Source organism: Aythya fuligula, chromosome 19 (genome assembly GCF_009819795.1).
Source record: "Aythya fuligula isolate bAytFul2 chromosome 19, bAytFul2.pri, whole genome shotgun sequence".
In the NCBI taxonomy this organism is placed as follows: Eukaryota; Metazoa; Chordata; class Aves; order Anseriformes; family Anatidae; genus Aythya; species Aythya fuligula.
The window spans coordinates 9,120,620-9,244,788 of record NC_045577.1 but is presented as its reverse complement, the minus strand read 5'-3'; the positions used below and the strand labels follow the sequence as shown (position 1 = coordinate 9,244,788).

Sequence of the window (124,169 nt, the reverse complement as noted above, 5' to 3'; positions counted from 1 at the left end):
ATTTGCTCGCTCAGGGTTGGGGTAGCTCAGCCCGGGGCAGGGTGCTGGGGGCTCTCAGCCCCCTTCTCCTCCCCGCGTGGCCTCCCCAGCACACACAGCGGGCCCCGTGCCAGCCCCCGCGGGCTCTGGCGCCAGCCGAACGGGCTCCCTCCTGGCACCGGCCTCGGCTCCCCGACGTTGCCTCAGAGGGCGATTGCAACACCCGCGCCTCCCTTTCTACCTGCGCGCTCACGCCCAGCTCCTCGTAAACCTCAGCCTTGAGCTGCCGCCAGCTCCGAGGCGTGCCGTGCCGTGCCGTGCCGTGCCGTGCCCCGCTGGGGTGCAGGAGGGCGGCCACGGGGGCCCCTCTGCCTCACCGGCCTCCTTTGCCAGGAGGGAGGCTGGGATGGGGAGCGGGGAGGCTCCACGGCCACGGGGGACGGGCAGGGTGGCAGCGTGCTGCGGGGAGACAAGAGGGAGCCGGCATCAGTGCCGCTGTGGTTCGGGAGGGGAGGCTCAAACGGAGCCCCTCTGGGACCGGCCGCCAGCCTCGTGGCCCGGCACGGCCTCCAGGGCTCGCACACGGCCGGGGATGGTGGCCACCGAGCCGCCAGGGCCTGGGCTGCGGCAGCGTGCGAGGCAGGGGAGAGAGGCAGATGGAGGAAGCGTTGGGAAAGCTCCTCCTTCCAGCGCCGGGGCCGCGGCTCCTCCGCTGCCTCCCCACAGCAGCAGGCCAGGCGGAAACGGCCCCGGCGGGCTCCTGGGGGTGCCGGGGGGAGGAAGAGGAGGAGGCGGGGGAGGCCGAAGCGCCGTGGTGGCCGAGCCCAGGCCGAGGTGGGCCACGGCCGGCCGGCATCGCTGGGCCGGGAGGCTTCTCCTGGAGGAAGGAGGGTGGGAGGAGAGGAGGTGGCGGTGTGTGTGAGCCATCCTGTTTACCCTGCCCGAAATAGCTCCTCGGGGCCGGCTGCGGGACGGGGAGGAGGACGGGAGGGTGCCCAAACCTCTCCCTGCCACCTCTCCCCACCGCCCGGTGCTGGCACCTGGGGGGCCATGGGCTCCGTCCCCCCGTGCTGCCTCCCCAGCCAACATTTTCAACATCCACCCTTTCCACCTTCATTTATTTCTTATCCTTGGCCTTGAAAGGCATTGCAGCCCCAAAAGGCTCGCCTTTCTCTCAGAAACGCGCCATACAAGCACTTTGCCCTCACCAACAGGCTCATTTTCAGCTTGTCTCCCCAGCCAAAATGTTGCTGAAGCCGAGGGATTCTCCTGGGAAACTGAGCTTCGGCGAAATCCCGTTTCCAATAGAAAATCCTTCCACTGGAGGCTTTTAAACGCCTTCCCCAGCGCTGCTCCCGGAGGAGTCTGGCTCTGGGTTCATTTGCAAAGCGGAGTTCCTGGGGCTGTGCAAGGGCCGGGGAGCTCCCCGCTGGGGGGAACGCATCGCCCCCAGACTGTAAACACGTAAATATCCACCCACGGCAGCACCGTCACTGTTAGAAGCCGAGCCTGGTTCCCCTGTAAAGAAGAAATGTGGGGAATATAATTTCAGCAGCGCACGCAGAGTCCTGCTAAACAGACCAACAAAACGCTTGGAAATATTTACTTTTGAAAAATCAATCCGTGTGGGCACCGCAGCACCACGCACCGAGCCCTACCTGTCTCCCCTGCTTGCTGACGTATTTCCCTAAGTGGAAAAATAATAATTAAAAGCTAAAAAATAGCAAGCATTGATATTGTTGATGTGCAGACAGGAAGGCTATATTTGTCGCACGCAGACGTAGCGTGCAAACGGCGGCTGGAGGCCGCAGCACGGACACAAAGGGCATTTCTGTCTCGACAAACCTCCCGAAAACCAGCCCGGCATCCCGGCCCCGTGGGTCGTGGTTGTGCCATGGCTGCGGTGCCTTGGCTGTGCTCTGGTGGTGGCAGGCACTCGGCTGTGATACCCTGGGGGGTCCGGGGTAGCTGGTGGCTCGGGGAGCCCTTTGTCACCGCGGGAAGTGTCTGCGGGCTCGGAGCCGCGCGGTGCCATCACTTGGAGCACCTCTCGGCGCGCTCCTGTCTGCGGAGGAAATTGTCCCGGCACGCACGTCTGGTCTGGGCTTCCTCTGTTCCTGTGGCTCCGCTGTGGAAAGGGATGGGGAGAGGTGTCCTGCCCCTCCTGCCGCCCAGCAGGGGGGCACTGGGGGCACCCCAACGCTGAGCCCCATCCCACGGTGGCCGGGCAAGGCACAGCCCTGACTGCTCTCCCTTCCCGGCCCCTCAAGACACCCAGTGCACCCCAGTGAACACCAGAGGATGGGGTTGAATCCAGCCCCCTGAGGGTGCAAGGGGAGCTCCAGGTGGGTGCCAGCACCCCGAGGGAGCCAGGCGATGGATGGTGCTCACAGGGCTTCGGCAAGCCCGGCCCCGCGCTGCCCCCCTGCAGCTCCCCCCGGTTAGAGACAGATCTTTAAAAACGGCACCACGATAAAGTCTAATCATGGCAGCTAATTACATCCCTCTGAGCGGATGTAAATAATGCTTATCTGTCTGGAGCTGCCTGAATTATCTGTTGGACGAACGAGCTCCGAAAGGAAGGATTTCCCTCTGAATACAGCCGGGGAGGACAAATGTGCTCCCGGTGCCAGCCAGCTGCCGGGGACAGTCCCCGAGCTGGCAAAGCCCCGGAGCCACGTGTGACACCCACAGCAGAGCGCTGCTGACGTCTCCTCCACCTCCAGGCCCCGGCACATGCTCCTGGGCGATCCCAAGGCCTTGATTGATGTCAGCGAGGGAGCAGTTCGGGAATATAAGCGCTGAGCTGTGAGGTTTTGATCCCGACTGCGCTCAAACCAAACCTGCCCCTCCCGAGGTTCGTCGGCTTCACCTGCTCACCGCAGGCTCAGTACCCACGGGGACAAACCCCTCCGCTGCCCTCCTCTTGCTTTTCATGGTGTAAAGCCCGGTCTGTGCCCCCGCAGAGCACCCAGGGCAGGCTGTTCCCGGTCCCCCTCTGCCCTCAGTACCCACAGAGTCACTGCAGTCACTGCACCCGGAGGCTGTTAGCGCAGTAAGGATTTATTTCCCTGTGCTGACAGAAGCGGTCTCCGTACCCTTTTGCTCCCCAGCTCCTGCTCCAAGGGCTGCTGACTGCTCTCCTTCACGGGAACTGGCGTTGGCGCAATTAACCGCTGCCTAATTAGGGCCCTGCAGCTCCTCGGTGCCGATAAGGCCGTGGGCAGCTCTGCCCCGGGCTGGGCACCCTCCGTCCCTGTGACTCCAGCAGGATTTATGGCACTGATAACGCCGCGATTGCCCCGTGCTGAGCCAGGGCAGGATCCGGCCCCTGCAGCTGCTGCTTGGCCACGGAGCCCCCTGAGCCCCTTTTTGGAGGGGTGAGGACCAGCCCCAGGCACGGCTTTGGCCAGACACGAGCCTGGACCCTACAAAAAGCCCCAAACACGGCCCGGGGGGGTGCAGCAGGCAGGCAGGCAGCACACCCTGCTGCGGGGAGCCCGGGGGGAGACCCTGCAGGGCTGGGGGGGGACCCGAGGGGCTACTGCGGCCCGGCCCGGGCTGGAGGAGGGCGCTGGAGGCTGCTGTGGATCACCAGTCCCCTCTGCTGGTCGGAACTGGGATAACTGGTGGCCGGCAGCCAGCACGGGCAGGGGGCTGGGGAAGGGCCGGTGGAGCTGGGGAGGGGGGGGAACAATCATGGGGATGGGGATGGGGAGGGGGCATGGACACCAGTATGGGAATGGGCACTGCCAGGAACGTGGGTATGGGGCATGGGGATAGGGATGGGGCATGGGAACCATGCGGAGGCACAGGACATGGCCATGGGGATGGGAATGGGGCAGGGACACCAGTATGGGACTGGGGTGTGGGAATGGGCAGCACCAGGAACATGGCTACGGGACCTGAGGATGGGAATGGGGCATGGGCACGGGGCACAGGGCACGGGACATGGGCACGGGGCACAGAAAGCACCATCCCTGCCCCTCCAGCTGCCTGCAGTCTGCTGCGGGAACCCCATTAGGGGTGGGGGCCCTGCCGGCTTCCCCACAGAGCCCACCCTGGAGGCGCCGTGCACTGGGCACGGTGAACACGAGCACAATGTTGCCAGCCCGATGGAGACCGGGCGGTGACAGCAGCGAAGCCCCAGGCACAAAGGCCGGGTGCTGCCTGCACCCAGAGCACCCTGGGGACCGTGGCACCCTGCCCACTGCTGTCCCCGCTCGGTGTCCCGAGGGCTGGGGGACACGGGGGTGCGCAGCCCCTACAACCTGCCCCTTTGGGACCCACCAGGGAGGGGTGGGAGGGCAGGACGCAGAGCCAGAGGCGCTCTGCTGGCTCTGTGGGGTCGCTGAGAGCTGCAACCCACCCCACTCGTACCCAAATCCCACCTCGTCCCTGGTGCCTGCTCCCAGAAAGTCGTGCTGGAAAGGGAAATGCAGGCCCAGGGGCGCTGGAGCTGTGACCGTGCAGTCACACGGCTGTCCCCAAGGGGCCCCGGTGGGGAGGGAAGCGACGGGTGAAGCTGTGCCCTCTCCGTCCCTGCAGCCACCTTCCTTGGGGCATGCTCCAGCCCCTGGGCGAGTCCTTTGGCTGGGAGCTGGTGGCTGTAAGGTGGGATGGGAAGCTGTAGGGTAGGAAGCTGTAAGGCAGGAAGCCATCCAGCATTTTGGCTCCCCTTTACCCATTTATGTCTTCCTCCAGTGCCACCGAGGTGGGGGCAGCTTCCCCTTTTCACAGCCTCCGGAGCAGGCAGCAGCCGTTTGTGGGGGAAGCTTTGGGGTTTCAGCCAAGGCGACGGGGCACCAGCGGCACGAAATGGCTCCTGTAGGGCAGGATCCCTGCCCTGGGGCGTTTTGGGTGCCACAACCCAGCCTCTGGTCCCAAACCCAGAGGCTCCTGTTGATTTTCTGAACGCAGCAAGTGCCGCTGCTTGCTTATTGAATTTTTTCTGCCAGCAGCGCTGGAAGCCAGGGAAGCACACGGCTGTGGGGCGCCGGGTGTCCCCGGGGGCAGGGCCGGGGCCGGCTGGGACACGTGCCGTGATTTTGCCTTCAGCCTGATGATGCTCGGCCTGCCCGGGAAGGCTGACGGGGCGATGGGAAGGCAATATAAATACCTCGCTCGTAAATAGCAGCCTGGTATTTATAGCTCGTGGCTGGCACCGAGTCCAGCAGCTCTGACAAACCAAACTCCGGCTTATTTTTAACAAAAAGAGCGGTGTTGGGAGCCCAGGATCGATGGAGACGTCCACCCGGGGTGGCTGGGGGAGTCAGGACGGGCTTCCCATCCCCTTGCATTTCCCCGAGGTCCCCATTTCCCCCGTTTCCCCCATTTCCCCCCCAAAGCACCAAAACGTGCTGGGAACCCGGCGTGGCACAGCTCGGCCATCCCACAGCATCCCGATAAATGCAGTGGGAATAAAGGGGAAATCGAGCCCAAGCTGGCTGTGTGACCCCACAGCAAACACCCGGCCACGCACCCGCACCCATGGGGGGGCCCTCGGGAGCCCCCCAAGCCCCCTCCCCACCCCTTTTGCCCTTTACACCCCCTTACACCCTGCCCATGCGGGGGGGAGCTCCCGAATCCGGTCCCAGGAGCCAGCACAAGGCTGCTACAGCCCCCCCGGATCCCCTTGGCCCCCATCCCGAGAAAATGCCCCCCCCCAGCAGCACCCAGCCTTGCCCCCCCCCCCATTTACATCCCCCAGTGCGCAGGGGCTGTGCCCGTCCCCAGCGCCCCCATCCCCTGCACCCCGCGGGGGGGGGGGGCGGAGATTTTGCTGCAAAATGAACCCAAAACAGGCTGGGAAATGGTGGGGGGGGGAGAGGGGGGCACATTTCCCACCGCCCCACCAACCCCAGGGTGTGGGGAGAGGGGAGATTTGGGGGGGGGGGGGGGCAGGATAGAAATATGGCAAAATATAGCAAAAAATGGGGAAAAAATGGCAAAATCCGGCAAAATATTGCGAAATGGGGTGCGGGGCTGGGGGCGCAGCGATGGGGGGGGGGGAGATGCTGGGGGGGGGCGGTCTCTGCGGTGGGGGGCGGGGAGGGGGGGCGGGGAGTCGTGACGTCTGTGCCCCCCCCCCTCCCGTCCCGCCCCCTGCGCGCAGTCAGCTGAGCCCCGCCGCGGCCACCACCGGAGCCCGGTGTCCCCCCCCCCCCACCTTGTCCCCGGTGTCGCCCCCCCCCCCAAAAAATCCCTCACCCCCCCCCCTCCGCATCCTCGCTGCCACCCGCAGCGGCTGTCCGGCTGTTTGTCCGCCCCCCCCCCCCCCCCCGACACCTCGTTTCTTTGCGTCCCCCCCCCCCTGCTTGGCACGACCCCCCCCCCCCCCCGGCACCATGGCCCCCATCGGACTCAAGGCTGTGGTCGGAGAAAGTAAGAGCCCGGCCGCGCATCGCTGGGGGGGGGGGGGCTGAAAATTGAGTCGGGGGGGGGGTGGGGAGAGAATAAAATAAAGGGGAGGGGGGGGAAAAACGCCGGGCTCCGGGCGGGGGGGGGCATCCCGAGGGGAAATGCCCCCGGGGGGGGGATGCTGCGGATGCGCCAAACGGAGCCCGGGGGGGGGGCTCCGGGGGGACAACGGGCAGGGAGCGGGGACAGCGAGGGGGGGTGTCCCCCCTCCGGGTTTTATTTTAATTTTTATTTTTTGGGGGTGTTTTGGAGCTGTTGGGCTTTTTCTGCAGTGCTGAAGGGCGGCGCGGGGAGGGGGGGGGAGCGGTAAAAAAAAATAATAATAATAAATAAATGGCGGGGAGGGGGGGGGGGGGGGAAGGAGGAAGCGGGAGGCGCCGGAGCCTTTTCCCCGGATCTGAACGGGCGGGAGGCGATCGGGGCGCGGGCAGCAAAACCCAAAAGGCCCCCAAATGGCACGGGGGGGGCACCGAGGATGGGGGGGGGACATTAAACGGGGGGTCCACGGGGGGTGTCCGTGCCCAGCGCCGCGCCAGGCCGTGCGCCCGCCGCTTTGTCTGCGCCAAAGCCCTCCCCGGGGGGGCTCCCGAATGCGCCCAGAAACATTTTTTCCCCTCGCCCCTCATCCCGGGGAGGGGGTGACCCCCCCCCAGCCCCGATCAGCCCCCCCCCCGGGACCCCATGGCCGGGGATTTCGGTGCCCTCCGGCTCGCTATTTTTGGCCGGGGCTGCGGGGCGGAACGGAGGAGCCGCGGCTCCGCTTCCTCCTTCCCCTCCTGCCGCAAGCCGAGCAGCTCCTCAACGGCCTCTGGCCTCGGGGGGGGGCCGAAAAACCCCAGGCTGCAGGAAGGGGGGGGGGAAATGTTCGTGCGACCCTCCCCCGCTGCGAAAATCTGTGCGTAAAAATAAGGAGACGGGAGCGAAAAGGGCAGGGACCGGGGGGAAACTTCCCCCGGGCTCCCCGCAGCCTTTCTGCCCCCCCCCGCGCCCATCTTGCGGGACTGATATCCGTAGCAGGGGCTGGTTTGGGTGGTTTTTTGGTGTTTTTTTTTTTTTTTGGGGGGGTGGGGAGGGAGGGGGGGGGCGCAATGGGAGAAATCCCCGCGGCCGCGATGGCTCCGGCTGCGGAGGCAGCGAACCCCTCCCGCAGCGGCGCAGATGGTGCGGCCGGGGCTGGTGGTGTGATCGGGTGGGTGGTGATGGAGGGGGGGGGACACCCCCCGGGTTGATACCCCCCCCCCCGGATTGATGGATTGATGGCCCCGCTTTGTTCCCAGCCGGCACCTGCCCGGGGGGGGCTGCGCAAGTCGTGTCCCCCCCCCCCCTTCCCAACCCGCCCTGGGGTGCTGCATTAAGGGGGGCGTTAGGGAGGGGGGGTCAGAGCCGAGCGGGTTGGGAAATGAAATGGAAAATGCAGGAAAATGCCCCCCCCACACCCGGTTCTCTGCTGCAGGATGGGCTCTGGGAGGGGGGGGGGGCTTTGCTGGGTGTCATCCTGGGGGGCTGGACCCCCCCCCTCCACCCGAGCAGAAGGCTGGGGAGAGAAAGGGGCAGCCCCCAGCACATAGGTGGGGGGGGGACACGGATCCTGCACCCCCCCAGCAGGGCCCCAGGACCTTGCCCTCGGCGAAGAGGGGACAGACGGGCAGCGCTGCGTGTCCCCTGCCCCCTGTTTGCAGTCATTGTCACGGGCTGGGGGCCATCACGGCTGTGCACACACAGGCTCGAGCCAGCATCGTGGAAATCTGGCCGGATCCGTCCCTTTGGGGTTTGGTTGCCCAAAAATAAGGGGATCCGGGCTGGGGAAGGTGAGGGGCAGCGGGGTGCCAGCCCCACAGCCTGCGGAGCGTGGGTGGCTGGAAGGAGAGGGCAGGGCTCTGCGTGCGGGCAAAATGCTGCATAGGATGGAGGGATGGGGCCCCTGCAGGAGCACTTGGGGGGGTCCAGCCCACCCCCAACCTGGGGCTGGGGGCTCCCGAGGCTGCTGCAGGAGGCTGCAGGTCTCATTGGGGCCGTTCCTGCTTTGTGGGGCTGCTCCCCGCTGCCAGGAGCCGCAGGGTACCCAGAGCTCCCCCTCCCCACTGCGGCTCTCCCCCACTGCACCAGGGCAGCGATTCCCCGAGGGGCACCCGCGGAGGGGGGAGACGCTCACCGGGGAGGGCAGGAGGGCTGAGCCTGTGCCCTGGGGCTGACCCGAGGGCAGGATCCCTCTGCGGGCATCCTCGGAGGAGGGAAGGAGGGAGGGAGGAGGGATGGATGGAGGGATGGAGGGATGCTGCGCGCCGCCACGGCCCCACCTCCAGAGCTGCATTCCGCCCTGGCTTCCCTCCAGGCCAGGATTATTCCTCTGACCAGCTGGTGCTGGAGCAGGATGAGCTTTGGGGGCCCCCAGGGAGCTGGGAGCGGGTGGGCAGGGTGTCGCAGGTGCCCCAGGCACCCGTTGTCACCCCCCAGCCGGGCTGTCCCTGCGCCTCCCCGCATCCATACCAGGATCTGTTCTCCCCTGGGGCCGGTCCTCCCGGTGTCTTCGGGTTCCAGCTGGAAAAATCTCACCCCATTGTGGCAGCTGGGGCCCACCCCTGAGGCTCCCAACCCCAAATCTTCACCTGACCCCCCCTGGGTGGATGTTCCTCCTGTCCCTGGCTCCGTGCTGCCCCCCAGGGCCACCCTGCCCCAGGGCACAGCATCCTCACGGCAGCTCCCTCCCTCCAGCCCACGCTAAAATCCCCCCTGGACCCCCACCGCCGAGGCCGTGCCACGTCACCCGGTGTCCCCGTCCCTCCCTGCGGGGAGGTGACAGCCCAGGGAGCGGGTGCACGCCGAGCTGGGTGGCAAGGGCAGGGCAGGGCAGGGCTGCGGGCTCGCTGCCAGCCTCAGGGCACGGCCGGGGCCCCCGGGGACCTGCGGAGCTGGTGCGTGACTCACCCGGGCGGCTGGGGGCACCTCATGCTGCCAGCACCTTGCTGAGGGCACGGGAGGATTTTGGGGCCAACCGCAGGATGCTCCGAGTCCATCTCGGGGTGCTTGGCTTGTGTACTGCGCCAGAGCCAGCTCCGGGCAGGTCCCTGCCACGCACAAGAGGAGGAAGAGGAGGTGATGAAGGGCACGGGACCAGGCCAACGCGGTGGGGACATGGCATGGGTGCACGGCGCGTCCTCATCCTGATCCCTGCATGGGGCAGAGCTTCCAGCCCTGCTGTCAGCTCGGCGTGCCCCAACCCCACAGCCGGGAGCAGACCCCACAGCTCCCACGAGAGCGGGCACTTGGCAAAGCCCCTGCTGGGGTTTTTGTGTTTGTCCCCGTGGGATCGTTTTGCCTTGCCTCCAGCATCGGCTCCAAGTTGGGTCATGGCTCGAAAATTTAGCAATTTTAGCCTCCAGACCGTGGTCTACACCTGAGCCTGAAAAATATCGTCCCTATGTCACCGTGAGTGATAACCGATCGCTTCGGCAGGGCTGCCTCCACCCACCGATGTCTGCGCGTGCAAGAAAGCAGAAAAAAAGCCACCACCAGGCCTAGAAATTTCCCCTCTTAATAAATAAATAAATAAGGTCTGGGCCCAATTCCCTGGCACCTCTGAGGATTTTTCCTGGGAGAAACTCCCCCCAAAACCCAGGCATTGAGGAAGAGGCTCGGCACCGCACGGCCGTCAGCAGATGCTGCGCCCACCAGCTCGCCGCGCGGGGAGGAGCCCGGGGCTCCTGCCTCTCGGAGGGAGAAAATAAATCAGGGTGAAGGCACCGCGACCTGGGGGCTTCCACACAACCACGCAGAGACACGCGGGTGGGCACACACGGGTACGGCCTTGGTGGAGCCCACGGGATGGGGAGATGTGCCACCGGGGCACCGCCTGGAGCTGGACCCGTGCACCCCGGGGGTTGGCGTTTTGCTCCCTCTTGGTCAACGCGGAGGAGAACCAGGGCAGAAAGTCCTTGTGTGTGTGGACGAGTGGCACCTACCCCGGGATGCGGTGGCCCTGCGTGTCCCGTCCTGCCTCAGGGAAGCTCCTGGCTCCTGCAGCCACTGGCAGCGGGGTGCGGCACATGGCAGCACCTCCTCGAGGGTGGGAACGCCTGGGGGACGAGAACAAGCACAGGGAAGGGCGATGCCTTCAGAAGGGACCTGCTGTGATCTGTGCCCCGCTGAGCACCCGGCAGGAGAAGCTCTGCTCGACTCCCAGGTCCTCGTGCAGACCCGAAGAACCCATGTCAGGAGCAGTCCCGCAGTGAAAATCCTTATGAATTTTATCGTTTTTTGATTTTTTGATCGTGCCTTTCATCTTCCTCATGTCCTTCTGGCCGTGCTCCCAAAGTCCTGAGCCGTTCTCCAGGTCTCTGCCCTGCCCCTGTCGAGGCCGTGCAGGTGGTTTTGGCTCCCATAAATGCAATTCTTCTCCGTGCCCCAACGGGCTGATGGCCTCCTCGCCACCCTCTGATCCTATTTGATCGGGGACCGCCTGGGGACAGGACGCTGGCACCTGTGTGTCCCCAGCTGGTGATGTTTTGGATGTAAGTGCACGGTCTGCTACATCGGAGCGTGGTTCTGCCTAGGTAACGTTGGCACTGCCTTCCCCAATTAGTTAACGAACCAGCGAAAGGCAGTTGCCAGGCCAACCCGAAGACAAACACGCTCGTCTCAAGGATGCGTCGTGACAGCTCCGAGAGGGAGGTGGGTCTGGAGCAAACCTCACCGTGGGCCTCTGTGGTCCAGTTCCCTGGCGGCTCCAGGACTCTGGGTCCCAAACGGAGTGCACAGGAGGAGGGTGAGGGGATTGAGCTGTGCCTGTGGCAAGGAGGAGCCCGTGGTTGGGGTCCTGTAGGACCGCGGGACCTGGTCTCCTGCTGCCCCTCACGTCACTCCACCCCGCACCGCACCAGGACAAGATGTGCTGCACATGAGGACCAGGAACATGGTGGCAGAGGAGCATTTCTGAGCAGCAGGAGTTTGGTTTCATAATTTCTGCGTTAGGGAAGGGCTTGGCCATCGCTGCCAAACACCTCTGGGTGCAGAAACCCGGTCCTGGTGCTCCAGCACCTGGGGCTGGCCGGGACCCGGCTCTGCTGCTTCCACTGCAGGTGGGCTTTGAGGCTGCTCGCCAGGCTCCGGGCTCTTTCCGAAGCCTAACAACTGGCTTGGGGCACCCCAAATGAGTCCATCCTCGCCCAGCCTGAATTGGTCACAGCTTTTTCAGCACCTTTTCCCCCAGGAGCAGAGGTGTGGGGTCGGTTCCCAAGGCAGGCGGGGCAGCCGCGGGTCGGTAACACCGCTAAGCCTCTTGCAGCGCCGGATGGGCGCGAGTCCTACTAGGCCACCGTGTCACCGGCCTCTGGCCCTGGCTGAAGGCGATGTGCTGGGACACCCTCCTGCCACCGTCACCCCAGGAGGAGCCCTGCCCAGCGAGGGGGTGGCCGGGGAGGTGGCGGCTCTGGTGCGCCACACGAGGTGTCCCGGTGGCACGCTTAGGACCACGTTACTGGAGGTCCTCCGTTTGAGGTGGGGCTGCCTTGCCCATGGTGTTGGTGTCTTCTCTGCGTCAGAGGAGAAGCCCCGAGCTGTCTGCGCTGTCCGTTCTCAGCAGGAATCGTGATTAAAATCCTTCCAGCCTGAAGGGAGTGAGCAACGTCCGAGTGGTGGAGGCGCTGGGTGGGTTGGATACACACACGAATCCCCCCCCGAAACCTGGGCTGCCTCCAAGATGAAAAGCTCGGCTGCGAGCGTCACCGGCTGACGTTAGAGCCCCAAAGCTCTGGCCGAGACCATCTGAGGGCACGGGCGGCAGCGTCCGACCTGCTGTCGTGTGGACGTGAGAGCATCTCTGCCCAGGAGGGGCCAGGCTTGCCTCGAGGCGCCAGGAGCAGGGGAGCTGCTGTTTCCCCTCTTGCCGAGTGCCAGATTGCCTCAAGGATGCCTTTGCATGGCTCATCCTCGACAGCTCATCCTCACTGGCATCCCCTCTCCCTTGCAACCTCTCCGGTTTTGCTCCACAGACAAACAGCTGCGGGGCCAGCAGCAACTGAGGCACCCGAGGCTCCTTCCCCGCAGCCCTCGGTGCAGGACGCTCGCTCCTAGCCTCCTTCCTTCTTGTTCCCAGCCTCCTTCCTTCCTTCCTCTCCCTGCCCCGGAGCACCACGCTGCTGCAGGGGCAGGATTTCTGCCTGGCTGCCCGGATCCAGGAGCCCAGCCCTGTCCCCACCGGCAGCACCTCGGTGCTCCCATCACGGCTTTTTCCCCGGGGTGTCGGGCGCAGGGTGTCCTGCAAACAGCACCAAACAGCACCGTTATCCATGGGGCCTCGCACAGGGGAAACAGCCAAAGATGAGGAATGAAAAGAGGGAAGGAGCCTCTGGCAGGAGCCGGCAATGTTTGTCACCGGGCGCTGGCTGCTGGAAGCTGAGTGAATGCAGCCCTGGTTGGGGACGTGGTGTGGGGGCTGCGGGGGGTCCCCGGCACCAGCAGAGAACCAGGGGACACCGTGGGGGCCCTCTCTGCTGCACCCTGCCCACGGCAAAGCAAAATTCCCCATTGAGGCCTTGCTTTTTTGCTGCTTGGGTGCCCCGGGTGTGGGTGCACCACGGGGTTTTTGGGTGGCCCCACTGTTCCCAGTTCCCACTGTTCCCAACGCCGCCTGTTCCCAGTTACCCCCCCGTGGCCTGCAGGTGCCCCGCACCCAAGGGAGAAGCTACGGGATGAGAGCAAGGCCGGGCAGCACCCCAAGGTCACGGCCAGCAGCTTTTGGGGCTCCCCCAGGAACACTTAATGGGGAAGGAGCCTGTGTGTGCACCAACAGCAGGAACCTCCGAGTTCTGCAGCGGGTTTTGCGCCGCTGCCAGCCCCGTGCCCCTGCAGCTTCACAGCACGTGGCAGGGCAGGGAAGTGAACCCAAATGCAGCATCACCCCAACACGGACATTTATAGGGCTGGCAGCTCCCCAGGCAGTCCCTTCCGTGTGCCTCCCTCAAGCCCTGTCCTGGAATGAGGCAGATTCAGGTCCCCAGCTGCCCCATATAAACCTGCATCGAGCTCTGCCCGCGGGACCGGCACCCCTGGGGGTGCTGCCATGGGGGAGGCTCCCCAGGACGAGGCTGGCAGGGCGGCACCCGCACCAATTCCCCCCCCCACGCCTCCACATTATGTAATTCAGAAACATTTCCTGATGGGGTTTTAATTGGGGCTTTAATTGGGTACCCCCATCCCTGTCCTGGGGGCCAGGGGCTTGGAGCAAAGCCCCCCAGGAGGGCAGCAGGGATGTGGCACGGCGGCGCACGGACGCAGACCCTTCCCCAAGCCCGGCCAGGCAGCCCACCAGCCCTGTACTTCATTTTCCAGGGACAAAGGGGACCTTTGGGGCTTGCCCCCCGACCCCAGCACGGATCCCGGGGTGCCTGCGCCCAGGGAATGGGCAGGGGGTGGCCTGGCTGAGGGGACAGCGCGGGGACACCAACCCCGGCTGGTTGTGTAAGCGGGGCAGGGCCGGGTGCGAGATGAGCTCCTGGGGGATTACAAGGAGCAGGCTGAGGCCGCCTGGGGCTTGTTGCTAAAAGGAGCCCTTAAAGCTGCTGTTGTTTTCCTGGCGCTTCGGATTAGGGCCGAGGCGTGCGGGGTGGCCCCCGGGGACCCCCACGTCCCTCTGCCATCTGGGGCGCGCTTTTGGGTCCCGCTCCTTGCTCCCCGCGGGGTGGGCTCAGCTCCTGTGCTCAGCCCCATGTAGGTTTTTGGGGGCCACCACTTGTGCCAGGTCCCCAAAACACCCCTGCCACCCCAAAAGGAGCCCTACTGAGCGAGTGGCTGTGCTCAGCCATCCCAGGATGGCAGTTTTGGGACCCCCAGGAGGGGTGCAGTGGGGCTGGCACGGCCCCATAAGCAATGGGGGGGTTCCAGCGCTCCCAGCACAGCCCCCCTGCTGCAGGTGGGCACCCTGGGGTGCTGCGGGGAGGTTTGGGGTCCTCACACCGCCCCCTGCTCCGTCTCTTGCAGAAATTATGCACGATGTGATCCGCAAGGTGAAGAAGAAGGGAGAATGGAAGGTGAGCAGCGGGGCTGGAGGAGGAGGAGGAGGAGGATGAAGCTGGGAAGGGGTCGGAGCGGGCTGGGAGCCCCAGGGCACCGTCGGGGTGCAGGGCAGGGCTTCTCCCCGCTGCCCCGTCCCCAGCTGGTGTCCGCTGTCCCCAGGTGCTGGTGGTGGACCAGCTCAGCATGCGCATGCTGTCCTCCTGCTGCAAAATGACCGACATCATGACGGAGGGCATCACCAGTGAGTACAGCGCCGCGCACAGCTCCCGCACAGCTTGCTGCAGGAAGGGCAGGCACCCCCCTGGCACCCGGCCCCCCCGTCTCCATCCCGTGCCCGGTGCCTTTGGGCCCCTCCCAGCCCGTGGGGGCCGAGGGAGCCCGAGCCCCTCGCCTCCTGGCAGTGCCTGCGGCGCTCAGAGAGGAGAAGGAAAGCACTGGCGGTGCCTCGGGAGGTGCTGGGTGTTGGGGGCTTGTCCCCGGGGTACCACCATGTCCCAAGGCAGAGCATCACCCCCAAGTGTTCCCCTGCAGCCCGGGGGCACGAGGATGGACCAAAGCAGCCACAGCACAGCAGCACGCACACAAATCCATCGCCCCCCTCCCCGGGACCTTTCCAAGCACCCAAGTGTCTCCCACAGGGTGACACAGGGCTGGGGTGGGCTGGGGACAGCCCCAACTGCCACACGGGTGGGGGCGAGTGGCCAGGGAGATATTTGGGGCACTGAGGGGCTGGCAGCTGGTGCCACCCCCCAGTACAGCCCCTGTGTTTCCCCCCCAGTCGTGGAAGACATCAACAAGCGCCGGGAGCCGCTGCCCAGCCTGGAGGCCGTGTACCTCATCACGCCCTCCGAGAAGGTGAGCAGGGGCTGGGGGCAGGAGGAGGAGGAGGATCTGCGCCCATGGGAGCACCCTGGCACGGGTCGTGGTGCCAAGCCTGTGGGGTGCAGGGCGGGGGGCACAGGGTGCTGCTCCTTGGGCTTTTGGTGCCGCGATGTGGGGCCGCCCTGCCCAGCCCAGCCCAGCTGCTCGCGTGTCTCTTGCAGTCCATCCACTCCCTCATCAACGACTTCAAGGACCCCCCCACCTCCAAGTACAGAGCTGCCCACGTCTTCTTCACTGACTGTGAGTGCTGCATGGGGATGGGGCAAGGAGCAGAGAGCAGGGGGTGCCTGCAGGGAGCTGCGGGACGGGGCTGGGACATGGCCACGGGCGGGTTTGTGCGTGCCAAAAGTGGGATCCGGGCTCCTCGCCTCCAGGCACTGCAGGCAGCATCCCCCCATCACAAAATACATCGTGCAAACCAAGGAAAGGGAACGATTCCACTAAAACATGCACAGAAAGGTGGGTGGGAGGGATGCCTGGGCAGAGCAGGACCACGGGAGCTTGGCCACCATGCCCTGAGCGCAGCCTCCTCCTCTCCCTCCCCTCCAGCCTGCCCCGACGCCCTCTTCAACGAGCTGGTGAAATCCCGAGCTGCCAAGGTCATCAAGACCCTGACCGAGATCAACATCGCCTTCCTGCCCTCCGAGTCCCAGGTGGGTCTGGGCTGGGGTGTCCCGGGGGACGGGGCAGAGGGGGTGCTCCGGGTCCCTCCCCGGCCCAGCAGGGTTTGCGTAAGAGCCGCAGACCCCACGAGCCCTCTCCCCGCGCTGCTCCCAGCGCCCTGTCTCCTCCGATTACGTCTCGGGGCTGATCGGCTGCAGGGATTTAGCGCCTTGGCCCCGTGCCTGTGCTGTCAGGCTCTGTCCCCCCGGTACAGCACCACCCGGGGGCACCAGGCGGCCAGCCCCCTGCCATGGGGACAAGGGGAACGGGGAGGAACGGGTGGCAGCGGATTTTGGAGGAGACCATGGTGAGGGCAGGTGGAAGATGAGCTCCTAGGGGCCCCGTGCAGGGCAGAACTGGCTTTGGTTTTACTGTCCCTGCTCCTCCTCACCTCCCTGGTTCCCTGCCTGGGCGCAGGCGATGCTGTGCGCAGGGGCTGGGCGAGCTCCTGGGGGCTCTGCGCGTGCCCAGGGGCTGCACCAAGGAGCAGGGGCTGGGGAGGGGCTCAGGGCACAGTGGTGGCAGCCAAAACCCCAAAGGACACCCCGAACATTGCCAAACCTGCAGCCAGGACCCGGCACCTGCCTGGGTTTGGGTCAGGTTCCCCAACCCACCAGGGCTGCTCGATGCCCCCGCAGCCCGGCCCCGCTAAGCACCCTCCCGCTGCGCTCCCCAGGTCTACTCCCTGGATTCGGCCGACTCCTTCCAGAGCTTTTACAGCCCCCACAAGGCCCAGATGAAGAACCCGATCCTGGAGCGGCTGGCGGAGCAGATCGCCACGCTGTGCGCCACGCTGAAGGAGTACCCGGCCGTGCGGTACCGCGGGTGAGGACGGGGGGAGGCGGCACAGAGGGGCACGCGGGGGCACCCGGGGGCTCACCAAATTCCCCCGGGGAGAGGGAAAAAGGACCATTCCCTCCTCCTCCTTGCGCAGGGACTACAAAGACAACGCCATGCTGGCGCAGCTCATCCAGGACAAGCTGGATGCCTACAAGGCTGACGACCCCACCATGGGCGAGGTGAGCAGGGGGAGGCACGGGGGGGGCATCTCAGGGGGCACCCCCTGATGGGTGGTGGCAGCGGGGACCTGGGGACCGCTGCTGACGGCTCCGGTGGCTCGGCAGGGCCCGGACAAGGCTCGCTCCCAGCTCCTCATCCTGGACCGTGGCTTCGACCCCGCTTCCCCGGTGCTGCACGAGCTGACCTTCCAGGCCATGAGCTACGACCTGCTGCCCATCGAGAACGACGTCTACAAGTGAGTGCCACCCCCGTGCTCACCCGCCCCCAGGCGCCCGGGGCTGATGCAAAAGCCTTTTCTAAACCCCCTCGCAACCTATAAATGGGTACAAGGTGGTGGGAATTAAATCAAACTGAAATAACCTCGCTCCATCACTGGCAGAGCCCAGAGCAGCCCCCACCTGCCCCATGTCCCCCCCCGAGCCACGTGTGACCGCGCACCCCGTCCCCTCCCCGCTCCTGCCCTCTTCCCAGGTACGAGACGAGCGGCATCGGGGAAGCCCGGGTTAAGGAGGTTCTCCTGGACGAGGACGACGACCTCTGGGTGTCCCTTCGCCACAAGCACATCGCGGAGGTGTCCCAGTGAGTGTCCCCGGGGTGCCTCGCTGCTGCCCCTGCCCCGCGTGGGTGCGTTTGGGCACCCAGCGGCCTCTCGGGTCGGTCCCTCTGTGCTGACGGCTGCGCCCTCCTCCTGTCCCCAGGGAGGTGACCCGGTCCCTGAAGGAGTTTTCGTCGAGCAAGAGGATGAACACAGGCGATAAGGTGACACCTCCGGGCGAGCGCAGGCACCCAAGGGCCAGGATACAGCAAAGCCTCACGGGGACACCTGCAGGGGGTCCCTGATGGGCAGGGGGGAGCCGTGGGGCACTGACCCCACACCTGGGGCTGAGGGAATGGGGAAGGTGCCCTTGGAGGGGCACCAGGGTCCCCCCGGCACGGGGTGCACGCATGTCCCACCAAACCCCAACAGAGGGGGAGGTTTGGGCAGGGTCCTGGCCCCAGGTCCCCCGGGGTGACCTCGTCCCCTTCCCTCGCAGACCACCATGAGAGACCTGTCCCAGATGCTGAAGAAGATGCCGCAGTACCAGAAGGAGCTCAGCAAGGTAAAGCAGGGGAAAGGTCTGAGCAGGGCCACTGGTGCTGAGCCTCACGGGGAGCACCCAAAGGTGGCTTTCCCAGTGGGAAGGTGGCTCCGGGCTGGGGCTGGCAGCTTTGGGGTGGTGGCACGGGGACCTTGGTGTGCTCCAGCCCTGCAAGGGTGTCCCTGCGCGTCTCTCCCCAGTACTCCACTCACCTGCACCTGGCCGAGGACTGCATGAAGCACTACCAGGGCACAGTGGACAAGCTCTGCAGAGTTGAACAGGTACCGGCACCCCCCCACACCCCCTGTAACCCCATGGGATGGCCGGGGACAGCGGCTCCTGCCCGGCAGCCCAGAGCCACCACCGAGTGGTGACGAGCGCACCCGTGCTCCGCAGGACCTGGCCATGGGCACCGATGCTGAAGGAGAGAAGATCAAGGACCCCATGAGGGCCATCGTCCCCATCCTGCTGGACGGGAACGTCAGCACCTACGACAAGATCCGCATCATCTTGCTGTACATCTTCCTGAAGAATGGTGAGGAGGAGAGCGGGGCAGGGGGGAGAAGGGAGACGGGCAGCTCCGGGAGCATTGGGCCAGCGAAAGCTGGGTGGAAAAGCTCAGCCCTGTGTGACTGCCACCCAGCCGGGTGTCCTCAGGTGACGCTGAGGGGCCGTGTCCCCGCTCGCAGGCATTCCTCAGCAGGTCCCATTTTCCCAAATCTCCCCATTTCTCTGCAGGTATCACCGAGGAGAACCTGAACAAGCTGATCCAGCACGCCCAGATCCCGGCAGAGGACAGCGAGATCATCACCAACATGGCCCACCTCGGGGTGCCCATCATCACAGACGTGAGTGTCCACCTCCCGCCCCCGCCTCGTCCCCCGGGAAGGCCCCACCCTGCTCGTGTCCCTCGGGACGTCCCCGTTGGGGTGGCCCTCCCGTGGCTCAGGGTGTCCCCGTCCTCGTGCCCAGTCCACCCTGCGCCGCCGGAGCAAGCCGGAGCGGAAGGAGCGGATCAGCGAGCAGACCTACCAGCTCTCCCGATGGACCCCCGTCATTAAGGACATCATGGAGGTGAGACAGCGACGGCGGGGACGGGGGGGACAGCAGGGACCTCAGCAGCACCGGGCAGGGACCTGTGGGGCGCCGGGGGCTGCTGGCACATCTCCCCAGTGCACCCTCTGCACCGCTCACAGCCCCGTGGTGCCACGCGGGCAGTGGCTGTGGGGGTTTCTTTGAGATTGCTCCAAGGTAGGGGGGATTTGGGAAGTTTTTGTGGCCCCCATGTGCACACCGGGCTGTGGGGGGGTTGCACAGCTCCCAGAGCACCGTGTCCTGAGTGTCCCCACAGTACAAAGCCCAGCCCTGCGCTCGGTTACCGCAGCTCCCTTCATTTCCAAAAGCACGCAGCCTCGCTCCTGCCTTCCTCCACCCAACTCCGTGCAGACTTTCTCGCCCCGTTTTGCACCTGGGGCACCCTGGAGCTGATCCCCGAGCTCTGTGGGGGCTGCAGAGCGCAGCCAGGTCCCAGCAAGCAGCTCGCAGGTGACGTTCACCCCCCAGCTGTGGTCACCGAGCACAAAGCAGCAGCTTCCTTACCTTACCCAGGGCTGGGTCCCCCAGCTGGGATGCTTGGAGATCAGCTCCAGCCCTTCAGGCTCTCAGAAAAACAAAATGAGGACGGGCCCGGCCTCCTTTCACCACCTTGGGAGGCACCTCGAGGTCAGGGTGAGCCTCAGCCTGCGCTGCCCCTGCCCCGCAGCAGAGGCACCACCTTCCCCCTCCCAGCTGCACCGAATTTCAGCAGCTCAACCACATCCTCCCCCAAAGCCACCCAATGCAAATGTATGCAAATATATGCAAACGAACAACGCGTAATTGAATTGATAGGGCTTTGCCTGGTGTCTGTGCCCTGGGGGCTGCACCTTGATGGGGTTTGGGACCAGGGCGAGGGAGGAGCGGGGACGCGGGTGTCGGGCAGCGCCCGGCTGCTCACTGAGGCTGTGCCCCGCAGGATGCCATCGACGACAAGCTGGACACCAAGCACTACCCCTACATCTCCACCCGCTCCTCCGCCTCCTTCAGCACCACCGCCGTCAGGTGGGTCCCGCGGCACCCAGCCCCTGCCCTCCCCCTCGCGGCCATCCCGTGCCTCAGTTTCCCCACCCCGAACAGAAAACGAGCCGCCCTCGTGGCTGGGAAGGCACCGAGGACATCACCTGCTCTCACAGCAATTTGGGAACTAATTAATTTTAATTTTTATTTTGTAATAAGCTAACTCATTGCTGTCAGAGCCGTCCCTAACCCCTCTCCTCCCTCTCTAGTGCCCGCTACGGCCACTGGCACAAGAACAAGGCCCCCGGCGAGTACCGCAGCGGCCCCCGCCTCATCATCTTCATCCTGGGAGGGGTGAGCATGAACGAGATGCGCTGCGCCTACGAGGTGACGCAAGCCAGCGGCAAGTGGGAAGTGCTAATAGGTGAGTGGGGGCCCGGCCCCGCGCCCCCCGCCCGCTGCTCATCCCACGCTCGCCCCGCGCCGCCGCCGCCGCCAAATCCGGCCTCCAGGTGACCGCAGGGCCCCTGCGCCGAGGTGTCCTGCCGGTGTCACCCCCCTGGGGACACAGCGTGACCCCCCAGCCGCCCCTCTCTTTGCCCCCCTCTTCGTCGCCTGGGTGAGTTTTGCTGCGCGAGGTGCAGGAGCTGGGGAGGGGGGGGTGCAGCCGGCGCTGGCCCCGTTGCCCCCAGCGCTGCGTGCTCCTTTGGGGCCGTGCCGCAGGAGGAAGGAAGCGGTGTGCAACCCGGCACGCAGCGGGTGTGCAATAGGGTGTGTGCAACCCCACAGCCTGCGGGCACAGCGGGACACGTGCCGCGCGTGCGCCCTGCCCCGCGCAGCGTGCCCGCCTTCGGCACCCTTCGGTCAGGCAGCGCACAGTGGCAGCGCTGCCTGCTGCCAGCGGGGGCTCCGAGACCCCCTGAGACCCCCCAGGGGAACGCAGCCGGGCCCAGGACAGGCTCGGGCAGCCGGTCGCCATCCCCCTCCTGCCCCCCGACCCGTCGCCGTCCCGTGTCTCGCCCATCTCGTGCCGCGCACCTCTCCGCGCCCACCGTCCTCGCATGCTCGGTGCGGGTGGCGCATCCTTCGTCGTCGTCGTCATCCCCTCCTTCCCAAAATGCGCCCGAGCTGCCGCGGGCTCCCCGGCCGGCGCCGGTGCATGCTGTGTGCCCCCCGGGGCTGTGGCCGGGACGTCAGCCCCGCTCTGTTCTCCCGCAGGTTCTACTCACATTCTCACTCCCACCAAATTTCTCATGGACCTGAGGCACCCCGACTTCAGGGACTCCACTAGGGTATCATTTGAGGATCAGGCTCCAGCAATGGAGTGAGCCAAAGAAACCAAGTAAAGGCAGCCTACTAACGAAAAAAGAAACTCTTCCTCCCCGAAGGGCTTTCTTTGATTCTTCCGTCCTTCCGTTAATTATGATTTCGGTTTGCTTTTCCTTTCGGGTTCCGTTGATGAGAAAATGCTTGCAGTTCCTGGGCTGGAACGCCTCCAGCGCCGCCTCCATCACCCCGCCACCATGGCTCCGGCCCCGCCGGCCCCCTCATGCCATCCGCTCCCCATCGCGCGCTCTGGAGGGGCCGGGACGCGGGGCAGGTCCCACCCGCTCGGGGACAGGTGGAGCGCTGTCCGGGGGGGCTGTGTGTGCGTGGGGCAGCCCCCGCCGCCTGCCCCGGCTCCTCTCGCTGTTGCGGTGTGCTCGGGGCAGAAGAAATTGGGCTGAAATCCTCGGTTCTGTAGGAAATCTCGGTTTTGCTTGGTTCTTCGTGGTGGTGGCGTGGTGGCCTCCCCAGGATGGGGCAGGGCCACGTGCTGTCCCCCCCCCGGGGCACACAGGGACAGAGGTTTCTCCTCCTGCCGCAGCAGCGCTCGGGCACGGGGATGTGGTGCCCAGCATCGCGCCGGCCGCATCCTGCTCCAGGCAGAAGCAGCCCCTGCAACACGGGGGCCAAGCAGGGCGCAGCCAGGCAGGAGCAGGGCTGCCGAAGTCAGGACCCCCTTCACCTCCTCCTCCTCCTCTCTGACCCCTTTTTTCCCCCCCGTCACCCCTTCTGCCCAGGGATGCTCAGTGCTGCGTCCTGCTGCCCCCCCCTTGCGATGCTCCCCCCACCCCGATGCCCCCCGCAGGTGCCCGCTGCAGGATGGGGACAGGAGGGTCCCCATCGTCCCCGTCCCCGCTGCGCCCCTGGCACCTCCCGGCCCCCCCGGCCTCATCCCGCCGCCCTCCAGCTCCATCCATCTCCTCCATCTCTCCTTTGCCTTTCCTTTTCCCGTTTTTCCCTCCCATGGGCGTTCATTTCTGTGCAAGCATTTCCAGTTGCGTGCGCACCCTCCCGCCAGGTAAGGCCTCGCCGGGGGGGGCCAGGGACCTTTTTTTGGGGGGTTGGGGGGAAGCGGGGCCATCAGCCGGGACGTGGGGGGGACGCACGAAGCTGGCGCTGACGCCCTCGCCCTCTCTGCCCCCCGCAGGGTCCACGCACATCCTCACCCCACAGAAACTGCTGGACACGCTGAAGAAGCTCAATAAAACAGAGGAGGAAAGCAGCAGTTAAAAGGAAACGCCGCCAGTGACCCGACGCCGACTGCACCCCCCCCGCCGGGCACCCGGCCCGGGGCGCGCTCCTGCGCCGAACCGCGTCCCCAAACCCAAACCCAAACCCAACCCGACCCCGGCCCGGCCGAGCTTTCTCTCTTGTTCTTGTGTTGAGCCCCCCCTGCTCCTTCCCCGTCCCCCTCTCAGCGCAGGGAAGGGACCCCAGATGCAAGCGCGTTAGGAGAAGCGCTGCGGCGTGGCCAAAAAAAAGTACTGATACCCGCACCCCGAGCTGCCGCTGTCTGGGGAGCTCACTTCCCAGTGACCTGCAAACAGCAGCGACAAAAATAACAGGAAAACACCAAAAAAAAAAAAAAGAAACTCTCCCTGAAATTTTCCTTCCCCGTTGGGTTCCTGCAGGGACGGATGGACGGGCAGCCGGCCGCCCCTCCTGCCCCATCGCGCCCGCGCTGCTGCTGGCGGTGTTTCCTCCCCAGCTCTTTTTGGGGTAGAAGCCCCCCCCTCCCGGTGCCCTTTCCCTTGGATTTGGGGGCGGCTGCCCCCCCAGATGTGCGTGCCAACATCTGGCAGGGGACGGGGGGGGGGTGGCTCTGCCCCACGCTACCCCAAATCCCCACGCAAAAAGGGACCAGAACGGTCAAACCCCGCGGACGGGACCCGTTTGCTTGCACGGCCCTTCCCTCCCCGTCAGGCTGCGTACTCCTTCAGCCCACAGATATATATATATATTTTTAACAGGCAGCACACGTACACACACACACACATATATATATATATATCCCTGCAGACAAGGAAGCTATGAGGCCCCCGCCCCGCTCGTGTCCCCCCGTGGTGAAGCGTTCCCGAGCGTGCCGTCGCCCCGAGGCCCCGCAGCCCCCCGGGCCCCCCAGCGGACCCTGTGTATATGAATTCTGTGTCTCGTGCAGTTCTTACAGCTTGGTGTATAGTGATTTAACCAAAACTCCTCGGATTTTTTGTTTTTTACGTCCCAGGATTGCCCCCCCTGCCCCGCCACTAGATGCACTGCAATATTTTGGGGTCCTTCGTTTTGTTCTCTTCTGTTCCCTCCTTCTGAAGGCTGTGACCCCTTTTCCTTCCCCGAAATCTCTTTCTTGCCTCGTTGGTGGTTCTCCCCTCTCCTTCCTTTCCCTGTCTGCTCCTTGCCCATAAAGTTAAATATATATTTTTAGGGCAAAGGCTGTATCATTGCACTGATATTTGTTGGTTCCCCCTTGGTCCTCCCGCCCCGTTTGAGTTCCTTCTCAGTTTAGCAACGCGAAAACGCTTCAGGATCCTGTATGTTGGATGTTATTATTATTTTTTTTTTCTGTTACAGTTATTTATATAAAAAATAATTTATCAAAAAGAAAAACTAAAAAAAAAAAAAAAATCTAGTCTGTCTTGGAACTTGTTTACCTTGAAGTTACTGGAATCTAAGTGTTTGACGGTGTTGAAGCACAACCATGTATCATCTCTGTATAGCTGTTCTGTACAAGCACTCGAGTGGCTCAATAAACGCGATCTCCATACCCAGTGCAAGGAGGCTGCGCCTGCCGCTTGCTTGGGGGCTGCGGGGCGGGGGGAGGCAGGGTTTGGGGTCTGCCCCCCAAAAAAAAACAGCCCCAGGGTGAGGCGAAGCGGTGACCCCGAAGGCAGCGTCCCCAAGAGAGAGCTTAAAAACAAGAGGGGAAACCAGAAGGCAAAACAACGGCGTTTATTTCGTTAAAAAATAGGCAATTATCTTAGTACAAAATACCGTCTGAGTGGCTCTGGGGGGTATCACAAAATAGGAAACGTGGGGAAATAAAACGTCTTTGCTCCTTGCCGCTGCGTTTCATGCTCTGAAGCGGGGCTGGGGGCATCCCCCCCGCCTGGAGGCGATGCCAGCAGAGCCCAAACCCAGCCCCGTGGGGTGGCCCCGTGGTGGGACAGGGGTTTGGTGGCTTTGCAAGCCCTCAGGGAGGCTCCCGACCTGAGTAAAGTCGCCTTGGGCATGAGCGATCCCCCCAAAATGGGTCTTTGTATGAGGAAGTTCAGCAATAAATAAGCTCGAGGCGGGCACTTCGGGTAGGTCCTACACAAACATAGTGGTACTGAGTGGGGGGTGGGGATTTTGGCTGTCCCCAACCTGGGGACAGGACCTCGTCAGGGCCCTCTTGCCGGTGCACAAGGTGTCTGATCTCACCCATTTTGCTAAAAAAAGGGTGTTTTATAAAACCACCCTGGGAGCGCCTCGGGGCCGCATCCTGCCGATGCCTGGGTCTCCCCAGACACGTTTCCCTCCACTTTCCCTGGAAATCCCAAGGGAAACACCAAATCCCTTCATTTTCTGCCTAGGCACAGGCAGCCACGTGCAGGGCCGGACCCCAGAGCCCCCCCCAGCACCCCCATCCCCACCACCAGGCGCCCACTCAGGGGCCGCTTCGGAGCGGCAGCAATAAATTATGGGAAAAAACCCTCGAATGCCCTCAAAATCCTTCTGGAAATTAAAAAGGAACCGCAGACACGTACCTACAAATAGCTGCCTACACACAGAGCTGCTGTACAGCCCCACAGAGCCCCACAGAGCAGGGGCTTTGCCGGGCAGGGCTCAGGGCAGAGCAGAAAGCACAGGGCATTAGGGCCAAGCTGTGGGGCTGAGCCCCAGGAGGGTGCCCAACGGGGCTGGAATGCAGGGACAGTACCTAAAAACCCCGGGTTTGGACCCAAAAGAGAGGCTCGCGACGCAGCAGGGTGGGGGTTAAGTGCGGGCGCTGCTGGGGCGAGGTCTGGGGGCAGCCGGTGAGGGGCAACGTACCCAAAAAAAAAAAACAACCCTAAAAACAGCTGGAATGGTCAAAGCAGCAACGTGGCTGCAAAAAAAAAAGTCTAATTCTGCACGGGCGTGGCAGCGGGGTAAACACAGCTGCAAATGGGGCCTGTGTTATGGTAGGGCCTACACAAAGCCTGAGCACCGCCACGGGGTGCCCTGGACACGTCCCCCGGGGGGGCTGTGCCCTCGTGGCCAGCCTTCCTCATCATCATCCTCCTCCTCCTCGTCTTCCTCGCCCGGAGACGGGCCGGGGGGGCCCTCAGAAGAGGCAGGACCCCCGCAGGCCCCGTGCCCTGCTGAGCTCGGAGGCCAGCGAGCGGCCCAGCCTCTTGGTGGTGATCCTGGCGCGCTGAGCGGCATCCACGGCGCGGCACAGGGAGCGCTGCAGCTCCTCCAGGTCCGCCAGGGGCAGCCCCAGGGGGGGGCGCGGCGGGGGGGCCGCGGCTGAGGTAGGTACGGGCGGGGAGCAGTAGCTGGGGGGAGGAGGAAGGAGAAAAGGAGAAGGAGAAGAAGGAGAAGAAGGAGAAGGAGAAGAAGGAGAAGAAAAGAAGAAGAGAAGAAGAAGAGAAGAGAAGAGAAGAGAAGAGAAGAGAAGAGAAGAGAAGAGAAGAGAAGAGAAGAGAAGAGAAGAGAAGAGAAGAGAAGAGAAGAGAAGAGAAGAGAAGAGAAGAGAAGAGAAGAGAAGAGAAGAGAAGAGAAGAGAAGAGAAGAGAAGAGAAGAGAAGAGAAGAGAAGAGAAGAGAAGAGAAGAGAAGAGAAGAGAAGAGAAGAGAAGAGAAGAGAAGAGAAGAGAAGAGAAGAGAAGAGAAGAGAAGAGAAGAGAAGAAGAAGAAAAGAGGAAAAGAAGAGGAAAAGAAGAAGAAAAGAAGAAGAAAAGAAGAAGAAAAGAGAAGAGAAGAGAAGAAGAAGAAAAGAAGAAAAAAAGAAGAAAAGGAGAAGAAAAGGAGAAGAAAAGGAGAGAAGAAAAGAAGAAAAGAAGAGAAGAGAAGAAGAGAAGAAGAGAAGAAGAAGAGGAGAAGAAGAGAAGAAGAAAAGAGAAGAAGAAAATAAGATGAAAAGAAGACAAAAAGAAAAGACAAAAAGAAGAAAAGACGAAAAGAAGAAGACGATGATGACGAAGACAAAGATGAAGAAGAAGAAGAAGGAGAAGAAGAAGGGGTCATCGCATGGGGACATCTCACAGCATTGCACCCCCGTAGTCTGCTCCCCCCATTATTTTTTTCTTAAATCCCCCCAAATCTCACCCATCTGCCCCCCCCTAACACCTCAGCCCCCCCCCCCAAAAGAGATGGGACCCCACTCTCACAGCCCAGCCTGGTGCCTGGGGTCCGTGGCCACGCCAGGGAGCGTGGGGCAGCCCTGGGGTGTTCATGGCCCCCCTGGGACAATCCGGCCTCACCCCCCCCTCCCCGGTGCAGAGCATCCTTACAGCAGGGGGGGCGCGTAAGGCACGAGGGGCACGGGGGCGAGGTATCCAACGGGGGGGCCGCCCGCCAGGTACCACAGTCCCGGCTGCTCCGGCGGCTCGGCTCGGGGACGGGAGCCCGGCGAGGACGCGGCGTCGGTGCCAAGCTCTGCGGTGGGGAGGAAGGCGCTGGGGTTAACGGAGGGGGTGTCCCCTGTCCCTGTCACCCCCCCGGAGCCAGGCCAGCCCCTGCCACGCACCGTGAGCGGCTCCGTCCCTGCTGCTCGATGTGGGGCCAGCCCGGGGTGCCCGGCACGTGGGGCAGCGCCGTGTCCTGGGGGTGCTCTGCCGGGGCTGCCGCACGGCGTCACCTGTCGTGGATCCGGCTGCAGGGAGAGGGAGAAAACGTCCAGAAAATAGCGTGGGGAAGGCACGAGGCATGTGGGGAAGGGCACAGCAGGGAGCGTGGCGGGCACCAAAGCAGTCTCCCTGCAGGAACCCACAGCTCTGCCATCGGGTCTGGCCAAGGGACAGCGTGGAGAGCCCCAGCTCCCTGTGCATTAAGTAATTAATGCCTGAAGTCATTAATTAACAGGCTTGAGAAGCAGCCAGAAGGGGTCAGGGATGCTCACCTGGTGCCGTCCTGCTCCCGCGGCACTGGGGGCACCCCAGGGTGCTCGGCTCTCCTTGGGGTGCCGGGGTGGCGGGCGGTGGCACCCGGTACCGCGTCCCTGCAAGTCCCGGTGTCAGCAGGGCCAGGGGAGGGCAGCCCCCATCACCCACCCTGTGGGGTCAGCCTGCCCCGCACCCACCTGTGTACTGCCCCCGCACCGTCCCCGTGCCCGGGGGGCTCCGAGAGCGCTTCTGTGCGGCCGGGGTGCCCTGGGGCCATCTGTCCCCGTGCCCAGCCAGCGAGTGGCCTGACTCGGAGCCTGCAGGGAAGGATTTGGGGCTGGGCTCAGGGTCTGGCCATGGGCTGTGCCGGGTCCCATGGGGTCACTGGGACAAGCCCGGTCCCCCTAGTCCCCCCCAGCCAGCAGCCCCTCTCCACCACAGTCCCCACTCACTGAGGTCCAGCTCGGTCCTGTCCCGTGGCAGCGATGCCGACCTGCCCCTTGTCACAGCAGCGGGGGCCACCCTGCCCCGTGCCGGGGGGCTGGGCTCCCTGCAGAGGGCACAAAGCCATCAGCACCCAGCCGGGCCCACAGCAGGGCTGGTGGCACCGCGATGCCACCACGGTGCTGCTGAGAGGGGGGCACCTCCGAGGGACCCCACCCCACTCACGGCATCCCTGGGGACCCCCGGGTGTCCACCCGCGGCCAGGCTGCTGTCCCCTCCCGAGGTCCCGCTTGGGTTCCCGCTGTCGTTTTGGGGTAAAGCTGGGCTCTGCTGTGCCACCTACCCCGTGGGTGCTGTGTCCTGGGGGGATGAGGGGCCGCTCGCTGCCGGCTGCCTCCTGGCCTGGGTGCCCCGCGGGGGGGCTTTGCCCTCGGGGTAGCTGCGGGAGCGGCGCAGGCTCTCCTCCAGCCTCCGCCGCAGCCGCCACACCTCGTCCTGCAGCGCCCGGATGGCCTGGCTGCAGGGGACGGGCATGGTGAGGGGGGGGCCGACAGCCCCAGGACCAGCCCCAGCCCCACAACCTGTCCCCATAACCACCATGGGATGCATCCCATGCCCTCTCCAAACCAGCGCGAGGCATTTTGGGGCTGCTGTGCCCACAGAGCTGAGCCAGCCCATGCGTGCCACGAGTTTGCCCTGCCCAAGGGCTGCTCTCCCAAACCCAGCTCCCCCCTAAAAAAAACCAACCAACCCGAGGAATAAACTCAGGGACCCCCTTCCCGTTCCCACCCCGACTCACTCGCGCTCCACGCGGGAGCCCAGCAGGTCGCAGGGAGCCGGGGCTGGGGACGGCGAGGCGGTGCCCCCCCCGGGCAGGGGGCTGCAGGCGCTAGCGCAGCTCCTGCCCCCCCCCTCGGAGTCGCTGTGAGCTGGGGAGCGGGCAGGAGGCGGTGAAGGTGGCGGTGGGGGGCGTGGGGCAGTGCCGGGGGCTGGCCGCTCTCCGCCGGCACCGTGGGGTCCCAGCTCGCTGCCCGGGCTCTCGGCCCAGAGCCGGGGGGAGCTGCTGTGCGAGGCGGGGCTGGGGGGCAGGCTGGGCCCCCCAACACCGCCCCGGGGGGGCAGGTGCCCGGGGGATGGGTAGGTGCCCAACAGCTTCTTCTCGGGGGGCAGCGGCTGCGCATCCTTCTGCTGCGTTGGACGGAGGGGCGCAGGGATGGGGGCGGGTGGTCCCAGCGAGCCTGGCGTCCTGGGGAGGGACAGGGCATGGAGACAGCCCCCCACATCCCACCCACGCCCCAAACCGCCCCCAACACCCCATTTCCCTGCTCCCCTCCGCCTCTCCCCCCCCACCCGTGCCCCAAATCCCCCTCGGAGGGCGCAAGCAGCCGGCGCCAGGGCCGTACCCGGTGCCCAGGGGGCGATGCTCGGGGGTGCGCACCAGCGGGGACACCCGGCTGGCCTCCGAGCCCACGAAGCCGCTGTCCGTCTCCGGCGACACCATGCGCTGCTCCTGCAACAACTGCGAGCAGGACGGGTGCCCTGCACCCCTGGGAGACCCCGGCAGGGTGACGGCCAGCGGGGACCCACCGCCCCCAGCGCTCACCTGGCGGCAGGGCTTGAGGGGTCGGCGCTGGGTGGCAGCGCTGCCCGCCCCGATGCTGTGCCGGGATGGGAGCACCCGCGGTGGCAGGGGATCGGGGAGCACCGGTGGTGGCAGCCGGGGGGCAGCTGGGGGCTCCTGGTGGTGGCCACGGGTCCCCTCTGGCCGCAGGGGGTCCCTGTGGGGCAGCGGCGCAGCTCTCCTCTCCGGGGGGGGGCTGTGGGGAGAGGGCAGAGGGTGAGGAGTGGGGCCGAGCAGCCAGGTGCCCCATTAACCCCGAAGCCCATCAGGGTGAGGACCTCGTGAGGCAGGCGGTCTCCAAAGGGCTTCAATACCCGTGCGCCCACACCCAGCACACCACGCACACGATGCCCGACGTCTCCTAAAGCACCCTCCAGCTACACGGGGAGCCCGGGCAGCCGGCTTGCTTCGAGACACAACCCTCCCCAAGCCGTCCCGCTCGCCCTGAATGGGGTCTCCGTGCGCCCACAGCACTTACGAGGGGGAGGTCTCGAGGTCGGTGCCCTCCTCCAGTGACCGTGCCCTGCAGGGGACCTGCCCGGGGCCACCGTCCCCTGCCACAGGGCCATCCGCCTCCTCCAGGGAGCCGCTGCCCGCCAGGCTCAGGCGCTCCAGGCTCAGCGATGCCGGCAAGGACTTGAAGTGCTGGTACCTGCGAGGTGCAGGCAGGAGTGGGTGGGTTTGGGGTGCCGGAAGCTGCCCCCATAAACCCCCATGAGGGGCACTTACTGCTCCAGCAGGTCCCCGAAGTCCTCCTCCGCTCGGTGCTGCTTGTGCCAGAGGGGCCGGGGCAGCCCCCCTGCCACCACCTCGCCGCCCCCCGATGTCCCCTGGGTGCTGGGGGGTCCCTCGGTGACCGCTGGGCTCAGCTGGGTGCGCGGGGAGCCCGGGGGACGTGCTGCTCGCTCCAGCCGCTCCTTCAGCTCCTCCAGGCGCATCCCCAGGCAGAATATTTCCCCTTCCACCGCGCTGAAAAGACAGCGCCCTCAGTACCCGAGGGACACCCAGCCTGGGGGGGCTGCTCCTGCCAAGGGCCTGGAGCAGTGGGGTTGGGGTCGCTGCTGGCTGGGACGGGGCAGCTCACCGGCACCCCCAGCAAACGGCACAGCCAGAACCAGCAGGAGCCCAGCAGAGCGCTCCCAGCCCACAGCCAGGGGCCAATTGAGCAGCACAACCCCAGGAACCCCCCTGCGTGCCCCCTGCCGAACTGCTCAGCTCACCGCTCCGGGTCGAAGTCCCCCGAGGCTGCGGGGTGCTGCTGCTGCTGCCCGTGCTCCTCCCGTGCCCTCAGGTACGCCCGCTCCAGCGCATCCTGCGCCGCCTTCAGCCGCCGGAACCGCTGCAGCACAAGGGCAGCCTGAGAGCTCGGCCCCACACAGCCCCAAAATCACCCTCGGTGCTGGGGCTGCACCCTGCCTCTCCCGGAATGGGGACGGAGCCCCCCAGGCACAGCAGGGGGGTTAAAAGCGAGGGGCTCCACCAGCCCAGGGAACCCGCGCGGCCCTAGGAAGGACGCACCTGGAGCTGCTCCTGCGGCACCGCGCTCCCTGCATGGAGCCAGCTCTCGAAGGACTCCACCTGGTTTGGGGAGAAGGGGCTGAGCCAGGGTACGAGCCCAGTCCATGCTGGGGGAGTCAGGGGCGTCCTCCCCACCCCACGGCCACCCGGGACTTGCCTGTGCCTGAAGCTTGCGGGTTTGCCCCGCCAGCGTCTGCGTGAGCTGTGGCCCCAGGCACTGGCACTGCCCCACGCACGTGGGGCAGCCCCCTGAGGAGGAAAAGGGGGAGCAGGGCCGCTGCGACATCCCCCATTCAGCTGGTCCCAGATCTGCAAGAAGCACAAGGTGATGCTGGGGGGACCCCCCCAGCACTGCTAACCCCGCTACGGGGCAAGCCGTGGACCCCGATGGGTTTGGGTGGTGCCCGACCCTCCCAGCGCTCAACCCACCTCCATCCACTGAGAGCGGTGGGGTCGGGGCTGGATTTGGGTTCGGGTTTGGGGCCGTGCTGATGGTGGCCGTGCTGGCCCGCGGGATGCTGAAGGCCATCACCCTGCAGCCGCTGCCCAGGGTGCCGGCGTGGGCGCTGCGGCTGGCGCGCGGCGGGTCGGCGTAAAGGCTCACCTGCACCGGGACAGACAGCTCGGGCACCCCGGGGACAGCACCCCAAACCCCACACCCCGACGCGAAGGCACCACGGGGACTGCACCCAGACTTTGAGGCACGGAGCCCCTCTGGGTGAGAGCCTGGCAGCGCAGCGTCGCACCCATGGGTGCCCCCCGGATCCCAGCGGCACCCTGAGCACCGCCGGGTGCCCTGCGTCAGCGCAGGAGGGCACGGGGACGCCCCCGGCCCCGCGGGTGCTCCTCGCCATTTTGGTGCCCTGCAGCAGCCTCCCCGGCCATTTTGGGGAGGTTTCGGCACCGCCCCGGCGCAGGGAGGAAGGGTGACTCGCTGCGGTGACAGCGCTGTCACCGGCCCCACTGCCACCCTTCCTCAACCGCAGCTCTGTCGGGAGGAAGAGCGCGGTTGGGGAGGAAGGCACAGGGCCCACAGGGGAGGTGCTGCGCAGCTGCACTGCTGCCACCGCCGTGTGTCCCCTCAGGCAGTGCCACCACCACCACGTGTCCCCTCGGGCAGTGCCACCACCACCTCCTGTCCCCTCGGGTCCCACCCGGCACCCACCTTGGCGCCCAGCCGCAGCTGGTCGATGGTGTTTTCGGCCTCGGCGTACTTGGTCAGCAGCTTGTGGTAGTCCTCCTGCAGGGTCGGGGGGGGGGGGACACGTCCCCGTGTCATGGGGACGGCCACAGAGGTGGGGTGGCAGGAGGCAGCCCGGCGCAGGGGGGACAAGGGGCCCTGGAGGTGGCCCTGGATCCCCTGCATGGGGGGGGACAGGAGCCTCCCTCTCCTCCCAGGGGACAGGAGGGCACCGGGGGGGGGACATGAGCAGATGGGGGGGACACGAGCAGCCCTGGCTCCAGTCCTGGAGCTGCTGGGTCCTCACGGGATGGGGAAGGGGAGACCAGACCCAACACCCCCACCCCACAGCTCCCCAGAGGGGCGACACCGCTCCGCTCGCACCCCGAGGCCCCCCCGCAGCCCCTCCCAGTACAGCCCCCGAACTGGGAGCACTGGGCCTCACCTGCAGCTGCTGCACCAGCGCCGTGGCCTGCCGGGGGGACCTGAGCTCCTGCGGCACGCCGGGGGGCGCGGGGGGCTGCGTCGGGGCCCCCTCCCCGCTGCTCAGCAGCACCTCCCGCACGATTTCGGCGGGGGATTTGGGGACGAGGGGGCCGCCCGGGGTCCTGGCACGGGCGGGCAGGGCTCTGCTGGGCGGCGGGCGGTAGCTCTGGTCGAACTTCACCCGCGCCTCCACCTTGGAGAGGTCGGGCAGGGGGTGGTTGAGCTGCCCCCGGCCGTACCGGCAGCCTTCGGGGGTCTCCTTCGGCTTTTTGGCACCGCCGTGCCGCCGGGGGCTCAGGGACCGCGACAGCCGGCCGGGCTCGGGCACTCGGGGCCTCTGGTGCGGGGTCTGGGGGCTCCCCAAAGGCTTGGGGCCGGGCTCAGCCCTGCTGCCGGCGGGGTTTTGGGGCGCTGAGCGGCTCTGGCTGGGGCCCCAGCCCTGCCCGCGGCTCCCATGGGTGGCCCCGGCCCGGCCCCAGCCCCGGCGGCGTCTTGGGGGGGTGGCGGGGCCGGGGCTGGTGTCCGAAGGCCCCGAGGTGTCCCCGCCATCCGTGGTGACAGCCGGGGCTTTGTGGAGGGGCCCCGCCTCGGGGTGCAGCTCCCCATCGCTCTCTGCCCCCCAGGGCCCCTCCAGCCGCTCCTCCTCCATGGAGCTGCCCCGCTCCTCCTCCTCCTCCCCTTCCTCCTCCTCCTCCTCCTCCTCGGTCAGGTCCTGCCGTGGGTGCCAGCGAGCCGGCTCCACCGGGGACCCCTCCAGGTCCTCGCCATCACCTGCAAAGCGCCACTGCCACCAGCCAGCCCACACCGTCCCCGGCCCCCCTGGCTGCCCAGGGCGAGCTCCTGGTGTCCGGGGACAGCCGGGTCCCCCCCACGAGGGTTTTGGGGCAGCGGGAGCGGACTCACCCGACGGGGGGCTCCCGGCATCCTCCCGGCCCCACTCCTCCGAGCCCGAGTCCTGCAGGTCGCTGAGGTCCATGCTGCCGGCGGCTGCCTCCCCAAAATGCGAGCTCCCCGGCCGGCTGGTGACAGCCACCAGCCCGTCGTCCCCCAGGCCGATGACACCGTTCTCATCCATGTGTCTCCCAAAGTCTTCCTCCTCCTCCTCTTCCTCCTCCTCCTCCTCCTCCCAGCGTTTCAGCTCCTCGCAGCCGGTGCCCAGGTCCGTCCGTGCCCAGCGCAGCCACGGCGCTGAGCTGGCCATGGCGGGCAGGGCACGTTGTGCCACGCTGCCCCTTGTCACTTGTGCCGCTTCATGGCAGGGTGGCAGCCGGGGGCTGGGGAACCTCCTCGCAGCGAATGTAGGTCAGAGCGCGGCGCTCAGCCCCGCAGCACCCTGCAGGGAGACAGGGAGGGAGGCTGAGCAGGACACAGCGGGCTCTGTTTGACGCGTCCCCTCCTCCCCGCACGGAGATGTCACCCCCTGACGGGGCTTTCCCTGTCCCCAGGGGCAGGGGACATCCCCGCACCCGGGGTGTGCGCACCACATCCCAAGGGAAGGAACACACCAGGGGGGCTCCTGTGCTGCCCCCACCCCATCACCTCCTTCCCGTGCTGCCACCCCCGGCCCCCCCCAGGACCCCCAACCTCTCCACGAGCCCCCGCTGTGCTCTGATCCACCCGAAACGGCCACGAGCCCGTGGCAGTGAGGTCCCGGCTGGGGCTGGGGGCGAGGAGCAGCGTGGGGGGAGCGGGGCTGTGAAGGGGGGACCCAAATCCTGCCTCGCCGAGGCCCCGCGCGCTCGCTCCGCCGGGGCCCTAAAGCAGGATGTGCCCTCCGTGTTCTGGTGTTCCCATAGCAGCACCGGGGACAAAACCTGGCCGTGGGGGTGGGACGAGGCTCTGCGGGGGTTTATAGCAGCTGGAACGGAGCCCCCAGCCCCGGGAGCAGCCCAAATCCTAGGGGGAGGTGGGACCCGAGCCCCCCGCTGCGGGGTTGGTGGCGCACGGCCGGGGCTGGGCGCGAAGCGGGAAGGCACGGAGCGCAAATCGGGGTGGGGGCTCGCAGCCCACCCCCCCGGCACCCACCCCATTGCGTCCCCATCACCGTGAGCTCCCCGTGGCGGCGGCCCCCCGGCACCCAGAGCCCCGCAGCGTGTCGGAAACGTGCAGGGAGCTTCCTGCGGGCCCACACAGCCGCCCTCAGCCCAGCAGGCTGCGCGCGCCGGGGCCCAGCCCCGCACCGCCTCCGCCGGCACGGCCAGGGGGAGAGAAATCTCTGCCGGCAATTAATCCGGATTAATTAGCGCAGGCAGCGGCACAGCCCTGTCTCCTGTTCCCCCCTTCTCTCACCCTTTTGGCCTGGGGGTCCCAGCCCCACAGCTCCACCCCATAGGGTCTGGGGGACGGGGCACTTGGGATGGCCCCAGGGGGGACACGGAGGGGCAGGGAGGATTTAGGGTCTCCGAGCTCCTCTACACTTCTCCCTAGGTCCTTGTCCCAAATGTAAGCTTTCAAGTGGGATTAAAACCCCGCGCACACACACACTCGGGATTGTTTTCGTTTGCTTTGTGGGTTTCTGGCCGGGCTCTTCTGTGCTAGCGAATCATTTAAAGGGAAGTTAAAGGAAAAAAAAACAAAACAAAAAAGGGTTTCTCTCTCCCCATCACGCTGCCTGGTGTTGGGCTTTCTGGGAAGGTGCTGAATGTGGCTGAACTCAGCCATAAACCCAAACCTGCAGCCGGGGGCAGTGCAGGGGGGGGGATGCTGCCAGGGAAGGGGGCAGGCGATGAACGCGGGTACCAAGAGGAGCTGCAGCTCTGCAGGGCTCAGAAATCAGCACCTGGGGGTCGGCAGCCCCAAAAGGCGGAGGGGGCCGATGTAACCCCCTGCACCCCAACGCAGCGGCACCCACCCAGGGCACCCCACGGGGCTCTGGGGGTCCCCGTTCCCCCCTCGGGGTGCTGCTGGAGCGCTCCCGCAGGGCTCGGGGCCACTTTTCTTTCCCCGTGCCAGGAATTGGGCCAGGAGCCGCCTTTGGAAACGTCCCAGCCCAGAGAGGGGCCGGAGCCAAAAGTGCTCTTGAGGCACATTGAGAAGATGCAGAGCCCGCAGCATCCCCGCGTCCCCCCCGGGGAACAGCCTCAGGGCGAGGAGAGCTCGGGGAAAATAAAAGTCCAAAGGAAAAAGCCTCGTGTGGCCTCCCCAAGAAGGTTGTAGGGCCCTCAGGGGGGATTTGGGGTGCCCATACAGCTCGGAGGGGGCTGGCAGAGCTCTGCCTGGCTTTGGGGTGACCGCGTCGGTGCTGGGCAGCAGCGGCTGCACAGGAATAGCATCCAGGCACCTACAGCAGGATTTATGCGGGGGATTTGCAGCTCTGGGGCTGGGGGGGATCAGAGGCTTTTCCCAGCAGACGCACCCCGCAGCGGGGTCGGTCACCGACAAGCTGCCACCCCCAGGGCACCCGCAGCACCCCGACACCGTCCCTGTCCCAAATGTCCCCCCCGGGGCCACGTTAAGGCTCCAATAGCAGCCAGGAGCTTGCGCAAGGTCTGCTCTGCGCGCTGCTAATTACACAGTAACGGGGCTGGATTAATTACCCCCCTGCCAGCCAGGACGCGCCCCAGCTCCTGCTTGGGTACGGCTGCGGTGCCAGCCGGGGGGGGGGGCAACGCTGCTGTCCCTGTGGGTTGTGGGGTCGGGGGGGGCACAGAGACCCCATCCCCATCCCTGCAGCAGAGGTGATGTCCCCTGAGTGCTGAGGGACATCGGTCCCTACGGGTTTCTCGGTGGGGCCGTGCCGAGGGGCGCAGCAGGAGGGTGAGCGGCTCAGGGGGACCCCACAGCAGCGGGGACGTGTCCTGTACGCAAAGCTCCGCAGCCTGACCCCGAGGATGCCCCAGCGGTGCCGGACCTGCACCTCGCACACCCCAAGCGGAAAGCCGGGCACCTGGGCAGCCCGCCTGGACCTCTGAAAGCATGACTTTGTCCAAAATCACAGCTTTTGGACCAAAAAGTACTGACAGTGCCCAGCGGGCACACATGGACATTAGATCCCTTTTGGGGTAGGAGCGGGGGCGATGCCCGCCGGCCCCGTCCCAGCCTCCTGCAGCAGCAGCGGGGTTTTGGGGTCCCTGCTCTCACCCGAAGCCTCTTTTTGGGGTTAGGGCAGGCCCACAGCACCCCCCCGGCCCCAACCCGGCAGGGGGTAACCCCCTGCTTCCAGGGCTTTTTTTCTTAAATCCCTCATTTTTTGTGAGCCTGAAGGAGGGGCGAGGACGGGACCCGCTCCTTACCGTGGGGACAGCGAGCCCAAAGCACGACCCCCGGCGACCCCAAACCCTGCGAGTGGCCGAAACCCAGCCCTATAGGGCCGGGCGAGCACCCCCACCCCCACCCCCATCCCCACACCCCCCCATAAAGCGACCCGTGGGGGGGGGACCCCATAGGGCTGTGACCAGCACCGGGCCCCCCCCCAGCCGCACTCGGGGCCCCCCCCGGCCCCAATTCCCTCCCCCCCCCCCCCCCGGTGCCCCCCCCTCACCTGCAGGGCGGGGCCCGGCGCCCCCCGCCCCCCCCGGCCGCCTCCGGCCCGGCCCGGCCCGGACAAAGCGCGGCGCTGGGCGCGGGGGGGGGCGGGGCTCGGCGCCCCTCATGGACACGCCCCCTCTCGGCTCGTTCCGCCAATCGCAGCGCGCCGCCCGGGGGTGATTAGCATAAAGGCGCGCCCGGTGAGGGATTTGCATAGCCCGCCGGAGCTGGCCAATGGGAGGAGGAGGAGGGGGGTTGTTTGCATAATTTATGCAGCGCCTGTAGAGCCGCGTGGCGCCAACGGGGGCGCTGGCGGGAGCGGGCAACGCCGAGCAGGGACCGGCCAAGATGAACCCGGCCCGGCCAAACCCAACCGAGCCCAACCCAACCGAGCTGAACCGAGCCCAACCGAGCCCAGCCAAGCCAGTACAAGCCCTGCCAAGCCGAGTCGAGCCAGGCTGAGCTGAGCTGAGCCCAGCCACGCCAGGCCAAGCCAGCCTCCTCGTAACCCGACAGCTTTATTGCAATACGACAAGCACAAGCAGTGTCCGTATGCACACGACGACAGCGCCAGCAATGTACACGGTGTCCGGCTCCTTTCGGCCTCCTCCGTCCTGCTGCCCACCCCGGCCTCGCCGCCCGCCGTGCCCAGCCCCGTGGGGATGCGGCCTCTGAGCTGTGCCCGTCCTCAGCCTGCCCCATGGCCTCATAGGGACGGCGGGTGCCAGGCGGGCAGGGGGCGGCGGGGCAGGGGAGGGCACGGGGGTGTCCCCGCGTCTCTTCTGGTGCCCGTCCCGAGGCTCTCGGCGGGCTCCTACAGGGCGACGTTGAACTCTGTGACGAGGAAGTCGATGTAGTCCTTCTCCTTCAGCTTGAAGGCCTCGGCGATGATGCGGGCGGCCTCGCGGTGCTCCTTGCCCCGCAGCCCGGTGCCGTTCACCTCCAGGATGACGTGCCCCACCTTCAGCTTCCCGCAGTTGTGCGCCGAGCCCCCGCGCTGCAGGGACGTGGGGGGGGGATCAGTGGGGGGACACAGCCTGAATCTGCATCCCCCCGCTCAGCCCAGGGCTCTGGGCACGGGGAGGGGAGACGAGGCAGGGGCTGGCCCTTGCCAGGTCAGTGTGAACATCGTGGAAGTGAAATGTTTTGGGTTTGGGGAAGAGGAGAGGAATTTGGCTTTGTCCCTACACCACTGGCTCTCGGCTGACAGCGCGGCGCCAGCTGGGATGGCCAAGAACAACCAAGGCTCAGCTCTGCCTTTGTGGTGCTGGGACATCAATTTTGCCACAAGTAAACAGCCGGGGAACAGAGCAAGGAGACAGCTCCTGAGAGCAGGGCTGTGGGCTCAGTTCCTCAGCTGTCACTCACCATTCCCCCTCCCCAGTCCTGATCTGAGCAGAAAAAGAGGGTTCCCAGACATCTGGAGGGCCAGCCAAGCTCTCAGGGCTGCTCAGACCCCCCAAACACATCTGCAGCAAGTCCTGAGTTCCCAGGACATGCATTATGGCACGGCACATGAACACTGCTGCTCAGCAAATCCCCCCCCAGCAGCATGATGCCCTGGTACTGGGGACATTTGGGATTATCAAGGGGCAGATCCATCCCCCAAAATCCCCCTGGGGCAGGGCTGCAGCTGCTGTGGCTGATGGCAGGCGGCTGCAGGGCTCTCCTGAGCCTGCCCACAGCGACGGGGAGCAGGGGGGTGGGATGCGTGCCGAGCTGTTCCCGGCCTCAGCCTGCCCTACCTGGATGGTGACGATGCGGGGCAGCGGCTGCCGCGTGTTCGCTCCACCCTCGATGGCGATCCCCAGGGTCGGCGCGCTCTTGGACACCCGGATCAGGCACGAGGTGGGCTCCAGGAGCCCCGGCTGCGGGCAGACAGCGGGGCTGCCGAGAGAGCCTGGGCACCCTCTGCCCACTGCGCTCCCTCGGTCAGCGCAGGGACCGATGCTGACCCCTGGCAGTCACCCCAAAACTGGGGCAGGTCAGGAAGGGCGCGGGGAGGAGCACAGCAGCGCTCTGACCCCATGTCACAGCCGATTTGCTCCGTGTCAGGCTGCCAGGTGACTTCAGCCATAAGATGCTGCCCTGGAGATGTCCCCTCAGTGCCAGGAACGTTGCCGTGTCCCAGCTTGCTGGAGCTGGCAGGCATCGGACTCACCCAGCCAGGGTAAATCAGCCCTTTGGGGCCCCTCTCAGCTGCCCTCCCAGCAGGGAGCTGCCTCCGCTCATTAAAACAAAAATCACCCCTTTAAACCCCAAGGGGGGCCACTGCCAGCAGGCGGAGGGAGCACAACCACGTGCACCAGGGTGGGACGAGGTGGTGGGGACCAGCTCTGCCCTACAGCAGCCCCAGGAGCCCTCCTCCCACAGGACCCCGACCCGTGAGCACCCCGGACCCATCCTCACCGGCTTAGAGGCCCCCTCTGCCGCCGCCTCGCTCCTGGCGGCCTCCTTCAGGCTTCGGCTCTTCCCGAGGACCGGCTGCCGGCTCTTGTCCTTGCCGCCCATCTCCAGCTCGCCGATGTCCACCCCGCTGTCCTCGCTGAGGGTCTGCCCGCTGTCCGACAGCTGGGACAGCGTGGAGGCTGGGGGAGAGGGGGGATGTCAGGGGGGAGGCCGGCGGCGAGGCTCTGCCTCCGAGGACTGAGGATAGGGCCAAGAAGAGGCCACGGCACCCGCTGCCAGGCACTCGGATCTGGTTTTGGAGTGGGGTTCCCGGGTGAACCCCTCCCTAAGAGCGGAGCTGTGCATGGGATAAACGGCCCTAAGACTGGACCCGGGATCCAGCTGGGATCCCAAACTGGGCTGTGGGAGCTCCAGGATCCTGCTGGGGTCAGCCCAGGGCCTTCATTCTGCCCCCAGCCCCCAGGAGCACGAGGTGCTGGGCGGGAGCTGTTTCCCCCCTTCGATCCCCGAGGGATTGGGGTGCAGCTTCACCCTCTGGGGCTGGCTGGCAGCAGCACGGGGACCGGGGGAAAACACCTGGGGTGCCCCCAACGACACCCCTCAAGCAGGGCCCTGCCCAGGGGCACCCCAAGCCCCTCGCTCCCTCATTACGCTGATTAATTAACTAATTGCAGTGGGAGGACGGTGCCACGGGAGGGCGACAGTGCTCCTCGCTGCGGGTCCCAGGGAGCCTGGAGGCACACGGGGCATTTGGGGGGGACCCTGGGGCACCCCGGGGTGCTGGGGCACCAGCACCAGGTCTGGGCACCCTCAGCACCCCCAGGGACCCTTCACTTCCACCATTTTCCCAGGATAAGCTCAGGATCAACCTGAGCCCCGTGCTCAGCGTCAGCACCATGTTTTTTCTTCAAAAAACCTGGGAAAAATGGGAAAATCCTAGAATTGCTATTTTTTTTTTTTCTTTCAAAACTCTGCTGGAAGCAGGTTATATGAACTAACACAGCACAGCCCACGCATGAGGCTGCAATCAGCTGCCTACGGGAGCCTGGTCTTTGCGTAAAGCTCAGCCTGAATGGCTGCGGGGACACAGCCAGGCTTTGAGGAGCGTCCCGAGGGCCGGCAGGGAGCTGGCACGGCCGCGGGCTTCGCAGGTTTTCCAGCTCTGCCAGGAGCCAGGGCTGAGGGCTTTGTCTCAGGGCTTAGCACTACTGCTGCGGGTAACACTGCTGAGGGCTTACGTGTTGCCTGGATCTTTTTTTTTGCCGTGATGCCGTCCAGCTGCTTTCTGAAAATTTCTCTGAAAAAATGGCAAACCGACCTACAAATGCTGAATGGCAGCGTGCTGCCACACCGACCCAGCCTCCGTGGCCTTCACCCAGCTCTGCTGCCCCAGTTTGAGCAGGAATCGTCAAATTCACCTCTGGTGCCCCTCAATGAGAACAGAGAAACCCACAAAAATGCCTCATGCTCAGGCAGGAACCTGAGGCCTGATACAGGGCTCGCTCTCCCAATGCCCTCCCATGGGACCTCACCTTCTGCCTTCTCCTGCTCCTCTCTCTTGAGCAACATCAAGATTTATTTATTTTTACCCCATGGCCAGAAACAGGCACTGAGCATCCCCTGAAGCCAGGGAATGGCTGCGTGCACCCCTTGGTCCTACACCCGCCCAGATGGTCCGAGGCCGTGGGTTGGGCTGGTGGAGGCTGCAGGTTGGGCCAGTGGGGGCCACAAACTGGGCCAGTAGAGGCCACAGGTTGGACCAGTGGAGGCCACCCCCTGCAGTGCTCACAGGACACGCTCCCACCCCTCATCCCCGCTTGGCACCAGGCCTCCACAACCACCCAGCGCCCACCCGCAAGCCCCCATCAATAAAGCAACGAGAGCGGGGACCCCCCCGGCCCCTCTCGTCCCAGCAGGACACCCACCTCTGGCCTGGGGCAGGGGCCTGACTTCGTTGACGTCGGGCTCGCTGTTGGGCTGGTGGACCTCCACCATGATGAAGTGCTGGTTGGGGACGGCCCGCGGGCTGCCCCTGTCGGGGGGTGGGGGCGCGGGGTGCGCCGGGGGGGGCGGAGGGGACGAGGAAGGGGGTTTGTGGTGCCCGGGGGCTGCGGGACCCTCGGCGGGGGGACTCTTCAGCCTCGTCGGGGACTGGACCCTGGGGAAGGGCCCGATGGGGGGCTGGCTGAGCAAGGAGAGCTGGGCGTCCATCTGGCGCCGGGAGCCGTGCAGGGTCGGGGAAATGGTGGCGTAGATGGGGCTCGGGGAGGACTCCTCGGTGGAGGTGGTGGCGGTGGAGGTGACGCTGGCTGTGTCCTGCTCGGAGTGGTTAAGGGGGGGCGTGGGGTTTCGGGGGGCCACGAAGAAGAGGCCTGACTGGGAGGACTCGGAGGACGGGCGCTTGGGTTTGTCCTTCCCCGGGTTCCGGTGCTGGGCGGCGGAGGGGTCCAGCATCTGGGGGGCTGAAGGAGGAGGGGGAGGCTTGAAGTTGGGCGGCTCCTCCGGGAAGGACGAGAGGTCATCCTGCCGAACCAACAACAGAGCTGTCACCGGCCTCTGGACAGTGACTGTGGCAAAATAACCCATTTGCACAGCAACACCCATTAATGGTGATAAGAAACTGACCCACAGAAGAGGCCAGCTGGAGGACAAAGCACACAACTCCTGTCCTGGGTCCTACAACCAGACACTGCTCTTATTCAGACATCCCAAACCCTTTCTCTAAAGCAGTCCGATTAATTTCCTTCGGTGACACCCATCGGTCGGTGATACAGCAAAGAGAAACTGCGGCAGAGCCCGGTGCCAGGGGCTGGCAGCAGCGCGGTGCCTTACCAGGGAGATGTCCGGCAGGGTGTTGATGCTGCTCTGCTGGCCGTCTCCACCTCCCTCCATCTCTGACGTGTTCTGACAAGGCAAAGGAAGAAACAACCTGGTCACGGCACCAACGAGCACCCACCAAAGGGGCAGCACGACAGGGAACATGCAGAGGGATGCAGGGCATCGCCCTGCCCCCTGTGAGGGGCATTCAGCCGGAGGGTTTCATTTTCTGGGTGGTTCCCCTGAAGACTCGCACCCCACACAAGCAAAGCAACTCGGAACTGCCTCTGCCAGGGTAAGGAAGGTGCTCAGCGCGTGCTGTGAACCTGCCCCGTGGGGCCTCTGCCCTCCTGAGCCAGAGCACTGCTCCCTGTGCCATTGGGAAGAAGGAGGAATGAGCTCTGAGGCGCAACACCTGGATCTTCCCAGGGAGCAGGGCAATGGAAAAGGTAAATCCTCCCTGCCCTGCAAACCAGCCGGTCTCAGATGCAAACAGACGGGAGCTGCTGCCACTGCCTCCCTGTTGGGAGTCTAAATGTCATTAGGAAATACAGGAACAGAGCCCAGCACAGCTCCAGGAATCGGGAAGGGCCACGGGAATCGGCCAGCCTGCCCCTATAGGGCCAGCACAGGTCCCGCAGCAGAGGGCATGGATGCGGCTGGAAGTGCAAAACGTCTCCCTGGCAGAACCAGGGGCTGGCTGTGGAGCTCTGCCCCGGTGAGCTTTCCTTGCCCTGGCCCCAGAAGGGTCCAAACTGGTCCTGAGCTGAGCCCAGAGCCGTGGCTGTGCTGCTGGCCGTGTCCCCCTGCCCCTCAGGCACCAGGAACCCAGCCCACCTCGATCCCATCGCGCTCCCGGGGCCGTTTGTTCATCTGGGGTGGGACGGGCAGGGTGCAGCTTGTGTTTAAGTGTGGGTTATTTATTGCAGGATAAACAACTGATTAGCTGAAAAGCTGGTGCCTCTGTATTTTCCCCATCTGCTGGAGGCTGCTGCTGTGCCTGTAAGACGTTAGCGTCCCAAAATAGACACGGGAGACAATTAAAAGCATTAGAGAAGCAGCAAAAACATTGATGGAAATTGCTTTTATCTCCGTGGCTTCCGAAGGAGCCCTGGAGAATGAAGGCTGAAAGAAACGGCTTGTTCGGGGAGGGCAGGGGTTTCATCAGCCTGTGAGACTGCGCCTTCCCCTGACGAGGGTGATTTCGCCCCCAATCCGATCCCATGGAGGTGGCTTTGGGGAGAGACAAATCCACAAATCCCCTGCCCGCTGGGTCTCTGACCCAACCGCGGCAAGCCCGGGCTGAGGAGAGATGTGGCTGACACACAGCAGCAGGACGATCAGGCTTTGGGCAGCTCTGACACGCTGGGGCTCTTCCAAAAGGAGCCTGCCTTTATTTATACCCATTGAAACGATCGTGGGCTGCTCCTGCAAGGTGGGACCCTGCTGGCTTGAGTGCCCGCAGGGCTGACCGGGATCAGGGGAACTCGCTCGGGGCTGTGCAGTGGGGCATCAGATTGCAGAGAAGTGGCAGCGAGTGCAAAAAGCCCCGGTGCCATCACCTCCCTCGTGACACCATGGAGTGGAGACACTTGGCTGGCCAGGGCCACACACACAGCTGGCAAAATTGCACCAAAATGCAGAAAAGTGCCCCAACGAGAAGGGTGCCCTGCATGAAGCTGCCCAGGCTCAACCCCCTGTGCCACCCACCTCCCACTACTGCCCGCAGCCTTCAGCCCAGGCCCGGCCCCGTTTGAGATCTACACCCCCAGCTCTTCCCCTTCCAGCCTCAGCCTCAGAGATTTGCCAGAGGAGCGAGGATCAGAGCCCCCCGATGCATGCAGGAGCAGCCTGCCTCCGAACCCGCATCGCTACTAAAGGAACAGCCGCCCTACAATCTGCCCCACTGAGCCCTGTGCCCAGCACCGTGGCATCGAGCCCATCCTGGAGCACATCCTACATCCCAGCCCAGGCCTCCTGGCACACGGTGGCTGTGTGGATCCAGCCAGAGCCCCAGGACAGCCCCGATCCCGCTGCCCAGCTCGGTGCCCCCTGACACCAGCGCTGCTCATCCCGCCCGGGCTCTTCTTTGTGCCGGCTGTGCCAGCAGGAGATTTGCCTTTCCGCTACTTGAGTGCTCTGGGGGCAAAAGCGATTACACAGAAATTGCTCCGGGCTGTAAAACGTAATGGCTTTTAAGCTGAGCACGCTGCTTTCAGGAATTGGCTATTTTCAGACCGTGATTTCCTGGATCTCCCTTAAAAGCCCCACCGAAGCCATGTGCCGCTGCTCTGAAAAATGGGCAGTGGCATTTACTGAGGCTGCTGCCTCTCACCGCCTCTCCTTTGCCCCAGCTATTTCCCAGTTACCTACGGGAAGTGGGAGCCAGGCGGGGCCCTTCCAGCCCCTCTGCAGGGTGCAGCTGGGGGACTTTTGTCCTCCCCACCTTGAGCAGAGCCCCAGGGTGGAGCGACAGAGCTGGAGAGCATCTTTCAGACAGGCAGCCTGTTTCCATTCACAGATTAGGTGGTGGAGAAAACCACCAGCTCCCTGGGGGATACAGATCAACCTTTAATTAACCTCCCAGTTCCAAATGAGTCCCTTATCTTCCTGTAACTGCTAACAAGAGCTTTACAGAGCCACACAGCCCAGCTCCCGCAGGGTTTAGCTCTTGAGTAACTGCGCCAGGCTGAGCGGCAGCCCAGCCTTCCCCCTCTCCTCCCTTCCTTCTCCCTCTCCCATGCACTTGCAGGGCTTGAGGAAAAAGATGAGGGTGCCCAGAAGGCCAGGTCCCAGGAGCCCCTGAGCACAAACATCTCAGACTTGGTGGTGTGGGGGGCTCTTCTGGCATGGGCAGCAGCGATACCCTCCCACGGGGGCTGCTGGACCTGGCAGAGGTCTCCAGTTCCTCTGCTCTTGTTCTGCGGACTCTTGTGCTTGAGGTTCTCTTCCCAGCAGAGGAACAGCTCAGGACTTCACACCGTCATCCTCTCCTTATGCTCCTGGTGACACAGAGACAACGGCAGGCAGCCGAGCCGAGTTCCTGCACTGGGAGCAGCCCTGCAGCTTCGGGGAGCTGGGAGCAGCTCCCGGGGAGCCAGAGCCTGGGAGGAGAAGGCATTTTCGATGACAGTCTATTTGCTAGGAGGCAGTGGAGAAGAAAAATGAAATCAACGGGGATCTCAAATCCTTAATCCTAATAATGAGTGCTGGGGCAGGAGGCAGGGACAAAGGCAATGCTAAATCCCTTAAGGACTGCCTTGGTTGCAGGCAAATTAGAAACTCACACTGCTCTGATCAGGCAAGCCACATCTGATTATTGCAGTCTACAATTAACCTCTGCTTTGCAGGTCTCATCTTGAGATCCAAATCTTCCAAATCTTCCATCTAGGAGAGGTGGCAATGACGATCAGGCAGACACAGCCAGTGGGTGGCACAACCGAACAAGACTTCGTCTCACCGCCGAGTACCCTTCAGACATTCCGAAATGCAATCACTTTCCATCCTGATCAGCCCCATACGAGCTATTTTTGGCATGTCTGCCCACAAAACCTCTGACTTTGTTCATGAAACCAAAGAAACCTGTCCCAAGGCTCAGAATGTCTCTGATAAATCTCACAGCTTTCTTCTAGGCAACTCTTGTTCCTGGGGGATGAGGCATTTGGGTCGGGTTCTCAGCTACCGGAGGCTCTGTGGCGCAAAGCAGTACTGGTGAGTGGTGGAGCTGAGAGCTGCGGTGTGTGAAACCTGCTGACCGTCACCATTCAGTGCCCAACAGCCACGGGAGAGGGCAACACACCCCGCACAGCAGAGCCACACTGCAGGGCACGAGCGTGCAGCCCTTAGCCTCCTCCCAGCCCTGAGCTCTGTGATTACAGGGAGATATTCGAGGCTCTGAGATGTGTGCAAGGATTTCTCCAAGGCTGAACACGCACAGTGTGAGCACAGCAACCCTCCTGCACAGATTTTTGCACACCTGAGGTCTGTAAGAAAGCTCTCCAGTCCCTGGGGATGTGTGATACGCTGTGACACCCCGCGGTGTTTCACCAGGGTGCCTACGCAGGGAGACAGGGCAACAGCAGGGAGAGCTGGCACAACAGGGCCACGAGGCAGGGGACACAGCCGGGGGGCCCTCGGATATTAATGCTGCCAGTCCTTCTAAAAGCCCAGCCCTGAGCTGCTGCTGGCACTTGGGGCTTTCATTCAGGCAGGACATTGGTACCAGTCGGGGCTGGTTCACAGCTGAGCTTGGTCTGCACTGCGGTGCTGAGACCCGCAGCCTTGCTGCTGAGCTAGGGAAGGGGACTTAGGAACGGCTCAGCAGAGCCACGGGGAGAAGAAGCAGAGCTGGGAGACACGAGGCGGCTGCTCACGTGGCCGAGACACGTGCTGGCCCCGGGAAGGGCCTGTCCCCCACCTCCCGCCCAGCGCACATCCGCACGCACTCGCAGCTCGCCTCCTATGGCAACTGCGGTACTCGAGCTGCCCGAGTCGCTGCTGGTCCCTACCTCCATCAGGTCTATTAGCCACAAGAGCCGCTCCTGGGGACGTGCGAGGGAAAAGCAGATTAAAACAAGCATAAAAGCGAAAACATAACGTCAGGGAGGATGCAGAACAAACAAGCGAGAGCAGCAAACCCCAGCACGACGCATCCCTCCTCCCCCAAGCCCACCCTGCAGGATCCACGTCCCCGTGCTGAGCAGGAAGGCTGCAATCAGCCCCTCCTGAGAGAGCAAACAGTCCACAAGCTCCGTGCCCCCTCTCTCCCCTGCGAGCTGCTCAGCACCCACCACCCAGAGCCCCTGCTCCCTGCCTGGCAGCAGCTTATCCTGATCCAGAAAGGCACTCGCTGCAATCCATCCTGAACACCGTGAGCCATCCTTTGGGTATTTCTGAAGTCAGCAGGACAAAAACACAGCTCTGATGCTCTGAACCTTCCCCGAGGCCTTTTGGAAAGCAGGACCAAACTGTGGGAAAGATATAGCCCCAGGAAAGCCCCCCACCTTGCTGCCCCTCTGCAGCACAATCCCACCCGCCCCGCACGTGGGCCAGTTTGCTTGCTGTCGAACAAGCAGAAAGCCCATCATCATCTGTTCTTTTCAAGAAGGTTTTAATTTCCAAGGTTGCTAATGCATTTGTGATGAAAGGCATTTTACGGCCAGGAAATTAATTTGGGGGCTGTGTGCCTGCACATTCTGAGGTGATTACGATAACTTAATTAGACGGTGCGTGCAACGAAGGCCTGGCAGCGAGACGTGGGAGCGCTGCTGCTAAATGCTGGAGTGGGCAGAGGCTGGGACAGGACACAGCTGGCCTGGCTGCTGGGGACCCGCTGGGACAGGGAACAGCCAGCCACAGCTCTGAGGAGGTGGCTCAGAAGTGGCAGCAAGAGCTGGAGAACAGTGGCAGGGACGGCGTGGCAGCAGCGAGTCGCTGCAATTTCTGTGGCTGCAGCCTGCACTGTGAGCTGGAGGCACTGGGTGGGAAGCAGAGTTGCTCCCTCCCTGGGGACAAAGGGATGCTCAGCCCCCACGCAGAGGATGGGACATCTATCTCGTCTCAGGGGCACTGAGAGATACCACGATGTGTCACCCTGTCACCTTATTGCCCCTACAGATCACACGCTTGTGCCCAGCCTGCAAGGACCCCAGAGCATCTCAGAATTTAAGTACCTGCAGCGCCCATACAGGACACCAAACGTGTGCAGGATCCATCAGAAGGCAGGCAACGCTGGGGCAACACCGTGCCTGCCCCTGCACTCCTGCTCCCTGCCTCCTTCCAGCCCACCCGGCTGCTCTAGACCCTTCTCTCTCTGCTGCCAAGCAAATGGATGGCAAAGGCCTCTCGGAGCAAGGCTGTGCTTTCCAAGGCAGCAACAAGTCATCGTTTTCCTGCCCCTGTAGGATACTCCAGGACCCCTGCCTCTAAAAGCAGGAGTGCTGTGGCACAGCCTGCAGCCAGAAGAGATGAGCGCTGGCAGCTTGTAAGGGGATAAAAAAGCTTTGCAGGAACCCATCGGGGAAGCAGACTTCATGCTGGGGGAAATGCCTGCAGAGCACTTGGGGGAACTGAGTTTGCTGCAGGGCTGCCAGGAGCTGGGGTTGAAGGGAAAAGGAAGAGCTGGAAGAGACTTACCCGGGCCGAGCTGACGGTTGTGGAGGTGAAGTGGCTGCTGGAGGAAGAGACGGTGTCACTGTAGGACATCATGGAGTAGGAGTCGGTGCCGACGCTGGGCCCTGAGGGCTGCCGGGCCTTCATGGATTCGATCTCTCTCTTCAGCACCAGGTTGTCGAAGCGGTCAAGGTCTTGCGGGGAGATCACGCCCCGCACCTCTGAAAGCAGTGAGAACTGGGCCAGGCAGACAGACAACCAAAGAGAGGTTGGAGCATGACCACACTCCCGGGCACGTGAAGCCCCATCCTCCCCCCGTTCAGCAGTGGCAATGAGACGCACGGGCAGGTAACGAAGGAAGACGTTCAGTCCTGAGCTTTTCCAGAAGCTCCTCTGCCACCCAACGCCAGCTTGTGCCTCCCATAACGTCCTGCCCCTGGATTTTGCTCTCACACCCTCACCCTCGACCCTGTGCAGACACCCGGAGGTGCTGAGCCACGCCGTGACCATGGCTCTGCTCAGGCCCCTGGGAGAAGCCGTCCCTGTCCCCGGTGCAGGGCTCACCTTAGCGTGCGTGTTGAGCAGCTCAAAGAGCGCCATGACCAGAGCATCCACGGAGATGTTGCCTTCCTTGTACTCGTCGAGGTAGTACCCCATGGTGGCTCGCTCCTGCTCGTTCAGCAGGTGCCGTGCTTGCTCCTCCAGCATGACTCGGGTCTGGTTCACCATGCTGCTCAGCGTTACCTGCGAGCCCGCCAGGCCCCGGTAAAACACAGGCTGTGGAAGAAAACAGGGCCTTGGGTTTGGGCACTATCCTTTAGCCAGCCACTGATTTAACAGCAGGCTGCATTCCTTCCTGGCACAGCTGGGGGAATGGGTGCCACGAGAGAAGGCGTCTTGTGCAAAATGCATCTTGTACAAAATGCACAACTGGCACTGCAAGCTCAAAGCAGGTGAAGAAAGAGCTAACGGACCCAGAGGAGCCCCAGGGACAGGGATGTCTGACTGCAGAGGCAGACTGACAAAAGGCTTCTTTCTCTGGGGAGGATTTCTAACGGAGGAGGTCCCTGCTGCTCCCCTCCCCGGCAGTGTTAGCCATCAGAGTACAGATATGGAGCCAGACAACATCCCGACTGTCCTGGGGATACTGAAAGGAGCTGAGGCTGGGGAACATGTTTTGCCAAGCAAACAGCATGAAGGCATTATCAGTGCAAGCCACCTGTGAAACCTCCTGGCTTCATTTCCATTTAAAGGGAGAGCACCTTGCAAAGGGCTGGCTGCAGAAGGGCTGATGTGGGGCTGCAGGAACAGCCCCGGGCAGGGCCCTGCTACCCTCGTGCTGTGGGGTGGGAGAGATCCTGGGATGGGATGGGACGGGATGGGACAGGACGGGATGGGATCCCCACGCCCTGGCCTGTCACCCCTGACCGTGATCATCCCCAGGCTGGGAGGCTCCAGCTGCGCCCCACAACTGGCCCAGCAGTGGTACAGGAGAGGGGTTCCCATTATGCCAGGCTTTGTAGAAATAAGACTAGCAAAGTGAGATAGGCAGGAAAAAGGCTAGAGCCAGCTAAAAGGCAGCGGTCCTCATAAACCAACATCCCTTTTACCACCAGGAGCACACCGCCCTCCCTCCCACGGAGAGATGGCTTTTTTTTCACAAGGCACCGAGCTGAGGGCTGGCATCTCTTACCCTGGCTGCCGCCTCCGCAGCGTGATCGCCCACTGCCCTGCGAGGGGGGAGAAGACGAGTTAACACCAAGTGCCACGTGTCCATCAGTCGCCTCCTGGAGCAGTCATCCCCTGAGGAGATCTCTTAGCTACTCTTCTCCCTGTACCTGTAAGCTAATGGGGGAAAGCTCCCGGCCTGAGAGACCAGGGAAGGAGCTCTGAATGGCGCAGCAGCATGCTGCCCACACCTCACCCACCTTACAGAGTGCTGTCTTCTGAGCACCAGCCATGGGGGCCACCTAGCTAAGCACTGGGGGTACTAAGTACCCTAGGGGAGCCCTGGCAGCCCTATTTATTGCGTGGGGTGTAGCAGGCACCTACCCTGCTGCGTTGACCAGGGTCTCTCCGATCTGGGAGCTTGCTATCCACCTGGTCTCGTCCACGGTGGTGCGGGCGTGGGGCAGCCTCCCGATGTCCTTCACCGTCATGATGAGGTGGCGGGAGGACTTGAGCAGCTTCACTGCCTCGTCATGGGGGATGCTGAGGAAGCTCCGGCCGTTCACCTCCAGGATCTGGTCTCCCACCTGCAGAATAAGGGCAGGGTGAGCCCGGCATTGCCCTGTGGGCATTGCTGATAGGAACGTGCCTTCCTCTTCCACTGGAGAGGAGCTACTCACCGTACCCTAATGCCAAACCAGGGCCACAGCAATTGGAGAGATGAACAGAGATGAGGGAGAGGGTCTAAGTGCTGGTGGCTGGAGAATGAGCCCTTCAGCCAACAGCCAGTAATGGGCCAGGCTATGAAGCCTGGAGGAGCTTATCTAGGATCTCAAGTCAGACCAATCTGCCCAGTCCCCTCCATTAACTAGGTCTGCAGATCAGATTGGAAACAATCCCCAGAAATACAAAGAAGTCCATTCCCACTCCTTCCTGCTGAGCCGGGAGGCCAGGAGCCATCTGCAGAGGCTCCAAACCCCGATGTCTGCGTGCAGCCCCGAGGGCTCGCTCTCAGTGTCTCAGCACAGCCCCAGCCCTGTCACCGGGGAGCTGGGACAGCAGGGATTTCATCTCTCCTCTTCCCCCATTTCCTCCCCAGCTGCTCCTGACAGCTTTCATCTTGTGGGCACAGCCTTTGTTGTACTCAGGGGCTTCCTGACAGCCTGGCCATGCTCAAGGCGCAGCATTCATCTGGAAGAATCTCCTTCTTCCCAAGTCCTCTTTTTCTTTCCTTCTAGGGCATTCAGTGCGCTTCTCACTCCCATATCAAAATTCACCCTGTTCCTGATAAGCCACCTCTCTGAAACTGTTTCTTCATATCTTTGCTTAACCATAGGCTTCTGCTCAGCTTTTGTCAAAACACAATCTTGTTTTCTGTATGCCGTGATACAAGCAGAACACAACAGCTCTTTAAATAACTCGCCCCCAGCTCGGAGGAGAAAAGGGAGAGAGGGAAATGCTTTGGATGCTGAAGTAACAGCACAAAGAGTCAGCACGAACTTTTCATCTCCATCCATCTCACTCTGCTGCTGCTGGGTCAGGGAAGCCTCAGAGGACTGGGATTCATTCTCCAGACTTAAATTCACCCCAGCCAGAAGCCCCGACTCGCCGCTGCCAAGCCTACTGCCAGCGGGCTGCGGCTCTGCTGCCACCCAGCTTCCCCCAGCACCACCCAAACTTTGTAGGGTTGAAATAAAGGACACCAGGACTACCACGAGACCTGCTGACTATCCCAGCAGAGAGGAAGCCTCTCCAGGCCCGAGCACCCAGCAGCAGGGCCAGGACGTGCCGCACCTCCCGGGGTTTAGGGCCGGAGCAGCTGCTCTCCAGGCCCGGCCATGCTGGCTGAGGACTGGCACACGTATGGGCCCCCTGCACACACACACACACCCCTTCCCCTTGTTAGGCCTGTGGCAGCCAGTTCAGCCAACAAGAACCGGCAGCTTCAAGGCTAAAAGGACCCAGAAAGGCGCTTCCCAGGGGCCTTTCCCTTCTGCCAGCGCCCACAAGCCTGGGGCAGAGCGTGACAGCTGCACTGCCCCTGGGTGAGAGGGGCCCTAAGCATGGTGTGACCGGCACCACACAGCCCCCCGAGGGGCGATTTTATGAGAAATCAAGTGGAGAGGAGGGGAAGAGCAGCCGGTGGGGAGTCCTGGGGTGGCCGAAGGACCATGAGCCAGCAGAAACCACTGCAATGTGCATCCCCGGAGGGTACTGAGGGTATTTCACAAGCAGAATCCAGCCCTGGCAGCAGCCACGTTCAGGGACCGACACCAACACCCAGAGGCTGCCCCAGCTGCCACATAACCAGCCAGGGGCACAGGGCACAACCGCAAGCATTATCCAGGGCCTCAGGGGGAACACAACCAGCTCACCCCGAGGGGATTCGGAGCCCAGGGCTCACACCGAGGCAGTGGCCACAGCCCGGCTCCACGTGCCCTTGCTGTACTCCGCAGTGCTGTGGTCTCAGCCTCCTGTTTCTGCCAGGTTTACGTACTTCAGTGGCACCAGGGGACCTCCCCCACAGACTGCTGTAGAGCAAAGTTGGCTTAATAGCAAAGAAAACCACAATTACCTTAAATTATGCTCCTCCCAGCAGCGCTCGAGGGGAGATTGCAGCAGCCTAATTGTTATTACATTTTGCTTTGTTTTCTTTTGAAATGAGTCTTGAAGAAAATTCCAGATGCCTGTTAAAGAGATCCCGGGCCTGTTCTCCCCAGCGGCACCCCCAAACCCACTGCATGGCACTTGTGCAAGCACTGCTGGGGCTATTTTAGGGACCACAGAGGCAGTTTCCACGTGCCAAGGATGCCGGGCAGCTTCCCTCTTTGCTGCCTGCACCGTTATCAGCCACCAGACCTCCACAGTGGCAAGCTCCCCAAACAGTGCTGGCACGAGGTGGGCACGAGACAAGTTATTGTTGGGTCAAAGCAAGTGGCCAAGAAGGGGAATTTAACCCACATGGCCAGGATGTGGAGATTAGAGCACTGGGTCTCAGGTCAAACGTGAGAAAAGCCCTTGAGCTGCCACCTCTGCAGCTGGCCCAGAGTCCAGGCCAGGGCCTGGTGGCCCATCCCCAGACAGATCTCTGGGTACAAGGGCAAAACCTCTCCCCTCCAACTCTGTCCTCTCCACAGCTTGAACTGGGATGGCAGAGCTTTCCGGGAAGGAACAGTGGGAGGAGGATGAACATGCAGGGCAAATTCCGCAGAGTGGAATTCTCCTTTGTCCTTTAAATGTTGTGGCTGGGTGTGAGCAAGCCACAGTGGGGACCTGTGTTTGTCCTCGCATTCAAAATTAGCCTCAGCAGGCAGGTCCGGGTGCTGCACAGCTCAGGAAAGCCTCCTGACTCCTGATCACCCTAAGGAGAGCTGTCCCTGAGCACCGTTTGGCCTGCCAGGAGACCTGTACTGGCCATGTCGACTCCTCCAGCCTCGAGCTCCCCTGCTCTGCTCATAGCCATAGCAAATACCTGGCTTTGGAGGCTCATTCGCGGAGCTCATTTTGATCCTCTGGCCTTGCAAAAATAGATGCAGAGCTAGCAATGGTGCAGGGTCTCCCTGAGAAGCCACAAGGAGACAAAAGGAATTGGAGAAGCTGAGGATTATCGAACATCTGGGAGGGGGGAAAGAGAAGGGAAGAAGATCCTAAGGTGCCTGGAGCAGCAACGTGAGTCCAGTCAAGACCTAGCAGCACCACTCAGCTACGTGGGTTAGGTCAGACTAGAGGTGAAGGCGGTCTGAAAGAACCAGGAAGAAATCTGCAGCTGGCCAAGACATGAGCGATGCCTCTCGAACGATAAGAGCAGGCACAGGTGAGGGACTGCAACCAACTGCCGAAGGAACACTGCTGCTCAGCCTGCAGCGGTGATTTGTGAAGGATCAAGAAAGCACACAACAGAAAACATGCTGACGGGAAGGAGTGGTAAAAAACAGCTCGAGAACAGCTCTAAAAACAGTGCACTGGAGATATCCACGTGGATGTGTGACCTTGCTGTGAGTGCATTCCCCGGTACGTCCCTGCCTGCTCAGCATGGAGACACAGAAGGGAAAGCTCCAGAGAAGGGAAGTGATGACTGGTGGCGATGAAGGTGCCTGTGAAAGGACAGATTGCAAAGATTAGGCCTGTTAAATTTAGAGAAGAGGTAATGTGTGGGGACTTGATGGAGCTATATAAAATAATGCTGGCAATAATGAGAAGTCAAGGGCTCTTGTCTACCTTTCCCTCTGATGAAAGGACACAGGATGCTGAGTGAGGCTGGAAAAAAACTGTGAGTGGAGAAAATAGGAAAGGGGCTGGAGCAAAGGCACCAGGTGCACCCCAGATGCACCAGAGCTCAGTTCTGTGTTCAGCCCCATCCAGCCACCTCAGGCTGGCTGCCTCATTCTTCTGGGGACATCTCCTTCCTTTGTGACATGCAGATGGGCTGATGGCAAGGGCTGTGGCAGCCTAGGACAGCCCAGTCCCCCAACACCACTGTCAGGGCCTCTGTTTTAACCTCAGCATGGTTCAGCCAGTGCCCTCTGCTTGCTGTCCTTGTAACCATGGTTAATTCGTCAGCTGCACAGCTAATAATGCGGAGAGATGTTGGAGATGAGAGAGACCCAAAGGCAAGGCTGGGCTGATGCAGGGCCCTGACCTTGCAGCGGGATGTACGCTCCAGGTCCTGCTGCACCTTTTTTCTTCTTTTCTTCTTTCTCCTCTGGCTCCAGAAAGGTTCTCAAAGCAGCAGCCCCTGCAAACAGAGCCATCTGCTCTTGGCTCACCTTTCCCTCCTTCGACTTTCCCTGGGGAAGGACAAGACACAGCACTGGGGGTGCGCTGGATTTGGCAAGGTCATGACCAGGAGACGGCAAACCCTTGCAGCTGCTGGCAGGGACCGCACAGAGCAGAGCTGTGTCTAGCTGGGATGCTCACACCTACCCTAGAAGGCTGCAGAGCAGAGACTGGCTGCCAAAATCATGTGCCGGGGATGTGAAGCTTCCCTGGTCTGAAAGAAAAGCAGCCTTGCTTCTATGAACCAGCTGCAGGAAGAGCCAGAGGCACCAGCTCCACCGGAGCTGATCCGGAGAGACACAGAAACAGGGAGGGAGGGAGCCCAAGGGAAGGCAAACCCCACAGATGACCACATTCCCAACCACCAGACCGCAGAAATACCTCAGGGTCCTTTCCAGATCTTTTCCAGGTCTCTCAGCTTGAACCCAGCAGTCGGAAAATTGCTGACCTCCAACGTAACAAGGAGGGTGAATTATGCAAGTGACTAAACTGCCGAGAGAAATGCACCCGGGTGTAACGGCCATCACCCCATCACCTCCCAGGCCTCTCTAATTCCCTGGGCCGTCCACTGGAAGGGATTTTGCTGCTAGCGCAGGAGCACTGGGCTCACTGCAGCACCAAAAGAATGAAGACCCAAATTCGATTAGATACTTTTATTGTAATCATGAATCTTTAATAGTTTCCCATATCGGGGATTAAACTTTCATGATTTTTTTGTTCAAGACAGTTACACTGATTTAATGAACCGTTCTTTAGTTTTTTCTCCTCAAGAGCAGGCCAAAAGGAAGCTGGCAGGGAGACCAGAAGGGGCCCTGGATGAGCCACAACGCTGGTCCCTGTCTTCATTGTTTTTTTATCATTTGTTCTCCATGGCTGTCTGTTCTCGTGTTCTGTTAGTGGGGTGCCCAGCACCAGACCACCTCTGCCTGGTGCTGCCTGAATATTAACAAGGGGTGAGAAGAAACAGCCACAAAATACTTGGATAAGAGAGCACCTCGTGCAGGGGAAAAAGACCTTGCAAAAATAATTGCTGCTGAAGGGCAGATAAGGAATCAGTGGACAGCCTAAACGACTGCAAATCAGCCTATCTAATGGCACACTCCTATTAGGGCAGAAAAGGATTTTTGCTAATTAACATCGATATCTCTTTTTTTCCTCCAAAAGTCAAGGACAACTGGGAAGGGAATAAAAGACTGCAGAAATGCAAACAAACCATCTGTTAAAATAAAGGTTGACTCTAGCAAATGATTTGCTGTATGCACAGGTCCTGACCAGCATGGAATAAATGAAGGAATAGTAAGACACAAAAAAAAGTTGTGAAATACCACCCAGAACAGCTACTGCCCTGAACACTTCAGGGAAGAGTTTCCAGTGGTGCTCAGCAAATGGTGGGGGGACATAATGGGACCTACTGAGTGTCTGATCACTTCTGAAAATGGGATTATTTTCACTTTCTAAAGAAATGTCTATCCTGGAATGCAGGGGCTGAACATAGCATGCAAAAGGTGGCCACAGAGAAGAACAGAACAGAGTTTAGAAATACCACAGCTCAATGATGGGCCTGGCCCCTTCTCTTTCTGGAAACAGACAGAGTTACACGGTAAAGGGAAGCGCAGTCAAGAAAAGTTAATGGAGTTGAGACAAGGGTTCTGATCTCCTCAAGTCCCTTAAAAATGATAAAAATTGGCTCTGGGAGAAACCCAGTCACACAGATAGAAAACCAGGCGAGAGATTTTAAATACGAGTTAATGTTAAATGACACCAAATTGAGCTGGGAGTAACAGGGCTAGCAGGATGCCAGGCGGTTTGGCACTAGCACCAGTCTTATTTAATGCCACTAATGGGCCAGAAGAGAGGTTAAATTACCCTCACAGACACCACTGAAGTAGAAGGAATCTCTCTCTAGCACAAATCATTAACGAAAGCAGACCTTAAGAAATTAAAAATGCGGGCAGGAGAAAGTATGAATCAATTTACCAACAGCTGAATGGAGACTTGCAGAAAAATAAGGAGGTGCTCAACTGCCCCAGGAGGGAAGTGGGTCGGGGCAGATGATCCGTGCTGAATGAGGCCAGGCAGGCTGCTGGAAGGATCAGACAGATCCGGGAGCGAGGCAACAGAGCAGCAGGTGCCAAGTGCTGTCAGAAAATGTGTTCCTATCCCCAAACACCTTGCAGTACAAATACAGCGAGCAAAGCAAACACAGACTAGACACAGAAGCACACAAAATGTCTCCTGGGGTTCCAGTGCTGCTGCGGGGAGGTTTCGGGTGGCCTCCCAGCAGACGAGCAGTTTAAGCAGTGCCATGTCCCCGCAGAGGGAACGTCACTGGAGAGGTGACACTTTGCACGCCATGACCACGCATCTCTGCAGTGCATCTCTCGCCTTACAGCTTATTGCCCATGAGGCTCTTTTTACGTTCTCTTTATCGGTATCTTCATCTCTGCGTGGACCCCAAAATGTGAGCCAGTGTTCAAGGGACAGCTTCATGAATGTCACTGCTGATGCAAAACCACTCACCTCTTCTGATTTATAGTCTCTCTTTCTCCTTCTCTTGTATGAGAATATATAGGGATTGTGGCAGCCTCCTTCTACCCCAGCCTTTGTGCTGCAAACTCAATATCGAGCTGTTTGCTCAATGAAAGCTACCTGAAATCTGCTATTTCTGATGTAAAGGTCAAGGAGAGAACAAAAAAAGAAAAATGGCCTAAAAAAATATCCTGACAAAATACAACACGAGGAAAAAATGAATGCGGAAGAAATCAGGATGAGCAGAGTCCCAAGTGCCAACAGAACAAGCTCACCTCCTGGAGGCATCGCTGTGTACGTCAGGAGGGAGGCAAGAAGGACAGAGCTGAAAGCAAACAAGGTTGGCTCGTGCTCCAGCCGCAGCCCTCTGCCACCCGGCACTTCTTCAGCCCGGGAAATTGCACTGAGGCAGCACATTTTCAAGCCCGCCTGAAAAACGCACTGTCCGAAGGCTCAAGAATGAATAAACATACGGGCCGAGGCCAAGGGGGTGAACATTTAATTACTGACTGCGGTGACACAGCCTGCTTGCTGCTGGCACCGCACAGCGCTCGGATGGTGGCCGCGGTCCCCACATAGCGTCCCCTCGGCCCCACGGTGGCAGCTGTAACATGGCTTGTCCCCCTGTCTCTGCACGGGAACCTCCAGGTTATAGCTTCGGGTCTGAGAGCAGCTGCCTTGGTTTCAACTGGTAATTGACATCGTTTTATTTGCCCTTTAATCAAAATCTAAGGGCAATTTAAAAAAATCCCATTACAACATTCTAAAATTCTGATTTGGTGCCACAGACACAAGAGGGTTTCCTGGGATATTTTTCCCCTAAAATTAAAAATCTGGCAGAGTCAACTCGTAAAAAAAAAAAATTGTAACAAATTCAGTATTGCCAAATCTTTTTTTTTTTTTTTTTTTTAAGCAAATATTGTTTTATGCAAACAATGTCTTGGCTTCTTAGTCTCATCTTGCTTGTCCCCTTGCCCTGCAGCATCTCTTCCCTCCCTGTGTTATTTATAGGACACTGCTGTCCACAGGCCTCTGTCAGGACAATCTGAGAACTGTCCCCAGCCAGAGCAGCCTTAAGTATGGCTACACGAAACAGGGCAAAGAAGTAGCTGAAAGGAGAAGATAAATGCAGGGCTTTATGTCAGAGAGAGATTCCCTAAAAGCCCTGTCCCACTTAGGCACCGTATCAAGAGGCCGGTGTTGAATGCTACCAAGGCATCAGTTGCTGAGCTCCAGAGCTGACAGCGAGTTTCCCAAAGTCACCGTGGGTCTGTGACAGCAAGGAACAAGCACCAGGGCTCAGAGACCAGCACCAGATTCAGCAGCTCATTACATGGGGTTTTATTCTCTGCCCCTAAGAATAGAAAAACACTTTTAATGGATGTGGTAAGCAAGAGACGTATCCCAACATCAGAGGAGACAGCAAAACCCACAGAGGGATCCTCTGCCTGTGAAATCAGCAGTCACCTTTCCACCAACTCCAGCCAGGCTGGGCTGAGCTCGCCCTGAACAAAGCCACAGATTTTCTGTTTGAGAGAGCAACGCGTTACCTGGTGATCGCATTAAGCCATCAGTTCCCTCCTCGTGGTACCACATCCCTTCCACCAGCACCTGCAGTAGCACGGGGAGCTTGTGGATGCAGCCTACACCTGCCTGTGTCTAACAGCAGAAATTAAAAGGCCTTTCTTTATCTCCAAACCTCCAGGCAGTCCTAAATCTACAGCTTGCAGCATACACAACTCGGGGGGGAAGTGTGCGTGCGTGTCTGAAATCACACAAAGCCTGACGTTCAGAAAAGCATCGTCCTGCTGGCACGCACAGATCAGCAACTGGAAACCCGAACAGCAAGGACAGAGGGATGAAGACCAGACAGGCTCCAGCGTGCAGCCAGCGCTGTGGCACAGCCCCTCACGGCGCGCCGCCTGCCTGCACTACGTGTGCGTGTGGTTTTTGTCTTGCCTTTGTGGCAGGCACAACAGGAGAGGTGCAGGGATGGCTGCGTGGTGCTGCTGTGACTGTCTGTGTGCATCTCGCAGCGCAGGCTGGCTGAGCTCACCGGCTGGCAGACAGCAGGAGCGCAGCCACGTGCCCCGTGCGGCTGGGAGTGGGGTCTGGGGCAATGCAGGACTGCACGTGGAACAAACAGAAAGAACCTCAGGAAAACAGTGTGACTTTTTCCTTTTCCTGCCTTTAATCTTACCGGCTTTTGGTGTTTGTGAGGTGGAGTCTGACCTGTGCCACAGGGACAGGGGACAAGCAGGTTTGCTTCCAGGCAGCTGCTCCCCTGGCTCCGCAAAGCGACCTAAGTGACACACGGGCTCATGCCAGTCCCTCTCCCCAGCTCTTTAGGAGGAAGAATTATCCCATGTTTCTCATCGTCTGTCCTGAAATCCTCGTGCCCCAAGCACTGCCCCTGCTGCCCCTCGCCACCACCTTGTGTCCCATCAGCACCCCCGGAGGACGGCTGCGTGCCGGGGCAGGGTGCAGGCGAGGTGCCAGCCCAGGGCAGAAACACAGATGCAGGACAGGAGGGAGGCGTGCAGGGAGCCTGCAGCAGCAGCTTTCACTCCTTGCTGCCCTGCAAGGGGCACAGCCCTTCACGAGCGAGGTTCTGCCTTCCACAAGCCCTTGCACACAGCTGCCGTCAGCACCCGTTCCCCCTGGGCCCAGCTCAGGGCAGTGCTTCCAAGGACGGGTGAGCAGAAACACTGAGATGTCTCCCTGGGATGCTCCCAGTGACCCTCTCACACAGCAGGACCCCAAACCCCATTTCCTACAGAGGATCTGCGACATTAAGGCTCTGACCCAGACCTCCAAGTTCAGCATTTGCATTGTCAGAGAGCTGGCAGAGAGAAGCAGGAGCCTGGAGCAGACGGTTACGTTCAGAAGTGCTCGGATCACCCCAGCAAAGGTCTCCCTCCTTCTCCCGTGGCTATAAAGGGGACCCTGGTGAGCTCAGTGCCGACAGATGCAACTGGTTTGTGCAAAGCTGCCTGAGGGACGCTGCCTGTCTGTCCCAGCCCTCTCCACCAGTGCCCACCCTCCTAGCCCCAGCAGCCCTGGGGGATGTGAGTGACTTTGTGAGGCCGCTGGGACAAAGCTGAAGGCTTAGCCCTAAAGTGGCCAGAGTTGATCAAGGGAGAAACTTATCACTTCGTGATGCAGGGAGGGGATCAGAGGGGATTACCCCTCGATATTCCACAGTCCAGCACAACTTCAATGGACTGAGGGAGCACCAGAGGGTTTAATATCTGTCCTGTCTTGACTGACACAAGTAGCAGGGAAAGAGCTGGCTGTAAGAGCCCATGGGACTGCACTGGAGACAGCAAAAAGCACACAGTGAGATTGCAGGGAGCTGGGTCTCTTAGAGGGGAGAAAAACGACAGAAAAGAACCTCTGAGTGGTGAAGTAAAATGCTGCAGCCTGGGGGGTTTGAGTCTCGAACACACCCCACCCATCAGCAGCACTTGATGTCTAACAGCTCCCTTTTCAGCTTATTTTACTGGTCAGTGCTGTAGAACAAATAAAAATTTACCCCCAAACACCCTGACCACACACAAATGAGGTCCCAGTATGTCCCATCGTACCCTGAGACCCGGTACAGCAGGAAGGATGGGGGAGCTCTGAGGTGATGCATGTGCATTGTACATGGTGGGATTAAAAATAATTTTAAAAAATATACTAAAAAAGAGATGTAGCACCTCAATTTACAAGAGGTCCACGACAAAACTGTATCAAACTCTGGCCTAGAGCAGTCCAGCCTCAGAAGGGCCCAGACAACCCTTCAGGAACCTGTTTGAGCACGGAGGGCGCCTGCCATAACCCAAAGTCACACCAGCTTAGGCTGCTGATTGACGGGCTCTGCTCCAGCCCCGAGGGTGAACCTGCTGCTTCAGCTTGTTAAGACACGATCCTTGCAGATGACAACGCTGCGGGAGGAAAGTGGCACACACCTGTTCCCACTGCAGCAAGCCTGCCCTCCCTGCGTGGAGGCAGCCAACTGCAGCCCCGCAGGCAGGCTCGGAGCTCCCCGTGCGGAACACGAGCTCCAAACTTAATGGGGTTGGATGCGAGACACGAGGGGAGGGCACAGGACCAGGAGCTTTAATGGAAAACTCCTCCCTGCCAGCTCAGGGAGGTGAGGGTGACTTGCTTCACCTGCCAAGTCTGTGCTGCAGCCTCAGGTTCCTGCACCGAAACCAACCCCAGGCTGTCTCAAGGGGCAGAAATCAGGCAGAAGGAGGGTACAACCTACTCCACAGGCCATAAGGCTGCACTTCTCTCTGCACGGCAGCCTGGCTCCCTCAAGCCTCAGTACCCAAAACATGACACCAGCCTGCCCCGAAACACACCACTTACCTCTCCGCTGACAGCCCCGCAGCGCAGGAGCAGCGGCAGTTGTGTGTCAGCGCCCTGTGCCTGCAGCCCCGCTGTGTGAAGCTCTCCTGCAACCTGCCCTGGGGTTGCTCTTACCTTTAAGCCCGTGCTCTCTGCTTCGGAGCCTTTGTCCACACCGGTGATGTAGATGCCCAAGGAATATTCCGCCCCTCCTCGGATCATAAGCCCCAGGGACTTCCCTTCATTCAGGACCAGATTGACCTGCAGAGGAGGAGGAGCAGACACTGAGAGGTGTCCGGGAGCTGCACAAAAGCACCTCAGCGGGTCATGGAGAACTTGCAGCACCCGTGATTTGGTTTAGTTTTGTCTTTTCCTGTCCTTCAGTGCCTCAGGGGCTCAAATGGGGCGGATGGGCTGATCGTGCTGGGAAGGTGTGGAGGATGGCAGCTCTCCGAAAACTTGGAAGAGAAGAGAATGAAGGTGGAAAGGTGCAGGTGACAAATCCAGCAGGACAGCACTGCAATGGCAGGAGGTTAACATGAAGGAGGCCCATGAGGAGCAGCGACATTATTCCTGGAGGGGTCTGGGATGCAGGGAAGGAAATGCAGCTCAGTCATGGACTGAGAAGCCACTCTGCAGGCTGGAGCCCAGCAAGGGGATCAGCCAGCCAGGGCACTGCCAGCACTGCTGGATGCCAGTGCTCCTTTCTCCTCCCTGTATTCTACAAAAAACCAGCCCTTAGCATTAAGGACTAAAAACATCAACCAAAAAAACAAGCTCTTGGTTTTACTTATGGCAAACACCTTTCCCATCCAGGAGCAGCTCTCTGAGCTGAGATAAAACCCCAAAGCACCACTGCCACTGATGGAGCGGTGCCAGTCTGTGCTGGCTGTGAACTCCCCCTCGCCCTGCCCGTGCCCTATGCAAACATGATTGCACAGTGATTACCCACAGCCAGCCCGGCTGGGAAACGGCCCAGTTCGACTTTCTGCCCTTCTCTCACAGGGCACGACTGCAAGGGGCTGCCCCAGGCGCTCTCTGCCTGGAGGGAGCACGGAGAACAAGCAACAGAAAAACTGCTCTGGCAAGGACTTTGTTGCAACTGCTTTACCAAGGAACACCACAGAGGAAGGGAAGAGCTGCTCCAACCCCAACACATCCTGCTGCCTGTCCCTGTAAAGGACCTCGGGGCTTGCAGAAGACCCAGTGGCACTCCTGCAGCAGGGGCAGTGCCCAACGCTCCCCATCACTGGCAGAGGGGCAGGCACCAACCACTGCTGCGAAGTTAAATTCCCCTCCAAATGCAGCCCTGCCTGTACCCTGGATTGTTCCGCTCCCAAACCCCAGCTCAGGCACAGAAATGTGATGTGCAGGTACTGACTGGGGACACCCAAACACTCAGACATGATCCGGTCACCGCTGGAGCCACCAGCACAGCCTCGTGTACCTGAAGCCTCGCTCCTACAGGTACCCGTGGTCCCCTCCATCTCACCCACCAGGACACCTCGCCCGTCCTCAGAGCATCCTGCACAGAAGGCATTCAGGAACCGCTTGCACAGCCACGTGCCTGATTATCTCTCATTAATAACACCAGGGCAGATGTTCCACCTGCGCTGCTCAGGACAGCAGCACATACCACAGCAGATGCTCAGCGCTTTCTGCAGCGCTCTGACAGCAGCAGCACCGTGCAGCACCGCCAGCTGCCCGCCTCCACCTCCCCTGCCCGCAGGGCCCGGTGCTGGGTGAAGGTTCAGGTGAGAATTTAGAGGGGATGAGCAAGCCTGTGTTTAGCTCCCGTGGGGGGTCTCAATTTAAAACAGCCTTTGTGCAGTCACGGCGTGACATTTTCTAAATTAATAACTCCAGGTTGGTGGTGTTATTTTTTTTCCTTCCCTCTTTTGTCCCAAGTTTCAAGCCGATTCTGGAGAAAAACAGACAGCAGGAATAAAAACAAATGAGAGAAGCCAAGACGCATTTCATACTGGCAGAAACAACCAGAAGCAGGCCTGCTTGTGAATGGGTTTTTATATTTAAACTCTTCATCCCAGTCAAATCAAAAGCTTTCACATTTACCTGGATGCAAAAGTCATTTCCAGCTTCAGTTCATTAATTAACCTGCCTTTCTGGAGGACACCGCATTATGCAGAGAATTCAGCCCAGCTTTAGGGAGACTGGCAATGAAAATCCTTTTTATCTGGGTGGTTAAGCAGCCGCAGGACAGAAATCTGACTAGGGACTGGCAGGGAGTAGGAACTGCAGAATTATGTACTTTATGACATGGATGCCAACACAGTCCCTGCTTTTCCATACTGAGATCACAGCCAGCTGGAAACTCCACTAATGCCTCATCAACTTGTGCTTTGTGGGGCCGTGGGTCAAAGCAGGGTGATCCCACAAACACTCTCAGCACAGCACCCGCTGCTCGCACTCTGAGAACGGCTGTGCCTCGGCAAGCGAGGTGCAGGAGCTGTGGGAAGTTATCCACCTGCATCGCCACCCTCGTCTGAGGCTGCACAGAACTGAAATCCCCTGGATTAATCCCTCACCTGCTTTGCAGCGCACAAATTGCTGGAAACAATTTTCAGATTGAAGCATTATAAAGGAACCATAAAGACACCTTCATGCTCCAGGCTGGGGAGGAAAGCTGGCAGACAACCTACCCAGCAGAGCGTTTGCCTGTCAAAATCAAGGGCAGTTTGACTTTTTGTTTTTGACATTAAAATGTTGCTCTGATAGAACCACTGCATTACAGAAATTTCACTTTTTTTTTTTTTAAACCAGAAAAACATTAAACTTTTCCAAAATCTTTCTCTTTTCTCCCCATTTGTCCTAACAACATTCAGAGTTTGCCTCCAAATAGAATTTCTTCACCACACCACTGCAATATATTTCAAAAACTCCTCAACTTTGATAAAAATGCACGTAGCAGCAAAGCACACAAAACCACAGATCAGGGTGAAAATAGCCTGGTGCTGGCCAGTGCATCCCTCCGTGCATTCCTGAACAACAAATAAATTCACCAGCACTGCACTAAGGCTAGCAACGCAAGCAGTAGCTCAGTATCAAGACATTTACATTTCCTTTTAACACTGCCCGAGGGATTTGGAAGCTTGTCTCCCCACCCCAGTATCATCAAATTGAGTAAGAGATACTCCTTCAAAGCTGGTGTGGTGCTGAGAGAGCTAGTTTATATCCACACACGTACCAGGAGGATCTAGTCTTCAAGAAGCAGCAAGTGGAAAGCAGTGAATACAGCCCCGAGCAATAAAGGTCTGAAAGACCTTCTTCCCTGCAAGCTCCAGCTGTATGGGAAAAAAATAAATTAAAATAAAATGCACTACTTAAAAATGTTACTGCTGGCAATCCCCGAAAGTTGGGTTGTTGAAGGCTTAATTGCATTTCTTAATTAACAACTACCTACGCCTCTCCAAATAAACGCTGCAGAAATTGCAGCAGAACCTCAGGCTGCTGGGAAAGCATCACAACAGCAGGGGCTGGAGATAAAAACTCTGAGAGCGTTCGGCTTATTGACAAACGGCAGATTTAGGGAATAGCTGAGAAATGAAGCGAGCACACGCAGGCAGGAGGCTTGGTTTGATCAGATGGAGGACGGGCGAGGCAGGCAGGAAGGAGGCGCAGGGAGATGGCGCTCCAGGAGCCAAACCCTGCGCTAAGCCGATTGCCAGGATGAAGCCCCTATTCCTGCTCAGGGGCTTAGGGATAAGGAGGAAGGCAGTTTGCTGAGTTTCTCAAGGGCCTGCTGCCTCCAGGAGGCTGTCTGCAGGGATGGGGCCTGCCACAGAGATGCTGTGAGGCTGCCACTGGGGATGGCATCGTCACGCCACCTCCCACAGGCATGGGACTGTCCCCAGCCATTGCAATGCCCACCAAGGGCACCTCTCATGCTAAAGCCCAGGCTGCGAGCACGGCCACAGGGTGGGACGGAGGCTGTGGCACAGCTGCAGGGCACGGTCCGAGCCACGCTGTCCCTGTGGCTACACAGCACCCACCTCCTCCCCTATGCTTCGTCAGGGCTGAGGCCAGCCCTAAGTTACCCCTGCATGTACAATGCGGCATTTGAAAGGTCAGGGACACAATTTTAATCTCAATTTCAGCACTGAAACATCTGCCTCCTGCTGCTGCAGGAAATGAAGAGGAAAAAAAACACATAATCGATAAGGCGTTTGCTCTGAGTTGATACTTGCATGGGATTTCTTTTCTCCTGGTTTATGAAATTACCTGTTGACAGATTCAATTTTACCATTAGAAAAAGCACTTTCAGACAAGAATTGCTCTGCATCGGTACAATTCAGCGCACAGCTGCATGACAGACCGAGGAGGTTCTACCCGTGCCGATAGCTATTTCCATGCCATTACTGCTAACACGCGACAAAAACAACACTTAAGGGGGCTCACAGGGCTCATCTCCCCTCCTGCTTATGGAGGGAACCCCACCGCCTCATGTCTGCACACTGTGCCGAGGTGTGAGCCCACCTCCTGCGGCCCAGCGGTGACACCCAGCGCAAGGGGCCAGGCAGGCCAGAACAGCAGCACCACACGACGGCCATCCACCCAGCTGTTGTTGAGCCCTGCTGGGACCTGTAGTCATCATGGCTTTGGGCATAAACATCGCTTTTGGGTGTTGTTTCTGCTTAAAGTACCTGAAGTAGCGAAGGACAGCACCACCAGCACGGGTTGACCTGAGGGCCGTGCTGAGGTGAGGCCTGTCAGGGCAGTGCAGCCCAAGGCAGAGGGGTGACTTTTACCCCAGGGCCCGAGGGACCAGCCACCCATGGCACACCCTCCAGTCTCCACAGAAACCCTGCAGGCAGGTGGGGAGGTGACCATGAGTCGGCAAGCAGCCTGGGCAGGCCTCTAGCCACAGACCCAGCAAGGTCAGAGCAGGCAAACAGCAGGAGACGTGGGGAGCCGGGCCGCTCCGCGCTGCAAACGTCATCACAAGCTGAGAGAAAGAAATCCGTCCTTATCTCCTGTATCTCTTATCCTTCATGCTCAAGTAGTCACCATTAGCCTCCCGAAAGCATTCAAGCCACGCAATGTTATCAGAGATGTATTTTTCCTTTTGTTTTTTGTTTTTTTTTTTTTTGGTAACAAACATAGCTACTTTTGAACACAAAATTGCCTGGAGGCAAAGAGACATTCTCATTCTCTTCTTTGAGTATATTTTTCTTTCTTTTGCTGCACCAAAAGCATAAAGGAATAAGCAGCTCCCCTGGCAATCGGCACATTAGAGCAACAATTCAGCTGATGAAATGGCATTTCTCGGGGAATTAGCAGTGCAACACTTGCAGAGCATTTCGTCTTCCTCCCAGCTCAGCAGCATCTTTGAGTTTTTGCTGGCTGATGGTTTCCAAAGTGCTTTTAATGAAATAAGCTGTTGATCCCAGAAGTGCATCAATGACAATACACAGCATAAGTGGTCTTTGATGTTGTCAAAATCCCAACGGTTTGAGCCTGAACAGATCATAAACATTAACCTGCTCTGAAACGTGGGGTGACCACTGCAAGCAGGTCCCACCTCCCCAGCAAAGAGTTTGCTTCCTCTGTTGGGATGCTACTGGGGGACTGCGTCCTGCTGCTGTGCCTGTCCTGGAGATGGACGGCTCCAGCAATGTCCCCTGAGCTCTGCAGCACTGCAAGCTCTTCATTTCAAACTAGCTACTGCCCACCATCCCTGGCTACTTCACCTACAGGGAAGATGTGCACAGGGTGCACAACTAACCCACTCGTTCTGGCTGTAGGGAAGGCTGGCTGTTTGTGACCACAGGAAACAAGTAACAGGAAAAACTTGGAAATACGGCCATCTCTTCAACCATGGACATGGAAAGCATCTAGATTTGTAACAACTTGCACAACCACAGGTGCATACATGCCTGCATCTCCTTCATCCCTCCATTCCCATTAACTCTTGCACCCCTTGTGCCTTCTCCTGAGATATTATTCATACTAGGTCAGGTCTACACTGAGTGATTGACCCAGGTCTTAGCATCCACCTCCTGCTTGTCCATGCAGAATAGCTCCTGACCCAAGCTGCATTTTGGCCCAGAACCCCTGCCTGGAAAGGAGTGTGAAAGCAAAGTCAGTGGACAGCCCCCTGGTAGCTTCCCAAATCCCTATAACTCTTCCTTTCACAGCCGAAAGCAAAGGAACCCCAGCGTCCACATAAAGATCTGAAGCCAGGGGTGAGCAAAGCACCAGCAGTGCTGGCTGCCTTCTGTGCTGAACCTGTGCTGTAGCAAGGCTCCCTGAGGAGGTGAGCCTGCAGGTGAGCCGAAACCCCCCCCGACCCGGCCATACACCGCTGCAGCCCATCTGCTCCGCGCCCCCACCCACCGCCGGGTGCCGCCGATGGCAGGCAGCCACGCGCCCGTCCCTCCGCCGCCAGACAGATCGCTTACGCTGCCACACGCACGCCAGCAGCAGCGGTTTCCATTTCAAGCCTTTTGATAATGAATGCTTCTGGCTGCAGATAAGCAAACTTGTTAAACTACGCTACAAAAATCCATCCTTTCAGCAGGAACAGCAGCGCTGGGGAAGAAAGGTAGCCAGACAGGGATATCTCTATTGCCTGATGAATGCAGGACGCCTCCACCAACCTCGAATTTAACCTTGCAAAAGCTGGAAACATCTCCTTAACCACGGCAGCGCTGCAGGTTTACTGAACTGTAGCAAAGCATTAACAAAGTTCCTGGTTTACATCCTCCTGCCGTAGGGCTGAAGCCTGATCTCTGCCCATTTTCCCAAACAGAGCCTGCTAGAGAGCTTTTGCGTGTGTGTTGCAGGACATTCAGATCGATTAGCAACAGGAGAGGGGGGTGGAAAAACCCACTAATCCCCAGTCTTGCCCTTAGGGTGTAAAGCCATCCAGAAATCAAACAGCCCACAGGGATACCCGTCAATTCCAGCTGACTGGGCTGAATTAACCAGGGATACGTTGCATTTATTTGCATGATATCTGTGAACAGAATAACCCCATTTATAACAGCAATGTATAAACAAACACAAGTGGAAAAGAAAAAAAGCTAGAGGCAGACTGCTCCCCTGTTCTGGGGCATATTTTCATCTCTCAGTGGTGCACAGAAACGGCAAGACAAAACAACTCTGTAAATTCATGCCCTGAGGCGCGTGTTCAGACCAATAATGTGCAGTCACACCAAACAACCCCTCTCACAGCCACTGGCCAGGTTGGGCTCTCGCTGCCAGCCAGCCTTTGATGATGGTGGGGCTTGCTTTCACTGCCCCACATCACGTCTGGAGGAGCCAAGGGCCAGGCACAAGCTGCACAGGGCTCCTGGCACTGGAACACCACAGCCCACAGCTGCTGGTAAAAGGGGGTATATGGCCAGTGGGGTCCTGGGGGTCAGATGGGAACAGCAGTGGCAGCTGTGATGAGCCACATAGGAGCGATGCCAGGAGAAGGTGGAGTAGGTGCCTGCTCTCATGATCCAGCACCGCCCCCTGTATCAGATCATTACAACCCATTTCCGTGAGCTTCAAATATTTTCTGCAATTGCAATCGACTCTTCCCCAGGTAATAGAGGGGTGCTCATGACCTGCCCTGGGATCAATGCGTGATCCTTCATTAGAAGGAGTTAAAGGGCCCAGCCTGCAGGAAGGCAGTGCCAGGGAGTGGAAGAACAAGCACAGATTTGGGAAAAGCCAGGCACACAGCGAGGCTCTTCACTCCTCATGGCTCGGCAAAGAGCTGCTGAAGGCAGCATGCCACGAGCTGGGAGCACCACAAGGCCTGGGCACCACACCCAAGGCTGGCAGATCTCCCCAGTGCTCTGCAAGTGCAGCGCTGCCACGACGAGGCATCACACTACGGCACCAGAGCACAGCTCAGAGCGGGGAGTACACCGAGGTCCTGCAGCCAGGCTGAGGCCAGGATGGTGCCACACTCGGAGCTAGGGCCCCTCGCACCTTGGGAGTGAGTTTGGGCAACAGCATCCAAGCCATGAATCCTCTTAGAAGTTTAACGTCGCCTTCATTCAACTTGGCTTGAATTCCCTTCCAAAGCAAATGAAGCTACAGTAATTAAGGCTGGTTTAACTTGCAAAGTTCACTCATTTTCTTGTGCACCCCCGTGATACAGCTCTATTGAGCTGAGGATGACAGCAGAGAAGAAGAGGGTGCCCTGGTCTGACAGCAGCCCATGCAGCAGCCACGCTGCCAGAGAGCCCCACAGCACCCGCAGCACCCCTCCCTGGAGATCAGACGCTTGGGAAGGGACTCGCACAGCTGCAGGCTTCTGAGCATCTCGTGTTGTTGCACAGCAAGCTGGAAAGGAACTACGTGCAGAAACACCCCCTACCTGCAGCTTCAAAGAGCCTCTGCGTGCTCTGCAGGGGCTGTAGCAAGGTGACACGGAGTGGTAGGGGGTGGGGGACACCAGCAAGCCAGCAGCAGTTTCTCTTCTTAAAGTAAAAATAATGTGCCCGTCTCCCTTGTGGCCCACATGAATATTTCATCAGCAAACTGCCTCGTCCTGAATTAGATTTTTCCCTCTCTGGCTGAGCTGGGAGGCCCCAGCTTACAGCATTCCAGGCTGAGCTGAGGACGTCTGGGGCAAACAATCAAGGTGCTGGGGGCAGCCAGAGTGATCTCAGGATAACCAGAAGGAAATATGTCGAGGCTCCAGGTAAGTCCATGCCTTTGGGCAGCGCTCACTCCTGTGACAGTACCTGGATGTCCCATGAACACCAGAGAGGCAATACCATGGGACAAACAGGTTCCCTATCCATCATCAGCATCTGCTCCTCCAGCCCACACCCCATCGCAAGGGCATCGTAGCGCTGTTCCTCTGCATATGCAACGAGTCTCAAGGTCTCTGTGCACAAGAAGCACAAAGTAGAAGAAAACTAAATCCCCAAAATGAGATATTGCACAATGAACACACAGCCAGGTGCCCTCGCTTATTATATGGCCTGTCTCAAGGGATGATGGGCTTGTGGACAGAGATGAGTACTAGGAATCAGACACGCTGATACGCTTTCTGTTCTGCCACAGGCCCACCACTGGTCAGACCCTGCCAACTCCCCTGGGCACCAGGATGAAAATCCTTCCCCTTCTGCTTTATTTTCACTTGCCAGGGCTTTGCACAGGCACTGCCCAGGCCCCTCCTGGCTCTGCTCGCCTCTCCCCAAGAGGAAAAAGTAAAGTATCCATTTTATTTTATAGCAACTTTGGAAGAAAAAAAAATTTTTTGTTTGTTTGCTTGCTTGTTTGTTTTCCTTTACTTGGGCAAAACTGCCAAGATACCCAAGAAAGCTTGATGGAAACACATGAGGAAAGATGTGAAAGGCCAGCAGAAGGGCAGTAATGCGCGTTGGGATCCAGCCCTCCGCACCCACAGGCCCTCCTGACCAGGACAGGTCAGTCTCCCGTTCAGCATATGAGCAAAGGGCCTGCAGCCAAAACAGCAACCTGCTTGGGAAAAGCCTGACAAGCAATTTCTCATTTAACTGCCCTGACAGCACTCTCACTGCCAGACAAGTCCGTGTCTGGACAGCGCCTCGTCTCCAGCTCAGGAAGGATTACGGGCTCAGGCTGTACTTGCATCAGACGGGACCAAAACCAATCCATCTTGCCTCACACAGCTCCCCAGTGGAAACCGAAGGAAAGCTACAGACCCGGGGAGGAGAATGGGACACAGCACATCCTGCTGGACAGGCTGCCCTAAGGGAAGCCAGAATATGAGAAGGGAAATCTACAAAAGCCACGAAGAGGCTGCCACTCACACTGTAACTGTGGATGGGCCCGTAGGGGGGTGGCTGCCCCCCCAGCTCACCTTTTTCTCGTCGCCCTCCTGCAGCAGCTGGAGGTGGCTCCTCTTCTCGCTGTCGGTGCGCAGCGAGCTGTTCTGGTGGTGCGGCAGGCCCAGCGGCGGGGACACGCTGCGGCCCTGCGGGTCCACCCAGGTGTAGATGTGGTTGGTGACATAGCCCCCGGGGATGCGGCCCACCGAGTGCACGGAGAGGTTCAGCTTCTTGCAGCCTTTCAGGAGCTGGAAGACAAGCCGAAGACGAGAGAGGTTAATGCCCATGGAGGCACGGGACGACCTGGCTCAGGGCTATGGAGTGCCACAGCTTCGTCTTTTCTTGAGAGTGAGAGATCTCTGTTAGTGGCTGCAGCGTGGCTGGAATGACTGAGCTATAGAAAAAGCTAGTGAAAGGTCTGGGATTTTTATATTCTCTTGAACTACAGCAGGCCCCAGGCCGTGCTGCTGCTGCCAGAGCAAATACGCTCTCCCCACCAGCCAGGCAAAGAGCAGCTGAAGCCGAGTCCAGGAGGCAGGCTGGGCCGTGATATGCCTGGGTTGCGGACTGAAACCCAGACTGAGCCTTTTTGGCAGCCTCAGAATGGGGTCAGAGCAGGGCAGGGGTCGTTGCTTGGGGAGAACAGCACTGCTGGTCCCCCCCAGCTTGGTCCCAAGCCCCATCCTGCTGCCAGCAGCAGGCACCGCTCAGCGATGCACACAGAAATTCTGCCTCTGTTGCCATTTCGTTACCAGCCCCCCTCCCAGCACAAGCAGCCAATTAGCGAGTACAGTCATTAACAAATATATAAACCTGTTTAAGACAGCACGCACCAAGCTGGCCTTGAGATCCAGATAAGGCCATTTGCAATTGCTCCTCTGACTCCCCAGCTTCCACCGCGAGGAGCTGACAAAGCTTTTATCAAAACACCATTAACATTACAGGAGCCCTCCCTGGGGACGGCTCCAAGTGCTGATCCCTTCTGAGGCCTCGGAAACATCAGCACCCGGGACCTGCTCTCATAAAGGAGCTTCTTTGTTTTCTTCCATACGTGCGTCCTTGTGACGAGATGCCCCCGCAAGGTCTCCTCTCCCCACCGAGCAAAGATCGTGATGGGGAAGAACGAACGGCAGCAGCTCTTGGGGAAGGAGGAATATCGTCAGTAACGCCGGGCTGGCTGGGCCCCAGCTCTGACCTGGCACCGCTCCTGGTCCTCCCTGCCAGAGCGAGAGGATCCAGCTCGCCAATTCCCCGCTCAGCATCTCCGTCCCGCACAGCAGTTCGGTCACACGCTCCCAAGGTCACCGCGTGCCTGGAGAGCTGAAGCGAGGACCACGAAACCAGCAGCCCCAGCAGGACAAGCGCAGAGAGCTACAACAGCCCGGGCTGCTTGCTGAGCCTGTCCCCATCCCTTTAGCTCCCCCAGGCCCTGTAACACACAGCCAGGGGTGCTGCATCGTCCCACGGCAAACTCGTCATGCACCTCCCAGGCTACCCAGAGCAGCAAGCTCTGCCGCAGGTAGGTCAGCCCTTCTGCAGCAGACAGCAAGCTTTAGCTAATTGATACACACCACCAATTAATCAGTCTTTCCAAAATAAGCAAACCAGGAGATAAATCCTTCCTTGTGGTTTCACTGGGCTCTGCCCTGCCAGGGGTACCACAACTGTGTCCCTGCACTTTTACACCTCACTTCTCACCGTGCCAGCAGCCAGCACCAGGTTCCCCAGCCCCACCTCCGTGCTGGGGACTTGTCCCAGCCCTGCCACCAGCCGTCACCCTGTCCCTGCAAGCTCACAGAGGCCAGGGTGGCTGGCTGAGAGCAGAGCAGCCTGCTGCAGTGCTTCTGGGCACGGCTCAGCTCAGCCCAAAGCCCTGCACGCAGCCCTAGGACACTGCACCCACGAGCTGGGGGTGGCAGGGTGGTTCTCACCTGCCCTACAGCCACCAGTGCAGCGTGATCCCTGCTTTCTGTGAGGAGCTGCACCCCGTCTCCTGTCTCATTATTCATCCATTCAGACCAGAGCCATTTCTATGAAATCCTCATCTAAGCCTGAGCACCATTTATGTAACTAGGCACCGAGACGGCAACACAGCACTGAGAGCCCCCCGAGGAAAGCCTCATCTCCAAATGAGGCTGCAGCTCCTCATCAGGCACCAGCAAACAAGGATAATGTGATCAGCACAAACACATGGGGTGACCAAGCCACGTCCCAAGGGACACAGGGTCCAGTCCTCACTCCATGCAGAAACACCGGGTGACCCTACCCACTGATGCCCATGCTCCCACTCTTCCCCATTTCTTCCCTTCCTCAGAGCACCCATCCTGGCAGTAACAGGGAAACCAAAAATAACCCCAGGGTTTGCACCAGACAGCACAGCCAGCAGGCACACGCAGAGCTCAGCACCAGGACACGTCCCCAGCCCCAGCAGCTTCCGTCCTGCCTGGGCTAAATGTCACATATCAGAAGCACGGGGACAGCAGGGCTGCTCTCTGCACACACGGCAAACTTCCCCATGATGAGAGGCCAGAAATGTACAAGGGACTTTTTGTGTTTCTCTGCAGTTCCCTTGACAAGGCCACCAGGAGATGGGATCACCGTCAGCAGGGAGATGTTTTATGCATAGGGGTGACCGCAGAGCACCGGGAGGCAGCAGCACGGGTACGGGAGGAGCTGGCAGGAGAGGAGGGAGGCAGCAGGAGCCGGTGGTGCCATCGGGATGCTGCTGCTGACAGACCCCACAGAAGGAGCGGTGATGGCTGGGGCTGTCATTTTGTCCTCAGCAGGTTTCCAGGCATGAAGCAGGTCCTGCCCACCGCAGTGCTCCCCTGGGATCACCCCCAACAAGACCCTACTCAGAGCATCTGTTAACAAACCCTCCAGGCCAGCTGCTGGCTCCTGGGGCTCTGCTCAGCTTCAGCAAGGCACAGCCCATCCTACCCTAGTGCTTCAGCTAAAGGTAAAATTTGTTTTAAAAAATAATTTGGCCCTATGAGCCCAGTGTGGTTTCTGCCCAAATCCTGATGGAAGTGCTCCACTTGTTCTTAACTTCACAGGCAAGGGGCTCCTAAGTTTTTGCCCTCTGCTAACAAAACCCTCCTCCCTCAGCTTTTACAGGCAACTCACCCCTTGCTTCCTCCAAGCTGCGGCATTACACAGAGAACTTAATTACCAGAGACAGCCAATTAATCAGCCTCTTAGCACCAACAAATGCATCCTGTTACCTAGACAGGATCTTTAGTGCAACACAAACAACACTTCACTGCCAACAGCACCAACCCTCCTCCCTCCCTTGCCTGGAGGATGCTTAAGCACAGCTCTGAGATGCAGCACAGTTGTAGCTGATTTACAAGAAGAGATTTGACTCATCGTTTTGCATCAGCTTGAAAAGACTTTATTTTTAATGTGAGCCTGGGTTTGTACCAGCTCAGGGGGTAAATCCTTTAGCCGCGAGTACAAGCAGCTAAGGGAATCTGCTTTTTCCCTCCACCAGGAGCACAGCCCCTGTTTGAGGGGGGCAGAGCAGGAGGCTGAGGAGCAGGAGGCTCGCTCAGCACCACCTGTGTCCTCCCTTGGGCCACCCGAGCCTTGCCAAACATCGCAGGGAGGTCAGCACAAACGGCTTCTCCAACACAGTGACCATTAAAGTCCATTTTGCTCAAACACTTGGGCCTCCAGGGGACTTTCCGTCCACGAGGCAGCCACTAGCAATTTAAACACAAGCTGGCGGGCTGTGAGCAGACGGGAACCAAAGCAGTGTTTTCCCTCGGATGGCAGCACCACAGGTGTCCCATGAAGCACAGCAGGCAAAGGAACGAGATCTGGCATGAGCCTATAAAAGCTTGGCAGGCAGAGCTGCAAGATGAGGAAGCATCAGGTGAGCCAAGCGGGAGAAGCTTCCATCCAGACACAAATCCCTGTCAGCTGCTCCGGTGAGCTCCAAGGGAACAGAGCAGCTATCCATTTTCCTGCACAGGGAGAGTTTCTCCTCTTCACCCTCTTTTTATTTTTTTTCTGGCTTTACCAAGGCTGGTTTCATCCTATGGTTTGCAGAAGTTCCCCTCCAGGTACCTGGGGAGATGAAACCCAATACACTTGGGAGAAACAAAGGAAAATTGATGCTCCCAGAGGCACAGGTGAGACCCCTGGAGCAGAACCTGCTGGGAGCCCATTCCCTGTAGGTGCAGGGCCATGTGGGATCAGGGCCCTGATGGGAAGGGACCACCTCGACACTGCACAGCCTGCGACTCACCTGGAGGTGAAGGGCTGAGGGCAGTTCCCATCCCACGTGCAAAGCCGACCCCACAGTGACACCAGGCTGTGTGGCAGCCCCACCGGCTGGTTAGCCACTGGGCTCCCCCGCAGGGCTGCCAGGCAGCAGAGCTGAGCATCACCACTGCCTTTTGCTATTTCCCATCCCTGGGCCTTTAGTCTCTCTGTAAGGAGAAAACATCACCCCGTTTTGGAAAGAAAGTGGAGGCAGCCCCAGCAGCGAGTCCCCTCCAAACTGCATGATCTGGATCGTCCATCCAGGCACCCAGGAAGGCTTTCTCACCATGCCTGGTGCACACAAGAGATGGGTGCCCTCCCCTGCACCTCCCTGTTTAGCCCCTCCAGCTGTTCTTCAAACGGTTACAGAATGCCTTGGGAGCAGGCACCCACTGAAGGAGGCTGTGACCCCAATGCTGGATCCGAAGAGGAACCCAAGTGACCACCCTAATGGAGCATTTGCAGTGAGTTTCTCACAACACCACCTTGGTCCTGCCGATTTTTATTGCTTCAGCACTGAGACAGAATGAGAATTTAATGGGGCCGTTTATGCCTGCTGTTGCACCACCACGGGCATTAGGGCCAAAGCAACACGAGGTGCAGCTGGGACCCCCGCGGGCCGCATGGAGCTCCCACAGCACTGCTGATCTGCAGCTCAGGACACGGCCAGGTGCTGGAGCATCCCAGGGAAGCAACTGCAGAATGAGAGCGAAGTCTTGCTTCTAATAAAGGAAAGTGGAAATAGCTGGCATGGAAAGAAGAGCCATTTCAGGGGAGGCGAGCAGCTCGGCCTGGTGGCACAGAGGGATCTGGGCTGAGCCCAGAGAGGAACCAAAGCTCCAGCAGAGAAGCCAAGCCTGGGCATCCTTCTGCTGGAGCTTCAGCAGCCCCACCTGGAATCGTGCTTTGCAGCCTTCGTTTTCCATCCTTGTCCTTGCTGTAGCTGACACCAGGGACCTCTAAAGACTGCTCACCTCCACCCTGCTGTCCCAGGGTCATTGTGTTCCCTTTTAATTCCTTGGGGCTGGTGAGAAAAGGGCAGCTGATGACCTGGGATCAAAGGTGCTAGTTCACTCAGACCATGCAGGCAGCTTCCTTGACACATCCTTCCCTGCCATCACACAGGCATTTTGGCCAGCAGGGACACTACCTATGGCAGAGGACAGGATCTGTTTTCCAGCTGGTCTTCCTGGATGTCCATCAATCAGCAGGAATCATTTCTCAGCCCTACCACGTGGACTTCTCCCACCTTGTACCTCCTGCAGTGTTACACAGGGTCCCCAAACCCCTCTGAGCAGGGGGTTTTTGGCCAGCTGCACCAGCCCCTTGGTGAAGGGGGCTTTATGACAGGTTCCCATCATTGTCCCCCCTCCACTTCAGCCTTCAGGCTGCTTGCCCTGTGCCTAGCAGCTGCTCCAGCATCAGGCACTTTGCCTTTCCCTGCTCCCAAGGTGTCACAGCGCTGCCAAGCTGGCACAAGTCCCCTGACCTCAATTTTGCTGTCAGCCCTGCTCATAAGGCACAGCGAGGTCCTGGACCCCCCTCAGCATCAGGAGAGGCACCAACAGCACGTGAGAGGGCCAGCACCTGCCCATATGAATGAAGTTCTTGCCATAAACAGCTCACCCCAGCCCCCTGGGGCAGAGGGAAAAGCTCACCAGACCTGAGCTTCCCCCCAACAGAGAAAACGTGGGGCCCATGGAGAGGCAGGACAGGCTCTGGATGGCAGCAACACAAAGGAGAGCTGCTCCACTAAGTTTGTGCCCAGCGACTGCAGAGATAACATCACAGAAACGAGCAGCACAAAATGGGCATACTAAACCTAACCCATTTACACTGGACCATTAAATAAAAGAATTCCACCTCCTTAATCCCCTCTGCAGCATCAGGCAGCACAGACTTTCCTTTCTGGAGCCGTTTCAGAGACCTGCACCACGCTGCTCGCGCTGCTGTGCTCTGCTCCCGACTCGGGTATTTGGCTCTGTCCCACCTATAATGCATTGGAAGACCACGGCGTGAAAGCTTTAACACTGGCACCACAATGCACAAGCACACCTGCTCGAAGAGCTTAAGGAAATAATTCAACCGAACGCGGAGATCAGCGCCAAAACATTTAGCAGGGAAACAGCCACCAATTGCCCAGAAATATTATTAGAAAAAGCAAGTGCCAGAGAGAAGGGCAGACTGATTCCATGGAGCCACCGATCCTCTGACAACACGTTATTTAATTACCTATCAAACCCTTTGGGAGTGAGGTAGACTGCTTAAAATAAACAAGGAAGGGAACACATCTCGTGTACTCACTGTCGGTACCTTTGCAAACACACACACCACAGCGCGCTCCTCGCTGAGACCTGCTGCCAGCTGCCACCCTCCCGAAACCCATCTGTGCCCAGCAAGCCTCACGCTGCTGAAGACTTTCCCCCTTCCACCTTGAGAGCTTTCCCCCTCATTCTTTCCACTCAAAGGGAGCTGAAAGGCTGTGTAAAAGCATCTTCCAGGCCTCCACCCCCCCCCAGCAGGAACACAGATGTCAGGAATGAATGGCAATTAATCACCAGCACTCTTCTGGCAGCTGGAATAAAACATGCGTCTGGTACAGATACAGCCCACTCACTTACCTCTGCCGCTAATGAAATGAGCAATCTATTCCAATTCACTCTCTTAGTGGGTAGATCAGTCTGAAACAAGCAGCATTAACCGTGAGCCATCCTCCCCCTTGCTGCAGCCACTTTCTTTCTGATAATAGACTCGCCGGGGCTGCTCGGCTGCTCAGATAATGGGCATCCACGCACTCGCTCCATTTGCAAGCTGGAAAGGTCAGCGGGGAGGTTATCGATCACTGAAGGACCATGCAATTTCGTACTAAGTCCAGAAAAGAGTAAGGCAACAGGCTTGAGAGAGGGAAAAAAACTGAAGGGGAGAGAGAAAAATGCAGAAATACCAGAGGATGGAGGCAGAGGGAGCTTTTACAGCGTGTAACAGCACCATGGAGGGAGCAATTTGCAGAAGTTTGTCTAAATGCTGTTTCCTGCGCTCCCCTGGGACGTGCTGTGGGATTTGGGTGGACCCAGGTAAGTTTTAAGCTCGGGGAGCCGGCAGGGCTGAGCAAAGCCACCTCGGTGCCAGTGGGAACGAAGAAGTTCCCGTGCCTGCAGTGGAGGTGAGGGGGCTGAGACCCCGTGCAGGGTCCAGAGGTGTGTTTGTGAAACAGTTCCTCTGCAGGATGGACAGGGCAGGACATGGCCCCAGCACCTTGCTCCAAGCACCGTCTGCAGGCAGGACAAGCAAGAGGCTGCTACAGCTGCAACTAATGCCTTGGTTAACGCCAAATCCACCAAGTGCTGTACAAATGTATAAGGAAGGGCTGTCCCCTGCTGCAGACCGCAGCCTGTAGCTGTAAATAAGATGCTTGGGACCAAGTGCACGTCCTCACCTTGCCTGACAGCGGCTGGGGAATGGCTTCAGCACTGAGGGGCCAGGAGGGACTGCACCAACCTCCCTGAGGGGCTCGTCCCTGCACAGGATGCGTGGCTGCTGCCAGGGGGATGAAGAAAAACGATGCAAGGGAGAGGTGACACAGGCAGGAGGAGAGCAAACGAGGGATGGAGGGGAAGAGGCACCCCAGATGGAGTGCAGGAGATGAACGAGAAGGCGGCAGGGTGACAGGCACAGGGATGGAGGTGTGAGATGGACAAACCAAACTGCAGGAGGCACGGTCCAGCCTCTCCCCCTCTGCCAAGGCAAAGGTGACAGCAGTTTGGTTTTCAAGCAGCTGCACTTATGCAAATATATGCAAATGGATGCATAACTATGGTGACTGCACGCATTTAGCCCCAGGGTGGCAGGAAGCCCATGTCCCTTTCACCTGGGAAGGTCAAATGAAATCTTAGCCCCGAGGACTTCTCGCTGACATCCCCTCCCTGCCTCAAGACAACAGCTCTGTCACCTCCTGCCCCCTCAGAGCCGGTCACCGCCCAGCTCATCCCTCACACGAGTGCAGACAGCTGTAAAAGCAGCAAAAACTTCAGAGCTTTATTTCAAGGTAAGCCTGGAAATTTGTCCTGTGCTTTCTGAAAAAAAAAAAAAAAAAAAAGATGAAGGCAAGTCCTCCCTCCTGTTTTTTCCTCTTCCCTCTCCATACCAAACACCACCGAACAAGTATTAAATATCACAAGAGCCATCAGCAAACCCAAATTGCCTAGCTATGGTTCATTACCTGGTGAGAAGCTGACTGTGGAAGAATCTAGGTGGAGAAATGAGCCAGACACCTGACCGATCTTTGGAGGAAATGCAGGCAGTGCCTGCAGGGGCCCTCCTGCACGTCCCACCCCGGGGGCTCCGATGCGGTTTCTGGGTCCAGTAGCGAGGAGCCAGCAGGAGCTGCGGGCTGCCCTGTCCCTGCACCAGGAGGACTCAGGGGCAGGGCACCCAGTCAGATGAAACCCAGCCAAATCCTTCCAGCAGACACGCTGTCAGTTTAGGAGAGGGGATTTAGAGCCCAATAACTCTCCGGAGAGACATGGCATTGAGGAAGGTGTCAAGAAAATCCATCATCGTCCCCGAGGCCAGAGGAAGTGAGTAAGAGAGATTTTAACTCCCCGGCTATGCAGCACATCAATGCTTTCATTTTCCTCTAACGGAGGCTGGAGGGAAAGGCAGGCTTTTATCCTTTGGGTTATCGTATCAAGCTCTCTACTGAGACAAAACTCTTTATTTACAAAGCACACCGAACACCATTTGTGCTCCAAGAACTGAAGGATGTCCTAGCAACACTAACCCTGATGGACACACCGATGCCAGCACCAGGTACTGCCACCCTCGTGTTATGAAAGGAGTGGCTGAGGACCTCATGCTAACCTTTTCCCTCAGCACAATGCTGTTTGATTTCATTAGGGCTGATTGTAATGATGATTTGCTGGTGTAACGGAGGGAAACCCCATCTCTGCAGGGCCAGAGAACGCTCCCCGCACACACGTACTCCATACTACCCACAATGTTAATTGGACCAGCCCAATTAGTGCACAGATTAGTGCACAGACAATTAGGCATCAATCCCCAGCCAGACCCTGGGTCCCAGGTGAGCTGGCCCCTCGAGCCTGCCCCACGGTGTCCCCGGCTCTGTCCGTGAGCTGAGGGCAGCGCTGGCTGCTCTGCCGCTGCCACGAGCCCTTCCCTGCCAGGAGCAGAACTCATTTCAAAGGCAGATGCCTCCGAGTCCAGGAGCGACCTCTTTCCCGTCCCCTTTTTCCTGGGGAGGGATCCTGGTGACATTACACCTCCCACCTCCATCCTCCGAGCTCTGCGAGTTAAAATGGAAACTGCTCGCAGGACAGAGCAGCAAACGCCTGCAGCACTGCAGAGCCCCTGCCCCTGCCTCCTGCCCTGCGGGGGCTTTTGCTGCGTGCACTTCTGGGGGTTCAGTTTTTAAGCAGGTCCAGAGACCAAGGAACAGGTTACTGCTGCTGGGATAGATGCCACTCACATCCTTTTCTGTGCTCCAGATACCGGAGAGATCCCTTGGGAAAGGGAGAGGTTTCTGGCTCTGGATCAGTGACTTTAGAATAGAGCTAAGGAAGCAGGCATTCAAAGGAACAGAAAGGAACAGAACACCTGCAGAACCAGGGCACCGACGCACTGCTCTTCCTCCCCACCCACCCTAACCACGGCCATATGTGATGATCCACAACTCGGAGGGTTAAAACCCAAGAAACAAGCTGTGTTCCTTCCTACCAGCTGTTATAATCGCGCATGAAGTACAGTGGCGATTACTGACTACAGCAAATAAGCAGTCTTGGATAATCAATTAATTGGGCATCACAGGAAACACTGAAGTGAGACTCACGTTCTTGTAAGCTGCCTGGGAGGCAAAATTGTTGTAGATTCACTTCCCAGGCTCAGGGCTGCACGTCTCTGCCGTCTCCCCAGGGTCTCAGCAGTGCCACAATCCTGCGAGGTACCACGGCCACTGGGACCACCTGGCTGGCCATCAAATGGCTAAATGAACAGAACTGGAATCTCCTTTTTGTTATTTTGGAGCTCTCGGGGGAGGAGATGGAAAGGCTGCTTTGGGAGGCACGAAAACCCCCAGCAGACAGACAGAAACTCACCGGGGTTCAGCCTGAGACAGACAGAAGGACCACAGAAGCACCACGCTGCGCAGGATGGCTGCACACAGGTCAGCCCGGCTGTGGGGTTTTTGTCAGGCTCCTCTGTTGATGCTAACAGCCGGGCAAATGCAGAGAGACGAGGCAGGGCAAGCGGTCTGATGGCAAGAAGCAGAGCAACTCGTGCAAGGCTGGCTGTAACTCATTTAGCCCAATCCTCAATAAGCAGTGAGGCTTCACACCCACTCCTCTCCCCTTCCCCAAGGCTTTCAGGACATGAAAACCCACTGCAAAGCAACAGAAGTAAGGGCTGGGGGGAAAAGGGAGTGCAAGCTTAACACAAACCCCCAAGAAAAGGAGAAATACCTCCCTGTGTAGTGCTCTCATGGTCTAAACCCAGAGACACCTGGACAAAACCTTGCAGCTTTACTAATAAACTTTCAGCACGACCGCATCGATATCAAGTGCGTACTGCGGGAAGGCTGCTGAAAGCCAGGCGGGTTCTAAAAAGATGCCAGGTAATACAAACTTCTCCCCTTACGCCATAATTCAAATTACAGTGATCTTTTTCTAAAGTGCACTCCTGAACGCTGGAATGATAGAGCTCTAATTGTAATGGAGTCGTTTAATTTGGATTTGAACGGAACAGCACAGAGCAGCCAAGACATAAAACTCCACTACCAACATAAAGGTTAAGAAGCTGGCCATTAAGTGAATTGATTTGGAGTGCTTAGGTAATCTTGTCATTTAAGTTAAAAAAAAAAAAAAGAATTATAAATACAATTTTCACTAAAAATATCTACAAGCCCCATCGCACTGGTCACAGGCCACTGGTCACTCTGCAGCCAGAGCAGCTCACAGCTCATTACTTCTGATGTCTTTGCCCAGCATCGCAGCAGTTCTCATTCATTTCCAGTTTTGGCTGATGCCTGAAAACACAAAACAGATGAGAAACGGCTCTCAGCCCTCGGGACAGCGCCTTTCTCCTGGAGAGGAGCACTGGACAAGGCTGGGGCACTCCTGCATTGCACACAGGTACAAGAGGAGGCAGCTGAGCATCACAGTTTGTGATATGAATGCTCTGATCGCCCTGTGAGTGCACCGACCAGATTTCATGAGCAAGGTGGTACCACAGGGGCACTCACTGCCTGTACTTACAGCTGGGAGTCCCCGAGCACCCCAGAAAGCTGATTTCAGGCTGTGACTCTGGCTGGGGAGCCCAACATGCCCAGGGCAGCCCAGGCCAGCAGCGAGAAGCAGCCTTCCTGATCTCCGCAGCCATCCCACGCCCTGAAGAACAGCTTTGACATCTTCTCCCACACCAGCACGTTCTGTGTACTCTGAATAAGGAGGCTGCCCCAGACAGCTCCTTGCTGCAGGAGGGTGAAGATGGAAATGCAGCCCGGGAGCAAGCTCCTTTCCAGGCAGAGCCAGGAGCTGTGCTCTCCTGGGCAGCTCCTGATGGACCAGGCGATCACCACATCTGGTCCAAGGCAGGCAGACCCAGATACCGGGAGACCCAGCCACACAGCTGTTGTGCAATAGCAAAGCCTCTCTGCTCACCTTTTTTCTCCCTCTGAATCTGATCCCAGCACCAAACCCTGCTTGGTCTCACCAACACTTTCCCCTCCACGGATCCACCTCAGAGCAGACCAGCAGGCGCCAGCAAGGACACCAGCAAAGCTCGCTCTGGTCTCACAGACCAGGAGGCAGCCAGGGGACTCGGTGGAGCTGCTAACACCAGAATCAAGGCTGAGCTGAGGTCCTGGTGTCCAGGGGAAGCAAACCACACGGGTTCTGCCCACCTCGTACACCACCACATCCCTCCAAGGGCACAGACACCCTGCTCTGCATCCTAACGCGGGTATTCGTACCCCAACCCCAAGGAAGCCCTCCAAGGACAGCCCTTTGGCATCGCTGGTTGCAGTCTCCTCTTCATCCCCCCCTCCACAAGAGGCAGCAAGGACAAATCAGCATTTGCTTCATTCCGAAGCCTCCCAAGAACTGTTAGGCAGCACTGTAAATCACACTGCGGCTCTTCCCACCACCACCAGCAGCCAGAGCACCCCCATGGGATGCGGCAGGAGCCCTACAAGACGCCAGCACAGCCGGGTGAGCGACAAGACTGCAGCTTAAAGAAGTTCAGCTCACGAGCAGACAGTTTCTAAGCTTCTCTTTCATATCCAAAAATCACACTGGCAACATATAGCTCTTGTCACAGAACGGCCCCCTGGCAAATCGCATCCTACAGGAATTATTTCTGTGCAGGAAGCACTTAGTTCACACAATGCTAATAGAGCCTAATTGAGAGTCTAAGAGGGAGCACATTGTATTAGAGAGCAAACTGAAAGTTATTACATGAATTACCTGGCACCGTGGGTTGAGTTGGAGGTGAAGCCATTTAACAGAGGAGAAATTCCTGACACCTGCCTTCCGCCCATCCCTTCCCCGCAGACCACGTCCGTGGCTTTTGCAACCTTAAGAGCACACAACTGCAGGACAAACTTGCAGAAACTCCCACCCTGTCACTAGCACGAGAAAGCAGGGGAAGAGAGAATTCCTACAAACCTCTCCTGCAGCCTCAGGGCTGCCCAGGACTCCTGCCAGGCTGAAGCTGTGCCCTTGCCCGGGGCACGGACTTAAAGCCCGGGTGGGGGGCAGGCAGGCTGGCTGCGTGGGGCACGGCTCAGAGCTGCACGAGATTAACGCACGGCTGGAAAAACACACCACGGGGAGCGGGCTGTGAGCAGCAGTGCCTTAGCTTGTTATGGAATAATTAAAGCACGAGCAGCCCCAGAGCAGCCCCTATCGCCCACCCGCTGCCCACAGACCCCAGCCCCGAGGGTCGGCTCCCCAGCTTCATGGGAATGCCGTGAACGGAGCCCCGCAGCCCTGCCACCAGATCGCTGGTACAGCGCAGGGACGGGCTCGGGTCGCTCACAGCCAGCTCAAACCCCAAATCAGCACCGGGTCAGCCCCCCGGCTGCCTGCCCCGCACCTACCTGCACATGGGGGCTTTTGCCTGGGGCACCCCGGCTGTGCAAAGAGCCGGAGGCAGCTCGGCTGCGTACCTGCGCCCCAGACCTGTGCCCCCGGACCAGTTTTAGCTTTGGGACTCCTGCTCCTGGAGGGGGATAAGCTGAGTTCCTCCGTTTCCCCGTGCCTCAGTTTCCCCAGCTCTGGGTGCAGGCAGCAGCGTTTAGGGGCACATTACACACCTTAAAACTCAACTGCTGTGCCCAGGACCTGCACTACAGGACCACTGACTTTGGCACTCCCACCCCCTGCTCCTGGAGGGGGATAAGCTGAGTTATTCCATTGCCCTGTTCCTCAGTTTCCCTACCTTTGGGAGCAGGGTTTAGGGGCAGATAGCACACCCTGAAGCCCGGCACCTGCCTTTGACATCCCCACCCCAGCTCCTGGGGAAGGAGACGAGCTCCTTGCTTTCCCCGTGCCTCAGTTTCCCCACTTGTGAGAGCGGGCAGCACACTTTAGGACCAGATCCCACAACCTAAAGCCTGGCTCTTCTGTAAACAAGTAGTACCGTGAGGAAGAAGAGGGGACAGCAGACTGGGGGGGACCCCCGAGGGGCCGGAGGCGCCCTCCCCGTGCCCCCAATCCCCCCCCTCGGGCGGCGGCGTTACCTTGACGGCCTCGGCGTGGGTCGCCCTGTCCAGGGGCTTGCCGTTGACCCCCAGGATCTGGTCTCCGACCCGCAGCCCCTCCCGCTCGGCCAGCGAGCCGGGCTCCACCAGCGACACGAAGATGCCGACGCCGTGCTCGGCACCGCCGCGGATGCTGAAGCCCAGCCCCTGGTGGGCTTTGCTCCGCCGCAGGCTGACCTGCCGGAGCCTCCCGGGGGGCTGCGGGGGGCCGGGGGGCGGCAGGTAGGGCCCCTCGGCCGTGTACTGGTCGAAGAGCAGCTGGTCGGAGCGGGGCAGGACGAGGCGCAGCAGCGGCAGGAGCTGGCGGCGGCGGGGCGCGTCCAGGAGGGCTCGCAGGGAGCGCACCAGGTCGCAGACGTTGCGGCGGCCGTGGTAGGCGTTGAGGCACAGCACGAAGCGCTCCCGCTCCGCCTCGCTCAGCAGCGCCGTCAGCGCCTGGTGCAGCCGCCGCACGTTGCTCGACAGCGGCCGGGGGGCAGCCGGAGGAGCCGAGCCCGAGCCCGAGCCCGAGCCCGACCCCGACGACGCCGAGGAGCGCAGCGAAGCCGAGTCCGGCTCCGCGCTCATGGCGCTGCCGGGATTCGAACCCGCGGCCCCCGGGGCTCCGAGCCCGGCCCCGCAGCCGGCCCCGCGCCGCTCCGGCCGCCCGCGCGCTCCCCCAGGAAGTGACGTGGCCGCGCGTTGCTAGGAGACGCCTGATACATCGCCCCCCCCCCCCCCCAGCCTAGGCCCCGCCCCCGCCGCGCGGCAATTAGCGAGGTGCTAATTAACGCCCCCCCCCCCGGCACGCACTGCTGTCACCGCCCCAAAGCGGGACTGGGGCTGCTGGGCGGCTGCTGAGGGGTTACAGCACCCTGTGACCAGCATAAGGTGGGCTGAGGCCTGCGCGCAGCTCATCACACAGATGGGCCCCACCACCAGCCCCTGCTGAGGGAGGCCCAAGGGGAGGATGGAGGCCGAGGGGAGTCCCAGCGCCCCCCCAGCCCGCTCCCCTCCATCCCTCACAGGCCCGGAGCACGGCGAGCAGATCAGCTTGCAGCCCCACAGGGCCGCCGTGACCCCGTTACCTGACCCGCCCGGTGGTTTTTTCCATTGCCCGGCACACCGGGTGGAATGGCGGCCGGCTGTAGGTAACAGCGGGAATTCAGCCCTTCGACCGTGATTCGGTGGAGAGCTTCGGTTGGTGTGTTTCAGTCAGACGTCAGTGGGATTTAGGATCCACAGAATGGGGATGGACTGGCTTCTTGGTTGGTACTGGGGCAACTCACAAAGCCAGGATTTGAGTCAAACCCAAACTCGCTGCACCTAAACACTCTTCCGCTAGCTTGGGTAAACCTGAGCAAGACATAACTCAGCTCATGCACTGTGAATAGCAGCAAATAGCTGCCAAGTAAGCCCCACAGCACCATTCCATGAAGGATCCCAAGATGCAGCCACAGCAATCAAGAAGCAGTGCCACGGGCAGAGAGATTGCAGGTCACAGCACAGACCTGCAGGATTTAGGGTAGCACGGGACTTTGCCTCACACCTACCCACCCACTTTTCTACTTCACATTGGTCAGTTTGGGTTGTTAGATGTCTCACCAGTTTGGGCTGTCAGCTTTCAGGGAGAACTGGCTCTATGTGTGTCTAGAAAGCCTAGCAAGGAACTTAATCTCCATGCCACCAAGCTATGCTGGGACAGAACACGAAAGCCAGCAGAGCTGCAGGTCCCCCAGCATCAGGAGTGCCAGAACCATCACCTGTCACAGCTGAGCTTTGCCTTTTGCAGTTACTGCTGACAGCAGAATGCCCAGAGGGTGGAAACCTGGCACATTCTTCCTGTCAAATACTCTTCAGATCCAAAAGTGATCCTTCAAGATTAGAAGTCAGCGCAGAAATACAAAGACTGCTTTTCCAGTTGCTAGATAAGTTATTTCTTACTACCTGAGATCTTGGCTTCTTTCACGTCTCTGAAGCAAAAACATTTCTCATCTCATCCATTTGAAATCTTTCTATCGTTGCTGAAGTGCCTTCTATCCACTGCAGTCAAGGAGGATTAAACCTAATTTATCAGACGCATCTTGATAGCAATAGAATTCATTTTGTTCATGGATATGATCGGAAAGCTTTAACAGCTGCATTACAAGTAGTTTTATGTATTAAAGCTTTGTTGGAGCTTTCAATGCCTCGTATAAAACAAGACCAAACAAAGCAGATTGGTAATTGAAATTCGGGTTCTAGCTGTGGGTGATAAATAAGCAGATGGAACAGTCAACATTGCTGGGAAAAAAAGGGGCAATATATGACAAAGTGAGTAAAAACAAAAATACGCCCACAACAGCCAAACAAAATGCGAAGGGCAAACAAGATATTTCATGTCTTCACATCGCACGTAAACAATTTTAATTTTAGTAACCCCCTTGAAGACTCCGCTATTTAAAGTGCCGTGACTCTCACAGGCACAGTATCTGAGCATCTCCAAATTTTTTATTTATTTTGAATCCTACAAGAAGCTGCTGAGGACACCGACATGAGCCGACACAGAAAGAGCAGCCCTGCAGTGCACCAGCCCCAGCCTGGAGCAGCGCATCCAGGTCGTCCCTGGCAGCGTCAGAACCACAACCACCGCTGGCATTCGATGACCCAACGCTCCCCAGAGGCAGAATTTGGCCCTGATCTTTTGACTGCTGCTCTGCAAGCTGTCACAAAGGCAGTTTCCCAACCGAAGACAAGTTGAACCCAATGCTACCCCCCCAGAAAAACACACACAAAGTCAGCAGGAGGAGCTGCGCTTGGGAAGAACTGTCTTTTCCTGCTGCTGTGAGGGTTCTGGGGGAGGCTGTTTATCCCCAGGATGCCCCGTTCAGCTGCTGATTGCTGTAGGACAGCTCCGAGGCACCCCTTTGGAGCAGGGCTGGATGTGACACCTCTTCAAGTTCTGCTTACAGCTGCTTCCAAAACACCTGCAACATTTTATTCCCAGATGTTCTTCAGATTGAGGTTGATCGAACACTGCAAGTTGGGTCTTTACCCTGTACTGTCCAACCAGGGGGGGGCCTGGAAAAGAAAGGGATTGAGATCTTCTCATAGACCCTCAGCTTTGAAGCGAGGCTGATTAATTTCTAGAGGCTTTATCCTCTCCACTGCTTTAAGCACTTAAGCCATGCAGTTGAGGGCAGCACACGGCTTTGGACCAGAGAGGAGAAGGGGCTCATCCTGCCCTTAGGCACAGGAGCGTTCCCACACCTGGGCAAAACCTCTCAGAGCTCTCAGCAGGAGTCAAGCTGCTGAGCAAGGGCCCCACAGCTGCTGGGAGCAGCGGCTCGCAGTGCCCTGCCAGGGCTGCTCAGCAAAACGGGCCAGCTTCTCACCACCATAAATCAGAACAGTCCTTGTGGAAAGCAAAGAGCTCTGCCAGCTGGATATTCGGCAGCAGGTGCTCAGGATGGGAAGTTAATGCCATTTACAAGCAGCATTATTCTGCAAACACTCGGGGAAGTCGTCCTTTGGAGCCGAGATCTGTGAGGGCTGGAAGAGTCCACGTTCAGTCCTGACTCAGCTGGAGATTCAGTAACCAGAGGGGCTTGTCCTGACACCAGGAAGGTAGCGGCAGCACCTTCAGGTTCACATCAGCTCCGTTACAGTCACTGCACACAGCACAGCTCAGCTCAAGCAGCATTTCAGATCCACCCCCTAGCTCGTGCAGCAGGGAACCTCAGGGCTAGCGAGAGCTGGAACGGTGTTGTTTTCTTTTTAAAATCATCCCCGCGGCACAAAATAATCCAACGCATTTGCTAAGTGCCACATGAATAAATTGCCTAACCTTTCCACTTTAATCCATTGTAATCACTTTCCAGCACACTCTGAAAAGTGAGCTCCGCGTTTCCAGAGCAGCTGTGCTCCTAATTAAAAGGCAGCGTAGCAAGAAGATGGGGAAACTTATTTCTGGTTGGAAAGCCCTTGCTGCAGAGCTGGAGGATGGGGCTGAACTGTGGGAAGGGCCTGGAGGAAGCGGCGGCTGCCTGTGCTGCTTGGGAGCGCCAGGAGACGGAGGCACTCGGGGCTGCCTCTGGCTTAAATCCCCGTTTAGCAGATTGGCTCCCAATCCCCTGTCCCTGGGCGGCTGGACTGGGCTGCGTGGCTTCAGCAGGTGCTTTCCTCAGCACGGACAACAATCGGCTGAGTGCTGCAGTCCAGTGGTCAACAGAAACAGCCAGAGCAGAGGAAAAAGCGTCCTCAGGGTGTTTAACAGGTCCCAGGCACACATTCCCCACCACGCCGGGTGCTGCACAACCAGCAGAGACGTGTGCTCCCTCGCCTCAGCTCCAGGCGTAGCAGGCAGCAGTCACATTTAAGGCAAAGCTCAAGGAGCAGTGAGAAATCATCATTTCAAGGGGGATTTTCTGAGTTAGGAGCACAAATGTAATCCACTCACAACAGGAACGCTTCCAAGTTATCGGCGCTGCCGTGCTTAATCAGATGAAGTTCAATTCGACGTGCTCCAGCCAACGGCAGAGCTAAGAGCCAGGTCCAGGCGGGTGGAGGGGCAGGAAACTCAGACACTTGTTAAAGCCTCCCGTGGCTGCATACCAGGAAATCCCTATGCTCGCATCGCTCAGCGCCACGCTGAGACTGCAGTGAGCAAAGCCAACCCCAGACAGATTCGGTGGGGTGAGAATTTCATTGCTCCTCATTATGCAGAAAATTGAAGAGAAGTATTTTTGCTCCAGACCACCAAGACACTGTTTCCACAGGATGGACACCACAGGATGACTTTTAGATACTGCCTACAATAAAAAAGTTAACCGAAGAGCAATAGTTTCACCTGTATTACCAGGCACACTTCTGTTTCCGTGCTGTTGGAATGCTTTCACACCCATTAAGCCCCATTTCATACCCCTCTCGATCCCACTGCACGTGGGCTGTGGCATTTACAGCAGTCGCTGTGGCTGGAGGACACCAAACACACTTGGGGGCAGCGCAGCCCCGTCCTGAGGGGTTCCCGAAATGCACCTGATGGTTTCAGAGCTGGCCTGAGCAGCGCAGAGCTCGTCGGTGTGAGCTCAGCCTGCCAGCAGATGGAATTTCAGGGGGCTTCACTCACACTGAGAATTAACGAACCCGCACAGCGCTAATCTAATTTGAAGAAATTTATCTAATTTGCAGAAATTTATCCCAGTCTGCTGCTTGTGGAAGCCTGCCAGTCTCCGGGGCTCACCTTGCACTCCTCGGGCCCACCTCCCCACCACCATTTCTGCAGTGCTGGAAGTCCCAGCGGGTGCACTGCTGCGCCCCGTCCCTCAGCTTTGCTCCGGGAGCACCGCTCAGCCCAGCAAGCCGGGGAACTCGACCCCAGGGGCTGGTCACACGGATGTGGGGGAGCAAATGCAGCAGGGGAGGAAGGGAGCGGTTCCCCACGACTGCTGGCTTTGCTTTTCAGTGCATCTGTCACAACAGAGGCTGTAAGTGCATTCTAGGTGCAAACACAACAAGTCACAGGGGAGCAGTGCTCTCCTGGCTGCTGTGACCACCCTGAAACAACACCGGAGCGTCAGGCTGCTCTCTCTTCCTGGGGAATATCCCCCACACCAGAGATTTTGCACCCCGGAGGGTTTTGCTTCCCACTCAGCCGTTGTCACAGAGTTACGGGGCTGAGATGTTTGCCATGGGAGCTTGGAGGTGAGCGAACCCCGCCAGGATTTGCCACCTCCTGGTGAGGATGGGTGGCACGGTGATTCCTCCTTGTAGTAATAGGGTCACAGTCCTCATCAGAGGCATCAGCACTTCCTTCTGCAGCCTACAGAACCGCCTCTGTCAGGCTGGAGAGGGAAGCTCTGTTATTACAACACTGTAAGAAGACAATCAGAAAAACAGAAAAGGTTAATGAGGTACTAATCACTATTGATTAGTGGTATATAAGGCAATAAATACCCACTGACGCTGATTAAATGCAGCAGGGCAAAAGCATTTCAATCACATCAGTCATTTTATTTTCTTTTACAGAATTAATCTCATGCCATCAGGGGCAATGCTGAGAGGTGCCAGAGGAGCACGGCTGACTGAGCAGCTGCCAGCACCCACCACAGCTCAGCACCAAACCTCACTGAAAAGGCTGTGGAGGGGAATGAGGAGCATGGAGGGATATGAAAAAAAAAGCCAGGGCAAGCCTGAAGCCTGGCTCCTGTCCCTGCAGGCTTTTATTTGCCTCCAATCTGGTGGTGCCACCAGATTAAACAGCACAGTCTCCAGTGCAGGGAACAAGCACCTTGGCAGAGCACAGCCCTTGCTGGGCCTTGGTGTACTCATTCTGAGTCTGCCTTTGCTCAGCACAGCTGCATTTGGCCACACACCCCGTTGTTTCTTATCATCCCCTTATCTGAAATCTCTGCATCCTCACCTCCACCATATTCGCTCCCATAACAGCCCTTGTGGAGGTGCTTCTTCTGTCTCAGTGAGGAACGAGCACCCAGATTCCTTCAGAAGGGTCAGACAGAGGGAAGCTGACCTCCCCTCCCTTCTGGGACCCAGCTGAGAATCCTCTCTCCACCAAATGATCAGCTTCAGTGAAGGTTTTCCCCTACGCCAATTTTCTCATAGAAATTATGCATTTGGGGGAAGCAAATGTTGGTTTTGGAAGGGAAAAAAATGCTGTTCAGGATGCTGAAAGTTCTCCTAAAGCGAGAAACAGCCAGTAGAGAATAAAAGGCCTCTAAGCTGTCATCACATTTCTGAAGCTCTCCAGAACAGAAGTGGTTGCGCAGATCTCTCTAGGAGCCACAATGAGAGAAGCCCACAAAACTGGGCGCAGGCCCTGCTCAGCAGCCCCGAGGCGTGACGGAGGCAGCGCTGTGCTGGGCAAACATGCAGGGCACTCGCGGGGCACTTCTGCCTGCGCTGGACAGCCGAGTGGCTCGGCTGCTGGCAGAGGACGAGGCTAATCAGGGCTGTGATCCCCTGACTCACACACAGGAAAGCCCGCGGATACGTCTCTAATGCTCCCAAATCGGACTCATTAGCAGAGCAGCGGAGACGAGACAAGCACGTTATGTCATCGTCTAAATCCTGCCACATCTCCCCAAGGACCGACCGCATTTTGGAGCATTTAATTCCCTTCCCCCGTGGAGGATCGCCCGTCCCTGCGGCTCTGAACCCAGGCGTGCTCCAAGCAAAGCCCCACACAGGCAGCGACGTGCGGACCCCAACCCTCCCGATCCCCCGAAGGAGAGCAGAGTTTCCCTGCTGCAAACTTCCATCCTTACAGGTTTCCAGCATGACTTTGTATTTCAGATGAGAATTAAACTATTGGCTATAAACTAAAGCTGGGCGTGCAGGTGTGTGCACAGCTCTCATACCTCCAGATAACACCACCCAGCACAAAACCTTTGCAGGCACAAGAAGCCAAAGTTGCATGTAAGCCAAGCAGCAGGAGTGAAAAGAACAAGCATTTATTTATCACCCTTCACTAATTGCTACCGGCTGTATTTACACCAACCCTCCTGGGCCCTGGAGGGTGCTTTCAGCCTTCTGCCCCCCGTGCTTGTTCCCTGGTGCTGACAGGGTGGTGGTGGGGCTGCAGCTCCCCAGGGACCCAGTGGCAGGGTGCAGAGGGATGTGAGATACACCTCTGTGCTTTGGGGCCCTGGGACAGAGGGCACTACAGCACTCCTAGGAGCCAGCTATTTCCACAGCTGTTTTGCAGAAGCTTCAGAGGAAGGAGATCTGGCCAAATGCCCTCCCAGGAGGACAAGGGACAGCCCAGAGCACCCTTGGCAGCCACCAGCCCTGCAGCACAGCATCATCCACATCATCCCGCCTGCTCCTGCTCTGTGTCCCCAGCCAGGCTGCAGAAGATTTGGTGCTCACGTCTGAGACCCCGAGGTTTTTGCTCTCCTCCTGTTAGCACTGCAGGCAGCCCCAGCAGGCATTCAGTGAGTTTTTTACTGCAGGATCTCCCAAGGGAAGGTCTGAATCTCTTTAGTTACAGCAGTTGTGGATTTTACATCTCGCATATCAAAGCAAGGAAAGGAAGAAATAACAGAAACCTGGATGGAGTCACATCTGTGCTAAGCAATTGGGTTTACACTAGAAGGCACCTGGCTGCATCTTTTTAGATGCAAAGAGTAAAAAGCCACCGGGCTTATTACACCAAATGATGTTATTCTTTTTTGAGGAGCTGGCTTCGTGGCCCTCGCTGAGCTCCCGGCAGCAGCAACACACGAAGTGCAGGAAGCCCAGCAGCCAGCACGCTGCTCTGAATGCTAAACACCCTTTGCATAACCCAGCCTGAGCCTCCTTCGAGATGCTGGAGGTCCTGGTGCGCTCTGCCCAAGCTTTACAACAGACTTCCTAAAGCATACCCAGTCTTTCTCCAGCAGCTTTCCAGCCAGCCTCCGTCCACCTGGAAATCCACCTTGCTTGGGGGAAGCAAAGGGAATGGGAGGGCTCCATCCCTCACCACATGAACCTGGTGAACAACCTAGCAAGCACTGCTCCTGCTGTTCCTCAGCTCCTCAGCTCTGACACTCGGGATAAGCAGGACAGGCTCCACGGGCTGCAGCGTGCTATGAAGAAAGTCAATTGGCAATAAATCTGCACCAACTAGAGTAAAGTCTTCCCAGAGCAACATGCTGAGCACAAAGCAGCAGGCAGGGGATCACAGCACAGCCAGAACTGGTGCTTCAGTCTAGCGGTCTCTGGTGTCTTTAGCCTCCAAACCTGCGTCCATTGACTCCACATTTTAAGCATGTGCTCCACTACAAAGCAGTTTAAGATGCATCCAAGCAGGACGTGCTGCCAGGCGGGAAGGGGAGGAAAAAAGGCTCAGCCTCAGGCTTGCTCCTGGTGCAGCAACCTCTCTGCCTCTATCGTGCCAGAGCTGAACACACTGAAGCTGCTCTCAGCCATCAGGACGGTCGGTGACTGTTACCTGAATTACCAGCCCCAGCCACTCTGTCCCTAAATACTATTCACGAAATTCCCATTTAAACAGAAGCTGACACAAGCTAGAAAAATATTACGCAGGTGAGGCAATGATCCCTCTCCAGGCTGGTGGCAGAGCCCGCAGAGCTCAGCCCAACACCCTGCTCCGTCACCTGGGCTCTTCTGAATCTCGGTGTCTACCTGGAGGGGGGAAGAGATTTCTGCCTCTGGCATCTCCTCAGCAGGTCTCGGAGCAAGGTCACCGCCGGGCTGCCCTGCAGACACTCACTCACAGGGAGACGGCTCCTTCTCTCCCAAGCCCGGGCATTGCTTCAGCAGGAGGCAGCAGCTAGATTACACGAGATAATTTACTGGCTGGCATTAAAACACCTTGTTTAGCCTGGAAGAAAGATGTCTTAATTCAGCCTAAGCCATATTAAGACAGACTTTGCAGTAAGTTTTGCACGGCTGCTCACCCGGGCAGCTGGAGGAAGGCTGCCCCCGAGCCAGCATCGCCCCCAGCATCACGCCCTTGCTGGAAATCGGGAGCAACAGCAGGGACTTGGGGAATAAATGGATTCTTTTCCAGTCTAAATCTTCCTCTCTTTAGTAGAACAGATTTAATTTTCTAGCTTTTCTGTATGAATTACTTGTTACCTTGTTCCTGGTTGTGGGTTCCTGGCCTACAGCTATCAGAAGACTGAGACGAATTTTGCTGCAGCTCAAGCAGCTGATGCTCAATTTTGACTTAATGCTGTGCTGTAAGCAGAGCCAGGACCGAAGCCATTGAGTTAATAGTATCCTGAACGAGACCAGGAACGGGGAGAAGAGATGTAATGGGATGCAGCGAGGAAGGATATTTTAAGCACTGGTTATCTGATAAATTCTGTAGTTCTACATCCTGTGCTCCGCTTTCCCTGCAGCCCATCAGCAGGCAGACGAAAACAATTTTTACATAGCATAAGCAAAAGAGAAGCAATCAAAACCTTGCTCCCAGTGCAAGATTCAGCTGCACAGGTGCCACTTCTGTAACCTTTGGAGACCTTCAGAATAAAGGAATTGCAAAAGATATAAAGATAAAGACAGTTGAAGGTAAAGATATAATCCTTGTCCAACCCCCTTTTTGCTGCTTGGAAGCATTGGGGATTCAATCAGGCACCAGCATGGGAGGATTTGCCCCCAGGCAAAGAAGCATGAAGCAGTCGTGGCTTTTAGTAGCAGGACCCAGAGGTCCCTGCACACAGCAATATTGCATCTTTTTAAAAAACAAAACACTATTGCAAGGCCCAAAACTTTCCTTATCTCTAGCTTGTGTTTCCCCTCTCAGCATGTTTTTCTAAGAGCTCAAGCTGAAGGAGCAGAATTCAGAGGCCACCAGCACTTCCAGCTTGCTCTTGCTCCCTGTGGCTGCCCAGCTGGACAGCTCTCACCTAGAGCTGCAGGAGAGCTGCTGACACGTCCCAAGGCGCTGCCCTCCTGAACCTAGCTCCTAGCCCTCTGCCACCGGGATTTGCTCTGGGCTGGTGTTTGTGGATCAGGAGCTCCTGGAGGCAATGGACACAGGGACTTGCCTCACCTGTATGAACTGTGACAGCGCTGCCCAGCTGGCACCAGCTGAGGATTTAGCCTGAGGACCAGAGCCTAAACAGTGCGGCCCTGAGAGCCTCACGAATCTGGTCTCTGCATGTCTCTGACCTGCAACAAAAGGGTGAGAGACCAGAGAGAACCCGGGGTGCATCTGTCCTCTTCCAGATTTGCTCTCTGGAGCTCTGTGAGGGAGGTCAGAGACCTTTAACATATGTGGTACTAAGCTTGATGTGAGGGTGTCCGGGCTTCTCCCCGCACTTTAAGCCTGCCACGCGTGCAGACCCCGGCTGTTCCCCTTCCTCTGCAGGCTTCTCGCTGCTCTGCAGCTCAGTCGTTCTGTACCTGCACACAGCATTAACCCAACCAGAACATTTTGTTCAGTTACACGGTTGCTGCATTTTAACAGCAACAGAGGAGCACTTCAGACATCATCTAATGAGCCTTTTTCTACTTTGCATAAAAACTTGGCAATAAAGCTTCCAGGGATGATAAAGGAGGAGAGCAGCCAAGGAACGGTTGGGCAGGGACAGCCAGTGCCTAACGCCCCCTCCTCTCGCTCGTGCACAGGGCAGGGGTTACACAGGGAAGCCCTCAGGACCGAATTCAGCTCCCCCAGCCGTGCAGGGTCAGTATTAACAGCTGCTTTCTGCTCTCCTGGTGCACCCACCCGAGTCCCAGCTCACCTTTTGGACTCTGCAGGAGCTCTCTTCCCCAGCACCACACGTACAGCTGGCCAGTCCAGGGAGGAGACCAGCAAGGCTGGGGGCTCATCAGCACATTTTCTCCAAGTGTGTTTTTTCCACTGCCTTGAAAAGACACTGAGCCTACACCAGAGCTCCCTCAGAAAGCCCCAGCTCTTTGCCAGCAAGGCACGAGGCAGCCGCAGCCACCCCGCTCCTTCTGAGCTTTGCCAGGGGCTCCTGCCCTCCTACAGCCTCCTCCTGCTAATAAATGCTCATCGGGGCTGAAGTCTTCCACCACCCGAGCTCTTCCCTTGTTCTGGGATGCCCAGGGCACTGCTGACTCCTGAACTAACCATCGTATTGAAATAAACAGCCGGTGCAGGAGCAGAAGCTTCTGTGAGCTAGAAGCAGAAGCTGCCCTGGTACCTTTGTAGGGAGTTAGCTCAGGAGCATCCAGAGCTGCAGGGGCATCTCAGGGGGGTTTCCACCCACAGCTTGCAAGCCTTTTTCTGTGTTTTAGGACAGAGAAACATCAAGTGTCCGCCACCACCGTGCATTCCCTCCTCCTGATTTATTCTCATGGTGCCCACAGCCTGGTAGGCACGGGACCTGCTCTTCCTTCCCTGGGGAAGGGGGTCTGGGTGCTCCCCACACAGTGGGCTTCCCAACAGCACCGGGTTTACTGAGTCTGGCACAAGTAGGTACTATTTAGATTAATTTGTCTCAGATCAACCAGGACTGAAGGTGAAGTTGCAGCTTCCATAGTGAGCTCCACGGCGCTCCTGTCGCCTGGTGTTTGGTGTAGGCTGCGCTCCTTTTGGGGACAAAATAGAGCATTTAAGCGGTAAATTAGATACTTGGGATGCATAGAATAATTCAGAGAGAGGCGAGGAGGCTCCTAGAGCTGTTAACTGCTGCAATTCTGGATGGCCATTTGTTTCACTGCAGACAGGAGACTTTGCAAGGAGCATTGAACAAAATGCTAGGGACAGAAACACGAGAAGAAATCTTTCAGGATATCAGAGTTGCCTTTCTCTTGTTCTAACACAGGTGGCTGTGCCCTGACCAGCAGAAAGCTGCAGAGGGTTATTCTTGTAAAAAACATCACTGCTACCACCACTGAACTTCCAAGAACAAAATCAATTCCCTGTTTCAGGACAGATAGATCAGGACTGTAGCCTCCAAAAGGAGGGTTGTCTGTAGGGCTGTACACTCAGTTACTGACCTCGCACACCACAGATCTGTCTCCAAGCACCAGCCTCCATCACCCCTTCCCCCCGAAGGGGAAGGAAGCCCAGCACTGCTGTACGCCGGGTGTTTGCACACAGACAGGAGCTCACCTCTAAGCTGTCTCGACAAAACCCTCAGCACTACGGCTAGAGCAAGGACAGCAAACAGGACCTTTTATTTGATGTATTACATGCCATGTGTTAGAACAAATTTGAGAGAGTTTAATGCCCAGATTTAAGTGGAAAATAGCCTAAAAGTCAAAATGGCTAATGCTCTGACAAGGAACATGCAGGACTAATTTAGGACTTCTTTCCTAGGATCCTGAATTTAATAGGCATTAAATCATGTTGGTGCTTTTTGGTGAAGCACCTGTGATTATGCTGCAGTGGGAAATTCTTAGTGAAGGTGAAGCAGAGACAAGGAGAAAAGCAGGGAGAGGAGCTGGTGAAAGGAGAGGGATGGCAGTGGCCCTGACAAGGGGGGCTGTGCTTGCCAGGAGAGCAGGGATGGAGCTCCTCTAAGGGCTGATTTTGCTTAATAGCTCTTGAATTATCCTGCTGGAAGGGCAGAATCGTGCAGGTGAAGTGCCCTCCCTGGGCTCCAGCTGGCTCTGCTTGCCCTGGGCAGCCCAGCTGGGGCTTCCCCCCTTGGCTCAGGAGAGGTATTTCTGCTCAGCCCAGGAGCCAACTTGTGTGGTGTGTGGCTTCTTGTGCCCAGGGATGTGTGGAGGTCACTGGCTGTCATCAGCAGAGCTTTTCTTGCCCAGGTAGGGTGTCACTGTCCTCCTGCCCTTTGCTCTGTGCCCTTGCAGAGCCGTCCCTTGCTGCTGGTGTTTGCTCCCAGAGCCACAGCATGAGCCCAGCTCTCTGGGGAGCTGAGATGCTGTGGCCGGCATCTGTGTGATGGGATGTGCCGAAGGAAGATAATGCGTAATTACCAACAAATGATGCTGTAATGCAGACAGCTCTGGAGTAACAGTGCTAGTTACTAGGCAAAAAGCGGCAAATTAAGAGCACTTAAATGAAGTGTTGCTCCATGAGCTGGTTTCCATCTTAATCCTGGATGCACAATTGCCCTGTGGAGTGTCCCTATTTCCAGTGTTGTCCTCTTTGAAGCAGAAACACTGGGGTTTTGCTGTGGGGGTGCAATGCTAGCAGCATCCAGTAGCTGAAGCTTGTGCCTTTGTCATGTGTCTGCAGACACTGGCGGTCAGGGAGGCGCTGCCTGCCCCCTTGCTTCTAGGGCCGAGGTGCTGTGTGGGGCACGGGGTCCTGCTTTGCTGGCCTCCTGTGCTCACAGAGGAGGTCAGAAGCTGGTGTGATGCCAGGAGCAGCCCGTGGGCTGCCACAGCCTGGTTTGTGCCATGGGATGATGACAAAATCCTTCCACAGCAGAGGCTGTGCTTGTTTCAGTTCGTTTAGGTGGCTGTGGTGTCGGATACACCTCCTGAATGACCAGTGCATGACAAATAATCAGGTGTTCTCCCGTGTGATTACAGCCTTCATAGTCTCAATAAATAAAAGGAGCTTGAACAGTCCATTCCTGCAAGTTCTTTAAAATAATATGCCCTATTAGAGGCACCAATCAATAGTGCTTACTCCAGTTTAGCAGCGATTACACGGTCGTTACTGCAGAAAGGCACTGGTGAGGCAGGGGGGAGACCTCTTTTCTCTTGGTGTGTAGCACATCTGCCTGGCTCTATAAATATTAGCTTTTAATTAAAGTGAGTGAAATGCTGTAGAAAATGCTATGTGCTTATTTAAACACCAGTCATCATGCATGGGAAAGGGATTCAAACGGGGAGGCCTGAGCATTTTGTAATGAACTCTGTGGCTGACTTTGTGCGGGGTGTTCCACTCAGCTGGATGCAGTTCGTTCACTGGCATCATTTGGGCATCAGCCCAAAATGGGAGGAGAAGGGGCATGGAGGGCTGTCTGTGTATGTATACTTTTTGTATGTATTAAATGTTTGGAGTTGATAACAGACATCTTTTTATTAAAAAAAAAAAAAAAAGAAGGAAATTACATAGCAACCGAGCACAGTTGGAGCCAACTCCCCTTCTATCCCAGCACAGTTTCTGTACAAAATGAGGAACGTCAGGGGGTTAAATTGCCTGCTATTAAACACAATTCCAGGTGTGGACATAGCAGGTGTCTGCACACTGTTATCCTGAATCTGATCTTCTGGAGCACTGTAGACAGACAAACCTTTCCTTTTAAACAAAATGCCAGAGCTTAGGTATCGTGAACCAGTAAACTTGGGCTTGATCTGAAAAAAAAAAAAAATGACAGTTTTACCCATCATAGCTGTTTTTCAGTATCAGTAACAGCAGCCAGACCGTGTTTCCTAGAGCTATGGATGCCCTGCCTGTGGTAGGAATGAGCAAAACTTTGATCTAATCCTCCTCGCTGGGCTGGCTGAAACAGAGCTGGAGCTCGGACTCTGCCAGAGTCCTGCCCCAGAGCAGAATGAGGTTGCAAAGAGAAATTTCATGTTTTTTTCCTTTTTATTGCGAATTCACTTTCTTGTATTTTATGTTGGGCAGAACAAGCGTGGCAAGGAGCCCAGCTGGGGCTGTGCTGCTGGAGCCAGGTAGACTTAACGTGTACTGCTCCATGGGGGCTCCATCAGCAACGGGTCATGAAATCAGCGCAGTTTGGATGTAAAGAGCCTGTATGGCACCGGCACCTCTGGGGTCTGCCAGGGGATCCTGGCTTCCACCCCAACCCCAGGCTCATGGAGCCCCTGCTAGCATGCTGCCTGGTGAGCTGCTGGTTAGGTGTGTGGTCTGAGGAAGAGAGGTTTTTTCTGCTTTTATCTAAGGTCTGCTGTTCTGCAGGGATCTGCAGAGCGAGGACAAACGGGCAGCAGCAGTGTAGGTTGGATGGGCACATAGTCCCCTGCAGGAGGGGGAAGGAAAGCTGCGTGCTCTGCCTGCACAGCTCCACCTGGAAGGGTGGCACATCTACCCATGCTACATGCTAATGAACATCTTATTTCCATACAGCAAGGACCCCTGGAACACTTATCAGAATTAATATGCAAAAGTTGCTGCCAAGTACCAGAAGTGAAGAACTCTGCCTGTTGAAACTAGCAACACCCAAAGTCCCTAGTCGAGGAGCAGTCCTTATTTAATGCTTCACGTGAAGAACCTGAGAAGAGCTTCTATTTTTGTGTATGCTTGACCTCCACTTGATTGTACTGCTTTGCTATGTAAATCAGCCAGAAGCTCCCAGTAAAACAGCTGTGGATAACTCGACCATTCGTCCTTTAGTACAAGAATTGGTGCAGCCTCACCACGCTGAGACCTCTGTCTCATTGAGCTGGCATCACCAGGATCGTGGCTGGACCATGAAGGTTACTGACCATGTAAGTAAAGGCAGTGAAGTTGGACTTCTTGCCAGGTACAAAGCTGAGCTTTTTCAGACTCTGCTTGAACACAGATGTCATTCAGACAATGGATTCACATGTGGCAAACTAAGCTGTCCACACCTGGAAATGCTGCAAATATATGGGCAGGAGTACTGTGAGCCTAAAAATGATGGATCTGTGCACTGGGAGTGGCAAATTTATCCCTGGATGAATCAGCTGCACTTCCCTCAGGCTTTCTCATGCCTGCCTCTGGATGTGCAGGCACGGCTGCCTCCTTTGTAGGCTCGTTGCTCCAGTCTGTTCCTCGGGGTTCACTTCTCTCCGTGTGTCCATCACCTGTCTGTGTAGTGATGCTGGTGCAAGGTACATCTCTGCAGGTGAAGGCAGGTTCACTTGTATAAAGACGCTTCCACTGGCAGAGCGATTCCCTTCTCTGGCAGCAGCTGGAGCAGAATAAATGATCTTAGTTGTATTTGCATTCATGGTAGTAAGAGTGGGTGTTAGTTTGCATGTGATTAAGTCTGTGCTCTGGTGTACAGGCAAGACCTAAGGGTTTTAGGCTGTCATCTTTGTGAGGAGGATTTAGGGACTTTATTCTGAGAATCCCAGAAGAGGCTTTCTTGCTAAGTGGCCTTTAGTGTCATCTGTAAATGCCCAAATGGTTTTAAAAGCCTGGCCTTGCATTGTTCAAATGTTTCAGCACCTGTCTGTGAAGATAAGGTGTGATTATCAAAGGCACCTGCTACTACTGAGCCCTTTTGTCTCAGTGGGAAACCCTCTCAAAGCCACTGAAAGCCCCAGGCATGCAGCCCCTTGGGGTCTGTGCTTTAAGGGGAGGTGGATACAACCCAGATAACGGTGCTGCAGCACTGCCATCCAGGCTGGCTGCTGACCTCTATGCCTATCGTCTTTCTAAGCCCAGACACATTGATTGCAAAAGGTAACGAAAGGATCAATCCGACAGAACACCTGGAGTGGGGAAAGAGCAAGCTCACGCACGCTGGCAAAACCCAATTGACAATGTAAAGCCTTAAGTAAGCAGAGAAGTCCTTGCAGGAGCATTGTTCTGCCTTGAGCATTAGGATTGCCATCAAAATCCTGCTGAAATCAATAGGTTGTGTTGATCCATGCTGTCAGAGCTCAGGTGAGGCCAAGGGTGAACGCAGAGCTCCAACACAGCGACGGCGATCCTGCTCGTGGTGCTGAGGGGCCGGTGATGCTCTGACAGACCGTGTCCTCCTCAAAGTAACGGCCTGGGTTCCTAAATCATGCTGTTATCTGTGAGACGGATTTGTAATGTCTCTCTTGGGATCCCATGTCTCGTCACCAGCAGGCTGAGGGAATGGATTGCTCTTCTCCACCTCCACCATCAGTTTGTAGCAGCGAGCTGAGCCCTGCTGGGAAGGAATCACAAGGAGTTTGGGGAAACCTGTCTTGAGTCCTGTGTCTATTGTCCTGTGGCATTTGGATTTGGGGCTTTTAAGGAGCAGCAAGGCATTTTGTCCATTTAGCCTGCAGGCTCCTCCATGGGAGAAGAGTGCTGCAGTGACTGGGTGGCTCTGGGGATGGCAGCAGAGCTAAATTAAGGTGCTGGAAGCTGTTCTGCAGGAAGATGCTATGGGACGGAGTTTTCCTCCCGGAGGGGAGCCTCACCACTGCAAGCAGGGCTGCCAAGGCTGGAAGAGGGCAACTTCTCCCACCTGCCCTCTTGGTCTTCCCTGGTGCCCACTCCTCCAGCACTGCAGTGTGCAGCAGGCTTTGGGATGCCCCATCTGCCCGTCTCCATCTGGATTCCTCCTGGCCCAGAGACCTCTGCAAGAGTCTCCTGAAGAAGTGGGCAGTGAATGGGGTGCAGGGCAGCCTTCCTGCAGTTCCCAACAGGCCTGAAAGCCCAAATGGGTCACAGGCTGCCTTCCCTCCAATGCCAAAATTAACACAGGTCAATAGACAGCATGGTACACACTTGCCCTGGCTCAGTCCCTGGATGTCTCAGGGCTCTCCTTGGCTTGGATCTAATTTCTGACACGAGCTGTAAATTTGCCCCAAATTAACACGGAGAGCTGTGGCCCTGAATCTGAGCTGGACTGCCAAAGCTGCTTTGTGTGCCTTGCTGACAGCAGCAGTTGGTGCTGCTTGTCCCATCTGTCTACGTGCAGACTCCAGCTCAACGCTTAGCCTTGTACCAGGAGCAGCTGCTCCGTGCTCCTCGCACACCAGGGAGCTTGGGGCTGCCACTGGCCGCTTGCTGGTGTGGTTCGGCTGATGGAAGGCACCCGGGAAGGGGCTGCACCCCCAGCACCCTCCTGCAGGGCTGCTTCAGATGAAGCACACTTGAGAGCACCCAGGAGACGGCTGGCAGCAGAATAAGCCCTGCCCCAGCCCTGCTGCTGACTCCCTGCAGGCAGATGGTGGAAAGGCAGCTGGAAACTTTGGCAATGTCCTCGAGTCTGCATTCAGTGGTTGTGTAGAGAAAACTCTGCAGGAACCACCCTGGATTGCTCGGGCCTTGAGATGCAGGCAGTCCCCAGCCCGCCACCAAGCAGCTCAGCACATCCTGAGGCTCTGAAAGCTCAGTGCTGGAGGATGTCCTGCCCCTGCCCTTCATGCCTGGAGCAGCCATGTCCTGTCCTGGCTCCAGGCCCTGCAATGTCAGTCCCAAAGTCTTCCCCAAAAGGACTGTCCTGTAGATTGGGGAAGGGAATTGGGATGACAGCTGTCGCATTACTTGTGTCCTCATCTTAAAGACCTAAAAGCCAGCAGCCTTCCCTTTCTTTGTCCTCTGCATTCCCAAAATAGAGTTTAATCAAGTGCTTTTGGTCTTTTCCCGGGTATTGCTCCGTGCTGAATTTGTTATATTCTCGTAGACAGACTCATGGCTTTCTGAGGCACAAAACAGCCCAGCAAGGAAAACCCCAGGCCACCTATGTAAGATGACAATTTATTGTTCTTGATAACCAATTTGTTACCATGGCTGTTTCAGGTTAATCACACTGTTAATGTCCTGAAACCTCCTGAACTGCAATCTCATTACATGGCACCCAGCTCGGCTCCCGTGCCCCTGCCCGTTACACAATTAAGCAAATGATGATTGCAGCCTCTGTAACACAGCAAACCCAATGGCCCTGGGCTGGCTCCGCTGCGACCAGCTGCTGAAGAACCCTTCTTGGCAGCAGAAGAGAGAGCCGTGAAGCTGATGGATGAGGTGGTGGGGAAAGCACTCTTATTTTTTTTATTTTTTTTCCTGCAGCTCAGTGCTGTCTGGCAAACCCCAATTGAAGTGAGAGGGATGGAGCTGGGTTTTGGTCTGGTGAGGGAAGAGCAAGAGAAGAACAAGGGGGTAAGTTAGGTAAGCTAGGTGGATTTAATTCCCCAGTGTTAGTAACTGGGGGTCTAATAGGTGCTGAGCAGTGCCAAAGCAGAGCAATTTGGGGGGCTTGTTTGTCAGGAACATCAGGAGCATGAGAGGGTTGTGCTGGCTGCCGGCCTGTTTCGGGCCTCTTTCCACAGCTCTCTGTCAGGGCACGGGGCCGGTAAGCATGGGGATGCAGAGCCCAGGCTTCCCCAGGTGTTTAACAGCCTAAAAACAGAGGCTAGTCATTAGGATTTTTCCATGAATGCTGTAAACGTTTCGGTTCCAGCAGGGAGCTGTGCGCAGGGGCTAACCCAGCTCCGAGGGCAGACCACAGGCTCCAACCCCAGCTAGGCCGGGAGCGGATGGTGTCCCCCTTCCCAGGGCCACCCAGAGCATTTGGCTGAAATTTGGCAGGGAAGCTTCTCGCTGCTGCTTGTGGAGAAACTCTGCCTCATTTAGCAGGCAGGCGGCCTGCGGCTGGCTGGTGTGAGCAGTGCTGTGAGGAGCCTGCCCGCGGGGAACTGCTGTGCATCTCCTTGAGCCCAGAGGCCCTGGCTAGCACCCCAGGTGCTGTCCCTTTGGAGGAGCACGTAGTGGAGAAGCATCTCCCAGCACCCACATCTTCTCTTGTGGTCTAGTAGCAAAAGAGCTCTCTCCCACTGCTCGATGCTGGCTGGCATCCCTGTGCTGCTCGGTTTTGGTGTCTCATAGCATATTTTTCTCCATTTCCCCAGAGTCTGTAATGAGCATCCAAATAAAATTGAGGCCTCAGACACTTGATATTTCTGAGCAATATTGATAATGAATGAGACTTCTACTGCAATCTGTCATTTATTCAAACATCTCTCAAAGCACCAAGCAATCTACATAAGCGGGGTTCATTTCATCCATCACTGAAATGCAGTCACCAGAAAGCAGTGGTTTGGGGCAGACAAAGCCAAGATGAAAACCCCAGAGAGAGGTTAAACAGTAGGGGAAGCAGCACTGAGCAGGAGGCTTCCTGCAGGTGGAACAGGAGCAATACCGTGTTCTTGCAGAAGCTGATGAAGAATTGATAGTTGCCTTCAGCAGTCAGAGCTTTGGTGCTACGTGTTAGAGGAGAAACCACTTACCAGGCTATAACAGGACCTGCGTTGTTTTGTCATCATCACATCTAAAACCCCGTTCCAGGCAGTGCTGTATGGATGTGGTTGACTGCCAGTCTTGCTCCCTAACACTGGGACACTGATGGCGTTGCAAGCATCGGGCTTGGGGACAATTATTTTATGTCACCTGGACCACAGAGAGGCTGCAGCATGGCTTGGGGAGACGGGGACATGCTGGTGGGCAGGAGGAACCCAGGGGAGCCCACGAACTGCCTCGCTACCCACTGAGGCAAGCCTGCACGGCTTCCCTCGCAGCATCCCAAGGTTGCATGCTTGTCCCAGAGAAAGGTAATGAGAGCTGGCACTAGAAATATGGTTTCTTGAACTGTTAGAAAAAAAAAAAAAGTCAATTCTTTATAATACAAACATAAGTCCGTTCTGCTGGTGTAATTCTGTCACTGCAATTGGGTTATTGCAGGCTTTAAATTGCCCTTGATCGCAGACTCCAAGCGAAAAATGAAATGTTTTCTTTCATTCTGGGTATTTTGGGCCAAATTCTTGGTGTAGATTGGGTACAGTCAAGCAGTACCAACTTGTATAGTTGGAGGTTTGATTCTTCAATTTTAAATTCTACTGCTATGCTGTGCTTGGATTTCTATTACTCAGCTCATAAATGTAAAATATTCCCTGAACTATGAATTCTAGTCAATTATTCATTGGTAGTTTTTAAACTATCAACCAGCGATCATTTATCCACAACCAACAGTTGCATCATCTCAATGCCGCAGTGATTTGTGTTAATGAATTAAACCTCAGAAGAGAGAAACCAGCTCAGTTCCCAGGCATTCAACACAAAACCTTTTTGAAAGAGCAGACAATTGCACAGCAGAACATAAGTCAGGGAATGGAGCATAACGCATCCAACTGAAGGTGCAGGGGAATTTAGAGAGGGGAAATGTGATTACCTGATTTGGAAAGAAGCCAAACATAACGGTTAAAATCTTGATCTTTATGAAATGTCTTGGAATCCGTAATGACTTCAGGTTCAAAAAACATTGTGCATGTTTTCTGTGCTTAGAAACTGAAAGAAAAACAAAGATGAAGGAAAACTGTTCCTTTTTTTTTTTTTTTTTTTTTTTTTTTTTTTTTTTTTTTTCTTCCTGGTTCTAGAAAGGTCTGATTTATTGATCAATTCTGAAACCAGTTTAGCATGTGCCTGGAGTCCTGAGCCAGCATAGAACAAAAGCAGAAAGGCGACAGACACCTCTCCAAAATAAAAATTGGTCTTTAAGGCTTGCAAGAAAGAAAACCCAACCTTTTCCTGACACCAAGGCAGTGTTTCTGAAATACTGAACTTTTTTTGCTGCTACCTATCTCAGTGCACGCACAGGCAGAGCCAGGCTCAGGTGGGTCAGCCCTTGCAGGGCAGCCCAGGGGAATTGGTTTGTGTCAGGAGATTTTTAACAACTTGTTTTCCCATGGCAGAGAGTGGGAATAGCCTTTGTCTTCTAAAGATATTCTTTCTACAGTCTTCCACTGAATGTGGGGTATGTGAAATTTAGGATGAGTTGAGTTTATGGTCTAAGCAATCAGCACCAGGCAAATAATGGGGTGCTAGTGCCAGTTGCAGCAATAGCCTCTTCCTCTGTAATAGCTAGTGATGAGCTTGTGTACAATTAATCTTGGAGGAATAAAAGACAAGTTCAGAAGTACTTGTGCTGCTCAATTATAAACCCTTTGCTGATAGAGTTAAAGCTGTATAAGTATCTCTTTATGCATGCCAGTGCAGGTCTGGGAATTGGAAACCCATTTTTCACAGTGGGAGAAATTCTTGTTCAAAATTTGAAGCGGAAAATGGATCAAAGAGCTCTGAGATTCACATGTGCTTCATGTGACCAACACCATGAGGCTTCGGTTAGCTTTTGAGCAGTCTTAAGCTGAAAAGTAGCGCAACCAAAGGAAGCATTGCTTATACACAAACTATTATTGTCTTATTTGTTAAGCATCAAAATGAAGTTGTCAAAAGCTCATCAGATGTTTTTGGTCAACCCAAAGCTGTACTTTAGGTGGGATTTTTGCCCGAAAGCTTTGTGCAATTATAACCAGGATATGTCTGGTGGTAGAAAAGGGAATCATTATCTTAGGAGTAGCAAGTCCAAAAAGCCTGATCATCCTGGAGGAAAATAACATCCTGGTAACTGTTGATTTTCTGCAAGCCCCTGGAGATGAGCTGCAATGCCTTCAAAGCATTCTGCTGTGAAGAAATTTGTAAGTTCAGCTCAAGTGTTTTAGTTAGCAGTATACGAAATCTCTGAAGACTGGCAGCAGCTAACAGGGATGATGATGGATGGAAATGGGAACAATGGCCATTAACTGAGGGCTGTGGGAGCTGGAGGAAGTTTAATATTTGGAGAGTTTTGCACGGGTGAGAGAAGGACAGGGGGCTCCTCTTGGAGCAAGATGAGAAAAAAATCATTTCTGGTCCAATTCTGTTTCAAAGTGGCCTGGTTCTGCACCAGCTGACCACAACCAGATCCTAGGTAGCTTTTTTGGCTTGTCCAGGTCTGCTGGGTGTCCCCACAAGGCTGACAGTGCCTTGGGGACGTGCCCACATCCATACCCAGCAGCTGCTCCTGCTCCTTGGCCACACACTTTGCCTGTCCCCGGCTTGCTTTGAAACAGAGATTTATGGTCAGAGCTCTCCTCCCCATCTTTATATTCCTCTCGCTGAAGCGAGTGTTAGGCTAGGTTGACAGGCCCACTTAGTTAATCTCCGGACCCTGCTGAAGGTCACCCTGACGCACGCTCATCATCCCCGTTCCCCTCTGTAAATAAGCATTTGATTCATCGTCTTGTGTCCCCTCCATCACGGGGAACGGGAGCGGTGTGCCAGCCACCACCCTGCGGGGATGTGAGTCACTGCCTCAGCTCCCGGCACTTCCACACTGGCAATAATCATGATTTATGCTCCAAAAAGTACCAGGGAATTGTGGTCAGGGCTCTGAATTGTCACTGGGATATGAGGGCCGAGGGCTGGGTGGGGTAGAGCTGGTGCCTGTACATGGGGCTGGTCTTCCAGGTGCCCTCAGTGCAGGTATTTGGGGTGGCCACGAATCCTGTGTCAAGTGGCTCTGTGCTTAGGGGCAATATTAGGATCGTGGAATGGTTTGGGTTGGAAAGGACCCTAAAGCCCATCTGTTTCCAGCCCCTGCCATGGGCAGGGCCCCCAGCCCCCAGCCTCAAACAGCCTGGCCTTGGGCACTGCCAGGGATGGGGCACCCACAGCTCCTCGGGGCAGCCTGGGACAGGGCCTCAACACCCTCTGAGTCAAGAATTTCCTCCTTATACCTCATCTAAACCTACCCTCTTTGAGTTTAAAGCCATTACCCCTTGTCCTATCACTGACAACAAGACCCTCCCCAGCTGTCCTGCAGCCCCTTCAGGCCCTGGCAGCCCGCTGTGGGGTCTCCCCGGAGCCCTCCCTTCCCCAGCCCAGCTGGCCCCGCAGCATTAACGTTAACATCGGCATTAACAGCAGCGTTAACATTAGCACTGCCGTTAGCGTCACCGCTAGCATTAGGGACATCAACATTCATGCCACCATTACTGCTACCAACATCCCCATCAGCACTAGCATTAATGCTAGCACTGCCATCAGTGGCACGCCATGGGTTTCCTGGGTTGCCACGATGATTACAACCATTAAAACCCATGATGTTTTTTTATTTCTAATTTATAAATCGATAAAATCAATTCATAATCAGTAACAATAATTTACATTTTATTAAAAATGCATCCATTATTTCAACTAATACCATTATTTTATTAATTTTTACTATCTCATTAATTTTATTAACTTTAGAATTTAAAAAATTATATCTTATAGTTTATTATAATTTACTATTATAATTTATTATTATATTATAATTTATTTATTTAATAGAAGATGAAACCCTTTATTTTTATTACTTCTACTAATTTTAGAATTTTAGAATTTATAAAAGTAACTTTCAAAATTTTATTTATTTAATAAATATATTAGAAACCTTTTTTTAATCAATTTTGTTAATGTTAATTTTGTTAATATTAATTTTGTTAATTTCGTTAATGTTAATTTTGTTAATTTCATTAAATGTATTAAATGTAAATTGAATTAATGTATTAATTTAAAATTAATTTAAACGCATTAAATGTATTAAATGTAAATTTATTAAGTTTATAATGTCTAAAATGTATATTTTATAACTTATTTATTTTTTTAATTAAAAAAACCCCACACAAATCCCATCCCCGTGTCTCCCTTCGGGTTTTTCAAGGGATGGGGCGAACAAGCTGGGGGGGGGGGATACCCGAAGGGGCGTGGCCTGCGCAGAGGAGGGCGTGGCCTAGTGAAGGGGGCGTGCCCGAGCGCGCGGCCCGCGGGAGGAGGCGTGGCTGGGCGGCGTGACGCAGCACGCAGCGGCGCGGTGACGCATTACGCAGACGCTGCCGGCAGAGCAGCAGCAGCAGGAGGCGGAGCGCGGCCATGGCGAGCCAGTCGCAGGGCATCCAGCAGCTGCTGCAGGCCGAGAAGCGCGCGGCAGAGAAGGTGGCCGAGGCCCGCAAGCGTGAGTGCGGCGCGGGGCGGGCGGCGAGGGGACGGGGCCGCTCTGAGACGCGGCTGGGCCCGGCGCGGTGCTGGGTGCTGGGCCCGGTGCTGGGCGGCCCCGCGCGGGGAGCCCCCGGCTGGCGGCAGGCTGCTCGGAGCCCTCCCCGCGTTAAGCCTGGCCCCGGGGGGTGCTGCCCTTCACGAGCCTGGATTGTGTCAGGGTAGTGCGGCCGGCAGGGCCAGGGAGCTGGTCGTCCCCCTGTGCTCGGCTCTGGTGAGGCCGCACCTCGAGTACTGGGGTCAGTTCTGGGCCCCTCACTGCAAGAAGGACATCGAGGCCCCGGAGCGTGTCCAGAGAAGGGTAACAAAGCTGGTGAAGGGCCTGGAGCACAAGTCCTGTGAGGAGCGGCTGAGGGAGCTGGGGGTGTTTGGTCTGAAACAGAGGAGGCTCAGGGGAGACCTCATTGCTCTCTACCTCTGTTAGGACCAGGGGGATTGGCCTCAAGTTGTGCCAGAGGAGGTTCAGGTTGGAAATGAGGAGACATTTCTGCTCAGGAAGAGCAGTCAGGCACTAGGATGTGTTGCCCAGGGAGGTGGTGGGGTCACTGTCCCTGGGGTTGTTCAAGGAGAGGTTGGACGTGGTGCTTGGGGAGAGGATTTAGTGGGTGACATTGGTGGTACCAGTGGTTGGACCAGATGATCTTGAAGGTCTTTTCCAATTTTAATGATTCTGTGATTCTATGATTTGTACCCACTGATGGTGTTGCAAGGAGCAGCTTGTTGTAACACCCTCTGAGGATAACCCTGAGTGAAGAGTTTTTTGGGAAGCCCGGGGGGGAAGTCATGCAGTACCCAGTTCTCTCTCTTGCTTGTACAACTGACCTGAAGCAAAGCTAAAACTTTGTGTTCCTCCTCCCGTGATGTTTGAGGTCACTCTGAGATGCTCACATGAGCAAAGCCGGGCCTGCAGCTTGCCTCATGTATCTGCTGGATGTGAGAACTGCTCCAGCTGTGGCTGCTGGAAGCTGGGTGCTCGGTGAGCCAGGCAGTGGTTTGGCGTTACTTGGGGCAGCCTGGTGCTCCTGAGGCTGACACTGTGAAGCCAGGCGGGTGTGCAGTTTGTGTGGTGCTGCGATAGCAAATGTCACAGTAATGGTTTTGCATCAGACCGCTGGAGGGGTGGGGGGCAACATGCTCTGAGTACTTTCGCTTCTGTATTTCACATGCTGTGTTCTTTGGAAACAGGAAAGAATCGGAGGCTGAAGCAGGCCAAAGAAGAAGCCCAGGCAGAGATCGAGCAGTACCGCCTGCAGAGGGAGAAGGAATTCAAGGCCAAGGAAGCAGCGGTTGGTTTGCTAGAGCACTCCCTGTTACCTATCCAGTCCCTTAGCCATAAAACTGCGAGTACTTGCTCTGAGAATCACCCTAAGGTGGAACACGTTACCAGAGGTCTACTTCCCCAACTGCCTTCCTCTGATGCACAGCCACGTGTCGTGGAGACACTGGTGGAAGTGAATCAGCGTGGTATGTTGTGCCCTGAGAGCCAGAGCTACTCAGGGCAGTGAATTAGCGTGGTAAGCTCGTGTATCCCCTGGTGCCCTGGGTAGCAGCATCAGAGAAGACAGAGCTCATTGCTCCTATGGCCAGCTGGGTTCCCTGGTGCTAACTTGGTAGAAACCACTTGCCTTGTGGACGGCGCTCTTTTGCTGAGAAAGCTGTGAGGCCTGTGCCCTGCTCAGCCTGGCTGTGTGCTGGGGTGTGCGTCCTCCTCTCGCTCTGAGCAAGAGGAGTTAGAGCCCAGAGGTGCAGAACTGAGGCCCCTTTCTCACGGAGGGCTGTAGCACAGGTAGGGTGGTTTTGCTTGCTGTGTGTCCCTGCCATTTCTTTTGAAATCTTCTGGAAACGATCTGGCAGCTCTCCATCTGTCCAGGTTTTGGTTAGCACAGTAATGCCCCCTCTTTTCTGTACAACAGCCTTCCTGCCAGTTGGTCAAAATGAATTTGTTAAAATCCCATTTTAGTTTGGTTCACTGGGCGTGTGATACCAGGTAATTCCAGGTTAACAAGTAGACTTTACCGCATGACAGTTGGTTCTGCTTAACTTACCCTTCTACAAAGAGAGAACCACTTTGAATTTGAGTCCCAGGGTACTCTCTGTCTCAGCGTACTTTTCCATTCCTCTGTTTTCCCCACTTAAAATGGGAACTTGCTCTCTCTGCCTTTGCTTATGGAGCAAGGGAGATGCTGTAATCCATGAGAAACTCCTTGGTGTGCATATCACGCATCCCGCAATCCTGGTAACAAGCCAGGGATTTTTATAAAGATTCTTCTAGCAATGGGGTGATGTGAAGACTGGGCTTAAACTAAATCACAAGTACTTATTTCCTTATACCATCAGCTACAGCAGTGCACAGGGATTCACAGTTCCAGTTGCTGGTATAGTAGGAATGGAATTCTTCTGAAATTCTGGAAGAATTCTTCTGGAATTCTTCTGAAGCTTCTGCTCTAAACTGGTAGCTAATGGCTGAGAAGATAAAAGCACATGGGCTGTGGGTGATAAACTAGGGCAAGTTTTGGGGGAAATCTGAGAGGACAATCGAAGTGTACTCCTCTGTCCTTTCAGAGCAGTTATTCCCCGGCAAAGACTAGTTGAGGTGCACTGAGGCAGTACAGAAGGACAGAATACAGAGCTAATCATAATGTTCTCTCTGTGAAACAACTTGCATGTCAGCTTCCTCTTTCCTTTGCTATTGTAGGCACTTGGATCTCATGGCAGCTGCACCACTGAGGTTGAGAAGGAGACCCAGGAAAAGATGAGTGTAATCCAGCAGAACTTCCAGAAGAATCGTGAGGTGGTCCTCTCCCAGCTGCTGTCACTGGTGTGTGACATCAAACCTGAAATCCACGTGAATTACCGCATCAATGGGTAGTGGTGGAAGAAGGAAGAAGTGTACGGGAAATGCTGGTAGCAGCATTTGAGCTTCAGGTGGAATGTACAGCTCTCAGCCATACCTTACCTGTTTTGTGAAGGTGTTAAATTATTTCAGTGAGATGTAGGCTATCAGCATCTTGTCGGACTTCTGTTGGTTTCTTCATTGCCATAGATTTAGAGCTTAAACTTTACGTGACCGTGTCTCAAATCTGTGCTAAGTTATTAAATGTGTTCAGGCTGGCACATTAAAGCTCCCTTGTTTTGGGATAGTACTCAGTGAGAGCCTTTCCTCTGAGAACTAGAAAGGGGAGAGGGATGCTGGCCTTGAGCCAGTAATTTAGACCTGCGTAACTGTATTGTTGACCAAAATGCATTTTTAGTGTGTTGTAAGCCTTCATACAGGGTTAAACCTCATCAGAAGAATTCTCTGGCTGTACAGTGCTAGCTGATAATCTTCAGGTGCTTGATTTTCTCTGTATTGAATATCCTCTGTATATTCTGCTGTTAGCTTGAGTTACAAGTCTGGCACCATGACACTTGAAAGTAAAAACACTCAGTGAACTCCAAAGTCTCTTTAGTCAGTCTTGTGCCTGCTAACTTGTTCTGAATCCTGTCAGTACTCTCAGTGTGTTGCATGAAGAGTCTGGACTGAAGAATGAATATCAAATATTGATAAAAGTAAAAGAAAGAAATGTCTGAAGGTCACAGCAGGTAAGTTTAAAACCTGTTAGAGAGCTCCTCCTCTTGGCTCCAGTCTGATGCTCTGCCAGCCAGATCGTTCTGAAAAGCTTCAGGAACAAATGTCCTTGTGACTATTAGGGGAAATAAAACGTTGCCAGTTCACTAGTATAGTTGGATAGCCAGGGACTGTGCAGTAATTATCCCTCCTTTAGTCAAGTCCTAGGCACTGCTTGTTTATACCAAGGTCATGCTTTATCCTGTAGCATCCTGCTGCGCTCAGGAACAGTATGAAATAACTGTCTCACTCTTTAGTTAATAATACACACAGGTACATCAAGAATTTTCATGTTTTAGCAGTTTATTCCACCCCACCCTCCCCCAGCAGGATATTAAATGTAACTTTGATTTTTTTGAATTTAGTTTGAAGCTTTTTGCAAAAAGGAGACCTCAATCAGCACGTAGCTGATCCAACCTTCAGTTCATGCAGTTGGAAGAAACCTTGATGCTCTTCCTCAGGCAAAACCTCGGGTATTTCTGCAGAACTTCAGTGCAGCGTTGAAAAGCCTCTCGGACCTGTAGAGTTTGATTGGGAGGGAGGGAAGAAAGCAGGGTGGATGGGAGCCTTAAAGAAATGGGTATCTGCCAGCAGTCACGCAGGGCGATGAAAGAGCAGACTGCTGTGGTGTCTCCTGTGGTAATATTTTAATGCTACTGTACTGTAGTTCTGAAAGCATCCCTTTAGGAGTTGAGGCTATTAAATGGGTTGTAAAATTGAAACAAAAGCCTCCTGTGAAGTGAAATGTGTCAAGCTGGGAAAAAGCCAGGTTGGTACAAGGAGAACAGGACCAAAGCATTTTTAATCAGTCTGGTCTAATGGCTGGAGAAGTGATACGGCCTCATAAAAGGTTGTAACCATGCTAATTCTGGTCTGTCCTTTGGAGATGAAACTTTTCCTCCTGTTGAGAACAGGTGCTCAGATTCCAGCATGATACTCCTCAAAAAAGTCCTCCTAGCCCCAGGCAATAATTAGTTTCACCCAGTTTGTTTATCAGTAAAAGGAGGCTCTTTGTCCAGAAAAAATACAGTGCGTGTCCCCACGTGCTCCTACTGATTTGTCGTATCCCTTTGTTACATGAGCACTTCTTATCCTGGTATCCTGGAATAGGGAGAGACAAAGGCAAAAAGAAGTAAAACTCCCCTGATGATTTCCTTTCTGGCAAAAGAGGATGTGAAGGCTTACTCTTCAGAACATGCAAAAGTTCCAGTGCCTGCAAGAACATCGATTTTCTGTAATGTTTCCCTGAGATTTAACTGGTGAGGATTACCTGACTGCATACTTTGCACAGAAGCATTTCCAATTACTGCTCGCCAGGAAGGCTGGCTTTGTTTACAGCGTAGATGTGTTGGTTAAACTGAGATTCTTTAATCTTACAATGAGGTGTTCTGAGAAAAGGAGGCCTGCTGTCTGTGTGCTGAAGCCAGGCTCCTGACAAATACTCTGCAGGGAGCAGTTTCCTACTGGCAGACGTAAGGAATTAGAAGCACAGAGGTACGGAGTTAGACATACAGCTTCTTGCATCAGATCTAGACCTCCACTTGTTCTGCAGCAGGTTTGGTTAATAAAACCAGCCCCAGCTGCTAGTACAGATCTGTCCCTGAAGTCTCCCTGCTGCTGCTCTGTCTGCATTGTCCCTGGCAGATGTGACCCCTGTAGATGCGATGTAACTTGCTCTCATACTCCAGAAAGGGATCAGAAGCTGCTTTAAGCATCTATAGCACCAATTCTTTTACTTTGAGCTCTGGCCCCTGGAAATATGGACAGATTGCCAGCCCAGTCAGTCCTGGTGCTGTATGGAGGTAAAAAGTGTTCAGCACTGACTTGGTTTTGTTTGTGCAGTGTCCAGCGAGTAGCTGTGGCTGTGTTCTGGATAAAGCTGCGTGCAGCTGAGCAGTTTCCCGGGATCCACATGGGCACAGTACAGGATTTACACAGCACCATTTGGCACTGTTACATCTGCGTTCATCAGCGATGGTTTGGAGTTGGTCTTTGGGGTATTTCTTTTCAGACATTATGTGTACTTTACAGTTGATGCTTTTCATTTTTAAAATACCATGGAGAAGTCTTGTCCTCTGCACCACGGGGAGAGCACCAGATGGACAAATGGCTTATTAACACCAAAATATGTGCGTCATCTGGATGGCTTAACATGCAGTACAAGGCACAATTAGGACACATTTGTGCTGCTTGAAGCCCGAGCTCAATTTTTGAGGGCTTGCCTGTGCTCACAGAGCTTGCTCCCTTCTCAGCTTGTGGTGTTTGCTCTGAAGGTCAGCATCTCCTTGCTGCTGCCTGAGAAGGAGCGCTCCAGATAAAGCTCCTGCTGCCTGGCACGGGCAGGCTGCTCGAGTCCTTGCTGGAAGTGATGCTGAGGACGGGCTGGCCGCTGGCATTTCTGGGCAAGCTGAGTGCAGATGTGCTTGGTACCTCAGGGCAGTTTCAACATCAGTATCTCACGCAGACCATCTAGATGGGTGGTTGCAGCCTCGTTAGGCAGTGTGAATACAGAACGAAGTGCCTGTTGCAGGAGGGAGCTGGTGTGCTGGCTGTGACCAAAGAGACAAAAAGGATAAAAGGGACAATTTGATCTTACGCTCAGCACCCCCTCTGGAAGGAAAGGATGAAATCAAAGCCCCTCAACACCTCTGCTCTGTCTGATGATGCTTTTTTTTTTTTTTTTTTTTTTAATTTCAGACTCAGTATGTCCTGGGCTTCATCCCTTGTACGGTTCTTGCAGCTAAATACAGAATCTAAGTAGGAGAAGGGCCTAGCAGCGGACATGGGGGTGGCAGGGATGACTCTCCCTGGTCCTTCACAGCCTGGGTGACCCCAGGAGATGCCCCAGAAAGCAGGCACGTGGCAAAGCTGTGCTGATGGGGCTTCCTGTGAAATAGGAACAAGAATCAGTGAATTATTTTTATGGGAACATTTTGTTTGAAATTTAGCATGTGATTTTAGTTTCAGGGCAAGTAATTTTCTGATTTAAGATCACCCCTGCTTCCTTTTCCCCTCTGGCTCCATTCCCAGGGTCCAAGCAGTGAAACAAAGCAGCCAGATCATCCCTAGCCATGTATGTAGAACCCAGGAATTTGGGAACATTTTCATTGAGAGAGGAGCAATTTTGGCTGCTGGTGCTTTATCAGAAAGTCCCTGGGCAGCTTGACTTGGACAGTGCAGAACCACGAGAGAGGACCCTGAGTCTTCCCAGTGCCGTGGCTGCAGCTGGTTTTGACTGGAGCCATTTGCTGTCCCGCCAGGCTGGGTGCTCACACGGACGATTTGCCTTGCAGGAATCATTGAGCGTGTTCCAGTGTGTAAATCCAAACTGGCCAACCTTAAATTCCTCCTGCTTTTGCAAGACCCCTACGCAATTCCTGATGATCTTTAAAAAGCCTGGAGCTTTTAAGGCTAGGAATAAGCCCATCAGGCTGCTGGCAGTCCTTGCCTTCCTGCTGCCCACAGCTCTGGGCTCCTGCTGTTTTCCCTGCACCCGTGCCCATCAGACACAGCAAGCAGGACCAGCTGGTTGCAGATAACCATGCAAGAACAATGCCATTCCTCTTACCTTCCTCTCTCTTTACCTACATGAAAGCTGGTTGTTTTTCCTTTCCTTTGTTTCCTTCCTCATCTGGAATCTTTTTCTCTTATGTGACACCAGTAGTTCTTGCATTAGTGCAAAATAAGAAAGAAAAGCCTAGAACTGACTGTTCACAACTGAGGTTTTGGCTTCAAAGCATTAGTAAAAAGACTATCAAAAACCCTCAAGATAAATGTTTCGCTGAAAGACAGTTCCCCAAAATAATCCAAGTAAGAAGGTTAGTTTAATCTTTCTTTGAGGTTGAAAGGAGAAAGTATTAATTTCTTGCAGAAAAGATTGTATCTTGGACTGGCATAGAAATAGAAAATAAATAGGTATGAAATTATATTAGGCTGTCTCAAAATAATCTAATAAAGCACCAGCTGAATCAATAGCCAAATCATTATCCAAGGCACATAGCAAGTGTCCTCTTTTTAATTTGAGGTGCAAGAAAGAGGCTTTTGCATTACCATAATAAAAAGCATAATATTTTAAGTCTTCATAGGAAAAAAGGCAGAAATAGGGAAGAAAAAGAACCGCACTTTATGCTTTAAGCAAGTGTCATTTTTCATTTGAAACATGTATTTTAGGAATATTGTGAAATGAAGTTTTTGTATTTAATGACTGTCAATCTGTCAGCTTTGTGGAGCTGTTTGACAAAAAAAAAAAAAAGCCGTCTGTAAAAGAAGACTGTGTGCTGGAAGAGGGGAAGGGCAAGATGAGGCTTTCGACAACTTTGTTCTCCTCATTAAGGCTCACTGGAAAAAAACAACAAACTGATGAAAGTTATCTTCAACTTCTGCTGAAAGTGCAGATTCATCCAAAGAAATGAGATCTGCCTGTGTTGGCTGCTGCTCGCTGCTGCAGCAGGCACAGCTGCAAACAAGACCTGCGAAGGGAGAGCCTGCAGCTGCATGCAGACCACTGCAAACAGGGCAGAGAGAACAGTGATGTGCCATCAGCTTTGGCTGGTTTCAGATATTGCAGAAAAAATATTTTTGTAAAACCATGTAATTAATTGAGAATATGGTCTTGGGGGTCAGAAGGAAATAAAAAAAGAGACTGAAGAGTATGTGCCTCAGTCTTTAAAGCAGAGGGACTTGAAGTAAGTGGCAGGATCTCAGAAGTGGCATTAAGAAGAGGACAGAGGATGAGGTTACCCCAGAGGACAGGGCTAACTGGTTGCTGTCAGGCTGGGGAAGCATTTCAGATGGCAGTGTTTTTTTCCCGGAATCAGGTTCCCTGTAATTTATTCATTAATGCAGAGCGATGGAATAGAGAGTACAGTTATAATGTATGTCCAGGGCACCAAGCTGGGAAGAGATACAAACAGTACAGAGAACTGAATTACAATTTAAAATGATCTTGATAAATGGGAGAAATGATCTGAAACTGATAGCATGAAACTCCCCAAAGAGAAGTCCAAAACTGAGCTAAGAAAGGTGAGATCAAATACACAAACCCAACCAATAACCAGCTGCACAGCGCTGCAGAAACTGTGACAATTAAACTTCCCCCAGACTCAGCTGGCAAATGTCTTGGTTTTGAAGAGATGCCGCTGTGCTGCAGCACGTTAATACAAGTGTCCTGTGTCAGATGGAGGAGTTAGAAATCCTTGTGGTTGTGCACGGGGTGAGGTCTCTGCCCCCTGTTTGGATGCGGAGCTTTGAGGCCCCGTGACAGAATGAAGGAGACCTGAAATAAGCCAGGAGTTGTTTCAGAGAGGGCAGGTGTTAATTGTACACCAGGTTCATTGAGGCTAGAAGTCATCGGCTTAATTTGCACCAGGAACGATTTAGCCTGGGGGTGCTGCCCAGCAGGGCGAGCGAGCCCGCTGCAGGCTGCGGTGCCTCTGGGACCGGCAGGTGAGAGCAAGTGAAGTGGGAGAGGGAGGCTCTGCCAGCAGCTCTGCCTTGGGTTAACATGAGTCAGGACTTGCTTCCTCAAACACCAAAGAGGGAAGCTTAAGAGAACCCTCGGGCTGCCTTAATTCTGATTTACACAGAACCAGCTCCCCTGCCAGCCTGTGCAAGCCGAGCATTCAGCCAATGCGTTGCTTTCTGGAGTAGAAAAGTCTGCGTTTTCGTTCAGTTTTAATTTCACTCATTCCCATTTCAGCTTTCGAGTGCCCAACATGGGGACATTTGGAAGACCTCCACTCACAGGGCACAGCCTCTTTGCTTCTGCCTGGCTTTTCAACCAAGGCCAGGGTGTCAGCTGGGCGCCGTGCAACCGCAGAACCTCGCGTCTGTTTGGGATCTTGCCAGTGTCCTCTTTCTGTTTTAGGCAGATAGTTCCTTCTTTCTGGTGAGCTTTTGCCTGACCTTCCAAATTCCCTTCTAGTTTACTGTTTGGCTTTGTATCTGCAGTACTCCCTGCTGGTTTAAGAGGCTTGAATTTCTGTTCTCCGTCTGCTTAATGCTCAAGTTTTGGTGGGACTGTTAGTAGGTGGGACAGGAACATTACAGACACGGCTTTGTGCTTCAGGAGCCTGGCTATGAAGGCATATGTGCAAAGCCTAGCTTGTTGGCAGGCTAGAATCTAACATACATGTGCTGTTTATTGAAATAGCCTGTAAGACATTCAGTGATTAATCTGTTCCCTGTGGCTACAGGGTGTCTGCTCGCATGGAGAAGATACCAGGTAAGCTCTCATCTGACTAACAAAAGCACCGAAATTACGCCCTGAATAAGGTGCTCAGAAAACTGACACCTGGCAGAGGTTTCTGAGCGTTTGATGACTGCTGGAGTCGGGACGAGCTGGGCTGGGAGGCCTGGGCTCCACGCAGCCGACCTGCAGCTCCACCAGCTCCTTTGGGCCTGCACCTGCATGGTGCGATCCTGGGATTAGCAAGTGCAGGGGGGTGGGTGGCTGGAAAACTCTCAGAAAGCAGCTGGAAAGCCTTGCGTTTGGTTTAGATCGGTGTGAGGTGCTGTGGGGCTTCCTCCCTGGTTCCTCGGGTAGGCACGAACCAGGTGCTTTGAAAACCTGCAGAGGGAAAGCCCAGCAGGTGACAATTTCACCACACCTTCAAGGAGCCCGACTCAAACGTGCAGCGAGATGGAGAAAGTGTGTGCTTGGAAGGAGCTCCCTGCCAGGTGGGTGTGCTCAGCACTGGCATCTGGAGAGCTGCTGGGTCCTGCTCTCAGCAGGCTTTCTCCGGCCCCAGCGTGCATTTGTTCTGGCACATTGCGACCATCTCTCAGCCTTGGTTAGGAGCCTGGATTTTGAATGGTTTAAAGCCTTTTGGCTGCATCAGAGCCCTTTAAACTTGGAATTACTTCTTTTATTTCTCTGATTTTTGCAACACCCCTCTTTCATTGGCAGGGTTTGCTGGTGTTGATAGCACGAGGCGTCGATGCCAAGATCAGTGCACCCAGGAGCTTCTTGCTAAACGAGGTGTAGGGTGTACGTGCTGCAGGTAATAAGGGGAATTGCTTTCAGGCTTCTTGTCCCTACAGTGCCTTGGGCGCTTTTCCGCAGTGAGCTGACGATGCTCTTTCTAAGCACTTTGGTCGCCGTCTTCTGCCTCTGTCAGGATCCTTGCGTGGGCAAGGAGAGGAGGAAACGAAGCCAGATCTGATGAGCATTTGCAAACGAGCCCAACGCTTCGCCTGCCTTGGGTGGGGATGTGAGCCAGGCCTCAGCGAGCGACAGCGGCGAGATTGATGTGATTTTCTCAGTACCTGGGTGATGTTCCTCTGTGAGTTGCCAGCTCCCAGTGTAACAAGATCCCATGTGGTAAGTGGTTTTGGAGACAATTCTCTTCCCCGTGCAGCCATGTGATTTAATGAACACATTGCTCAGCAAAGTCTGGAGCCAACAGGGTTGCAGAAATCGAGCCCTCAGAGAGCAGAGCAGCCTTTTCTCCAGGAAGTGTTCTCTGACAGGGCAATGAAGCATTTTATTTATTTTTTTTAACTGTTCACTTGCAGGCACTGTGAAATTTGATTGACTCCGTTCTTAGCCTCTGGGGATCCTCTAGCTTTTGGTGGGCTCTGATGCTGTGATCCCCAGCGCTACCTCTTGGCCTGAAGGCAGGGCACTGCCCCCAGCACATGAAATGTTTGTTGAATTTATTTATTTATTTTTTTTTTGGGGGGGAGGGGATGGGGGCGCTGTCTCTGTCTGGCCATGTGCCTGACCCTTCTTTGCTTTTTGGAGCACATAATGGAGAGGAAACCCCACCCGCCCTCTCTATCAGCACAGCCTCCTGTTTTGAGGAGGGCTGCGGGTCCCTCCCCATTACTTCTGCTCCCCTGTGCTTTGCTGTGACCCTGTGCTAATTCAGCAGCAGCGCGTTCTCAGCCTTGAGGTCTTTGCTCATCTCTCCTGATCTCTCCAGCCCTGCTGCTGATGCTTGGCTCTGACTAATGTCTTCGCAGCGACTCGTCTGATGCAACTTTGGGATTTGTATTTGGTGAATCCTGCCCAGCTGGTGGAGGAGGAGGAGGAGGAGAGCCTTCTGACGGTGCCACTGCTCAGCTCGTGCCCCCTCTGAAGAAGCCCTCCGGGGTCCCGGTCCGGACCCCCACCCTTCAAAAGGTGACTCCAGCTCCTGCTGCTGAGTCTCCCATGGCCGCGCCAGATGGGGAAGCATTTCTGAGGAACTGCAGAGGGTTAAAACCACGGCTCTGAAGCGAGCCTGGGGAAAAGTCACATGCACCAGGGAGATTTTGCAAGTCGGTGCTTGCAGCTTGGGGTAATGAGAGCGGGGAGTGCGGGGGCGCAGGCGTCTCGCCTTCAGCTCGCGGTGCCTCATCGCTCGTCCTCCAGGGAGAGGCAGGGAAGGTCTCAGCCGTGTCCCCTGCTCAGTCTGGGACCTTTCTGTCCTGCTGTGGGAGCCCAGTGGTGCCGGGTGAAGGACAGGGAGGAGGAGGAGGAGGAGGTGAGGGAGCTGAGCCGGCACCCCAGGACCAGGAGGTGAGCCGGGCGAGGTAAGCCTCTGGAAGCCTCTCCAAAAACGCAGCAGCAGGACTTGCTGAGATAGCTGGGGCTTGGAGGTGTCCGGGAAGGTCCTTAGGATGAAGGAGGCAAAGGGAATGGCTTTGCATAGAAAATAAGAGTGCAGGAGGTAAGGATACCCCTCAGGTTAGCACAGGGGAAGATGTGGGGGGACCAACCTTCCCCGCAGAGGCAGTCATTCTGCAGTGAAAGGCAATGGAGCCAAATGAGGTCTATAGTGCACAAATGGTGTAAAACAAAGCTTCTGTTGTTTTGGGGCTTGCCTGTGCTGGGGAAGGCTCAGCGGGCCCTGGAGTGAGCTGCCCTGGCCCTGTGGCACCAGTCGCTGGCAGCTCCTGGGGGCTGCTGTGGGACTTGGTGCTCCTGAGGTGTCCGAGGCACAGAGCCTTGCTTCATCACTAACGTAACACAACGAGAGCAAGGTGGCAGGTTTTAATTAGGGTTTCTTTTTGTCTCCTGTTTTTTCGCTCTCTCCTTTTTTTTTTTATTTTTTATTTTGTCTTGTTTTTCATTTTCCCTTCTGTTTGACACTGAACTGAAGGGATTGAAGGCCAAGGGGAAGGAAGTGACATTCCCTGAGTTCACTTTCAGTGCTTGGGGATGTGCAGGGTAACATATCTGCCTGTGCTCTGTGAGGAAAGCGCGCTGCAGAGCAGTGTGATCCACTGTGGGTGCCTCACCAGGGGCTGTTGCACAGGGATGGGACGTGCAGCAGACTCATTCTGGAGTAAAACTGTAAAAACATGGGAGCAGCCAGCGCTCAGAGCAGGTGCCGCGGCCATCCCAGGCACACGGGCACAATACGCACCTCCTGCACCAGGGCTTGGCTGCTTTGTGTGCTGAGTTTCCAGCCCTTTGCAGGTTTTCTGCAACCATCTGAACCTTTTGTGCGGCTCCCCTTGCCTCAGTTTCCTGTCTGTCAGTCCTTCACTGGTGACTCTCCTGGCTTTGTGCAAGGGGGTGATTGCAGCAACAGCCACCGGTAAAGAAAGCAAAGCGATCCCTTTCAAAGGAGAGCTGTTGAGATCCACGAGGGACCTTCAAACCAGGCTCCCAGTGCAAAAGCAACGCAGGAGCTGAGGTTAAAACAAAACAAGAGCTCTGGAGAGCCAGCAGGGATGCAGATGATCTGCCTGAAAGGAAGGTGATTAAACTTTGGAGTTGCACGCCCTGGGTTTGAACAGCCACCCGCAGCTCCTGGCGGCTGCAGCCCCACGTCAGCAGCATTCACACCAAAAACCCGTAGGCACGGCGGGGAGCAGAGGAGGGTGGCAGAGACGAGCAGAGCGTGCCAAAGAGCTGCTGCTGGCTGAGCAGGGCTGCTCGTCCCTGCGCAGGTGCGTGCGTGTTTCCTGCGCTGACTGCCGGGGAATTCCCCACTCTGCCCTCACAAAGAGAAGCCCTTTCTATTGCGTGGCTGATTCTTTGCAAAGTGTGAATATTTAAGGACGTTGGAATAATTTAAGGAATACCTGG

The 124,169-nt window shown here is 57.1% G+C and overlaps 4 protein-coding genes across 5 annotated transcripts; 2 read left to right on the top strand and 2 right to left on the bottom strand.

Moving 5' to 3' along the window:
- The first annotated feature begins 6,298 nt into the window (after positions 1-6,298).
- STXBP1 (syntaxin binding protein 1) lies at positions 6,299-24,208 on the top strand. 2 transcript variants are annotated; one of them, XM_032200222.1, is made up of 20 exons: positions 6,299-6,363; positions 14,374-14,423; positions 14,569-14,650; positions 15,188-15,264; positions 15,453-15,531; positions 15,841-15,944; positions 16,631-16,779; positions 16,889-16,973; positions 17,079-17,209; positions 17,446-17,553; positions 17,673-17,733; positions 18,009-18,074; positions 18,254-18,334; positions 18,450-18,588; positions 18,792-18,901; positions 19,026-19,127; positions 20,068-20,153; positions 20,378-20,532; positions 21,327-21,450; positions 22,582-22,644. In XM_032200222.1, the coding sequence occupies exons 1-19, from the start codon at positions 6,327-6,329 to the stop codon at positions 21,434-21,436; spliced, it is 1,812 nt and encodes a 603-aa protein (XP_032056113.1). In that variant the 5' UTR covers positions 6,299-6,326; the 3' UTR covers positions 21,437-21,450; positions 22,582-22,644. The 2 variants fall into 2 exon arrangements, with proteins under 2 accessions (XP_032056113.1, XP_032056114.1); XM_032200223.1 differs by lacking the exon at positions 21,327-21,450 and having other exon boundaries at positions 22,582-24,208.
- Positions 24,209-25,495: 1,287 nt separating this feature from the next.
- On the bottom strand, positions 25,496-34,809 carry AKNA (AT-hook transcription factor). The gene is made up of 23 exons (XM_032200610.1): positions 34,773-34,809; positions 33,785-34,080; positions 33,651-33,724; positions 33,211-33,518; positions 32,707-33,114; positions 32,247-32,321; positions 31,500-31,685; positions 31,239-31,358; positions 31,082-31,141; positions 30,784-30,902; positions 30,293-30,532; positions 30,042-30,215; positions 29,546-29,759; positions 29,346-29,452; positions 28,937-29,188; positions 28,742-28,864; positions 28,286-28,459; positions 27,951-28,048; positions 27,696-27,815; positions 27,516-27,614; positions 27,144-27,269; positions 26,908-27,052; positions 25,496-25,951 (listed from the first exon to the last, which is right to left on the bottom strand). The coding sequence occupies exons 2-23, from the start codon at positions 33,946-33,948 to the stop codon at positions 25,738-25,740; spliced, it is 3,600 nt and encodes a 1,199-aa protein (XP_032056501.1). The 5' UTR covers positions 33,949-34,080; positions 34,773-34,809; the 3' UTR covers positions 25,496-25,737.
- A 2,920-nt stretch (positions 34,810-37,729) lies between these two features.
- WHRN (whirlin) lies at positions 37,730-86,249 on the bottom strand. The gene is made up of 12 exons (XM_032200528.1): positions 85,662-86,249; positions 71,674-71,889; positions 61,998-62,123; positions 50,604-50,806; positions 50,245-50,281; positions 49,116-49,328; positions 48,576-48,788; positions 42,456-42,527; positions 41,549-42,146; positions 39,624-39,802; positions 38,960-39,082; positions 37,730-38,211 (listed from the first exon to the last, which is right to left on the bottom strand). Exons 1-12 carry the CDS (start codon positions 86,247-86,249, stop codon positions 38,029-38,031), a joined length of 2,751 nt encoding a protein of 916 aa, XP_032056419.1. The 3' UTR covers positions 37,730-38,028.
- Positions 86,250-110,377: 24,128 nt separating this feature from the next.
- On the top strand, positions 110,378-113,980 carry ATP6V1G1 (ATPase H+ transporting V1 subunit G1). The gene is made up of 3 exons (XM_032200465.1): positions 110,378-110,500; positions 111,727-111,827; positions 113,237-113,980. Exons 1-3 carry the CDS (start codon positions 110,419-110,421, stop codon positions 113,408-113,410), a joined length of 357 nt encoding a protein of 118 aa, XP_032056356.1. The 5' UTR covers positions 110,378-110,418; the 3' UTR covers positions 113,411-113,980.
- Positions 113,981-124,169: the final 10,189 nt, after the last annotated feature.

Coding starts and splice junctions, on each gene's coding strand:
- AKNA (XM_032200610.1), bottom strand. CDS start 33,948: ATGGCCAGCTCAGCGCCGTGGCTGCGCTGGGCACGGACGGACCTGGGC. Junction 31,142..31,238: donor CCCGCAAGCTTCAGGCACAG/GCAAGTCCCGGG, acceptor TCCCCAAACCAG/GTGGAGTCCTTCGAGAGCTG. Junction 30,216..30,292: donor TTCGGGGACCTGCTGGAGCA/GTAAGTGCCCCT, acceptor TGCACCTCGCAG/GTACCAGCACTTCAAGTCCT.
- STXBP1 (XM_032200222.1), top strand. CDS start 6,327: ATGGCCCCCATCGGACTCAAGGCTGTGGTCGGAGAAA. Junction 6,364..14,373: donor CAAGGCTGTGGTCGGAGAAA/GTAAGAGCCCGG, acceptor CGTCTCTTGCAG/AAATTATGCACGATGTGATC. Junction 20,533..21,326: donor CAAGTGGGAAGTGCTAATAG/GTGAGTGGGGGC, acceptor GTTCTCCCGCAG/GTTCTACTCACATTCTCACT.
- WHRN (XM_032200528.1), bottom strand. CDS start 86,249: ATGAGCGCGGAGCCGGACTCGGCTTCGCTGCGCTCCTCGGCGTCGTCG. Junction 50,807..61,997: donor CAGAGAGCACGGGCTTAAAG/GTAAGAGCAACC, acceptor CTTATTCTGCAG/GTGGGAGACCAGATCCTGGA. Junction 39,083..39,623: donor CAGAGGGGGCCTCTAAGCCG/GTGAGGATGGGT, acceptor GTCTGCCCGCAG/CCGGGGCTCCTGGAGCCCAC.
- ATP6V1G1 (XM_032200465.1), top strand. CDS start 110,419: ATGGCGAGCCAGTCGCAGGGCATCCAGCAGCTGCTGCAGGCCGAGAAG. Junction 110,501..111,726: donor GGTGGCCGAGGCCCGCAAGC/GTGAGTGCGGCG, acceptor CTTTGGAAACAG/GAAAGAATCGGAGGCTGAAG. Junction 111,828..113,236: donor TCAAGGCCAAGGAAGCAGCG/GTTGGTTTGCTA, acceptor TTGCTATTGTAG/GCACTTGGATCTCATGGCAG.